This window comes from Myodes glareolus, chromosome 4, assembly GCF_982192425.1.
Source record: "Myodes glareolus chromosome 4, mMyoGla1.1, whole genome shotgun sequence".
NCBI lineage: Eukaryota > Metazoa > Chordata > Mammalia > Rodentia > Cricetidae > Myodes > Myodes glareolus.
Window position 1 is genome coordinate 50929301 of NC_142029.1, and position 128148 is coordinate 51057448.

At 39.2% G+C, this 128148-nt stretch overlaps 3 protein-coding genes and 1 long non-coding RNA gene across 8 annotated transcripts; 3 read left to right on the top strand and 1 right to left on the bottom strand.

Moving 5' to 3' along the window:
* Window positions 1–3434: 3434 nt before the first annotated feature.
* Window positions 3435–54107, top strand: LOC125411985 (phospholipid scramblase family member 5). 3 transcript variants are annotated; one of them, XM_085689539.2, is made up of 9 exons: window positions 3435–3573; window positions 7239–7297; window positions 12129–12313; window positions 18048–18090; window positions 18920–19140; window positions 20485–20646; window positions 23053–23214; window positions 24981–25063; window positions 48445–54107. In XM_085689539.2, the coding sequence occupies exons 2-8, from the start codon at window positions 7285–7287 to the stop codon at window positions 25017–25019; spliced, it is 825 nt and encodes a 274-aa protein (XP_085545665.1). In that variant the 5' UTR covers window positions 3435–3573; window positions 7239–7284; the 3' UTR covers window positions 25020–25063; window positions 48445–54107. The 3 variants fall into 3 exon arrangements, with proteins under 3 accessions (XP_085545665.1, XP_085545664.1, XP_048308449.2); XM_085689538.2 differs by lacking the exon at window positions 48445–54107 and adding an exon at window positions 27303–30162; XM_048452492.3 differs by lacking the exons at window positions 3435–3573; window positions 7239–7297; window positions 12129–12313; window positions 48445–54107 and adding exons at window positions 13428–13828; window positions 27303–30162.
* On the bottom strand, window positions 17277–47348 carry LOC146894632 (uncharacterized). Its single transcript, XR_015001833.2, has 3 exons — window positions 47248–47348; window positions 45663–45761; window positions 17277–17394 (listed from the first exon to the last, which is right to left on the bottom strand). It is a non-coding gene; the product is annotated as an uncharacterized LOC146894632 (long non-coding RNA).
* Window positions 54108–62166: 8059 nt separating the features above from the next.
* On the top strand, window positions 62167–84379 carry LOC125411986 (phospholipid scramblase 1). The gene is made up of 9 exons (XM_048452493.3): window positions 62167–62423; window positions 70257–70282; window positions 71887–71967; window positions 75528–75793; window positions 77430–77472; window positions 79118–79338; window positions 79454–79615; window positions 82813–82974; window positions 83943–84379. The coding sequence occupies exons 2-9, from the start codon at window positions 70270–70272 to the stop codon at window positions 84000–84002; spliced, it is 1008 nt and encodes a 335-aa protein (XP_048308450.3). The 5' UTR covers window positions 62167–62423; window positions 70257–70269; the 3' UTR covers window positions 84003–84379.
* A 6232-nt stretch (window positions 84380–90611) lies between these two features.
* Window positions 90612–112507, top strand: LOC125411987 (phospholipid scramblase 2). 3 transcript variants are annotated; one of them, XM_048452496.3, is made up of 9 exons: window positions 90612–90795; window positions 91958–92105; window positions 96410–96490; window positions 99663–99898; window positions 101299–101341; window positions 103525–103745; window positions 103861–104022; window positions 108880–109041; window positions 112239–112507. In XM_048452496.3, exons 3-9 carry the CDS (start codon window positions 96418–96420, stop codon window positions 112266–112268), a joined length of 927 nt encoding a protein of 308 aa, XP_048308453.3. In that variant the 5' UTR covers window positions 90612–90795; window positions 91958–92105; window positions 96410–96417; the 3' UTR covers window positions 112269–112507. The 3 variants fall into 3 exon arrangements, with proteins under 3 accessions (XP_048308453.3, XP_048308452.3, XP_048308455.3); XM_048452495.3 differs by lacking the exon at window positions 91958–92105; XM_048452498.3 differs by lacking the exons at window positions 90612–90795; window positions 91958–92105 and adding an exon at window positions 95124–95280.
* Window positions 112508–128148: the final 15641 nt, after the last annotated feature.

Consider the following 128148-nt stretch of genomic DNA (forward strand, 5'->3'; position numbering starts at 1 on the left):
CTCACTCTCATAAAAAGTCCTAAGTTATAAAAACATTTTAAATGCCATATTCTGAAGGTCTCTGAAAGATTTGAAGAATTCCTATCCATCTGAAATATATCTCTGTACATCTAGAAAATCTAACTAACACCACACAAGCCTGACTCTTATAGATGATTATCTATTAACCTATTTTTCTTAATTATACATTACATTTTAAATGAACTACACAAGCACATTACTTTAATCAAGAACAGAAATACATATACAATTAACAAAATTGATCTTAAATTTGTATCAATAAACCAAGATCAAGACCACTGCAAATCTCTATAGCATAGCCCCCTTTAAATGTAAAAAAAAAAATTAGAATAATATTTGGGAATATGGGTGTAGTTTCTCCAAGCTGCTTCCTACTGTTTATTAGGCAAAATATTTTTTGTGGCAAAACATTTTTATGTTCACAGCAATCTTTTGGAGGTTCTTTCTCCATCAAACCATATTGGTATGGAAGCAATTCACAGGTTCTCATCCTCTGTGGAAACAAGAGAATAACCTCTTTTCCAAAGCAACATATCCTTAGACCCAAATTTGGAAGTCATGATACCTCTATACTATACATGCTGGTTTAGCTCAGCAGTCCATAAAATGAAATATCTCTCTGTATTTAGCTCATTCACAGTCAAAAATTTAAAAGAATGCACAATAATATACATAATCCAGATTCTCTGTGTATAGTTCATCTTTACGTGTCTTATTTATTTTTATTAAAGTCTCTTTAAAGACTTTGTCTTTTTTAAAAAAAATTTACTTCTTTTTATAACTCTCTATACTCCTTTTCTCCTCTTTTCTAAGCCTTCAAACATTTTTTAAATACACTGTGTCTCGTTTAGGGGTTTTTTCTATCTGGATTGTTTTTATTGCATTTCTGTAATTCTTTACTGTCCAGGAGCACTTTTTAAAATGCTAAGCACTTCTTAAAACTTAAGCTGTAGCATTACTAGGTCAAATACAGTACTGTCTGCTTTTCCTGCCCAGTCTAGCATGGTGAAGCCACTAACCACCTCTGAGAGCCACACACACCACCCTACTTCCAGGCACATAGATAGTCCATGTCAACATTAAGCAAGCTGCAAGAGTCTGCTCACAAAGCCCATCCAAATGCTTGGTCTCCCAAAAGAGCCAGAGTTTGTACTAACAGCATGTCCCATAGCTGGGAAGTTGCCATTTTAAAACCACATTGCTACTACCACTGAATGAGTAAGGCCTCTCTTAAAGGAGCTGTGGCAAGCCACCAACTGAAAAAAATACAACTAAACTTTGTTTTTTTGTGTCTATAGTTTCTTTCCAAGCCTTCTCGGGTTTTACACAGATTTAGTCCACCACATCGTCACACCAATTTGTTGGAAGGAGGCCGCTTGTTTATCCCGGCAGCTCAGAACCAATATAATCACACAGAAACAAAATTATTTAAATCACTGCTTGCCCCATTAGCTCTAGTATCTTATAGGTAACTCTTATGTCTTAATTTAACCCATCTCCATTCCTCTGTGTATCACCATGTGGCAGTAGTGGGAAAGTTTCAGCATGCCTAACTCTGTTGGCTCCATGGCATCTCTCTGACTCTGCCTTCTCACTCCCAGTATTCTGTTTCTCCCCTCCCCCACCTAGTTCTGTTTCCCTATAGCTCTGCTATAGGCCCAAAGCAGTTCCTTTATTCATTAACCAATAAAAACAGTACATAGACAGAAGGACCTCCCACACCAAATATCATTCAGATTTTCATTACAGTATTTGAATACAGTCCTCATAGAAACAGAAGAAAGGATTTGCAAAATATTTCTTAAATAAAAGTCAGTAGTCGTTTGTTATAGATTAACTTACAAGCATTCTTTAGTGATATATTTATTCATACACAAGACTACTATTATTTCATGGTCACATTTCTTAGCAATATCTTCATTAATCTAGAATACATTGCCTCTCTTACTCCACCTTACAGAAACACTCTTAGCAAAAACAGGGTTCATCAGGGCATAGTTGTAGGAGTGCAAGCCCTGCAGGAGTTATAATGTCCTTGTTGCTTATCACACATGTTGTACTGTAGAGTTTCACACACTCAGTTTCTCTACTACACCATTTTTTTTGTGTGTGTGTTCCATGTTCTTTGAGCCTTAGACCATGGGTTATTATTGGTGCACATGAAACTAAGTTAGTTTATCTGAATTGGCATCTTGTGACTACTCCTTCAGGTCAAGGTGACATGTCACAAAATTCATGTGAATTGAATATGGTAGTAAGTATAAACAAAACATAATTGCTAGTTCTTTAGAAGCCTTCATGCCTAAATTTTTAAAAATTTTAAGAAATTTCTTAATTTTCTAAATAACACTCCAATAATGTGTTTTACAAAATTTACAGTAATCTATGTTTCTAGATAAACTAAACCCACAGTATCACACTCATTTACAGCTGTTTTAGATCACGGATAATTATGATTTAAAGTAGGGATAAATATCACAGTTGTCATCCATTTTCATAGTTCACAAATTTGCTCATAATAAGGAAAAAAGACCCAAATCATAAAAAAAGCTATTGTGGATACTACTTAATTGTTTTTGGCTTTCATGAAAACCAAAGGGAAGCCAATAAAGATATTAGGAGTTTTATCAATTAGATAAAAACAAGAAAGTGAAATAAACAAAGAACAAATATAGGCTTTGTTTTCCCACAAAATCTTTGCTTCTATTTTGTGAAGCATGGTTTCACATGGCTTTCCCAGTTTGCTTTCTATTGCTGTGGCAAACACCACTACCAAAAGCAACTTGTCAAGTAAATCGTTTATTTGGCCAGCTGGTTACATCACCTAGGAAAAACAACACAAAAACTCAAGGCAAGAACCTAGAAGCACGAACGGAAGTAGAGAGGAGTGCCACTTACTGGCTTGTTTTCCCAGATGGCACCCCTCATCATAGACTGGACTCTCTTACATCCATTAGCCGGCAAGTATATTCCCCACAGACATGCTCATCTGACAATTTCAAGAAGAAAATTTCCTCAACTGAAATTTCCTCTTCACAGATATGTCTAAGTCCATGTCAAGTTTACAAAAGTGACCCAGCACTGTGGTGTATAGGATTTCATCTCACTTTTAGCTATTGTTTAGCAAAGCATCCTTTCAAATGTGCAATTTTCTCAATGATTTAGCCCATAAACAGCACAAGAAGTAAATAATAAACATGTGCTGTTAAACATAAATTGACTCTGGTATGTTTTGCCTATATATTTAATGTATATTTATTACAATAATTATCTTATTTTCATGAGAACATTGCTCCTGGGGGATTGAAACTCAGGGAAGCTATTTTTAATGCTAGAAAAGGGAAGGAAGTGTGCTACACAAAACAACTGGTCTAACTGGCTGCCTCTGAACTGCAGCTGCCCTGGCTCTGTGTGGTACAGCTTCAGCCAGTGAAGTCAGTTCTATACGGAGATACTGGGCTAGAAGCTGCAGTAACCGAAAGGCTCGTTGCAGTGTTTTGGTGATATTTGTGAAGATGGAGACAGATGTTGAGAGGAAAAAGTAGCCATAAGGTAAATATAGCTCAAATAATGACCAAATGAAAGACTTTGAAACGACAAAGGTGTTCTTATTTCGGTAGTTTGAAGTCTCTGGAGATTGGTAATATTTTGTTCATCTCTTCATTTGCTTCATCTCTCCAGCCCTCCCACTTCTTTCTCCTCCTCCTCCTTTTCCTCCTCCTTTCTCTCTCTCTCTCTCTCTCTCTCTCTCTCTCTCTCAAAAATGTTCTCTTTCCTATTAGACACTCAGAATAGCATCAGAGATGATAAAATTTTCATTGTGCATAGCAGGGAGTATTAGAACAAGGCCATGCAGACAGATTTATGTTCAAACACCATTCCACCTGAGTCTTGCTGATGTAAATGTACAAGGCTGAGACGATGTAAAGAGCAATAAGCCAGGTAAATGTCTGCTTCTTCTGCGGGATTTGCAATCTACTGGCGGGAGACGATTTATCAACATGGACAAAGACAGTGAGCAAAGGTCTTCCAATTCAGTCTCTTTTTTTTTATTCCATCCAAGTCAATGTGAATTCTAGGTAAATGTGGTAAAGAACCACATCAGATCTATTCTGCTGAATGCCTAGAGTCCTTTTCTTTCTGGTACTTTAAGTTGTTATCGTTTGTTTTTCCATTAGAAAGAAAGCAGATTGAAACATTTCTTACTGTCAGCAAAGAAGCGTGATGCAATTTACTATTCTCATTACTCACAAATGAATATTGCAATAGCTATTACTCTCCTGTTGGAAAGTAACATAAAAGGGGGGGATTTAACATGTGTGTGTGTGAAACAATTAATTGTCCATCTCATTTGAAGACACATCATTGATACTAATTAAATGGTTTTTCAGAAAGGGAAGGACTAGTGTCATTTTATTTTCAGAAGGTAGAAATTGACTTTTAATTGTCAGAAATAAGTAGATTATTGAATTCTGTTGTGACAGTGCACTAAGGTACACATTCCCCAGGGTGGGGCCATGTCATTAATTGTCAGTATTCCTCATGATGCCATGAACACAGTGATAAGTTAATGAGTGTTTCTAAATGCATGCATTAACGAAATGCCGTGTCAAAAGAGCAGATTTGAGTAAATAGTAAATAAATGCACTCAGGTGTGATGTTTATTCACAACTGTGTAAATGAATAGTAGTGTTAACGATAAGACACATCAGTTCACATGAAAAGATTGCTTTTTTTAATTTTTTCAAATTTCATGGATAGCTCTGTATCTTACATCTCTGGAAAAATACCGACAATGATATTTCCCCATATTTGTTTTTCCTTTAACTTATTTATTTATTTTTATTTATATATTTATATCCTGTTTGGTTCCATAATGTAATTGCCCACCTGGAAAAAATTAAAGATTAGATTTATGAGTAGAAATGCATGACTCAGGTACTGCTGAGGAGATGCTAACGGTTTTATCTCTCGGGAGATAAAGGTGCTTGTCACCAACTCCTACAAGTTGTCCTTTGACCTTTATTTATGCCATAGTACACACACACACACACACACACACACACACACACACACACACAAAATAATCAAGTCAATAAAATGAATAAATCTCAAGATTGACAGCAGGCCACATAAATGAGGGTATGTAGGGGCCCAGTTATTGTTTAGAACTTCCTTTTATGGTGTTTGGAGGAAGAATAGCTCGTTGATACGCAATAGAATTTGCATGGGTCCTCATTTTAATTGATAGAAAATTATGTGCCCACTGCACTTAGGTATGTCCTTTCTCGTAACAAGTCTGATTTTAATCATATTCATATGCAATTATGCATAGCATGGTAAATAGAGGATTGTCATCAGATATCCACTGATGACATAATTTATGAAGAGACATAATTTTTGCTTCATTGTTGTTGTTTCATTTCCTTGTTTTCCTGCCAGCTCATTATTTGATTTTCCTCTTTTGCAGTATTTCTTCATTATTATTATTTTATTCTTTTTTTGTTGCCATTGCTGTTTTTGTTAGACATGCTCAACTTGTAATAGCTCTGCTTAAAGGAATCAAAATTGGGAATGAGAAAACACATCACCATAGCAAGAGAAACCACTGCCCCTGGTGGAGGATGTGGCCATCTTGAACTATCATGGGGACCTTGGTTCTACTATGAACGCAGCACTCTTAGGCCTGGTAGCATTGAAGGTGAAACTGGACAGCAATTTCTCCAGAAGGAGACTAGCTGCCAAGCCCAAAGCAACAGTTGTTGATTATTAGAGTACTTAGAACCATTTACGTATTTGAAACAACTGAATTTCACAAAAGAGGGGCTAGTGCATCTCCTTGAGGAAGAATATGACTCCAAAACGAGCATAGAAGGGAGCTCTGAGGCAGGGGAGAGGAATCTGAAAAGAAGCAAACAGTATTGGACCCGTGACTGGCCATGCCGAGGGAATGCACAAGAGAAGGAATAGGCAGTGGCACCCTGCACAGAGCCACACAACGTTTGAGCAGGGAGAAACGCCAGGGTGCCGAACATGGTATAGAGAGCACAGCTGTTGGTCACATGACCGTATACAATTGCAGGGACGGTGTGCCCTCTACAGGTCAAATGCTTAATCATGATTTTCTTTTAATTTCAAAGCTGATACTCTTTAGAATAGTCTAAATGATCACAATTTAAAACACTTTGTCAGATAGTGTAAATTAATTCCTATATATTAACTGTTTTTGCAAATGCCAATAAAACTTATGAAGTTTGATTTTTTAAAAAAAGCACAAATATAGCTTTTCTGTGGAATAACAGCTTAAATAAGATAATTAGATTCAGGCTCAAACTTGACAAGCAAAATAAGACAACAACAAAAAGTTGCCTATCAAGTAAGAAAATCTATGCTTGTAATATGTACCCTATTAAGCTTTCCGGGTTTTTTTGTCCCTATACCTTCTGAGGCAACTGTATGACTTAACGCAGACAGTGCCTTAACTCATCCAGTGCCATAGCACTGAGGCTGACGAGGTGAACGAAGTTCCATGTCCTCCTAGGAGGCTGAACTCACAACCACATGCTGACTCTTGAAGGTTGAAATTTCATTTTCAGTACCCGATGAGTAAAGTATCTGTAGGCTTTGCTTAGCTCCATCAAGGTCCAAAAATTTTGTGTTTCTCAGTCCCCGTGACTGATCACATTTCATTCACAACTAAAAAATAGAGAATTATTTACATGCATAAGAGCTTGGGGATCTATCCTCTTCTGGTTTCTTGTTTGTTTTGTGGGGTATGGGTGAGACAAAAGTCACATGACAAAATGAGGAAAAATGTGGCTCTGACGTTTGAACATATCAGGAATTGTATTTCCATCTTTGACAGCCTTCCAGGGTATAGGATGACTTCCACAGCCTCTGACTCTGAGAATGTAACAGACCACATCCGACTCCAGAACACATCACACAACTAGATGACGGCACGACGATATAAATGCTGTGCTTTCTTTTCTCTTTGCTATTTCTAAGTAACTCTTTCAGCTACCAAACTATATGGCTTCTTCCAAGTAGGTCTTTTACCTAGGGTGATGGCTTCACCTCCTCCTGTTGTCCGAACAGATAAAATCAAACACTCTAGAATCAACGAGGCGCTGTGCCTCTGTTGTCTGTAAGCTGACATGAAGCAGACAGCAAGGGTCGGGAGCTTTATTCCTTCTGTTCTCTCCGTGTGGAAACAGGAAACGCCTTTTCACCTGCCTGCCTTTGAAGGGTACTCAGACTGTCATGACCTCGAAAGGTAAGAGTAAACACAGCCAGCGTCTAAATTTGGCCTCGTATATGTTATAACAGCAAGTGCATGGATATTGGAGCATTATAACTGGTCTAGTTGGTACTTTTAAAAGTTGTTATTTGTTGCTCTGGAACACTGGAATTTGAATTGTTTTACTTTGTCCTAACTGAAAGCACACACCCCACACTTTCAGCCAAAAGAATGTAAAAAGTCCGGCTGTAAAATCTGTTTTTGTTGCTGTAAACGCAAACCTAGCAATTTAATAAGAAAAGCTGTAAAGCAACATTGAAAGTAAGGATGTTTAATTTAAACACAGGGAATGGGATGAAATTCCAAGTCTAACTGAATCAGAAGGAAGGATTTTACATAGACATCTAAAAATGTTGTCCAAACATTCATAATTGCTCATTTGTTGTTCAAAACCACGAGGCCCTCGGCCCAGTGAAGAACAGAACATGAGTGAAGCCTCAACTTGATGTAGTAGAACTAAACATTTGTGCATTATAAACTTAAAATATTTTTAAAATATTTTGGTAGCAAATTCAGCATAAAAAAATCAAAATCATCAAAATATCCAATTTAAGCAAGAAGATCTATTAGGGACATTAGGAGAAAAGGGTGCAATTTCACTCAGTACCCTAAAACTATTCAAATATGTGTTTTAATTGAGACAGATTTCAAAGGATGAGAGATGAGGTTTTATCAGGGCTAATAACATACAATCACAGTAAGATATTTCTAAAAATAAAATTATAATCCATTTGTATTCAATTATCAAGACAAAGCACTATTAAGCTCTATAAGGAAAAGTTTCAGAATGAGTAAGTGTGATTTGTGAAACTTAGGGACGTGTTTAAAATTAGTCACAAGTGTAACCTCCCCTAAATTATTTAAATAGATGACTCAATCCAAATAATGTGGGTTCATTCTTGCTTGCTTCATGAACACATCGCTGACATCTATTAAACATATTAAGTAGTCTTTATATTTTTCTTTCTTATTTAATGTGAGTCTGGGAATCCCTGGGGAAGCTTGTAAACAGACGAGAAACTACATCAGAAAGAGAGAAATAGTGACTTTTACCGCATGTGTGCAGAACTGTCTCTATGCTCACAGCAAGTAAATGCAAACCATGACAAACATTTCTTGAAGACTGAAACTATCACAGGCCAAACACTTCTCATTTTATAGATTAAGAGCAGCGACAGAGCGGCCTGGAAGGAAAGAGTTCCAGAGTGTGTAAATTATTTATGGCTTAGTTATACATTTTTAAAAGAGTAGATAGAAATTCAAAGCCCGATACCAATTCAAAGGAGATTTCTATTCATCTGGTAGTCCGGGTCTTTGAAGAAAATGTGACCGGAAAGCAAGATTATGATTAATCTGCCAAAAAGACGTGATGTTCAGTAATGAAAAAGACCGTGTTTGTGAATTAAAGCTGCACTAAACCTAGAGAAAAAGTTTAAGACAAAAACAAACATCCCTCTGGCCAATTGAAAACATTTAGCCCACGGTGTGGATAGAACATTTATTATAAAATCAAAGAGACAGGAAGATACCATTTAAATAGAAAATCTTGTTTGAGCAATAGACTTATCTAATTTTTACTCAAAAAATGTTTGAGGGCATGTTTTTCCAAAATGTTTAAAGATATGACCATAACTCCATCGTGGTCTTTGGCCTATGAAACTGTATTGTCTGGTAGCATCTTCTGAGAGACTCAGGGTTAACGGGGCAGTTCATAGACAAGTCCAAGGAAGCCTGAGTGTGATGCCATAGATCCAAAGAAATGTGTATTATTTCTTTGAATAAGAAATGTGTATTATCTGGAACCTCTTCACGTGGTAAAAACAAATACAAGGAAAGGCATCCTCTGAACCTGCTGTAGCGTCAGAAACCTGATACCCCAGGCCAGGGACGTGCAGCCGCTTTCCAGACATTTAATAACCTACTGTAGTGTGTTGCAGCAGCAAAGTTTACAATATAAACTTGAAGTAACTTACCAATCTTTTAAAAAAAGAAAATGACAGTAAGAGATAATACAACATTCTAGTAACTTTTGTTGTTAATTAACCACGCTTTTATTGTGGAATTTCGCATGTTCGCAATAAAGCACCAAAAAAGGGGGTTTTGTTGTTGTTGTTGTTGTCGTTTTAACAAAGAGAAACTCATGCAACCATCACCAAGAGGAAGAGATGGAATACTTCCAGCAGCTGACAGTGTTCGCTTTCTGTTCAATAACCACACATCTCCATGCCCACATGAGCTACTAACATGCATTTTGTTTGTGAACTAGTGTTTTCTAGAGCATTATTTTGTCACTAGTTTGCTGTCGGTTTTGTTTTCTGCAAAGCGAAGATGACAGTTGATATTGGCACTAATGTTGGATAAGTGTTTGTTGCATTCAGTTTCCGGCCCTTGCTCTTGTCTTCAGTAGCTCCGCTTTGATTTTAAGACAGTTTTACATAGTCTTCCTGGTTTTGGTGTGCCCCCTGGAGTTCCCTTGCAGGGTCTTTTCCTAAGAATAAGAACAGCCACCCCCTTCCTTTGTGTCTGTTCCTTAGGTCAAAACAGTTCTGGAGGGATCCTTGGAGGGAAACCAACTGCAGCCTCATCACCTACAAGTTCTTTTACAGAGGGACCAAAGGACAAGTTTCTTCATTTGTTTAATTCTCAAGCAAGTCCTGTACGGATGTCAAACGCCACAGACAAATGCAAACTAAGCAGTCGATATCAATATTAATATAAACCCAGCCAGTTCCAACAACCTTAGGGGTAAATAAATAAATGAGTCATCTGGCAATTGCCCCTCATTAACACTTCCTGTATGCACAAGCTTAGCAAGCTTGTCATTACTAGAATCAATTTATTCCTCTGTCCAAAGGGCCCTTTGTCTGTGTTCCTGCATCCCTGCTCAGACTATGCTTGGGTTTTCTTAATGATAAAATAAGCTTATTGTCTTAGAAAGACTCCTAGTGCATTTTTAAACTGTGTGATTACAAGATACAAAAAAATACCTCAAACAACAAGAAATTTTTTATAAAACTAGGTATCCTTGTAGAAATAGGACCATTATAATTTCTATTAAGCATTTATATGGCACTCAAGTTTTACTATATGCGCAATGACAGCAATCACTCAAATTTTATGCAATTGCTATAAATTTATTCTCTGTATCAGTCCAGAACCAATTCCTTCGTCTCATTCATGTGCATGTTCCTTAACAAAATGTCAGTCTGTCCATGATGGACCACAAAGATCATGGTACATAAAACATTGCTACCCAATAGTGTTAGAAACTTTTAACTTTTAAACATACTCCATGACCTTTGCACATCAATGAAATTACCTAATGATTGATATATTCTCAGAAAGCGTTAATGTTGTTAAACAATGTGATGCTTAACTGTGCTTGCTTTCATGATAAGCCCTACTATAGCTTTAAAAAGAAAACTTGACCATTCACTTCCTTGTAAATCAACAGATAAGATAATGCAACACAACTTTGAGAAACAACTCAAATTTATTCACATACTTTTCTAAAAAAAAAAAAAAGCCTTGACACTCTATGAGGATGAGAATCACGAATACCAGTAGTCTATGGGAAAAAACTGAGCATCTAATGAGGGAAATAACACAATGATATTTATGAGAATGAAATAGGGGAACTAGTAGAAAGCTAACGTTTAGAATTTTAAATAAAGATTCTCCTGCCTAGGGCTGATGCATAACATCACATAGACTAATACACAGTAAATAAGAAACTCACAGAGTCCAACGTGAGATGACTGAAATAGAAGCAAATTTACTCAGCAGTATATTGATACCAGTGAACTAACAAAGTGAACTTTATATAAGTATACTAAGACACTCACTGATAAATTATGAGCTTCTTTAAGCTTACTCAGTTTAACAGTGGATTTTCAGAGGATATCCTCATACTATTAGGACTATTAGCTTCACCTAAGATCTTATCAAAATGTAACTTTGCAAACCTTCCACCCCAATCTCTGAATCAATAGCTGGAGAGCGGTCCAACACCTATTTTGATAGGTCCCCACTTCAGGTGGTTCTGATGAAGGCTGAAATATGAGAGTCATTCAACTAAACCGGGCTACAATATTATGACTATTAAAGTGGGCAGAGTAACTTCATAAAGTACAAGACAGCCCCATAATATTCAAAGAAAGGAAATTGTGGCTTTAACCAGCACTTGGGAGGCAGAAACAGATGCATCTCTTTGAGTTCACAGCCAACCTGGTCTATAGAGCAAGTTCCAGAATAGCCTCCAAAGCTACAGAGAAACCCTGTCAATAAATAAATAAATAAATAAATAATAAAAAAAGTAATGAAAATATCAAGGAAAAATTCAAGTCTAGGCTATCATTTTATGAGTACAGGCTTTCTAGGGTCTATTACCATTTATTGTGTGTGTGTGTGTGTGTGTGTGTGTGTGTGTGTGTGTGTGTGTGGTCTATGATTCCTCACCTTTTTGAACAGGTGTTACCTTGTACTTATACACAAACATATTTATACAAGCAATGTATCTCCAGGCCAATTATTTAAGTCAAGTTATTCAACTTATCCTCACAACTACCAACATTCTTCTATGTTCTTTCTTTTTCTCTGGCTGAGAAGTCAAGGGGTGATAGTATGGAGCAGTGAAAACAAAGGAAATTGCATTAACATGAGAGAGGCATCAAACAGGGAGCAACTTCAATCTAAATCAAAAAGAGAAAAGGGAAGGGAAAGAGGGAGGGAGGAAGGGAGGAAGGGAAGGAGGGAGGGAGAGAGGGAGGGAAATTTTAGCACACATAAAGATATTCATCTCTTGCAGATTCCCAGAATCAAAAGGCTGGAAGACTGCCTGGTTTTCTTCCAGGATCTACAGACCCAGATCCACACTGTTGGGCAGCTTCTTCCCATCCCAGGAAACAAGCAAGGCAGCGGCCTGACGACCCTCAGCCAAGTCATTTCCTGCCAACAGTCAGTCTCCCCCCTGGTCTAGAATATTTAAGCCAGGTTTGCATGCCTTTCCATTTCTACTCTTGTGTTCTCTTTAAAAGCAATTCAAAGTCGGTTTCTTGTTTTTCAACCAATAATTTAATGGAGTGCAGACTGCACTATAAATTATACAGTTATAAAGTACTGACTTTACATTTGCTATGTAGACGGAATTTTATTCGACACTACTGCCGCCTATCCTTATTTAATTGACAGAGTGATGAGACTAAATAGCTTTGACTTTGCCACTTAGCGTGTTTGTCTACTTCCTGTTCATTGCTCAAGGTGTGCAGGCATTCTCAAGGAATTATTAGACTAGGCCACCTGCAGCTATGAATTAGACATATATTGAGCACTTGGATATTCAAGGCACATAAGAAGCATAAAACCTAGCCCTGTCACTCAAATATTTTGTTAGTTAATGATCAAACAAAAAAAAAACGTTGATTAAAAAGTACAGAGCAAGGCACGAAAGCCAGGAAAACACACTGTCTTTAAGGGAGAAGGCAGTCGTGGAGACTTCGGCAAGGAGTTGACACTTTTCAGCTGCTCCCAAAAGCAATGTGAAAATCCAAGGGAAAACAATTGACCAAGGCCACATTACCCTCTTCTGATGTTCCTGAGTCTCCAGGGCATCCTGCTTGAACGATTAGATCACACTCTTAGGTACTGTTGCTGACTGAGCTGGGGCACTTCAAGTCTTATAAAACTTTGTCATGCGGCACATAAATAGAAATTGTTGTTCATATGTGAATGTATTGTTGCTGTTTTAACACCTAACCCTACACACGGCTAGAAAGACTCTACCACTAATATTGAGATGTCAGCACATCTGCTACCACGCTCCCTTGTTTGGCATTCCTTCAGACATAAAGTCTATCTCTTTTATCAAAATCAAATCTCTGTGTTAATTCCCTTAAGGAACAAGAGATTTCTGCTATGCCTGATAGGGTTTAAGCTGCATGCAGCATATGTTCCTGGGAAAATGTTGATAATTGCAGATGCCTTCCCCAGAAACCCACTGGCAGACAAATGTTCTACAGAGACTGGCGAGCTCAGGGAGCTACGGAAAGGAGCTGGAAAAGCTAACCTACCATCTTCCATCTTCCATCTTCCAGCTGCAGAAAGGATCAGCTGGAAGAGCTGGCTAGAGTTGATTAACTGCTGCAAGCTGTTTGGGAGTGTTGTCAGGCAAGGTTTTTGCCAAATATAAAAGTGATATACCAGCGCCAGAGGGCTGAGGTTTGATGATCACATATGGTCATCGCATATTCTTCTTCCACCCATGAAAGATGACATACCGTGGCCAGATGCTTGACGTGAATACACGTTCTAACCTTCAATAAATAGACAGAAGAACTCAGGAGCTTCAGTTTCAAATGCAGTGCATTTTCTAAAAACATACCTCTGCCAATATTTTTTGAGGAAACAAAATGTGCCATAAATTGTTAACATTTTTTCCTAAAGGAAATGACTTACTCATTTTGTACTAAAAGAATATGGGTTTACTTTAAACTCTGCACATATAAAAAGGTATGTGGGGATTTCAAAAGTATTTCATGTAAGTCTGTAGGAGAATGCCTGTTAAATAACTTTGTGTGTGCTGTTTTTCCTTTTATGGAAAATATGCTTTTTTTCTTCACATCATACATCCTGATTACATTGTCCCATCCTTTTCTCCTCCAAGTCTTACCCACTTTCCCTCTCTTCCAGATCCACTCCTTTTCTGTCTTTCATTAGAAAATAAACAGGCTTCTAATGGATAACAATATAACTATAGTATAATATGATATAATACATAATGAGATAAAAAAAACTACTACATTGGAATTGGACAAAACAGACAGAAGGGAAAGAGCTCTAGGGAAGGCACAGGAAACATAAACCCACTCGTTCACACCCTTGGGAATCCCAAAAAAACACTAAACTATAAGCCATAATATGCATATAAAGGATTTGTTGTGTTAAAAGGGGAGAAGGAAAACAAAACACACATACACACACACACATATATATATATATATATAATAAAAACTAAACATATATATATACACATATATATATATAATTTTTTAAAAAGGGAAAGTCCTGACATCACAATGTGAGTCAAGGGACCTTCAAAGATGCCATTGAGTTCATTTTCTGCTGCCCATCTATTGCTGGGCCTGCAGCCTACCCTTAAGAATAGCTTGTTTCCCCAGTGATACTCCATTGGAGAAACCCGATTTTCATTTGCAAGTGACTATCAGTTGGAGATAGCTTCTGGGTTAGGGAGGGGACATGTGTATAGTTCTCCTTTCAGGTCTGGGGCACCATCTGGTGCAGAACCATGCAGACCCTATGTGTACTTCCTCAGTCTCTGTGAGTTCATATGGTTTTGAGGATGTTGATTTAGAGGGCCTTGGTTTCTTGGTGTCTTCCATCTCCTCTTGCTGTTAAACTCCTTCTACCTCATCTTCAGTAGGGTTTCCTGAGCCCCAAGGAGAGGGGTTTGATGGAGATATCATTCAGGGTTGAGTGTTTCAAGATTTCTCACTCTACATAATCTCTGTGAGTCTCTTCTGTATTTGTTCCCATCTGTTGCAGGAGGAAGCTTCTCTGATGATGACTGAATAAAGAACTGATCTAGGAGTATAGATGATTGTCTTTATAAACCACTTTATTGCTATATTTAAAAAAAGAACAATAGTACTTGTTTTTGCCTTAGATCCCTGGGATATGTAGTCTCAGGTTGTTGGTTACCTAGGCAGTATCTTGTATGAATCAGCTCATGGGCTAGGCCTTAAGTCAAATCAGATAGTGGTTGGTTATTTCCACAGGCTTTGTACCACCATTTCACCAGCATATGTTAAAGGCAGGACAACCTTGTAGATCAAAGGGCTTGTGGTTGGATTGGTGCTTTTGTATCTCCTTTGATAGAGTACAGAGTGCCTGTCTGTATCTAAGATGCTATCACACAGAAGTGAAGGCTCTATGTATTTCACATAAGTCTGTAAGAGAATGTCTGTTATACAACTTTGTAAGTAATAACGTTCAACTGAAAGACATACAAACTAGTTAAAGCTAAGAATATTTGGAAATACTGCATAGTTCAAGAAATTAACCAGAAAAATATAAGAAAAATATTTCTACATTAAAAACTAAAAGGTTATTTAAACTCTTACTATATAATTTGTGAATAGTCTTCCTTCTAACTCTCAAGAACATTGTGTCAAACAATTTGAAAATAAATATATGTATATATAGTAGGATAAATCTAAGGAGAAGCTAGTAGATACTTTCTAGATAGATCTACATATTGACACTAATAACTAATATTTACTCCTTTAGTGTCATAGTATAAATATTAACATATGTTCAGTTATCAACAAAAGGGTAAAATCACACACATTCTATTCATCTTGAAATTCATTCAATGAAATCAATACTTGTAATCTTTAATTTTAAATTTTAAGCTATAATATTAAAAACTGTCATGTTTTCATTGACTCAGTATTTTAAAACCACTTTATTTGTCCTGGTATCTGGAGTATATTTTAATCTGTTTAAAATTTCTACTGATTTTTTAGTACATCAGCCAGCAGGAGACAATGGAAAGGGTCCATTTAGGACAGTTTATTAGTGGCTCGGGACTATTCAAAGGAAAGTATAATAACCAAATCAACATTGTCAAAGAAAGGATACTTGCCCACAGAAAGAGATTAGTTCACTTCTTATTACACAGGATGACAAAGGTGAGAGAAAGGAAAACAGGGAGCAGAGGTGTTATAAGTTAAGGTGTCACTGTAGAATTGCTTCCTTTGTCCCTAAAGTTAGGTTAGCCATGACAGTGGAGTAGGACTGGTGACTGGCCACATGCTGTGTTACTAGCGCTGTCCCTAACTTCTTGGGATGTCCATCCAATTGACATTTTTATTTATTCTTGATGATCCAATAAGACAATATACGAAAATCTATAGTTCAACAAATACTTCATGTGCATCATTCAGTTAACATCTGAGAATTGGAGATACAGCTTTCCTTTTCATTCTCTAGCTTCAAAATTTAAGACTCTATAATCTCTATAGTATTTATAGCTTCAAAATTTAAGACTTGATTGGATCCATGACACCAATACTCAAAGATGATAAACTCAGATGTCTTATCCCTAATCTTAGTGTTCCAGTCCTAATTTGATTCCTCTCAGAGCTAATAGCCACATACTTTCTGAAGGTATTTCCCTATTTTTTTCCCCACAAAGGAAACCTCCATTTTCTGCAGGAAAGCAAATGTGATGTGATCCACTCAAAATCTCACTCCACGTCAAAATGCTTTACCACGATTGTTAATATGATTTTAGAAAACTTCAAGTCATGAAATGACATATGTAAAAAAATATTTGCATTTTTTAAAAGAGGTCACATTGTAATTTTTCGTCATCAGTAAGGCAAGAAGAAATGTTTCCCTCACCTCAGGATATACAAGGACAATGAAAGAGCGAGTACAGCTTCAAGTTTTCTGGAGTTGCAGAATTACAATCAATACCAAAGTTGATGAAAAAATGCCTTGCCTTAAAGAATCCTGCAGAGTTTACATGCATGAAAAGAGCATACTGTGGCAATAATGTTGGTTGGATTAGAAATGAAGCATTAGAAATGTGGTGATCAGCAGTACAGCCAAGGCTTGAGATTTGGCTTTAGTACGTCTATGAGCTGATTCAACTAAAAATACAAAACCCCAGGCTCTTCTCAATCACATATTACATATTTCCTTTGCAAAGTTTGTATATGGGCTGACAAGATGGCCAGGGGATAAAGGTCATCGACTGCAAGCCTGGCAACATGACTGCATCCCCAGAGTGCACACAAGGTAGAAGAAGAGAAACAAGCCCTAAAAGGTATCCTCTCGCTACTGTATGGGTGCTGTGGTATGTACAACATACATCACGCACACAAACACACACGATAACAAATAAATTTGTAAACTGCAAAATTTTTTTTTTGCTTAATTTCTTTTTAATTACCTAGCCCAAATGCTGTGGTGGGTATTTGGTAACAGAACACTTATTCCGCTTCAGTTGACATTCTGTTGGTGTCTGAAAGTTTTCTGTCTTCTCTAGCCTGAAGGAAAATAAGAAGCAGAGCTATTTATAAAATGTCATCTTCCAACTTAAACAGATATTTCCCCCTTGAGAGGTGCATGGTGCCAACTGAGTCAGTGGATAAATAGTCACTGGAAGAAGCTGGATGCCCATCCTGTGGCTTCATTTCCTCACAAGAAATTTGGGGACATTTTAAAAATGTCTTCGATATTACTATTCAGAGGTTATTTTAAAAACATCCTTAAAATACTGTTTCTCATTTTCAGAAAGTTAGCATAACCACTGTCATTTTTCTTGTTCTTGGCAAATCTGACATGGAATTTTCAGAGTTCTATAAATTATTAGTTGGACAATAACATTTGGTGAAGACAGGCCATGCATACTGTGTGAAACATAGTCTCATAGAGGAATTATAGGATGATTATTTGAGTAACAAGTTCTTCCTTATCAAATTTGTTCCTTAATTGAAATATAGTACAAATATGTTTGTTCATAGATCCAAAATAAAAGTTAAATAATTTTCTTCTCAGAATTTGCTTTGATTCCTGTGGTTAAGTCTTTGCCCTATAAATCGTGAATGTTTGAAATGTTTTAATGAAAATGACAGATTTCATACTGCATAGTATGGGCTGTGGTGGAATGGTTTCACTTCCTGTCTGTCATCCTTTGCAGCTGGACCTGATAATCATCCATCAGCAAGTGGAACTTCTCGGGAGTAAGTACATCAGAGTTTTCATTTATTAAAACTTCTGACAAGGCTTTATTGTTCAAAAGAAAATTTTATAAACAATGGGTAGAAAGATCGAATGATTGCTTTACCTATTTTTTAAACAAAATTAAAGTTATTAGTTTAAGCACAACTAAAGTATAAAAGTAAGTCCTTCATAACAGTGACATCCACACTCTAATAAAATTAAAGTGACAAGCAGTAATTAATATCCCATTGAAATTTCTTAACATTCTGAGAAGGGGATATCACAGTTGAAAGCATATTAAAATTTAATCAACACAAACACTATCATTTTATTCCTTCACAATCAACTCAATAAAATAGGCACACAGCTTATCAGTAGATAGATGTGTGTGAGGATGATTAACAATTTCAAATTACTTGAGTGTTTTCTGTTTATAAGATTCTATATTACTCCAAAATATGGCAAAATTGACTAAGTTGGCCAGTACAACTATTGTGAATGCTAAAAGAAAATTTAGATACAATAAAAAAAAAGTACTACAGTAAATTGTCCAAATAGCTTGCAGAAGAACAATAGGGTTATTATTTGAGCAATGATTTCTTCCCTACACAATGTTATTTGGTTGGAAGGTGTCACAGCATGTTTATTCATAGTTCTAGAATAAAAATTAGTTATTGGTTTTGTTCTTGGCTCTTGCTCTGACATCTGAACATGGGAAGAGATGTGTATGAAGATGAGACTATCAGTTCAGGATTTCTGCAGCAACTCTACATTCTCTTAACACTCCTGGATTTTGACAAGTGGTGATGCCAATCAAAGTATGCCTTCATATGATGTGTTTTCCGATAGTGATACTCGGTACTGAGACTTCCAACAAATACGAGATCAAAAACAGCTTGGGACAAAGAATTTACTTTGCAGTGGAGGAAAGCATCTGTTTTAATCGTAATGTATGTTCTACGCTGAGAGCCTGCACCCTGAGGATCACAGACAACTCGGGTCGAGAGGTGATTACAGTGAACAGGCCCCTAAGGTGTAACAGCTGCTGGTGTCCTTGCTACCTACAAGAGGTTGGTCACTGCCTCTGAGAATCTTTCCTTTTTAAGATTATTCCTTTAAATGACATTCATCTGGAGCTATGAGACAGTCAACATAAGAGTTGTTTGAATTTATATCTTCCCTTTTGGGATAAGGAAAACATGAAGATTTGGTGAGGTACTTCTTCCATTTGTAACCTAAAACTACAATAGCTAGCATTAGATTAAATGCTAACAGGAGTTCATGCTTCCTGTAAAAATGAGACATGACCTCCTGAACTAGTGTATTAAGCAAGCAATTGCAATATCTACAGGTTTTCACTACACAAATACAGTCATCTTCTCTAAGAGTAGCAATGCCCAGGGGGGTGCCATGACACTTAACCTCTTCTAAGATGCCATCTTCCCTGGGTGTTATTCTCCTCAGAATAACATTTACCATTTGCACATTCAATAAACCAACAGTATGCAATAGAGTGATGTTATTTAATTGTTTTCTTTTAGAATATAATGTCATTGTCGTTGTTAATAAAGCTGTAACAATAATTTTTATTGATGTAGAAAACTACTCAATTTGATATGATGTCTCTGTGGACTCGAATATTACTTCATCCTCTGTTCAGCAGATTATTTATATGTGTGTGTGTGTGTGTTTTGAGATCTAAGACATTAAATACATAATATATAGTTCTATTTATTGCACATGTTTATGTTTATACATAAATGGCATATATTTACATATGTTTGGCAAGGTTGATTGATAGGGAGTTAAAGTACTGTGGGAAAGAGTGAATTTGTGTGCTTTTACTATATATATGTCATATGTATGACATATGCCATATATGACTATACATGTGTCACATATATATGAATATATATGTATGTATATCTTGTTTTCTTCTAAAGAAACATTTCCTATTGCCCCCATTTCAAAGTATCTTACAAAAGGATTCTACTTGGCTTACACTCAAATGCTGAAATAATGTCAGAAATAAAAAATGTGAACACTCAACAACCGGTAAAAAGAGGTTAAAATGTATCTGTGTTATGGATACAACTGAGAAGTAGTAATTGAGTTTGAGTTATGATTCACTCAATGTCACAGATGAGGTGGGAAGACAGCTGTGCCAAGGACGCAAAGGCATTTAGAGGGGAGTGTGACACACATCAGTGTAATGAATTCTTATCATTCCCGTGACACAATACAAAATGTCAAAAGAAAACACCAATATTCATTCTAAAAAATATTTATAATGATTCTTATAATACATCAGTGATTTCATAACAAATACTATGTAGATGTAAGTTGGCATTCTTCTGTGATTGATGAACAACAACCTTAGGAAAATGTCATTTTGTTATGATTTTCTCTTACAGCTAGAAATTCAAGCCCCTCCGGGTATTGTAGTTGGTTATGTTGCACAAAAGTGGGACCCCTTTCAACCCACATTCACAATCCAAAATGCAAACAAGGAAGATATTTTGAAAATTGTTGGTCCTTGTGCAACCTGTGGCTGTTTTGGCGATGTGGACTTTGAGGTATGAATGACAAAGTTTTGCTTAGGTCCTGATTTCTTGCAACATAATTTAATTTGTAAAACATCCAAATCATGGGGCTGGAGAGATGGTTCAGTGGTTAAGAGCACTAACTATTCTTTCAAAGGACTGGGGTTCATTTACCAGAACCTACATGGCAGCTAACAACTGTCTGTAACTTTAGTTCCAAGGGATCTGGTATCCTCACCCAGACATACATGCAAGCAAAACCCAATGTACATTAAAAAAAATTTAGTTAAAAAATTCCAAATCATGATAGGCAGTCATGGCAAATGCCTTTAATCCTAGAACTTAGGAGGCAGAAGCAGGTGGATCTCTATTTGAGGCCAACCTGGTCAACAGAGTGAGTTTCAGGACAGCCAGGACTGTTTCCCAGAGAAGACTTGTCTTGAAAAACAAAAACAAAAAAACTCCAAATCATAATGTATCACTTAAATACATTTTAAGAATTGCATATTAGTGTAATACTCTAATAAATCATGTTTCCATGTCAAAAATAACTAACAGACATTAGTACAGAGATTCTAAGTCCTTGGGTTTTTAGCAAAAACAATGCTATGACAATATACTGATTGGCCATTTTATCTATCATAGATAACTGCACATGTAATTCAAAAAATATTAACAAATAAAAATGAGAATTATAAAATTAGAATTCTTGACATATTTGCCAAATACATTAGATATGTATTGTACTTCCTTACCTAAAACAGTAAAAGTCTTGTTATTTTTTACTTCAACCTCTGAATCATACATATATATATATATATATATATATATACATACATACATACATACATACATAGAGATTGTGATTTTTAGATACCCAATATGTTGTGACTGTTAAAAGTCTTGGTAACTCTGTGTTTGATGAGGTTGAGGTTGAGGTTGAGGGAGTTAAGAGCACATGGGGGACAGAGGGCATATGTCCATTTTGATCATCAAAATTACCTGTGCCCTTTCCTGTTGGCCTGCTTGATGGAAATTTAGCCCATTCAGGTCTCATTTCAGAAGCGTACTGCCCTAGAGTGTCACTATATAAAGCTATATTTGTAAGACTGTGTAATAATGCACTCTCAGATTTCTGGAACTGAATACTAAAATGAGCCATTGGAAATTTAACCTGCAACTACATATGCTCTTAATAGATTATTGTACTCATACATATATGTGAGAAAACCATTAGGTTTTAAAGTATCTACTTTTCTTTATTTGCAAGGATTCCACGTAGGTCTGTTTTCCAGACGTCTGGAGGAACCTATACACACCAAGAAAACAGACTTTGTTAAGTGACTTGTCTTAGATCTAGAATTGTGAAAGGGTGTGATGTGGTTTTTGTTGTTTTGTTTTGTTGTTTTTTAAAGACAGGGTTTCTCTATGTAGCCCTGGCTGTCCCAGAACTAGTTCTGCAGACCAGGATAGCCTCGAACTCATAGAGATTCACATGCCTCAGACTCCCAAGTGTTAGGATTAAAGGCATGTGCCACCACCTCCTGGCTACTTGACTTCTTGATAATATGATTGAGGTGAGTTTAAACACCAGGGTTTAGTTTCCATGCTACAGCTACATCCTAAGAAACCGTTCCTATTTTCAATTTTCTATCACCATAGAGAAAGGGAAGGTCTATGTTAAATAAATATATCAGCACAATAAACAGGATAAAGAAATAAATATTTGATGAATCAGATGTGAATCCCTCACTCAGTGGGCGTGATAGATTTCAATGTCAGACTTACCCCAATCTCCTGTTTGCACACTAGCTCAAAATGATTCTAATACTTATAGTTGGTTAGAAGGGAATGTGCTGACAAACGTCGGAGTGTAACTTAAAAGTGTAGTTTGACAATGCATTATGTTTAAAAGCTTTAATAATTACAGAATTAATAAATTTTTAAAATTTATAACTTATACCTAGAAAATATTGAATATATCCAAATAGAAAATTTTAATATCTCTGTGTGTATGCACATGCATACACACACACACACACACAAACACACATGTATTGTCCATATACATACTTTATGATGGCCAATTCAGGTTTAAAATCTGAACACAGGTACCTTCATACTTAGCTACATCACTAAGAGATGTACCTGCTGCCATCTTGTGGTTGTGTAGCCTTAATTATTGACTCCATCTACATAGAAACGAAAAGGAAAGCAAACTAGAATGGTCCACAAACTGTGGCATCTGAAATCCTCGAACACTCTGGAGGTGAGGATTCACACCTGTGCTGATACACAGGCACAACCACCGTAGAGCTACTTTTTGGGGTGGCGAACAATACAGCGGCTCAAACTCACCGTGAAGGAAACAGACTGAGAAATGGCAACCATTCTCTTTTTTATCGGCAAAGCTCATCGCTCTTATTTTTCTTTTCAAAGGTGAAAACTGTTGACGAAAAGATTACAATTGGGAAGATTTCCAAGTACTGGTCAGGATTTGTCAATGACGTGTTCACAAACGCTGACAACTTTGGGATTCATGTTCCTGCAGATCTCGATGTGACTCTCAAAGCAGCAATGATCGGTGCTTGCTTCCTCTTTGTAAGTTTGGTCTAAGCTGCGTGGATGAATTTCGTCCTTACGTGCCAGTCTCTATAGAGCTAATCCTCCTCAACCCAATCTTAACCCACAGAACTTGCTCTACACACAGAAGGCAGTTTAAGATAGCATCATCATCCTTTGGAATCCAGAATTTAGAGCATTACATTTTGCTCAGGCTGATAACACAGGAGTCAAATAACATCTTTGCCAAAATGCTTGACTAGTCCCTGCCTCAGGTCTCCCCCTATCATGAATATTTTGAACTCATAGAAACCTGCGTTTTTTTTTTTTAAATAAGCCAACATCGTCTCTCTTCCTTTTGTTGTTGCACAGAATTTAAGCCCTCAAACCTAATGATTACATCAATTTATGATGCTGTTGAATAAACTCAACCTATTTATTGTGTCTCCACTAAAGATGCTTATACACATCATTAACTAAAAGTAATTCCATAGTTATATCTTCAATGGACACAGAGAATTAAGTATAAACTAGATAATATATATACATAAAAAGATATATATATCAGAATTATTTCTTCAAAGTCTTTTGAAGTAGGCTTAACTGTTTCCTACTATTAGTAGTTGGTCCCTATCTTTATCTACAAATCAAAGTAATTCCAGTTAATTTTTCCTGCCATCAAAATATTAATTCATAGTACTTCATCACTTCCTGTTTACCCTTCCTATTTTTGGTCATTCCACATTTCAGTAGTAACCTTTCAACACACACACACGACAAGCATGCACACTAAACAATTACACACAGAAGCATACACTTATACACATACAGAGCAAGACAGAAACACACTCTCAGACAAGCACACATTCACATACCCTTTCTCTTGTTCATTAGATCTTGATGATCAAGTTGTTCTCATTATTTCTGTATATATCTGCAATCTTCTTTATTGACCTACTTGGCACACAGACTGGTGACAAAATAATCCTGGTAAATAATAGATGATTTCGGATCTTAACCCTTGTTTATTTTTTTTTCTATTCACTTTCTGAACCCTTCTAAATATTTGTGCTTTGACAAGTGTGTTTTTCATCCTTGACTCACATTCTTTGGGAGATTAATGTGATATAGGCAGGTTGTTTAGATCCCATCAATATGTAGTACATCATACATTCTCTGTGTGGCATAAAAGATTGTGGAATCTCAGATTTCACCTAGGTGCTCCAGGGCCAGTTCTTGAACATGATGTCTAATGAGTCCTCTGTGCTCAATAAACCCAAATGAAGACTGATCTAGATAGTTCCCCAGTTGTCTGAATGGGTAATACTCCAACAACTAAGAAAGACACATACTTAACTGACAATAGAAAGAACTCTCATCCACTTCTTGTTAAATCAGAACCTCATGATAACTTTGTGATCTTCCTAGTATATTCTGAGACAGCTTCTTAAATGTGTCATCAAGATAGGTCATAAACACTGCAAAGGTGATGACTGTTATCATTTCTTCCTCTGCCTTATTGTGTTTACAACTGAATTTTACGGTCTTGATAACCCCCCAAAATTTCGATTGGTGGTATCGGGATTACTTAGATAAGGATTTAAGTTCCTTACATGATGAGAATTCAACATTTGAGAATCACGAAACTTAAAACATTATAATTTTTTCTTCCAATAAATCATGAATTGCTGAAACACCATTAGGAACATCACAGACTCACATAATCAAAACTAGCAAGTCAAGCTCTTGATCCTAATTGTTGTCTCTTTTATAAATTCACTCATATTCACTTTATTTGTTTGCAGGATTTTATGTTCTTTGAACACTCACTTGCTGGATTATAGCAAGCATGATGACGAAAACAATAAAATATGCAGACTGCATTTCAGTAAGTAAAGGGCAAGTTTAAATGATCTCCTTCCTTTGAAGATGTCTAGGTTTGACACTCTCTAATTCTTTTTCATTTTCTTCTACATATCCCTTGGGCTCTGAATTTAATTTCTGAATGGCTTGAATATTCTAGTTTTTATAACTAAATGTTAATTATTATATTTATTAAAACACAGTGTAATGATACAATTACCTGGTTGTGAATGCATGATAGCTAAATACGCAATTACTAGCATAAGTACAAGGTTACATTGAGAGATTTCCATTCTCTTTTTATCCTTTTGAAGTTACCGCAATGGTAAGCATGAAAGATGAGAGCTAAGGCTTGCAGCATCACTGATGGGAATTCAATGTTTAGAAAACGCTTTGAAGTATCTCTGGTACTAAGGGTGGTTACTAATCAAAGGGCTTGAATTTCTAAAATATCGCTTCAAAAGTTGTTCCTTTTGACTTTCTTAATTTTATTTCTTTTTAAAATTTTTACATGTAGTCTTAACATGTTAAATTATAATCATTATTTTATAATGCATTTTTCACATTTTTGAGAGAGAATCTCTTGCATCTCATACTAGGTTAATTTTCTTATTACAGTAAAAATATTTTATTTATATTGGAAAAGTTGGAGATCAAGTAAATGATATGTGTAAAGATTTGGAGGAAGACAGATAGCTTCTATTTCTTGAAGTTGCAGAGGCACAATTATATTCTGTAAGGCAATTAACTAAAGTACTGAGCAGACTCATTTCAGAGATTTAAATAGTCATACAGATAGACCCTAAATTAGCAAAAGCAGTCTTATCAACCAGCATTATAGCTAACTGCTATGAAGTTTCTGCCAGTTACAAGATCAGAGACTTCAAAATGAAGAATGGACAGTCCAGGAATTAAAAACAAACAAACCAAACCAAAAGAGTCAGGCCTGGATCCATGCAGCAGTGCAGAGGGGAGAAAGCATAGTAAATGCCACTGATTCAGGATGTACATGGTGCTGAGTAGCACTTCTGATTCCTATACCCTACTTGTCCATATGCTTCCAAAGCCCTTCAGCCAGGCTCCACTTCCTGAACATCCCAAAACATGGCATCAACTGGGAATCAAATCTTCAAATACATGAGTCTATGAGACATTCTCATCCAAACCACCACCTGAGTCCAAGGCCATACTTGGCTGCAAAATCATGCCCCATCTCAACCTCATACCCCCCAAAATAAAAACAAAAGAAATATCTTAATTGAACCGATGTTCTGATGTTTAGTAATTTTATGAATGACAGCTCACATTGCCTTGCAGATGTACGTAAATTTGCCAAAACCAGTCTTTGACTAAATAAGTTATTGCTAGTTTTAATTGTTATCCATTAGGATGATAAGGTATTAGTCAGTTCTCTCCTAAAAGGGCAAGAGTTTTTTTTTTTTCCAGATCCAGGAAGAAAGGTAAATCAGGATAAATAAACAGACATATGTAGAGCTGTTAATTTGAACACAGAGGAAAAGAAGTCAGCGAGAGATAAGCGCATTTAGAAAAGAGAATTCTTGCCAGTTGAAAAAGAAAGTGCCAAGTCTCTGAGTCAAACATGCTGGACAAGTTTGATAAGCAAAGGAAGACTGACTGGAGTGGGATCACCAAGAGGAAATCCAGTGCCAATAGATTTTAACAGAGTGTTCTTTGTGAGCCAGAGAACCTTGAAACAAAACGCTAAAAGCTTCCGGTAAGCCACCAGTACTTCTCTATGAAAGAGAAATTTGAACTGGTGCAGTAACAGGTACCCATAGTCTTCGTCCTTGGAAAACAAGAGAATCTGAAGTCTGAGGCCAGTGTATCACAGAAAACTCAAGATGAGCCAAGTCAATCACCAAAGCAGTATCATGATAGGTAGGGAGATGCAATCACACGATGCTAAAGGTGGGGTCCAGTGAAGTGATGGAGAACTCCCACAGCATATGCAAATATCTGAGTTTGATCACAAGGACGGAAGATGAAAAATAAAACTAAAATAAGAAGGAAGGGTATTCGCTAGACAATCTGAAAAACCAGGTGACATATCAACAGCTCTCTGAAATTTTGACTCACTTGAAACTCAGTTAGTATACGTATAGATTTCTATATTGGTAATTTTTACTACCAAAACAACAAACTTTTAATGCCTTCATAACTTGACAGAATTATAATTTTACTTACTTTATGTACTTTATGTACATTGGTTTTTTTCCTATATGCATATCTATACACCACTTCAGTGTTTGATGCCCAAGAAGGCCAGAAGAGAGCATCAGATTCCATGGAATTGACATTACAAACTGTTGGGAGATGCAGTGTGGTTGTCTGGAGCTGAACTTAGGTCCTCTGGAAGATCAACCCGTGTTCTTAACCTCTGAGACATCGCTCCAGCTTTTAAACATTTCTATTTTAGTAATTCTATGTCATTATTTCTCTGTTAAAATTAGAGTGTCTGGAACTATTGTTTATAATACTTAACTTTTCAAGTTACATATTTTTCCTTTCTATAAAAATTTAAATTTTTGAGTTCTTTGTATATTTTGGAGATCAGTACTCCGTCTGGTGTGGGGTTGGTGAAGCTCTTTTCCCATTCTGTAGGCTGCTGTTTTGTCTTGTTGATTGTGTCCTTTGAAGTTTCTCAGTTTTAGGATGTTCCATTGATTAATTGTTTCTTTCAGTGTCTGTGCTTCTGGGGTTATATTTAGGAAGTGGTCTCCTGAGCCAATGCGTTCAAGTATACTTTTCACTTTCTTTTCTATGAAGTCCAGCGTGGTTGGCTTTATGTTGAGGTCTTTGATCCATTTGGACTTGAATTTTGTGCACGGTGATCGATATGGATCTATTTTAATTCTTCTACATGTTGATATCCAGTTATGTCAGTTTCATTTGTTGAATATACTATCTTTTTTCCATTTTATATTTTTGCTTCTTTGTCAAAAATCAGGTGTTCATAGGTGTGTGGATTGATATTCAGGTCTTCAATGCAATTCCATTGGCCCTTGCAGCTGTTTTCAGTACTGTAAATCTGTAATAAGAGTTTGAAGTCAAGGACTGTGATACTTTCAGAAGTTCCTTTACTGTACAGGATTGTTTTGGCTATCCTGGGATTTTTGCTTTTCTATATGAAGTTGAGTATTGTTCTTTCGAGGTCTGCAAAGAAAATTTTGCTGGGATTTTGATGGGCATTTCATTGAAACTGTAGATTGCTTTTTTGTTTTGTTTCGTGGGATTTTTTTGTAGTTGTTGTTTGGTATGGAGATAGAAGGCTAAAGGACAATCTTGCGATGTTTCTCAGGAGCTGTTCACCTTGGTTTTTGATACAGGGTCTCTCATTAGCCTGGAACTCAAAAATTAGACTAAGCTTGCTGTTCAGTGAGCCCTGGGTCACAAACTCTCTTTACTTCCTTAGCAATGGCATTATGATTGCCTTCCATTATGCAGAGAATTTTATGTGAAATGATAGAAACTGGACTCAACTCTTCATGCTTGCACAGTAAAAACTGAACTGTCTTAAATCCCTAACATTTGATTTTGAATCCTTGAATCCTTTCTTATTACATTTTTTTAATTTATTAAATTTGTGTTTTGACCATTCTGTTCTTTGGTACAATGTGTTGATTACTCTCCAGGCTTACATTTGCCTCCTCCATCAATCTCATCCTTCCAATACCAATCCCTTTACCATATTGTGTTTATGTTTGCTTTTGAGACCTGGTGTGTTAATAACCAGGGTCATCTGCGTGACTTTTTGGAAATGTATATTAGAGCCTGATTGGCTCATAGTAGTTATACAACTGATGGCAGTTACTCCCACAAACAATTAACACTAACTAGTTCAGTAGAGTAAACAGGACCCTATGCTCCTCCTTCGTTCATGATTGACTGTTGACAGGTCCACTTCTGTGCAGATGCAATACCAGCAAGAACAGTTACACTGAGTTCATTATTAGAATGGCTCTAATGTGGCGCTTTCTAGCCCTTCTTCAAAACTGTCTTCCAGCTCTTACATTCTTTCCATGTATCTTTTGAGGAAGATACATGGAAAGGCTCATGTTCCTTGAGCCTTAGAGAAGGTGATATAAAGTATTGTTTATGGCTAAGCATTCAACTTTCACTCATTCTCAGCTTCTTGATCAGTCATGTGTGACTTTGCCCTCACTGCCTTTCACCACAGAAAGGCTTCTCTGATTCAAACTGAAAGGAACGTTAATCTATGTCTATAAATAGAAATAGTTAGGAGGTAATTTAGTTTGATACTGTGTCTATTTAACTAAGCAACACTAGATTATTCTCAAGGTGTGGAATTTTCATTTTTTACTAGGACTTGCATTACCAAAAACAGAGTCCATCCAGTGGACTCCAGCCAGAGAGTAGTTGGTTACACCATAATAGTCATGGATCTTTTGCATAATTAGATACATTTTGACTGGCAGACAGGTACTGTAGTAAGTAAAATTTACAATTAGTTTGAAAAGTTTACATATACTTGTGCCTTTCCCACCCCCACCCCCAGGAGCCTGCATGTCTCCCTCTCGATGTATGAAACTTAACTAGCAGGGAGAAATCTTCCATCTCATCCAGATGAGTCTCTCTGTGCCTTTATTTCTTTAATGACTCGTTAATCTTTCAATATCATATTGTTTAATCTCCATGAGCTTGTGTCTTTTTAAAGATTATTTTTCTGTTGACTTAAAGATTTATTCTATTGTGCCAGAATTACTGCAATTTTTCTCCATTTGTTGAATGTTATTTTGAGTCCCAATATATAGTCTATTTTAAAGAAATTTCCTTTGAACTACTTAGAAGAAACACTCTGTAGTGTTTGGGTAAAATATTCTAGAGGTATTCATTAGGTACATTTAATTTCTGATGCCATCTATTATAAAGTTTCTCTTTTTAAATCTTGTCTGGATTGTCTGTCAGTTAGTGAAAGTGGAGTGCTGATGTTACTTAATCATCCTGTATTGAGTTTAATATGTAGCATACTGCCTAGTAATATTTGTTCTGTGAAATTGGTTGCACTTGACTTTGGTATTTAAGAATGTAATGTCCTCTTGGTGGATTGTGCAGAACAGAATAAAATGACTTACTTTATCTCTACTCATTAGTTTTGGTTCTACCTTTATTTTATGAGTCTAGTATTGCAATGCCTGTTTGTTTCCATCTTCTATTTGTTTGGAATATTTCTTCCCATCCTTTTTATCTAAAGTAGTATTTCTCCTTGAAGGTAATGTATGTTTCCTGTAGACAGCAAAAAGGTGGCTCATGTCTTTAAATCCATTTGGTTAGTGTTGACTGAGGTTTCTGCCTTGCTTGGTTTCTACAGTCGTTAAGTCCCAAAGAAATCACACAGAGGTTTACATTAGTTATAAACTGAATGGTCCATTAGCTCAGGCTTCTTATTAACTCTTAAACTTATGTTAGCCCATTATTCTTGTCTGTGTTAGCCACGTGGCTCGGTACCTTTTTTCAGCGAGGCAGTCACATCTTGCTTCTTCTGTGGCCAGGTCACAACTGCGGAGGAATGGACTTCCTTCTTCCCAGAATTCTCTTGTTCTCATTGACCCACCTCTACTTCCTGTCTGGTTGTCCCACCTATACTTTCTGGCTGGCTACTGGCCAATCAGCATTTATTTAAATTAAAATTTACAGAATACAGACCATTCTCCCACACCAGATTATCCTGTATCTTTTACTAGAGGAGTTAAAGCCACTAATATTTAAAGTTATTATTGAAAGTTTTACATTGATTGTTGTCATTTTATTGCTTCTGTGGTATTAGTTTTCCTAGTCCTAATTTGCACACTAATAACTGTGGCATCATTTGTTTTCTTCCTGTAGCCTTGTGGATATGGGGACCATTCCCTTCAATCTGAGGAATTCCTTTCAGTAGTCTCTGTTCAGGTGGTTTTGTGGAGATAAATTTCTTTGACTGATTTTGTAAGTTTTTCTTTTCCCTTCAATATGACAAATAATATTGCCAAGTATAACATACTAGTTTGACATATGTGATCTTAGGACTTGAAGAACATTGCTATAAGCTCTTCTGACTTTGAAAGTTTCCATTGTGGGAAAACAGCTGTTATTATATAGATTTGCCCCAAACGTGACTTGTCACTTCTCTCTTGTAGCTTTCAATACTCTTTATTTGTTGTATATATTTAACATTTTTATTATTAAATGGTATAGGAAGATTTTTCCTGGTCCTATTTGGTGTTCTGTGTGCTTCTCGTACCTATAAGGGCATAACTTGCCCTAGATTTAGAGAATTTTATTCTGTTAACTTTTTGAAGCTATGTTGTATGTATTAACCAGAACTTTTACCTCCTCTTCTAACCCTATAATTCTTATCATCTCAAAGATCCTGCATATTACTTGGTGGAGTTCTTTCTAAAAATTACCCCTTTTTAATTGCATGATCCAATTCTTCTGCCTTATCTTCCAGCCATAATATTCTGTCTTCTACATAAGCCTTCTGTTGGTGAGGCTTTCCACTGATATTTTTTAAATTCACTTACTGAATTTTTCATTTCAAGTAAATTTCAATTTAGGGTTTTTTTTATTTGTGTTTACTGAATTCACTCCTGAATCATATTTATTGTATATTCAGCCATTTGTTTGTGTTTCTGTGAACTTAATCAGAGTTTATCCTGTTCTCCTTAGGCTCACTCAGGGGTTTACTAATGTCCTCATTGAACTTGAACTCTTTGAATATGCTTATACTTGTTCTCTAAGCCTGCATCTTAAGGACCATCTACATTGTCTGGTTGAGAAATATTGCTGTAGGATTGACCATCTTTTAGGGAATATATTGTCTTGATTTTTTGTTTTACTTGTTGTTTTTACAGAGAGACCTGGAAGACTAGAGTTAGGTCGTTGATTAGTTTCTTGCTTACATGTGCTGGGTAGTGGTGTCATTTTCTTTTTGCTGTTACCCTAACTTGACTGGTTTTGGAGAAGGTAAGGGTTGCTTGAAATTCGGTCTTTTGGTCCCTCAATGTCGTTTGAAAGTGAAAAGGCTAGGATGATTTCAGAAACCAACAGAGTCCCTGGGGTCTTACTGGCTTCGTATACACCATTTGAGCAAAGTCCTGGAGCCAGACAATGTAGGGCTTTGTTTGATATCATTGGTGCACCCATAAGGGTTCCTTAGGCAAAGTCCCATGATAAACAATTGAAGAAACTGGGGCATGTGACTGAGGTATTGGCCTTAGGCTATGTCTTAGAACAGTAAGGATGGGTAGACCCAAAAATTTCTTTCTACCTAGACCCACCTTTGTAGTTGCTTGGCAACCCTACAGGGCAGGGGTATGGGTATAAGAGCCAAACGGTCTCATTCTTATTAGGAGCTGCTGCCTACGTGGATGCTTGGGCAGGGTTCAGGAAGTGAGTGGCTAAGCAAAGCAGGGCCAATAATTTTACGTGTGTGTGTGTGTGTGTGGTCCTAGGGTAAGGTCAAGGAGTTTCACAACTGCTTTTTAGAACCTATGGCTTACCTTGTGAGAAAAAATAATGCTCTTAAATAAAAATTGTCTGAAAAAATTACTCAAATCTTGTGTGTTACTTATTACATGGCATTTATTTTTTTCACTGAAATCCCATGAAGACTGCTCAGTCATGAGTATTATGGCTCCTAATAACTGTAGATGATGTGTGGAATTACACTTCTACTGGAGATCACAGCACAGAGACACGATGTGAGGAAAAAGTGAGGGGAACAAACCACTAGGCGTCACTGCCTCTGGCCGGTTGTCAGCCCTTAACCCACTAGAAGTCACATTTAGAGATCTAGATATTGCGGATATAAATAAAAACTAAATTGATTGAAGTCTCCTTGAAGAACAGGAAGAAAATGCAGCTGGTTTTGTTTACTGAGTCATTGCTTTGTGACTGGCCGTTATTGTTGGTGCCATAATATCCAAATTCACTTCCTGGGAAGTCTCTATCTGTAAATATCTGCTTTTAGATCATATTCCCTGGGCTATCAGAGATTTAAAGCTTTAACATTTGATATCTCACCTGAAACAAAACTAAAACACGATTTAAAAAAATGTTTCATAAATACATGAAAAGTTAGCATTATGAAGATTTTAGAATACAAGACTTTTTTACACATTTCTCATATAATTTTGTGTAAAATAAAAAATAGCTACTATAAACTCACAGATTTGAGTGAAGAAACCAATCTAAGTAGCAGATGTTAAGTAACCAGCCCGACTTCACAGATCTGGTCAACTTGTGCCTATTTTTTAGAATGAGAATATGAGGGGGCAGAAAATGAAGGAGGGTGGGGGCTTTTAAACACAGAATGAGAATCTGGACGTGCAGGGAAAGAGCATCTTCATTTCCTTGAAATAAGCGGTAGTCTCTTCAACTCTGCCTGCCATTCTTATTTGGAAAAGCAACACGAACAATGAACTTAGAATCTTCCCTCTGAGGACAGTGTGCTTGCATTGTCCCCTTAGTAGTGAGCTCTGGCCTGACTCCTCCATAGACTGGAGTTCTGCAGCCTGTGAGACCAGCTCCCAGCGCTGCACCCAGGGTGCCAACAAAATGCCTTCAAAGCAGTGGGAATGTAATGAATTTTCTGAGGTTCTTTAGGAATAAGTTTCTATCCATCTGCAGTGGTGGGGAGGAGAACTCTTTTCCTCTCCCCTCTCCTCCCCTCCCCTCCCCTCTCCTCCCCTCCCCTCCTCTCTCCTCCCCTCCCCTCCTCTCTCCTCCCCTCCCCTCTCCTCTCCTCCCCTCCCCTCCCCTTTCCTCTTCTCCCCTCCCTTCCTCTCTCTCTCTCTCTCTCTCTCTCTCTCTCTCTCTCTCTCTCTCTCTCTCTCTCTCTCTCTCTCTCTCTCTCACACACACACACACAGGATCTAAAGGTCTTGCACTCTTTATTTCCAGCTCTCGTTCTCTTGAGCCTCTTTGTTCATACAGTTTTTAGTACATCCAATACAACAGACTTCAGACAATTTTAAAAGGGGGTTACAAAAGCTGTTTCTCAGGGTCACAACGCATTCCTTGAGTAAACGATCAGGGAATCAGGGACAAAGGGAGAGTGCTTGTTAGCTGTCTGACGAATTGGTGGGTGGGCGGTTGTAAAAGAGAATTCTGGCTAAGGTGTTATCTCTAACGGAGACAGGTTACCAGAGTTACAAGGGAGAAAAGCTCAACTATAGGAGAATCACATAAGGGACCGGGTACTAACCTCTATTTCTTAGCTGTGATTAACAGTATAAGCTAACCTTTTAGATTAATGAAGCCTGAAGGTGTGTTTCCCTAACCCCAACCCCCGCCACTGTCCTGATAGGACAGTGTTGCACAGCTGAAAGCAGTTTGTGGGCAACCTATGGGCGGGGGGGGGGGGGGGGGAGGTGTCTTGTGAGTAACCATGACAACCAGCGTAAAGCAAGGGGCGAAAGAATGTATCAGCAAGTTCGGCAGAAAGGTTGACGATGAGAAAACATCCCAAATCCAAAACTATATTTTCTTATCCTGTATGTAGCCCACAGGGTAAGGAAGAAATTAAAGGAGGGAAGTTTGTAACTTTTTATTCAAGGCTGTGAGGCCAGGATCTATCGTCTGTGAAGTCTCTCCCACAGTGACTGGTGTAAAGCTGTTTCTCTCCAGACCTGGTTAACTGATTAATTGCTTTCACCTGTTACACATATAAATTTCAAGACGTACGCATAAGCGGTTTGTTGCCTGAGCCTAAGATCCTGTATCATAAACTGAGGTTAGAAGTTCTTGCAAGGTGTTAATTGCATAAGGAATTTCGCCAGTTATCAACTGGACCTGGCAACAGAAACTGGCAAGTGATTTAGTTTCCCTGCCCACCTTCCTCGCTGTGTCCACCTCTCCCCACCCACGTAAAAGGCTTTGATTCAACAAACCAGACATCTGCACCTCTTGTCCTTGAGTAATATCTGTGAAAAGTCTAGCTTTGCAATCCATACTCAGAGAGACACCCAGTGTAGCTAATTTGTCCTTAATTGTCTTGCCAGCTAGCTAATGATGGAAAACAGGCTTCTAACTTTCTTACCATTTCCTGGAACAAGGGCTAAACTATAAAGACGTCTTTTATTCACCAGAAGTACACAATAAAGGAGGAAGCTATCTTTCTGTCAATTTACAGGAACAGCAGTGCCCAATAAATGAGAAACACATTGCCAACAGTTGTGGGATTCATCTGCGCATGCCTGTGTACTTCCACACTGGAGGAAGCAACCAATGCATAAACTGGAAAAGTTCTGTTTGTTTAAAAACTTTAGACAAGATTAATATTCATATTTATCTGTATTCTGTCAATCATGTTTTAAATAAAACGCTGATTGGCCAGGCAGGAGGTGTAGGTGGGAAAACCAGACAGGAAGTGGAAATGATGCAAGGAGGGCAGGAGAATTCCGGGGAGGAGGAAGCTGATTCCTCCCACTCCTGCCCAGGCCACCAAAGCAGCTGGATGTGAGCTGCCCCACTGAAAAAGGTACTGCGCCACATGGCTAACATAGATCAGAAAAATGGGTTAATCAAGATGTGAGAGTTAGCCAGTAAGAAGCCTGACCTAATGGGCCAATCAGCTTTATAAATAATAGAGATCTTTGTATGGTTTTCTTTGGGCTTGCTGGCTGTGGGGGGCCGGGCAGGACAGAAATCCGAACAAGCAGGCCCTCTCATGTTACAAATTTGTCCTTAATTGTCTTACCAGCTAGCTAATGATGGAAAACAGGCTTCTAACTTTCTTACCATTTCCTGGAACAAGGGCTAAACTATAAAGACGTCTTTTATTCACCAGAAGTACACAATAAAGGAGGAAGCTATCTTTCTGTCAATTTACAGGAACAGCAGTGCCCAATAAATGAGAAACACATTGCCAACAGTTGTGGGATTCATCTGCGCATGCCTGTGTACTTCCACACTGGAGGAAGCAACCAATGCATAAACTGGAAAAGTTCTGTTTGTTAAAAACTTTAGACAAGATTAATATTCATATTTAGCCAATAGTAGTAGATTTGAAGAATAATTCCTGATGTAACTTATGAATGCTCCTTTTGTTTACCATCTCCCTGATGCTCAAAATTAATTTAGCATAGCTAAATCATCAGGAAATATAGGCTGAGTATTTCACTACTGAGACTTCATTCTCAAGTACTTTGTGCATTTCAGGCTGTCTTTAAACATCTTGAATGGTAATAGTAGAAAATGCAGAGGAAGAGTAGAAAGAATGAAACAGTTCTTCCTTTTAAACCCATGGCACTTATTCAATACCCCATAATGTAAGGGAGGTAAAGGTAAGGGTTTTAGTAATTTTTCCATGCTGTAGATGGCAGCAACACTTCACATTACCATGGACACACTGTAGCTAGGCAGAGAGAACTGGGAAAAGCACTTTTCTATTAGCGATTCACTTTGTGCCCTCTGTAATCTGTGAAAGCATGCAGGTTTCGGCAGTGGGAGGGTGAACTTTGATGTTCATTTCCTTATCAACAGAGAAGCAGGCCGTCTTTCTAGCTGCATGGTGCACACCACAGAGGTTTTATACTTTCTGTTTTCAGGGAATAGATGCAATAAAATTCCAATCAACCTCGTAAGTGCACATCTTTCCTATTTTTCCATGAAAATTGATGAGTGTTAGTCCAATAAGTAAAGTGAGAACAACCATAACCATCAAGCTCAGGAGCTGGGTGTGGTCACCCCTGTGATCCCAGGAGTGAGGCAGGAAAGGTGCAGAAAGTTCAAGGCCAGCTTGTTAGATATAGTGAGTAAACTCCAAAGCAGCCTAAGCACCACAGCAAGGGTCTATGTTTAAAAAAAAAAAAAAGAAAGAAAATTCAAGCATAAAACTAGAAGTAGGTCTCAAAATCTTATTTCTGATTGTCACTAAGACTTAAACAACCTTAAGCAAAAATCTAAAGTTCCTGAGGCTTTTGCCAGAAGCCTGTGCAAAATGGCCATTGCTACTGCACCAAGACAGGGCAACTTCTGCTTCAGGTCAGATCTCTTCCCAGTGTTATTCAATCATCAAGCTAGCATTAGGAGTTCTGCTAGTGAATTGATGTAAAAATAAGCATTTAAGATTGTGAGCTAGTTTGAGCACAAAACCATGATGCATGCGCCATGCGGAACCAGTTGTGACATCAGATGGGAAAGGGGAATTAAAATAGAGACAGATGGCTCTATCCTGGACAGGTGATTTTCAACCAAGAATGTATTTAAGCACATGGTTAGATGTTTTCTTAAATGCCATTGTCCACGCCTCTTTGTGGACCAGTTAAATTTCAATTAGTGCACCTATTTTCTTGTCACTGTATACTTTTACAAGAGCAGTCTATCTAAAAATTCTAGAATGAGCAATAGTAGCTACCTATGCAATGTTGAGGAAAATGTCAATTTAGTTTGAGTCCAAACCCTACATTTATCATTCTAAAGCTTCAGTAAACAGGCTTTTAGTGGATTCATGATTCTCTGGGATCTGTGTGAAGATGCAGCAATTGCAAACTAACCATACTATTAGCGATGCCGTCTCATGTCCTAGAATCCTTCCAGCATTTCAAAGCATTTCTGCAGATACTAATGTCCTGAGCTTGAGCTCACAGGAACTCAGAGGGTTTCGGTCATCTGTAACACTACAGGTTAGCAGGTTGATGCTTCACTTATACATAGAAACTTAGAAATTAAGAATTAACAAGAAATTAAACAACTTTATTCTGGTTTCTGTTAGGTTGTAAATAGATAAAACTCGTAGATACATGACACACACCTCTAATGCTAGAACTTGGGAGGCAGAGCAGCAGATCTCTGAGTGCAAGGGTAGCCTGGGCTATAGAGCAAGTTCCAGGATAGCCAGAGCTACACCGACAAAAACCCTCTAGAAAGAAAAAAGAACATACACATAAATATAAATGATAGCAAGCATCTACACCTCGTAAGAGACTAAAGCAAGTTGAGCTATACAAATGTTCAAAACCACAAGTTACTTGCAAAACCATAAACAATTTGCATAGAAAAATGGAGGAGGAGATGGAAACAGAGAGGAGAGAGTGAGTAGAAAAGTATGGGGGAATCTAAATTCCTTATTGTAGAAGTTAACCATCTAAAAGAAAGCGATATTCATTTTCTTCAGTTATACATTTAACAGAATCACAGGTAAGACACAGGTCCGCTCCAATGTATCTGAATGTGTAATTTACACTTGAACAAGCCTGCATAGATCTAACAGTGCTGCTATAGCGATCTCACAGATATATTAAGATCCCAGATCTAATTTCAGAAAAAAAAAAGTTATGTAGCTTGGATTTTGTTGTGTTTTAGGTTTTGGCTTTTGTTTTGTTTGTTTGTTTTTCAGGAAAAAAAATCATGGGGCTATATTTCTGAACTTGAGATGGCAAAATGAAACTAGAAAGTAAAGCTAGTCCTTGTCCATCAACTCAGAAGAAATAGACACAGTAGCACAGATAGGAAGACACTTCTTGGGGATTCTTGGCACAATTCTCAATGCCACAAGAGAGCCAATGGTCCTCACAATCTCTCAGAATTCTCATGGGAGAACTCTTAGAATTTAGACTCTTTGTTTCAGAACACAAACGTAGCAATTGTTTCGTCTCCTTCTAGCTAAGAACAAGCATTGTGTATTTTGGTTGGTTAATGCATTTTCAGACAGTATCTTGTCAAAATTAACTTAAAAACTAGCTGTAGTCGTTATATACATGACATGCAGAGAGAAATGAGGTGAGTAAATAGCACGAGAAGGTCAAATTGCCTGCTTGCAACAGGAGAAACACAGCTACGTGTTTATCTGCAAACCACATAAAATGTGTGCACTGGGATTAAAGGATGACAGCCAAAATACCTCTACCCTCCAGGTCTTAGACTACTGTAAAAATAACTGCTTCTTCAGCCTTGCTCCATCTAACAGAAAAATAAACAGGCGTTATAGAAAACGACATCAATAGTCTTCTTTATCAGCTTGTTTGGTTTTTGTTTTGTTTTCAGGGTTTTTTATTTTAGGTTTTTTTGTTTTTGTTTTTTTGTTAGTTAGTTAGTTAGTTAGTTAGTTAGTCTGATGTTTGAGACAGGGTTTCTCTGTGTAACACCCTTGGCTGTCCAGGAACTCTCTCTATAGAGGAGGCTGGCCTCAAACTCACAGAGAACCTTTCTCTGCCTTCTAAGATCTGGAATTAAAGTCATGCACCATCACCGGCTGGCCTTCTAGTCTTAAGCATGAGTAAACTAAGTACCATTATAATATCTGTGTACACATATATACACATATACACCTGTACAGACATATGCACACACACACACATATATATACACATATGCATACATCCACAAGCACACGCACACATGCATGCACACACATTCACTTACATATATACTATGGTGGCTAATCTTTGTTGTCAACCTGAGTATATCTGGAATTAATTAAAACCCAAGCATCTGGGCACACCTGTGAGAGATTTTTCTTCTTTAGATTACTTGAACTATAAAATCTACCCTCAAGCTGGAGTATTTGCGTTGGAAGACCCAACCTAAATCTGGGTCACACCCCTTGCTGGCAGCCCACATAGGTGGCAGGCCACGTTAAAAGACATACAAGAAAGAAAGGTTTGCTTTGCTTTTTGCCTGCTTTCCCTCACTCTGGTAGGAAAGTCCATCTGTCCTGTTCCTGAGACTCTCCTTTGCTGGGGTTAGAACCTACTTCTTTGGGATTCCACCACAGGCTGGAAACAGGCAGCTCCCCAGGACTTCCCTGGGACTTCAGCACCAGACTGTGACTGTGGAGACACCTAGTGTCTCATGAACTGAGGAACTGCAAGATCCTTGGCCTCTTGATCAGGAGACAGCCATTTTGTTGGCCTACTTGCACCACAGCCTATAAGCCACTCTAATAAATCCTTTTTCTGCATATATGTGTGTGTGTGTGTGTATGTGTGTGTAGTGTGCACATATATGTGTATGTATAACATATATATTTGTGTATAGCACACACACACACATATATATATGTTAGTTCATTCTATCATTTCTGTTCTTCTAGAGAACACTGACTAACACACATACATAAATACATATAAACACACATATGCACATGTACCCATACAGACATGCACATATTCACAATATAGACACACACATATATACATTTATATACATATATACATGAGAGACAGAGAGAACAGAGATCTAAGATCATGTACATTGAAAGAAAATCTTTTTCTTTCAATCTATTGTTACAATAAAGAAACAAATATAATCTGGGGAAAGGAAGAGAATAAAACATTAAAAACAATATTCTGCTGTACAATGGAAAATGGAAACATTTTTATATTTATTAAGGAAAATAGGAAACTGTGAAGTGAAAAGAAAAGAACTCTTGAAAATAAACACTATATATGTATATACTTATTACTGTGATAATTTAGGATCAAATTTCAAACAAAATTTGCACATTTGTTTTGAATGTGTAATTTGGCTCAATTAGATCAAGAAATGATCTAATAAGTAAAACAATGAGCAAAGTCCACATATTACTCTTTCAGTTATTTTTCTAAGATTAGCTTTGTTTTTAATGTGTGTGTGTGTGTGTGTGTGTGTGTGTGTGTGTGTGTGTGTGTGTGTTTGTTGTTCTGTCTATGGGTGTGTGCATCTGATTGCAAGTACTGGAGGCAACCAGAGGTGTGAACCCCAGAGCTGAGTTAGCAGGCTGCTGTGAACACCCAAAGTGGGGGCTGAAAACAGCTCCGGTTTTCTGCAAAATTAGTGCACACTGTGAACGCTGAGCTGCTTCTCCAGCACAACTTTCCACATTTTATCAGATTTAATTAAAAATAACAACAGCATTTTCTCCATCTCTCTCCTCTCACCAACCTCTCCTATGCCTCTCCGTTACCCTCTCAAAATGGTAGTCCTTTTCATATACATATTCATATATATGTATATACATACACAAACATACATCTGTACAACCATCTGAGTCCTTTTAGTGTGGCTTGTATGTATATGTCTCTATGGTTGATCACTTGGTGACAGATAGCCACTTAAGTTGCTCATCCCTGTGGAGGACTAATTGTCCCCTCTCTCAGCAGTTGTAAATTGTTTGTATCTTATTATCTTTGGAGTGAGCCCCATGAGATTTCCCACATCCACATTAGCATGTCAGCTGGTGCTGCCATTGTTCAGGTCTTGCTCAGGCAGCCATATTGTTGAGATTTCATGGGTACAGCTTCCCTCTCATATATCAAAGACTTTACTTCACAGCAGACTTCCACTCCTCTGGCTCTTACAACATTTCTGCCCTCTCTTTGGCAAGGCACCCTGAGTCTTAGGTAATAGAGTTTGAGTTACTGAGGTATCAACTGAGGCCAGGCAACCTTCGGTCAGTTTTTCCTCTGTATTTCAACAAGTTGTGCTTTCAGTAATGTTCTCCTTCTGCTATAAAAACAGGCTTTGTTGATGAGCAATAAGATATACACTCATCTCTAGGTATAAAGATTTTAATACACTCAGGAATTTCAGTTGTTAAGGAGGGTGTCAGTAATAGGTTGGCTTCCAAGTTCCATGACCTTACTAGCCCCATGTAGTTGGTTAGGTTTACACTACAAGTATGATTTGCCTCCTGTGAAGCAAACCTTTGAAGGAGGCAGCTGCTTGTTCATCCCTGCCGCCCAGAACTGAAATAATCACACAGACATTGTATTAATTAAGACACTGGTTGGTCTATTAGGTCTAACTTCTTATTGATTAACTCTTACATCTTAATTTACCCCATTTCTATTGATCTGTGTATCACCACAAGGTTATGGCCTCCCAGAAAGTTCCAGCACATCTATCTTTGGTGGTGAATCCATGGTGTCTCTCTCTCTCTCTCTATCTGACTCTGCCTTCTTCCTCCCAGCATGTCATTTTGTTTTCCCCACCTACCTAAGTTCTGTTCTACCCTATCAGGTCAAGAGAGTTTATTTATTCATTAACCAATGAAAACAACACATAGACAGAAGCACCTCCCACACCAAACCTTAAACACAATTACTTGGTTACTGCTAAGATGTGAGTGAAATTATTGTACCTTTTGGAATATCTTGCCATGCTGATCATTACTGTGGTTTATAGGAATCAAAGCTGGGTAAAACTATTTAATAGTTTCCTCCTTTGGTAACTTACATAGCACCTTCCAGTACTATTAAAGTTAGCCCTCATGGAGCAGACACTACAATCAGATTCAGCTGTACTCTTCCAAGCCCCATGTCTAAAGTACATGGGGACTTGCCTTCAATTTCTGGCAGGCAACAAAGGACAACAGGAATAACCCATATTGTCTTGGAAGTCTCTTAGATTACCTTGACCAACAACTCAAAAGGAGGTTCCTCACGTTTAATCTTGGTATTTTTGTTAGATAGTCTATGACTCTCAGGGTAAGCATTATCATTCCATGGATTGTGAGTGTGTCTGTGTGTACACACATACAGAGATACATACATATGTGTTGACAGAAGTTTCTGTCCCACCAGGTCCCACAATCATTCAGTCGCCCCAAAAATATACACAGAGGTCTACATTAATTATAAACTGACTGGCCTATTAGCTCAGGCTCCTTATTAACTTTTATAACTTATATTAGCCCATAATTCTTGTCTATGTTAGCCATGGGGCTTGGTATCATTTTCAGCAAGGCAGTCACATCTTGCTTCCTCTGTGTCTGGATGACGACTACAGAACTAAATCTTTCCTCTTCCCAGAATTCTACTGTTCTCATTGCCCTGCCCCTATTTTCTGCCTGGTCACCCTACCTATACTTCCTGCCTAGCTACTGGCCAATCAGCATTTTATTAAACAAGTACAAGAAACAAATATTAATAGGATAAAAGCATTGTCCCACAACACTTCTCCCCCATTTTTTCAAAACAATAACTCTAAGTCGAATCTCACTTGTCTATTATCCATTATCCATAATTGTAATCAACACACTAAACAAAGAAAAACATCCATAATCCATCTTTTTTTGGGGGGGGGGGAATACGAGCTTAGTTTTCCAGGATATTTCCAGTTGTTTGGGATGCTGATAATCTTACAGGGACCTGAAGAAAATTTAGAATTATGGTCAAGTCCTAACTGGAAAATTCTGTGAGGCTTGGTCATCTCAGCTAGCAGTCTTGAAACTGTTCTAGATGTAGAACTCAGTGGAAACACCAACAGAGATCCTCTAAAATATTGGATTATCTGGGTCATCCACTCCTATCAGAGATTTCTCAGGGGGTCTTGATCAGACCTGATTTTTTTTTTTTTTAGCCATTAATGAATCCACAGCCTCTCATTTCCTGTGAAAACAAAACAAAACCTCTTCTCCAAAGTAACATATCTTTGACTTAAGTTTTGAAGTAAACGCATTTTAATATATGTATGTTGGATTAATCCAGCAACATTTGTAATCAAATGTCTTTTAGCAGTTGTTTCTCCTTCCTCAGCATTCAAGCAATTCAAAGAGAACATAATAACATACATTATCCAGATTCTCTGTGCATTTTCCATCTTTATGTGGCTTTATTTGAAATTCTTTTTTTTTTTTTATTCTTTTGGCTTTTTGAGACTAGGTTTCTCTGTGTATCTTTGGCCACCCTGACACTCACTCTGTAGACTTTGGTACCTTGAGTTAGGAAAGCAATGGAATGCTTTAAGAATGCTTAATGGACCATACTAGTAGGAGCATAGGAGACAGTGGGATTGAGCATGATTTGCACTGTGTGGAGGAAGAATGTTAGTTTATGGCCTTGTGACCAGCCTTGTGATATTTTGTTAAAAAATGTAACTGCTACTTGCCCTTGTCTGAAAAGTTTGCCTGAAGCTAAAGAAAAGAGATTTGGGTTAATTCCCTTGGGAGAGTAAATCTCAAAACAGATTAGTTTTGTGGTTACTAGTGTTTACTCTAATGTAGATACCTAATTAAAAGGAGCAAGCTGAGCAAGAAAAAATATCTGAGGAGAAAAGGAACACCAGAAAATGGAATGGAGCTAAGTGTTGTATTCAAGGAGGTAAACAGATAAAGAAATAGATTAAAGGGAGTTGTGATCTCAGGGTAAGATCTCATCCAGCTAAGTTTCCAACTTATGAAAAGGAATTAAAGAAAATCTTAGAGATGGATGTGGTAATGCATTTATTTAATCCGTAAACTCAAAAGGCAGAAGCTGGTGATCTCTGTGTTTGAGGCCAGCCTAGTTTACAGTGCAAGTTCCAGAACACCCAAGGTTAGGCAGTGAAGAAAATCATCAAAAACTAAAAGCTGGTGAAGATATAATTTAAGTATCTCTGTTCAAGGCCAGCCTGGTCTGCAGAGCAAGTTCAAGGACAGCTAAGCTTAGGCACTGAAAGGAAACTATGGAAAACAGAAGGCTGGAGAAGATGTAATTGAAGAAAGGAGATATTTCAGCCCCAGCAAGTAGCAGAACTTGTCAGCTTTAGTAATATGGCTTTAGAATCAAGGATAGAAGGAAGGTGTTATGGAATCTTTCTCCACAACTAAAGAAAGCTTCTGAAGCCAGGCATGTGTCAGGAGTGTCCCTGAATAACCTTGAGAGGCCATTATGTGAAGCTGAAGTCTGGATTGCCTTGGAGACCCCAAGATGTTAGAGATCCCAGAGTCGTGGGATAGCCGTGAGGAAAGCTGCTAGCAGGAATTGTACCCGTCCAAGAGAAATAAGTATGCTGCAGTCAACAAAGCTAAATGGAGGTGGAGATCTGAAGAGTGTTCTAACATCAGACATGGAGATGCAGAGTTTGGAGTTTGCCTGGCTGATTTTCAGTCTTCCTTTAGTATTTCCTCAGTATGCTTCCTTCCCTAGGTTTTGGAATGGTAATATATACCCTGTGTTATTATATGTTGGAAGTATGTGATCTGTTTTTTGATTTTGATTTTATAGGGGAATACAGTTAAAAGATTCCATGGATTTCAGAAGAGACTTTGAACTTTAGATTTTTAAATAAGTTTGAGGCTAGGAGGACTTTTGAAATCAGAATGAATCCATTTTGTATTATGGTACAGCCACAGTCCTTTGGGGGACCAAGGAGTAGAATGTAGTAGTTTGAAAGAAAATGGCTTCCAAAGGGAGTGACATTATTATGAGATGTAGCTGTGTTGGAGTGGGTGTGGTCTTATTGAAGGAAGTATGTCACTGTGGAGGCGGGCTTTGAAGTCTCATGCTCAAGCCACATTCAGTATCTGAAATCACTTCCTGTTGCCTGTGCAAGATATAGAACTTTCAACTCCCTCCAGCACCATGTCTCCCTGCATGCTGTCTTGTTTCTGCCATGATAATAATGGACTAAATCTCTAAACTATAAGCAAGTCACTCTATTAAATATTTTCCTTTATAAGAGTTGCGATGGTCATGGTGTCTTCACAGCAATAGAAACCCTAAGAAAAATGGCCAACATGTAAATATCTCTGTAGAGTACTTCAATCACTCAAACAGAAAATGGAGTAGGTGCTGGAGCTGTGGAAGTCTTGAGAATCACTACCCAGCTGCTGGGAAAATGGATCAGTCAGAAAAGTGCTTACTATTAAAGCATATAAACCTAAGATTGGATCATTTGCATCCAAGTGTCACAGCACATACCTGTCATGCCAGTGATAAAAAGACAGGCAGGAGGATTCCTCAGGCTAGCTGGTGAGCAAATCTAGCCTAATCAGTGAGCTCCAGGTTCAGTGAGAGACCCTGTCTCACAAAAGAAAGAAGAGAAGAATTTAGGAGTGGATCTTGGGTCTCTAGGTAACACACACACATATGTACACACATAGTCACTCTGTATGATGCAGACATGGATTCCTATGCCTTGTACATTTCTATATAATTGCAAAAGCAAAAACAGAATTTTCAGCTTAACTGTCTCAAAGTGGAGAGATGCAGTAAAACCTCAAAATGGAAACTCGGAATTCTAGCGTTAAACTTTTGAATTTAATTTCAAAGCTCAAACAATAGCATCTAGATTTTGAATACACACAGCTTAACTTACTGTACTCAAATTCAAACGTCCTCCAGGCCCATAGATATCCCACATTTGTGAAGGTTTTTCTGCACTCCTTAGTGTCGTCACATTCTTCTATGTGTCCAAATTCCTTGCTTTGTTTAATGATGAAAGGCTTTCTCTCCCAAAGCTACCTTCTCATTTTCAATCCATCTACATTACCTTTCCCATTATCTTCATGTCAGTAAATACAATTATAAGCTTATTGTGGAAACCACCCTGTTCTATTGTGTGGAGTCCCTGCTCAGCTTCTCCTCTCCTCCACTGTTGCTGGACTGAGCGGACTCTGAGAAGCCTGTGTCACTGTGTTTCTTTCTGGTTTTGTTTCCAAGCTCTCTCCATTGGGCATAGAACACTGTCTTACGTGCAATTAATTTTGGTTCTGTCTATTTTTTTTGTAAAATAATTAAGCAAGTGTTTAGTGGAGTTGTCTAAAAATAATCGTTAGCAATTTAATAGAAGGTGTATCAACAGTAAAAGAAAAAAGAAGGTTTTTACTTAAGCAAAAGTTCCAGTGATCGCTTGGAAATCAAAGATTTCCTGAGGGAACTGACAAAAATGTCTGTCTCTGACGAAGGGTGGCTATGGTACTGTGTGTTCCAGTGCTCCTGTTTCCTGTCGGTGACAAACACTACAGTGATAAATTCAAGCATTAAACTCAAAGCTGAGGCCGTCTGGGAAATGATGACGAAAAGATTATAAAGTCCGTGTTCTCTAAAGAGTCAGTTAAGAGATGGGACAGGACGAGGAGGAGGGGAGGGAGGGGAACGTGGGTCCAGATGAGTCACTTGGGTGCCTCAGAGCATTGGTTTATAAAACTGACGCAATGGTTGTAAACTCCTCCCAGGACTTTCCTGAAGATTAGGTAAACCACCAAAATAGCTGTGTGCTTAGAGTAACTCATGGAACTCAATGAAACCTATTTAAAAAAAAAAAAAAAAAAAAAAAAAAAAAAAACAGAACAGCTTCTACTTCCTCTATCTTCTAAAGTGAGTAAGCAATGATAGAAAAACAGAGGCAGCATTTCTTCTATGAGAAAAAAGCTTCACGGTAATTAGAATTCTCTAGCCTCTCAGGAGTGAAAGACTTTAACTGTTAACTTAGAGGACTTCGCTGTGATCTTCTTATAGGGGACATCCTCATCCTTCTGTGTGAGCTTATAGGGGGCATTGTCACCTTGGGAAGAAGTCACGTTATATCTCTTTCCAGGCAGAAAGCAGGAAGGCTGGTATCTGGAATGTGGCTGTCATTAAGAATGTGGAGTGCTTGCAAGCTTCTACTGAACATTCTGTCATTCTTAGTTGGGTAGGAACAGGCCTTTATCTCCTTCTCACGTGGAACCCTTGGAATTACTCATACACTCATCACAATGCCATTTATTTGGCGCATACGTGTGCTCCTTGGAATTTCCGAACCTTGCCATGTGATACTAAAGTTACAATCCTTTGTAATGAAAAGCTCTGAGAGCTGATAATGAAAGTTGAAAGGTCACTGAGATCTGGGAGCAAGAGCCAGCCACAGGAAGTCTCAGACTCTCTCAAACACGGCACTCTCTTCGGCTATCTCAAAGATACCTCACTTATAGATATGAAGCAGAGGCCTGGAATAACTAGGGTATATATTGCCTGAAATACTTTAAACATCTGCAACAGAAAGCCAGCATCAATAATGAACTAATGATACTTTTGCTTAGAAAATCTCCGGAGAGAGGTTTAAGGAAACCGATGTGCTGTTGTTCTTCATTCTGTGTTGTGTACGCTTAGCACAGTAAAAAGGAAAATGTGGAGAATGTGCTGAACAGCAGACATACCAGCATTCTACACAACACTTAGAAAGTGAGCCCATTTCCCTCTGTGAAGGTAAGGTCCTTGTCACAAGTTGTATCAAGGTCCTCAGTCCTACTTATGTTACTCAAAGTCTACTGTGTCAAATTAATCAATTAAAAGCACATGGGAAAATGTCAAACCAGTTACATCACACTCCATACTTGGCAAACAACACAAGTTTTTAAACCAATTGTTAGTTTGACACATAGAATCTATAAGTATATATTGAATTAAGTGACATATTTACATTGAATATTATTCAATGAATATTGGAAATAAACCACTCAGGATAACTGAACTATTAAAAATGTACAAACATTACAGGTTTGAGAGTGGAGACTAATGGGAGGGGAGGGGATAAAGCAATGTAATGTTGAGCTCTTCTAGGACCTCTCGTGAAAACTAATAGAATGATAAGAAGAAAAGGTAGTCAAGGAGAAATTAGAAACTCATAAAAAGCATGAGAGAGAGCAGTGAATTTCCTGAAAAATTGAAGTATTAATGTAAGCTATTCTGACTTTCTCCTTCCATATTTTTGATTTATCAGCTCAAGCTAAGCCTGGTGTATCGGAAATAATTATGATGAAAGGAAAATGTGAACATAAATTGTGAAAATAAAATATAAAGAGAGAAGAAAGAGAATGGAGATAGACAGTTTCTGAAGACTCCAAGCTTAACTCCATCCAGCTAATTAGACATGGTTTTCCCAGATTATAATTACACTTTGTGGGGTTTGAAATGAAACCAGTTTAGGAAAACACAGAATTGTTGCTCTTGACACTGAGATGCTGGCACAACCTAACATGTGAACAAGAGTTTCCAGAACAAGGGATTGAAGCCTTTGAGACCAGGTTGAGTGAATACCTAAGCAGGATGAAGGACACAAAGAGGAGATGCAGAGAGAGTCTCCATCCACTCATATGATGACAAAGACAAAGGAAGTCTGACTGGCATTTCCCTTCTGCTTTACCAAGTTTCTACACAACTTAATGATTTTAAAAGAAACAAAGTTTGAAGAGAGAACTCAAGTCCTAAGTTTGATTTTGTTTTATTAGAAACCATGAGGCTTACTTTGTATATAATGTTTGCTAAAGATAGGTATCTAATCTTCTCTAAAAATGTATTGTTTGAGAATTTTATTTATAAAAATATGTTTTGATCAAATCCATACTCTACCCTAATCTTTCAAGCACCTCCCATATTCCCCCCACCACTTTCTTCTTCCAACCCAATGTATTCTTCTGTTCAAGCTATTGCATCCACTTAATGCTGTCAATATGTACATGACATGGGTGTAGAACCATCCAGTGGAACATGAGAAAACAACCAGAGACTGCATCCCTGAAGAAAATCAACTCCAGAAGCTGTCAACCACCCATAGCAACTCAGCTAGATGTGCAACTGTGCAATCCCCTTCCGCACCCATGCTGGAATTTTGCCTAGCTTGTTCTTGTGTAGGTCTTGTGTATGCACTCGAAGCCACCGTGGATTCATGTGTGCAACGGTCCTGTATTATCCAGAAAACATTTCACAGCTGTTCCCCATTATTTCTGGCCTTTACAGACTTTCTGCTCCATCTTCTCTTTCCTTGAGGCTTAGGAAAAGAAGATATTATACAGATGACCCATGTAGATGGAGTGATCTAGTTTCTTATTTTCTTCACGTTGACCAGTTGTGAATCTCTGGGTTAAGTATCATCTACTCCAAAATGAAGCGTCTCTGATGATATCTCTGAAATATTCACAGTCTATAAGTGTAAAGATTTACAAAGGTGTGGATATAGGTGGAACTGTTCGAAGTATTTTGAACTCTATATTCTAATTAAAATACTTATCTTGATAAATGTCTGGGAAAGACAACTATTGAAAGAAGGGTGAGTGGGTAGAAAGAAGGCTTCGGGGTGTAGAACACATCATGCTCTTGCAGAACACCCAAGTTCAATTTCCAGCACCCCACCAGGCATCCCACAACCTCCTGTAACCCCAGAGAATCTGATACCCTCCTTGGGCTTCCATAGGCAACTACACTCACACTCGCATATCCACCACAGACATACACACATAGGCATAGTTTAAAATAAACCCTTCACAATAAAAGCAAAATAGAACTACAGAGTGAGTACTATAAAGGGGAATAATTAAAATACAAGAGTGTTATATTGACAGATTGGCTTTGAGGTCGAAGATTAAACATGAAATAAATCAAATAATTCATAACAATAGAGGGAGATTACATTTATTAATTCTTAAACCAATGAAGAATTACTATTAGTAGCATTAAAATAAGTGAAGAAAGAAAGAAATAGCCAGAATACTCCTCTATGCAATATGAAAATTAAATATTGCATAAAATGAAAAATGGTTTCAATAAACACATTAAGTTAAAAAACGGAATATATATATATATATGTATATATTTGTGTGTGTGTGTGTGTGTTTAGGGAAGTTATCAGTGAAAACTGGGGAAACATGAGCCATCCATCAACAGCCTGAAAGTTTAGATCTATTTTGACATTTGTAAGATGATAAAGCCTTAAAATACAAGATGTCAAAGAAATTATTAGTACCATTTTTAATGCTTTCAAGAAGTCACGAAATGTTTCAATTGATCAAAATGAGTGAATGGTGGCCACTCTGAGTAAATGGACCATGAATTTCAGTGGAAGTCACAGTCAAAATGATTAAGAATTTTACCTTCTCAAGGAAAGCTAAAGGTATATTAAAGTGATTGCTTTTAATATGGTTTAGCAATAGGAATTCTACATACTTATTCAAGTGCCCTAGCTGCCTGCTTTTCATAAAGTATATCATTGTCAAAAGCTGGAGAGTTTTGAACGTTTAAAATTCAATTGTGTTTACACAATTTCACACTTCTAAATATAGTTTAGGAAACCCTGGTACTAAAAAAAAAATAAACAAAAAGACAAACTTTCCCATAAATTTTGAAAGTTAGTAAGAGTTGAAAATGGAAGAGAGAGAGAGACTATGTGTGAGTGTGTGTGTGTGCATGTGTGTGTGTGTGTGTGAAATCAGTGTAGATCAATAGATTTAAGACAATGTGGGTCCTTGCACCCAGCCTGAGCCCTGCTCCAAAGAGAATCTCTGGCAGCCTTGAGTTGCCAGCAAAGGGCATTCACAGAGCCTTTGACAACATTTCCCCACCCACTCAACAGCACAGTTCTTGATAAAAAGAATCTTAATTAGTGTTTGGTTAGTGAAAGTTGATCTTAACTTCCGCCAAACGCATATGTCGATGACCTCTTTATCTTTATTTCAGTGAGTTAAAGGAACATATCTCACATGTGCATTGACCTGAGTGACTCACTGGTAGATGTATATTTAAGACTTGTGTGATTCTGAACACCAGGAAGTAAATGCTGCTTGCATGGTTCAATGTTGATAAACCTCCTAGGAGTTGCGTATGTAGTTATTGATATAGTTATATACAGGCAACACAGAAAAGCAATTTGGAAATTTTATAGATTCCACTTTAAAAAGAAAGCATCTGGAATTATATGGAGCTCACTAGATAGAGTGATTACATGGTATATTTTAGGCCTGGAGTTCAATCCCTAGAGCTCCATAAGCAAGTTCAGGCCTGCAATCCTGGCTCTGGAGAACAGAGACAGAAAGATTAGAGAAATGCAAAGCTATCTTTAACTACATAGGGAATTTGAGGCCACTCTATTTCTAAGATCCTATATAAAAACAAAAACAAACAACACCATCAAAACTTGACTTACTTAAAGTTAACACATTGTCTCCTAGCAAATTATTTTTGAATCACATTAACATTAAATTACAAAATAAGTAAAGAAATAAGTAAAGCAGAAAGAGGGGGAAGTGTTCACCGTTATCTTCTACAATGGCTAGATTCAATACGTTTAATATATTAACAACAATACAGTACAAAGATAGTACTGAAGACACTTTAGCGTGGGATAATAATTAGACTCCACACATACTTTTTCAAATCATTCAATTTCCCGGCTGATGGAAATATATGTACATCTCACAATTCTGAAAGAGTTTTAATCATAAAGAGTGCAGTTTGTATACTGGGGCATATCTCCATGGCAAAAACTCACCTAGCCACAGCCGCAGGAGGTTCTGATTACAGCCAGTTAGGACATTGTTACTACTTCCCAGGCTATTCTCTTCCTAGGCTGTCTGTGTAATGGAGCTTTTCCCCATGAATACAACCACTCATTTAATATTGAAATTTGTCTTCCTCAAGATTTCCTGAGTAAATTGGGAGCATGGGGACCTTGGGAGAGGGTTGAAGAAGGAGGGGTGCAGAGAAAATTGTAGAGCTCCATAAAAAAAATTTTAAAAAAAGAAGCTAGAAAAAAAAAGAAAATCGTTTTTCTAAACATAATTTTAATGAGAAAAAAAAGAGTTAAAAAAAAGTAAAAGAAACAGTAAATCAAATAATATTTCCATACTATATTCTGATTTATGTCACACTGATACTGAGTACTCAATCTATGTCAGGAAATACATTACGCAATGCATCAAATCAAATATTGGTGACACTGTTATTTACACTTGGAGATGGCCAAGACAGGCACTGAGGCAGAGTGGCAGCGCTTGGAAACGTTATCATCTTCCCGGAGTTTATCGTTCAGTCAACACGGTCAAGTCATGCGCTGTATTTGGTCATACATGGTGACTTCCTAATGTAACAAACCTGAGCCTGCTCTTACACATGAATATGAGCACAGGTTCTGACGTATGTTTAAAGTCAGCAACTCTGAGAGATTGACCAGTTTGATAATAAGTTGTCAAAGACTTGACAAGGCCATCTACCTGCCACAGTCCAATGCAGATGCAATGCCTCCACTGCCAGAAGTGCCTTCACTGTGCCTTTCCTTGTCTGGACAGCTGGCTCCTGGAGCCTAGGAAAAGCTAATACAGCTGAGGGGAGGCGTCTAGCTACATTTATCTCATGGCAAAATTATTTTCTCATCGTAAAACATGGAGTCAATGGATACTTTGTTATAGAATATGTCTCTTAGACAAGTGGAAACTAATGCTCTCAAAAAGAGAGGATGGAGCGATAAGAAGAGGAGGAAAAGGGGAAGAGGAGGAGAGAAAGGCTGAATCTGTTAAAGATACTACAAGACAGAACATTGAAGTTATGAGATATTGAAATGTTGAGGCGAGAAGAGTGTAAGGTCCCAAGCGATGGAGGCTACCAGGAAAGCAAGGTCCTCTAAACCAACTATGCAGGGATCATCTGAACCCATGGTGACTGAAACAGCAAGCACAGGGCTGACACAGGTCTTCACCAGGTCCTCTGTCTATACATTACAGCATTCAGCTTAGTATTTTATGGGACTTAGTATTTTATGGGAGTGTGTGAATGACCGTGCTTCTTGTTTTTGTATCTTCTCTTGGGCTCTTTTCTTTCTGTTGGTTTGCCTTGTCCAACTTCAATGTCTTGGTTTTGTATTAGCATATTATATTTTATTTTGGTATGGTGCATTGCTATCTCTTAGAAGTCTGTTCTTTTCTAATGAAAGACCGAAAAGGAATGGATTTGGATGGAAGGAGAGTTGGGGAGAAATGGGAGAAGAGAGTGGAGAAACTATATCAGGGTATAATATATGAGAAAAGAATGTATTTTCAGTGAAAGGGGCAAAAGAAGGACATGAAGTTGGGTGGGAGTGAGGAGGTGATGTAGGAGGAGTAGCACATCATTATGACCAAATACATGATACTGCGTGTACAACATTTTCAACAAATGAATAAAAACGTTACATTTTAAACATCAAAAGACAATAAATTATTTTAAAAAGAAAAACACAAAGAAATGCAGACTTAAGATAAATTCTCTTGGTCTACTTTGAGTTCCAGTTATCTCCCACCCTCCCCTGCACCTGACCTAACATCCTATAACTCTCAAAATCTTAAACTCTCTTCTTAGTAGATCACTAGCTTTCACTAATACAAAAGCTGAGAGTGTCATCTGAATCCCACAGTACAACCTTCCCCCTCTCCCTGTTACCCCCAAACCTGTGGCTTCTACCTTTGTATTTGATGAATGTTTTGATTTTTTTTACTTTCTTTGTTCTGTAATTATTAAAACCTCCTTTAAGAACATCCAGAGTAAAACATGGTATTTGAAGAAACTGAATGTGTGTATAGGGATGTGGGCACTCATTTCTGGCTATAGAATAAATTATCTCTATTCCCTTAGAGGTAAAAACTGTGTGGTTTTTGTCAACACAACCATGTGGAAATTCAAGTAAATGGAGGCACTTGCGTGCTAGGATCACATAACTGGATGCTGCTCCCCATAATTTGTTGTGGGATATTTTTATAATGTGTGAAGGTATATTGCTGTGATTGGTGTAATAAAAAGCTGAATGACCAATAGCAGGGCAAGAAAGGAAGAAGTGGAGGAGTTGATGGGCAGAAGAAGCCAGGAGACAGGGAGAGGAAACAGGAGGTGCAAAATAGAAGAGAGGCAACACCACATGATAGAACGTAAATTAATATAAATGGGTTAATTTAAGTTAAAAGAGTCAGTTAGGAAAAAGGTTAAGCAAAGGCCGAGCTTTAATGATGAATAAAAGGTCTCCATGTCATTATTTGGGAGCTGGATAGTGGGACAGAAAAAGACTTGTTACAATAAGTGGATACATTTATCCTAGGAAAGCAGAAAGTAAGATATTATCATTTTTTTCTTTTCTCTTTTTTTCTTTTTTTTTTTTTGGCTTTTCAAAACAAGGTTTCTCTGTGTAACACTCCTGGCTGATCTGGAATTTGCTTTTGTAGACAAGGCTGTCCTTGAACTCACCTAGATCCACCTGCTTCTGCCTTCCAAATGGTGGGATTAAAGGCATGAGCCACCACCCTCTGTTTAGATATTCTCATTTTAAGAGAATTGGCCCAGAGAATAGTAAACAAGCCTCAATCCCTTCAGTTGTCAGCACATCTTCAACTCTCTATAAAATGTACATCAGTGCTAAAATTAGGATAAAATGTAACCCAACACAGAATTATATTGCTTGACCTGAATATTTCAAGCAAGGGATTTCTCATAAATACAGCCTCGGAAATCTAACAAACACAATAAGAGCTAATTTACTGTAGAAAAAGTGTACTACCAAGGAACTGAAAATGTATTTGGAAATTAGACATATTTTAAAGTAATGCAGACACATTTTGTTTTCGGTCTTCACCCCTGCCCTGCTTCCCAGCGTAAGCCTCTTGAGACTCTTTGTCCACTCAGCACTGTGGCAAAGGAAGAAAGTTTCCAACTATGCTCCATCAGTAACCAGTAGCACCTGTGCTCTCATTGTTATCTGGGTCACATTTAATGCTTTGGGTGGTTACATTTAACAGATTCCTTGCCAAATTCACCTACCTTTCTAACTAAATTTAGGTCATTGCAGGGTGAAAGAAATTATGGAAACAGTGCTCAGGGCTGTCCAGGGGGAAGACCTGCTGTGGTTCTGATGTTATCAGGCCCTGAAAAAGACAGAAGCTTAAACCATCTCCATAAGACATGCCTAACAGGATCGAATTAAATTAGAGAAAAGCCAGGTTTAATGGATAAAATATTTCCAGATGCTTTTCCAGTCCCCCAGAGAGGAGACCAAAAGGAAGACTGGAAAACCACGTCTGTTTTCCGCAGCAGGGGCGGGGGCGGGAGGCAGTTTAAAAGCCCTGTGGGAGTGGTCTTGAGCATCTCTTGGGGAGGAGTCAACATTTGCAGGACTTTCTGAGAAGTGGCAGAGTTTGGAAAAAGATGGGGGAGGGAGCTTGGAGTGAGGCTTCCACCTGAACATTCCAGACACTCACTGCAAATATGGATGCCAGGGTCTAGTGTGAAGTTTTTATCAGAACAGTAACACTTTAGAAATTTGAGAAGTAAATACAAAATAGACTAACTTTCATTTAATAAAGTGCACCAATTTAAACACTTTTCACTAAGAAGAAAACAAGCAAAACCAACATCTGGGCTATGGGTGTGGCCCAGCGTAAGAGGGCCTGCTTAACACACACAGTAACTGCAAGAGAATGCATCCAAGAGAGAGATGTTCAGCCCTGGAATTTCTCAGCATTCACATATATCCTAATATTTTCAGAGAAAATTTTACTTCAATACAAAAATCTCTAAATTTTGGTTTTAGAATTAAAAACTCAAACAGAAAGCTCACACTTATTATTCAATATAAAATAGGCTTAGATAATATTAGATTAAGAATATGAATCTTATATTTAAAAACAATCTTTAATAGCACACAGTCTCTAATAAAGGAATACGTTATTGATTGATTGGTATGTGGGAACACTAAACTATATTACTTTAATATTTTTATTGAGGTGACAATAGCCTATTCTAACAAGTGAGTAGCAAGGCTTCAATGAGATTTCTCTCTAGTAGAAAAAAAAAGCATTGATTTGACCCTTTACTTAAAAGGACATGTCTAGAAAAAAAAAGGACATGTCTTATCTTTGCTAGCGACACTAAGCGTAGTAACATGACTTTAGACACTCAGGCATCCTTTTTTGCTCAGTAGTTATTATTTCCAGAGACAACAGCAGGTAATCCCCAGTATATCCTAGTTCGATGCAAACTCTTCCAGACCTGAGCCTCCCTTACAGAGTTCTCTGTGGTTTGATTCATTCTGAGCTGTTTTCATATACGAAACAGATCTGGGGCTCTTCCCCTTCCTAAAGTTTGCCTTTATGTTGGATGGATTTCTCTGCTAGCGATTTCTAAGATGAAGAGGTTTCCCTAGCTAAATTCTGGTGTATTCAAGCTAAAACCACTGGAAGAACTGAAGAGTCACTTAACTGGGCTGCTCAGTCCCAAGTTCAATGACTGAAGAATTAGCCAGCATTTAGAGCATCTTAGTTCAACCTATATCAGTTTGCTGAACTTATATATAATTATATATATATATACCCAGCACAAGTTCCTTACTGAACTGGGGCTCAAGTGAATGTTGGCCTGAATAGAACACAGACAGAGGAAAAAAGATACTGTCCTGGTCAATCAGGTTCTCAAGATTTTGGGCTCCAATTGGGGCCCCTGCTGTTGGCTCAGTGGATTGTTCCAGTTTAAGAATTCATTTAAGATTAGATTGGACTAACTCATTGGTTCCTCTGAGGCCTCCAGACAAGAGTGAGCAAAGTAAAAAAACTTCTCCATCTCTATAATCACAGGATGATAATCACAATGAATCATCTCTGTAGTAATGCATATATTCTAGTGAGCAGTATTTTCTGGAGAATGCTGAAGAATATATCTGATATCTAAATATTGCAATCTGCAGAAAGACGACCCCAAACTGTCCATAGAACTTAAACAAGATGTCTACATTCTTGTTTGATTTATGATGTTTTCAGGAAGGTTTATATTTCCAATTTAAAAATTTGGGCTTAGGAAAGATGACTCAGACATTAGAAGCATGTACTGCTCTTGCAGATGAGCCAAGTTTGGTCCCAGGCACCAGGCACCAGGCACCCACATCTAACAGCTTACAATCACCTGTAGCTCTAATTCCATGGGATCCAAAGTCCTCTGGCTTCTGCATTCACCTGCTCTCTCTCTCTCTCTCTCTCTCTCTCTCTCTCTCTCTCTCTCTCATACACACACACACACACACACACACAAATAAGTAAATATTTTTAAAATGTTTAGTTCTATGAACATAGTGAAGTGCTCCTGCTTTGAGAGGCGTTGACATACAATTATTGTTAACAGCCTTAAAGATGTTTATAATCACTTTTAAGTAAACTTGGTTAGCAACAATGGAATTTATATTTTCTGAAGTCATTGTCTATATTTCATGTTTTTCTCTTTTATTCTCTAAACACCTAAAATACAGACTCCATCTCGCCATTTCAGTTAGATTGTGGCCTTATTTTTATAAGTAATTGGCAGCTACTAAATCATGAATAGAATGTTCAGAAAATCTGTAAAAAACATCTGTTAATTCTTAGAATTTCTTACTTTCCTCTAAACCTAATGATAATTATATTTCAGAAAGTCATTTGGTCATTTTTAAAAAATAAATAGGAATCCTTAAGCCTTAAATTCATTTTGCTTGTTTTTGTTGATTTGCATTTTGAGTGAATGTGGAATGGTGATGTGGGACTCCTCTCTGTAGGCTATGACTATGTTTTATTACTATTGGTTAACAAAGAAGCTGTTTCGGGCAACAACTTAGCAGAGTAAAGCCAGGTGAGAAATCGGAACAGAGATATAGAGTAGGCGGAGTCTAGTAGACGCCATGCAGCTGCTGAAGGAGAACACCACAGGAACCTTACCCGTAGGCCACAGCCTTGTGACGATACACAGATTAATAGAAATGACTTAATTTAAGATGCAAGAGCCAGCTTAACTATGCCTGAGACCTTAGCTAAACAGTGTTGTCATTGATATGGTTTCTGTGTGATTATTCGGGTCTGGGTGGCCAGGAAACAAACAAGCAGTCTCCATTTACAAAATGGCATGTGCAAAGTAAAAACCTGATAAAATCACAATAGGCTCCTGCAGGCACAAAACTGTAGCTGCTGTGTCCCCCACAGCACCAGATGAAGCAATACACTTCTCTTACCACACCTAATTACTAGAAGGAACGCTATGCCTGGAGAAAAAAGAAAGAGCCTCGGGTAGAAAGCCTGATGGTGAACTTCTACCTTCTTCACACTCGTGATATCCAGTCACAGGGTTGAGTCATGGCAACGAATTACACAGTGTGATTCCTGATTGTTCCTTCTTTTCCCCTATGCAACTGGAGAGGTCAGGACACAATAAACTAGACATTGTGGTCAGCACAGCTCTGTGCGGGCCTCTTCCACCATTATAAGGTGTACCTTGCTTCTTTTGTTTCTTTTGGTTTACAGCCTCATCAATATGGTAAATCCCTTCCTTATTGAGTCTCAGAAAAGCAAGCTTTTCTCCTGTCCACACCCTTCCTTGTTCACACCTTCCCTCTTGCAGTTAGAAGTAGAGGAGCCAAAGTCTTTAAGGATGAGTGTGTCCCAAGTATCAGTGCTAGTCCATGTCCCACTGTGACATTTTAAAGTACTGAGGAGTCTGTTAGGTGGGCACAATCTCTGAGTCAAGTGCCGCCTCCTCACTCCAAAAAAGAAAAAACAAAAACCAATGTGACCAGAGCATTTTAAAAACAAAGTTGTCCTCACTTTGATGTCCTACAAGAATACAACTTCAGTCAGTCCGGCTCTGCACCAAATCCTCCTTTGCGATGCTTTTGGAATTTGAACGAGGTCAATTGTTTAAGGTAGGAACATCCCTATGACAAGTCTCCTGTCCCTCTCATGATATACTTAGTCACCAACAACCACTTATTTTTGTTTATCAGTGTATATTAATTTTACAAAATAAATTTTCATTGTGATATTTTCATACATGCTCTGATTATATTCATGGTTTCCCACTTTTTCCAAATTTTACTAGTATCATCTCAGTATTTCAGTTTAGCCTCACACTGTTTGGGTCTTGGGCTGTCAATAAAATAATCTCCTTTATGCTCGTTTTTCTACTCCGACAAATACTAGGTCCTTCTCGTTGATTATTCTTTCTATACAAGGCCTTAATAGTGTCTCTCTTGTCCTTAAAATTGGATCACACCATCTTCCACCTCCCATGATGAAACTGAGTGTCTTCTTTACCAGACTTTAGACCCAACAGCTCCTTTTCAACCTCTCCAGCATTATATTAGCTAATGCTAGCAGCTATAACTTATTTTCCTCATGCATGGTTATGAAGATGTACCGTGAAGGTACATCTACTTTTTAGATTCATGACTTGGAAGTAACAGATTTGCTTCTGTTTCTTGGATGACACTGGTACTATTTCAATCACTCCTGGAAACAAGGAAATATATTTCTAGGGCATACAACCATTGCTCAGTAACAACTGTGTTCTGTTAGAAGAAACACGAGAGTCAGTCTCTGTTGCAAGCTGAGGAATCTCTGCCAATGCCATACCTTCTGCTAAGCTGTGTATGTATATCAGCTTTCTTCAGTTACACCACTGTGTCTATTCACAGCATGAGCCTTCCACTCATGGCTACTTCCTACTTTTTCCTTTAAAAGTTAGTTGAGCCATCTATTATAGAAAGCTAGCATTCCCCTTCTTCCATAATAAATAACTTTTTTGCATAATATATATGATCTCATTGTAGTAAATGTCTGGATAATCTTAATGTACTTCTATACATTATTATTTTAAACTGTCAAATTTCCATTTTGCAATAGGACCTGAAACACATTGGATTAAATATCTGGTTCATTTGAAACTATTTTTTTTATTACAACTTCAGAAAATAGTTTTCTTAAGTAAAGAGACCTAAGATTTATAAGTACATATATTTAAATGCTTGGTTGCTCATTTATTTAAGAGGACTTTTTGTTTTAGTTTTAGTGGAAATTCCCAGATGATGGTACAATACTTTTTTTGAACTGCTCAGTAGGAAACTTTCTTCCTTTTCTTTCTGAAAAAACTCCACACTGCATTTCCATGCTTTTCTTGTAATCTATGTGACCCTTTACCCTCATTCAGGATGCATGATGCAAATAGAAGTGATAAGTGTTATCCGTTCATTGTCTGGTTCCCCAAACCTCAGTACGTGGCTAAGCCCTTTCTCTTCTTTTGTGAATAGACCATATGATAAAGTCTCAATCAGCCTGGAAAGCTGACTATTAAAGAGTCTGGACCCTGGGTCTTAGGATACTGCTAGGCATCCACACACAGCACCAAACAGGGACATGTCCTTTCAGTGGTTACCTGTTCAATGTTTTATTTTTGATCTCCTGTTATTCATAAGGGATGAGTACTAGGGAGACAACATTTAAATCAGTCACTAAGGTTCCTTTTCCAAGTAAAAACCTCAGGTGAATGTGAGGCACAAAGACATGAGGAGGAGAAAGAAAACTCAAGGGAGTCGCTACTCTGCAGCTGCATCCCATGAAGCCCTGCCTCACCTAATCCCCTGTGGCAGAGACAATCTCAGAGCTACTGGTAACAGCAGTTAGCCTAGGAAACACCACGCACAAGGGCAGTAAGAAGGCTCGTAGACAGATTGTGCTAACGATTTTAGCACTGCTAGATTTACCCATAAATAAACTTCAACTACCTAAGCGTAAAAAAAAAAAACCAGAATCACAAATAACTATAGCCAAATTATAAAACTAAAATGAAATGAACACTTTTATGCGAAAGGGGACAGTAGTAAGGACCCTTCTTTGGCCTGAGTATGAAATCAGGTGTAGAATAATGCTAAATATCCAGAGTTCATAACAGCAAGTCAATTCAAACCATGAATTACCTTGAGCTATGTAAATTCAGGGTCCATTTGTCAAGAACTGGTGTACCAGTCCTTTCATATGTGAGCTTCACCTTTCTCAATACTTGCTCTTTTATGGCTCACAGTAACATGGAAATGCCTTGCATCATTGCTTTCTATAAAAGAACAATATATCTGATACAGACATGTTTATGTGTGTCCAGCAATATATACACATACACGAGTAGTTAGCCGTGCCCAAGATGATTTCCGGATTTTTTTTTTTTTTTAGTAGACTATACTTAGAAATGCACCAATCACAGGCAAGGGAGGATGAGCTCACTAATCAAAATTCACCTGCGAACCTCTCCATCGTCGTTTCATAAACACAGCGCCCCAGAGAATACCAAATGACTCATAACATGTGAGGCAGAAGAAAGGTACCTCCCAAGTCACCGGGAAATTTCTTAGACACGTACCACACCGGGCACACTAAATCAGAAACTTTGAAAGCACGACCATCAATTGTAGTTTTACAATTGAGTGATTCTTCTCAGGCTGTAACTGGAGAACCACCGTTGTACTCTACAAAAGCAGACGCTGATTTTTCCCATGAGCAAGCGACAGTTCAGACCAGCCCCGAATGTTTTCAAGAAAAGGATAGCAATTTTCTACAGACTGTAAGAAAACGAAAGTAATACCACTAACACCAAAAGGCACCAAACGATTGTAAAAAACCTTAAGGCTTTTTTAAAAGACGAGAAAAATGCTGCTAGGGAAAGATTTCAACAACCTTGAGAATGCAATCAGGGAGGATGGAACAGATGTGGTAACCAATTTAGCACTTAGGAAAAGATGCAAAGCAGGAAAGTAACATGACTTCCTGAATAGAAGCCCCGTAGGTGGAGAGGTTGCGATAGGGCAGTGTAAAGAAAGTTCCCAGAAGAGGCCACTCCCCCGTAATGAAAGACCTTCCCTTCCAAGGCCAGCAAAATCCCACTTCCTTTTAGCACCCACCAGCTGCTCGTGGGCGGGGCGGGGAAGGTGGACTGCCTGTCCTCAGCGCACAGCTGGAGAATTCTGGAGTGCAGGCTGCGGTCAGGTCCCTCACGTCACTCAGTGTCTTCGCGAGGTTTCTGGGAAGGTTGAGCTACAGCTGCGCCACTAGCGAGGGATTGGGACTCAGGACTACTAGGACCCGCTGTCCACATCCCTGACCAGCTACCCCGGCTGCCAAATAAAAGGAGCCTCAGGTGAGCCCAGCATTCTGTGCCACCCAGGACGGAGCTCGCGATCTGTGTGCGCATAGGAGCAGGGTACCAGAATGGGGCGCGGGAGGTTTGGGGGGCGGGGGCTGAGCAGGAACAAGGGCTGGGGACCCTTTGTATGGTCTGGAAACTGGGGAAAGTGGCCGAAAGACCTGGGCTAGAGACCCCGGAAGTGGAGAGAGAACTCAGCCAGAGGCCCTGCTGTCTCCACCATTGCTCAGGGAACCAAACTGGTGTAATTTCCTTGAAAGTCGCCACAGGACTTTCTTCAGCTTAGCACACTAATTTACAGCCCAGAGCAGCCCTGAATCAGGGCCTGAAGCTGAGCTCTCTTGTAGCTAGGCGTTAGCGCTCTTGTCCAACGTGCTGAGTCCACGATGGATTCCCATTGCAGGAAAGGAAAGGAAAAAAAAAAGAATCGTTCACCTGCTAGCTCTTTAACCAAAGTGTTCCCTTGGATTATGGCTAGAACCCAAACTGTGCGTAGCATTCTAGAATACCGAAGTTGGGAATACAAAGGGAGTAAGGAACAGAGTGGGCAAGACCGCTAACAGCTCATTCAGGCTTCTGTTACACCGTGGCTTTGATCTCTGACCCAGTTTCTTCATGTATACTAGCTCTTCTCTGAAATTATTAACTAAGATAAGACTTAAAAATGTGTCACTTTTTAAAATCCCATCACTTGGGGCGAAGTAGACTCTCTGAGTTCCAGGCCAGTCCCGTTTACAAAGCAAGTTCCAGGACAGCTAGGGCTAGACAAGAGAAAAACAGAACAAACGAACAAAAAAAAAAGAAGGAAGGAAGGAAGGAAGGAAGGAAGGAAGGAAGGAAGGAAGGAAGGAAGGAAAAAGAAGGGAGGAAGAGGAAGGAAGAAAAGGAAGAAAGAAAGACAAAACAGCAATAACAGAAGAGTTTCGGTCACTTTGGCATCAGTTAATAAGCTGCCTAAAGAAATAAAGAATCTAGTAAAAAAACAACATTCATTCTATCAAATACTTGGCAAAGTCCCACACCGACAACTCTCTCCCTGGTTCCTGTGTGGATTGATTTCTGTAATCTTGTCACTGGAAGTTGGGTCCTATCACCTCCCAGTTCCAAGACAAACAATTATACTTTCTTCCTGCTTAGCAAGCTAAATGGCTAATTGCACGCGGAGCTTAATGGAAACCATGCCAGGCAGGTTGGGGCTCTTCCTTTAGTCAACAGAGCTTTCTATCTGGTTGCCATCGACAGTTGGGCCTCTTTGAAGAAAGAACAAACAGGGAAATAGAGGGGTGGTAAGCCACACAATAGTCTCTGAGTCTGGCCAGAGAGCATCAGACTCCTTGAAGGCGTTTACTGTAAGGTGGAGACACACGTGGGTGACTGTCTCTCCTGCCCCTATCATCCTCCTCTCTAAAGACAGGTCCCCCTCTGCTCTGTAATTCCCAGATCATTCATTCCCCTGAATGAAGGGAGATTCTAGCTTCAAAATTTCTGCTTGTCTCTCCCACCTGTCTATAGTGCTCATTGCACACACCCACACCCATAACTCTATGGCCTGGCTAATGATAGTTTCCTTTGAATGTGACTTTGATCTATCTCCAGGGCATCACTGCCACTCCTATGTAAATCCATGGCCCGCTAAACCTTTCTAATAGCGCCATTATTTTCTCTCAGGGCATCCTCAATGTTCTACAGGATGTACTTAGTTCTCTTCTCAGTCCCTAGCTTTGCTGGTGAAGTGTTTGTATAGAGCTTTGCATGGTCTGTAGTATAAACATATAGACTTTATATTGTCTATATAGACAATATATATGCTATATGTCTAGTACAGACACTATAAACTCTATACTCTCCATAAATATTGAAAAGTTTCTGCACTCCACCAAACCTCTCAGCCAACGCAAGAATTCAAAATCAGACCAGATGAAACCGAATTAGAAAAATCCCAGGTTTAATGGGTTAAATGCTCCAGGATGGTAAGGGTAAGAGAGTCTGAAAAACCATGTGTCTGTTTTCTGGGGCGCAGTTTAAATACCCTGTGGGCTTGAGCATCTCTGGGAGACAAGCCCTGTGTGGTGGACCTTCTGAGATGAGGCCTGAATTGGGGAGAGAGAGATGGGGGAGGAGGACTGAGGTGGAGCTTCCACCAGAACAAATAACCCCTCCCCTTAAAACCACAGGATATTCACAAAGTGAATACTTCTTCAGGAAATATTTATATAAGTATATATGCATGTGTGTACACACCACACTCTTGTAACATAGCACTAAATAAACAAGGCTTGATAAAACCAACTCTAATTAGTGTGTGTCACCAAGGGTTCTTTTCATTTTCAAATTAAATTCTTGGTAAAAAGCCTACCTAGCCATTAAACTATTGACCACAAGAATAAACTGAAATTCAAGGCTTTGATATTTGCTAACAAATTCCAATGCAAGTTGGAAGTCTTTTTTTCTTCTTCTTTTTTTTTTTTTCAATGAGCCAAAGGCAAGAATACAAAGATGTGAAAAGGAACCATGTTAATTCAGTTAGTTCGCAAACTGAGTGAGTGGCTGGCATTAAACAACAGCTTTGGTTCCGTAGGCTTAGGTACTCCATTTATAAGTAAGAAAAAAATTTTCAAATTAATGCAAGAGGGGCATTTTGAAATCATACAGGAACCCAGTAAGCATAACTGGGTTTCCAAATGAATTTCTGCTTCTTTAAATTTACTTCTTACTTTGGTAGAACACTTGACCGCCACACTTTCCGTGGGTTCCAGCTGGTGTACAACCTATTTTCTTTCAAAGTTCACAGAGTTTCATTCAGAATTTGAACTTGTTTCCTTTTCGTGAGCGTGAACTAGAGATGTGGATTTTGACAGGGAAACTTCCTGTTACAAGGGACATTGCATTGCTAAGCAACGTACTTGGACAAGTTTACAGTCAGGGGTGCCTTGTCCCCAAACGCTCACCCATACCTTGAAGCACCCATTTGTGAAATATATGTGCATATTTATCTGCGTCGGTTTGACTGCCATCAAACCCACAACTTAACACATGAAATGTGTTTATGTTAAATGCTTTCCAAACCTTTCCAAACGCATAAAGCCTACCTAAAAAATTTAACTAAAAAAGTACCTGAAAATTTTTTCACTTGTGGCTTATTGTGGTTCTGCCTTGCTGTTTTGACTACTACATTTGTTTGTTTATTTTTTTTACCATGAGATCTTATTCAACTGCTCAGCACTTTGAGATGCTAATAGTGGTTTTGAAGCTGTGAGGTGCTGCTGAATTGTGTCAGAACATACATTGACGGTTAGGCTGTGGAGAAAATGTGAGCGGGTTTGTCTCCTACAATGGATAATTTATGGAGAGGTATTTATTCTCAGGCATTTAATAAGCAAATTCTAGTTAAATAACCTCAATATAATTCGCACTCTTTTTATAGGCTTAGGTAATGTTATAATATTCCATAAATGCTTTTAAAAGCAATAGGAATTTCAAGATCCCAAGAGACATGGTTTTTTTGTACTGTGTATGGATTATGAAAACATTATTATGGATTCTCGTGGTTTCTCCCTGTCCCAGGTAGGAATGTTTTATAATTATGAAAAAAGAAAAAAAAATCAGAAAGGAACTGAGGAGGTGGCTCAGCAGATTAACACACTTGTTGTGCAAGCAGGAAGATTACAGCTGGGATCACCAGAATCTACAGAGAAACTCAGCAGGTGTGACCACTGCCTGCAATCCCAGCACAGGCAGGAAGCAGAGACAATGGCTCCCATAGTCTGGCTATGGAATTGGCCAGCTCCAGTTTAGTTTAGCGAAAGGCCTGGCTCAGCAAATTAAACAGCAATTGAAGAAGATAACAGGACAACAGGTGTCAACTTTGGCCCTATAAACTACAGCCCATGTCTACACACATGCAAACATACATATACAATCGCATACATACCTCAAACACAATTAAAGGAAAAAAATGTTTTAATTAAAATTAATTATTTAAGAAGCCCCAGAAAATTAGAAATAATTTTACTTATATTTACTTTCATTTATATATATATATATATATGTGTGTGTGTATATATATATATATATGATGTTTCAGTTTCCTATAAATGTGTCACATAATAGAGTTGCAGAGAAGAATTAATTAATCTGGGTATTTCTTGAAGTTCTTTATTCATTCTGGAGAAATTGTAATTCCTGGTTTGAGTTACACTTCTCCCTTTTGGTACATCATAAATATTATTTCCTTTTTCATTGAAACTTCAAAAAACATGAGCAGAGTTAGGCAGTGGTGGTGTACGCTTTTAATTCCAGCACTCAGGAGACAGAGGCCGGCGGATCTTTGTGAGTTCGAGGCCAGCCTGGTCTACAAAGCAAGTTCCAGGACAACCAGAATGGTTACACAAAGAAACCCTGTCTTGGGGTGGGGGTGTGGGTGTAGGGGGGGAATGAAACAAGAGCAGGAAACTATTTAAAAGTCATCAGGTTGGAAGAGTGAGTGACAGGCTTCAACTAGCAAAACAGCTGCAGGTTATTTTCCGAGCCGTGTGGACGGAGCTCTGCTAAAGGAAGGCAGAGGATAGATCATTTCTACAGCTATGGCGGCAGCTCGGGTGAGCAGTCACAGGGTAGATGCCTTCCTTCCTTAGACACATGAGGCTGTATTTTAAGTGGTACATGGACAGTCTTAGTGACGGCCTAATATTTGCTCTAGTTCCCACACATGTAATTTTAAATCTTGAGATGATGTTAGCACCCAAGGTGAATAAGAACCCACATTTTATTGTACAGAAGTTTTTCTAATAGGTGATTCTCCTTCCGATCATAGCTAAAATCTCAACATTATGAAATAAAATAATAAGAAGACTTCAAAGAGAGACAAAAGAGCCCTGTTTGGGGATTTTTGCACAAGGAGGAAATGTTCTTTAACCCCCAAGAAAAAATGAACCCAGTGTCCTCTTGGTTGGTTCATTATGCAGACAGAACCTATGTCACCACATTCTTAAGGTCAACCTGACATGGCCTAGGAATTCCCTTCTTTCTAGCATGCCATTCATTTCTGGCCTCTCAGAAATTCCTAGACCAAAACAAACACATTCTGAGAAGAAATATTTTTAAACAAAGATCCCATAGTCAAGCTGACTAGACAGACTAGCAGTGAGAAACTGCCTCAGTAGATAAGATAAAATGCAACTGAGGAAGATACCGGGGTCAATTCCAGCCCTTTAAACTTTAGTCCATGTCTACACACATGCAAATATGTACACACACATGTCTGCACACCCCACACAATGAAAAGAAAAATATTTTAACTAAATTGCTAATTCAAACTTCAGCTGTTGAGCTGGTTTATCTTGAACACTGCATGGTTTATGGAGAGGGAGCTGTTCTTATTGTATATTTGAAATTCAAAACTATGAAAGGATTTTTTTTTCCCAGTTCTAGGCTCTATTTACAAAATCTAAGAAACATGAGCAGAGTGGTGGTGGTGCATGCTTTTAATTCCAGCACTCAGGAGGCAGAGGCAGGCAGATCTCGAGACCAGCCTGGTCTACACAGCTAGCCCCAAGATGGCCAGGGATATACAAAAAACCCTGTCTCAAAAGAACCAAAGTCAAACCAAAACAAAACAGAAAACCAAAATGTAAGACAGGTAAAGTTCTCTGATTGAAAGCAAGACGAAAATGGCTAAAAACTACAATCCCTTAAAGTTTGTACTTAGTTGAGGCTATAGGCTTTTGTAAGCTGAATGTGTTAAAGACTGTCCTAAGAAATAGGGGACATGTTAGTAAAGAGATGGCTCAATGGTTAAGAGTATTTGCTAATCTTGCAAAGGATCAATGTCTGGGTCCCAGACTCTGTAGAGTCTCGCAACCACCAATAACTCTAGTTCCCAAGGATCCATAGCCCTCTACTGACCGTTTCAGGCATCAGGTGCACACAGTGCACATACATACATGCACGCAAAACCATTTATACACAGACAACAAGAATAAATAAATCTTAAAAATATAAATGGTGCCGGTAAAAACTTTAAGGACATTGAACACACAAAGGATACCACCTATTTCTACTCCAAGATTGTCTTTCTTTTAATTTGATACATCTGCTACTCTTGGCATATTTTATGAAAACGAATATTCCTTTCAATGCATAACCTTTCAAAATGAAAATTTGATGTTGAGATAGATGATCATGGCATTCCATTTGTGTAGATTTCATATACATATACATGTATGTATATATATATATATAAAGTAAGAATATATATTCATATAGTGAACTCTGAAACATTAGCATAGCCTGATATAACATATAACCTTATACTCTAGTGTAATTACATATGCCTATTAGTTTACTATTAGCCCTAGGATTAATTGGAGAAAAAAATTAAATACTTTTATTTCTGCCCTTAAGGATTGATGAGAGCCACCAGAGCTGGCTACTGGCCAGCTAATACAAAATCATGTTCCTATTGTTTAAAGTAAAAAGAGAAATTTAAATGAATAACACAAGTTTTTTTTTTAGATTGAGATTTACTTGATCACTGCTGAACTTCTTGCATATAAAGTACTTAAAATTGATGTGATAATACTTAGAAATAAGTATTTCATTAATATATGAAATTTTAGATGGGCAATAGTGGTGCATGCTTTCAATTCCAGCGCTCAGGAGGCATAGACAAGAGGATCTCTGTGAGTTTGAGGCCAGCCTGGTCTACATAATGAGTTCCAGGACAGATTCCAAAGCTACAGAGAAACCCATCTCAACAAACAAAAACAAAACAAAAAGATAGGAAATTTTTTACCTAAAATTGCTGGTGATAAACAATTTTGAAATGAAGTAGAAGATGGCATTTGTTTCTTGAGAATACTGATTTAATTACTTATCTGTTACATTTATTGGCTGCTTTATTGCTCAGAATTGCACAGTAAAGAAGCTAGTAAAAGGGCAGCTAATACTGGAGTGTGCCAGACACAAGGAGGCATCAATTTAACTCAGGAGGATAAAAGTTTTGAGGAACAGAATTTTTGTCTGCTTTGCTTTAGTTGTATTCAGCTGAATGTGGTACCTGGGTAGTAGTGGATAAAGCTAAGATGGGATTCAATTACTGGGAACAGAACCAAGTATAAATTTGGTTGTAGTGCATGTTTCTTCAGTAGTCAGATTCAGGGTCATTAGGACTGTCAAGAATGTTGTCACCATGAGAATCTCAAACAGGTTCCTAAGTAAGAAGCATCTTTTAATCCACAGAACAGAATACTAAACCTTCTTAAATCTGGGGATCAAGTAGGGCAGGACGGTCCATAGATCCTGGATCTTAAACTCCACTCCTGTGCCCTGGAATTCTCTCCTGCTACCTTGTTAGACAATTCCTACAGCTGAGCTCAGACATTGGTATGTGTCTGCTTCTTTTAGAGGTGCTGCCTGTGAAGGCTGCCCATTTAGCTCTGCTGCCGGTTGGGTGTGTCCTTCACAGTGTTCCTTCCTGGGTCCTGTTTCTAAAGATCCTTAAAAATGTGTCCACCGTCATGACCAGCCAAAAACTTCTGAAACTCTACTAATCATGAGAGTATGGGGGCGAGGATCAAACCCAAAAGCTTGAGTAAGGAGATCAGGCTAGACTAGATGAATTGAGTAAGGAGATCAGGCTAGACTAGATGAATTGAGTAAGGAGATCAGGCTAGACTAGATGAATTGAGTAAGGAGATCAGGCTAGACTAGATGAATTGGGAGGGCTGAGCAGGCCTGTGCCTGCAGAGTTCATGAGCACCTTGGAGCAGTCACGTCTTTCCTATAAATCTTTGGATAATGGACTAACGTCAGATATTCTGTTTTCAGAACCGTTTAAACCATGGAAAAGCACAGTAAGTAATTCAAGTTGAGTACTCACTTTTCATAAAATCATCTGATAAGACATTACTTGATTGTAATGTTTCATTCAGTTCTGGAAATTGCTCTTTGGGTTCACTGCTACGCTATTATCCCCAATGTGTTACTTAGTGTTCTCGCATGGAGAAGACAGGCACAAATGGGAGTGGTACCAGTTAGTTAGTGACAGGAAATCCACAGAGGAAGGTGTATGTTAGATATACAAATACGTACGTTGTGTGGAGCTTACTATGTCTTATCCAGAGAACTTTCCTGGGCTTGCTTTTGGACACAATTTATTTACGTAATGGTTATTCTAGTCATACTAATCAAAGAATAACATTTTTGATATCAGTTCATTCTCTAAAGTGTAGAGATGCATACTTTCATGATATGTGTTTTATAACATACACATCTTTTAGGATTGAGTAATATTTATCATATTATTCTTCCTCTTTTTTCCCTCTCAGGAAAGTTCCAAATAAAATATATATCAAGTCTACAATATAAGATTTTGCCATATTTAAATTTTGAGAAGAAAAACATTGCATATCTTGAAAAATATTACTAGCCAAATCATTTTCTCAGAAATATTTTTTCCCTTTTTCTTTCATCTTTGTTGAGAATTTATGTCACCATAATCTAGTTTTGATGAGTATATTTGACAACTTTCAGGACAGACCACTTGGTTTTCTTAATGAATTTTGTAATGCCCTAAATTGTCATAAAACAAAATTAAAGCTGTTGAAATATAATTTGGTAGATTTGAGTTATTTTATATGCTAGCAGTTCATTCAGCTTAGAGAAATTCATTTGATCACTGGCACCATCACTTTTTCACTCAATATATTCATATAGTTATATGCATATTGGTACATTTGTGCCCAAAGAGAAGTAAAATGTATATGAATAAGTTTACATAACATATATACAGACCTATATGTATGCATAAAAGTAAAATATTCTTGTGATAGTTATCTCACAGGTCCATGATTTTTCTAAGCTGCTTCGGTTAAATTTGAAAAAACATAAAAGACATGCCATTCTTTCAAGCATGTGAGTCCATTTTCACTGTGTGATTGAAGCAAAAGTCTCCTTCACATTAACTCTTTTACGGGCAGAACCCATATACGGAGTTTACTTTGCCTGTTTCAGTTCTATGTAGTGGCATTTCATTTGTGTTTTAATAACTAAAGCTTGCCTGAAGATCAGAAAAGTAAAACATCCACACTGGTCAGTCTTACAGAGCAGGCAGCGGTAACACACACCTTTAATCCCAGTAGTCACACTAGCTTGCCATAGAACGCAGGCAATAGCGCTGCATGCCCTTAATCTCAGAACTGGAGAGGATCTCAGTCTCAGGCTCATTCTGAGGCTTCCTGAAGGCAAGATCACCATTTTTTAACTGAGGTGGAGGTAAGAGCCAGTGGCAGGCTGCTTTGCTTTTCTGGTCTTCAGGTTGAACCCCAATATCTGTCTCTGAGTTCTTATTAACTGAGCCTCAGTTCGGCATCACGCACTATCTCTGCACTGTCTACTGTTCTTCCCAACGCACATCATACTTAAACTGACAAGCATAATACCTCTCCCTGAATTGCAGGCATGCAAACAGAGGCTCCTCACGCAGGAACACATTTGCCGGCTGGGTATGGCCCTCCGTATCCACCAACAGCATTCCAAGGTAAAATATTTGTTGCAGATGGAAAAATAACACTAATCAATTGAAATTTGGAAGGGAGAGAAAGAAAGGGGGTGGGCAAATATGTCTTTATTTTAGTACTGCCTTTTCATGAAATTGTATTAAAGAAATTTTGGCAGCTTTGCAGTTGTTTTTCTTTTGTTCCATGTATTTTTCATAGGTATATTTTTTATAGAGGGCAGTAAGGTGACTTATACAGGAGAGCTGTAAACTCTGGAGTATGTTTATACTGAGCAACAATATTTCACTTAAAACACAAAATTTAGAATTAATTTTATCGATTGCTCATCTGTTGTGAGATTTGCTGCGAAAATGCTGTGAGAATTAGGAAGTTTTCCATGGGTGCTTTTGAGTCATACAGGACTGGGGATTAATTGTGTTCAGCGAAGTAACGAATAAATGAAGGCTGCTTGACACTGGAAGCTACCTAAGGTTCTTGTTTCCACTTTGTGAGACATATAATGGATACCTTTACTCTTCACCAAGCTAAAGATGCAGGTTCATAATCGCAGAAGCATAGTAAGAAGAGGCAGGTAGGTGTAAGTTCAAGCATTTAGAAAAAGCCTGACACAAGATGAAAAACACACACACACACACACACAAATAAGGCCCAGATGAAGCTAATTTGAGGAATGCTTACTTTGTATGTGTGAGAACATAAATTCAATCCCCACTACTAAAAGAGAAAATAAACAACTTTATGTTGTATTTATGATGATTCTTGTTTTCCATGTCTCAGAAAAGTAGAGGAATCATATCATCATTTACTAGGGTTATGAATTTTATGTCTTATTTTGAACCAATGCATAAAATAATGGAAAGCTTTTCCTTTAGCAAATGCAATTCTCATCATTATCTGACCTGTGCAAATGCCCAGGTAGAAGCTTTGCCCAGATTTTCCAAACAACCTGGGAACGACCATCAAGGTGCTCTGTCTGGACCGAAGGGTTATGCAGTCTGTTTTCTTTGCTGGGTAAAGAGATTGTCACAGAAACTTCTAGGGACTCTGGATTGTTTTTTAAGATTTATTTATTATATATACAGTGTTCTGCCTACATGATAGAAAAGGATGCCAGTTCTCATTATAGATGTTTGTGAGCCACCATGTGGTTGCTGGGAATTGAACTCAGGACCTCTGGAAGAGCAGCCAGTGCTCTTAACCTCTGAGCCATTTCTCCAAGCCTGGGAACTTGATCTTCCCAGATGTTTATAATGAAAGAATATTGTCCGGGTAAGTTTCAAGGTTCTAATGTAGTAGTTGTCGACCATGGCTTCACTTAAGAGTAACTTAAATGTGTCAGGACAGGAACACCAGTAGACGACCTGTGAATTCAGGGACTGGTGATTTCTGAACCACCAGGTTTTTCTACTATGAGACCAGGCTTGAAAACCTCTGCTGAGTTCTCCAAAAATTGGCATTGGGAGGATTTCCAGCAAGTTTAAGATGTAAGCCAGAGAGTTAGAAAGTGGTTCAGTCCTCCTCATAGTTAACTTAAAGTGGGTATGTGTGTCTCAAAGGGAGGTTTGACATTTTCTTGCATTCCACCTGAAACTCCTCTCATCCGCCCTTCACACAGCGCGTCCTTCCCTTCTCACGGGTATGTTTCAGCCACATCAAGTGATCACCTCCCGTGTCATGTCACCATCTTGCTCACAGATTCCCTTACATCAATGCAAATTTTTGTTTGTTAATGTATTGAAAGCTGACTGTAAGCCTCTTGAATCCGTTTTCCTCGTACCCCTGACTTCTTGAAAACCCTTTGCTATGATAGTCAGAAATTATGAAGGCAATTAAAGAGCATTGTGAGGCATAGTAAATTTTCTAAGCCTTGTTTTTAAATAAGGCATGGATTTTTGTCAGAAATGTTTTATTTATTCACTGTGGATTCTAAGTATTAGAGTTTGCCCGTCTTTAAATGTGAAATCATGGGTGCATATAATCCTTTGAATATATTTCCATTCCTATGTAATAACTCACTATAGGAAGCTCACTGTAATTTCTTGTTGGAGACTGTTCAGCATACTTCTATTAATTCCCTCCTGTTCTCTAGCTACTAATTATTGAAAAGATACCTCAGGGCTGGAGAATTTATGTAGTGGTTAAGAGCACTTATTGCCCTTACAGAGGACCTGGGTTTGATTCCTAGTAACCAAATGGTGGCTCACAATGGTCTATACATTAAACCTTGGGGTATCTGATGCCCTTTTCTAACTGCCACAGACACCAGGCATGCACATGGTGTGTGTGTGTGTGTGTGTGTGTGTATAATATTTACACACAAGTAATATATATATTATAATATATAATATATAAATATATATTATATATTTATACACATATATATATACATATATACATATATATATATAAACCCCCATACACATAAGATGACAACAATAATTTGTCTCATTGCTTTTGTTATATTCTTTGGTTAATCAACTGTATTTTCTAGAGCTTTTATGGTAATAAATAGTAAGGTTTAAATTTATTACCATTGAAGCACGATTAATATAAACTCAGAGAGAGAAATTGGAGTTCAACCTGAAGATCCGAAAAACAAAGCAGCCAGCCACTGGCTCTTACCTCGACCTCAGTCAGAAATGGCGAATCTGCCTCCAGGAATCGCAGAGTGAGACTGTGTGTAATTGCTCTTTCCTCCCGTGTTATAATCCTCTCTAGGTCTGGGATTAAAGGTGTGCACCACTGGGGTTAAAGATATACACTGCCTGGTTTCTATGGCAACTAGTGTGGCTACTAAGATTAAAGGTGTGCGTGACCACTGCCTGGTCTGTAAGGCTGACCAGTGTGGCTGTTTTACTTTCCAAATCCCCATGCAAACTTTATTTATTAAAATACAATTGAAATGCCACTATATGCCATAAAGGTGTAAATCATTTTTTTTCCGATGGACAGAAAGAATTTCAGAGGAATACACTGGATTAAAACTCTTGGCAAACAAGTATCTGGAATGTACTACAAAGAACGATTTGTCTTTAACTATATACTAGGGTTTCTCAGCAGTGTTATGATAATATTTAGGTTAAACAGTTCTTTCTTTTCCTGGAATGTACTGCCTTTGCTGGATGGTGTTTAGTAACACTCCTGAATTCCACCCACCCACCGGATCCCAGCCCCATCTTCCTTCCCAGATCAGGCAGATGGTCCCTATATTCCCAGTTCATCCTTAGAGAGATGGAGAAAACCCTTTCCTGAGTCTGTACACATAGGATGTGCGCCGTCTGAAACCCCAGAATCATCTTCTATTTGGAGTGTTCTGGGTCCTTGAAAACCTAGCTCCAGGCTTCCATTTTGGGTCTTCACAGAATGCTGGAAGATTTATGTTGTGGTTTTAGGACAGGACTTGTTTTCTCTCCCATTCCCAATTATTAGAACATATTTTCTGACAGATAAAAATTACAATATTCTATAAATCTTGTATTGATAGGATTTCTGAAAGGAGAACTCTCTAGATAATTGGGATACTTGTAATAAACTGAATTTTCTATGCAGTTATGATTTATTTCACTTGCTTCTATTTCAGGACCTTCAGAACAGAATGGCTACCAAGGACTCCAGAATCCTTATCCAGGGCCCCAGGCTGGCTTTCAAGGGCCCCAGGGTCCATATCCAGGGCCCCAAACTGGCTACCCAGTCCCACCAGGAGGTTATCCAGGTGCTGGCCCAAGTGGCTTTCCTGTCCAAAATCAGCCAGCGTACAATCATCCAGGTGGGCCTGGAGGGGCTCCGTGGATGCCAGCACCACCACCCCCACTGAACTGTCCACCGGGGTTGGAATACTTAACTCAGGCAAGTGTATTATACGAACTATTCATGAATCAAATAAATTAAGTGTCTAAGCTGGAGTATGGGACAAAAAAAAAAATCCATGAAAGTCTGAAATAGAAAAATAACATTTTATACCACTAGATACTTGTAATTCTTCTAGGTCAGATTCAGTTTTTAAGGAGAGCATTAGTGTGCATAGTAATTGTGTTTTCTGTAATTTTGAATTTACCTAAAAAGTGGTTATTAATCACTATTTTCAGTTCACTTTTTCTACTCAGTTCGTGTATTGTTTCACTGAATCATTATAGGAAAGTCTCTGATATACAGAAGTTATAATTACCATGTTTCTCCAAAGGAAACTACATGGTATAAAAAAATTGTATACCTTGTACACAATTGTGGGCCTTGCCTCCTGACCTGGACTTTGGTACTGAACTGGATGTTCTTTAAGGGTGACCCCTCTTATATGACTCATATGTTTACCTCCAGTAAAACTCCTATCTACACTGTTGCTTATGTCCTTTGGGTGCTGCAGCTCTTTAAATCCGACAGATAGAAAATAAAGCCATGGTGACGCTGCACCACATGACAATGAGTTGCTGCAGTGTTGTTTTTCCATCGGCACAGAGACTAAACTTTAATCTGCTGCTGTTTTAGCCAACAAACGCAGGTCCGCGGCTACTGGCCTCCTGCCCTGGCAGTGGCTCAACTGTTCAGACTGTGGCCTGGCAGGAATTCTGTTCCCATGGGCATTGGCTCTGGGCTGCTACCAGATATAGCTTTACATTAAATCTCTATTGTTTTGTCTACCAGTAAGATTCGGCTGTCAAAAACTGGGGTGAAAGCCTGCTAGCTCAGAGAGGCTGAGTAGCAATTAGCTGACCTTCTCACTTTGCTGGTGTCTCCGAAAGAGAGCATCCTTCCTCTCTGTCAAAACAGAAGAACCTTGTCAGACACTTTGGTACTCTCTATGATTATTTTATGTCAACTAGTTGCAAACTTGGTTTTCTGACCCAAAGATGATTTTATTTAATTAATGCAAATGCAAACTCGGGGTTCACGGTGTGATCGTATATATCACAATACAGCAGTATGACTTTTAGCATTTATTTGATAAAAGAAATTAAGAGAAATGAGAGTAAAAGTATGTCCAATCGATAAGCTTCTAAGCAAATAGCCTTGTGATGACTGTCCAGTTCTCAGACAGCCAGGTATCTCTGTAGATACTCTGTGTGAACTTAATTTCTCACAAATTATTCAAAGGTGTGGGATGGGGAAGTTCATCAATTGTTTGGTCATAACATAACGTCAAAATAGGTATTTATTAAATTAGGATCCTACATATACCAGGAAAAATCTACCCATACTACAAATGATGACATTGGTCACACATGCTATTTTTCCACCTTGTAGAACAGAAGTTATAAACAAATTGAAATATTATAAATATTCCTTGAGAAACTTTTAGAAAGAGTGCTGTTTTATACATACAGGAACTGGTTATAAATCAGATGTATTTGACTAAAATGTTATCTTATAGTAAAGAATGTCCACAAGTGTTTTGAAAATTTTAAAGATATTATCTTTTAAATGAAAAGCAATACAAATATGAAACATTGATAACTAATTTCAGACACCTATTCTCTCTTTGTAACAGATAGATCAGATTCTGGTTCATCAGCAAATTGAACTTCTGGAAGGTGTGTATGCCGTGTAATGATGGTGTTTCTAGAAGTAAAAGCAGTTCATACAGTTCCAGGCCTGCCAGTTGCTTTCCCTACAGCAGTCTTCGGTGGGAGATTCAGCTCGGAGCTTACAGATGTGTCTTGCAGTGGTTCTTCACCTTCCTAGTGCTCTGACCCTTTAATACAGCTCCTCATAGATTTATAAGCTTTAAGATACTGTAACGTAAATAAGTCATGTGTGTGTGTGTGTGTGTAATTCTAAAATATATTAGTTTTCAGTGTTTAGGACTTTTAAATACAAGATGTACTTAATTTTCTTACTTTTACAAAAATGACATTTTATTTAATATTTCATGTTCTTTGTAACACTAAAGTAATGAAATTACTCAGAATTTACATTTTTAGTGTGCATCATGCATTACTGACATTTCTGTAATCAAATCTAAATATACAAAAATGATATAAACAAAACTTTTGACAGTTTAAAGTTTCACTTTTTTTAGTAATTACAAGGAAAATTAGAGACTATAAAATATTTTTATATTTCGTGGCCAAGCTCAAAATTTCTGAGGCTAAGATATTAAAAGAGCCATAGATAGGATAATAATTTTCTACTAGAAATCAGTTGAATGACAGCCAAGTATTGAGAGAAATTCCCATAATGAAGAGTTCAGGGACTGTCTCAGCCCCGCCAAAGGCACTTCAATGAGTTCACCATGACAAAGAACATCTCCAGTTGCCCAAAACTCCTTGCACATAGATGGCATACGACTCTTGAGCTTCTACAAATTTTAAATAATTACCTGTGGGTTTTGACATTTTTCTAATGAATCATGACTCTGGGATCAGAGGGCTATGAACAAGGAAGGACATCTATTCTGTCTTCCTAGCTGGATAGAAAGAGAAGATCTCCGTGTGAGAGTTAGTACAGCCAGGCCCATCACTTGAAGCACTGTGGGTAGGAGGACTTAGCTTCACTCTGTCCGGCCACGATAGCATAACTTTGTAGGCTGTGCATGGAAGGGGTGGCTACTAAGCACAATGCCTCTTGTCTAACACCCCCCTTCCACTTTGAATTTATTTCTGAGCTAAACATTATTTATTCCCTGGCCCAATGTCCTTTGCAGACTCACTTTTGTTTTCACTCTCCTTTTTCACAGCTGTGCTTTTAGAAGAATTCTTCTCATTGCTTTTGCTCAAATTCAAATGGCAGGGAAAAGTGTGTGTGTGTGTGTGTGTGTGTGTGTGTGTGTGTATCAAACCATGGATTCAATTCATAGACTATAAATATAGCAATCACTCTGTAAGCCCTAAAGCTAAACTCTGCCAGAAGAGATGACTGGGCATTTCTGCACACACCTCGCCCCACCTTCCCCCTCAGCACTGCACCTCCACAGACACTGAAGCCCCCTTGTGATACAGTCCATGGAGGTGGACATGCAGCCTGATCCCTGAGAAAGTCTCACATGGACATATTTTCTTCTCCCCTTAATATTCTCTTCTCCCACTGCCATGTCCCGAGTCCAGATCATCTCTCCACGGCTTGTCTCCCACTTCCTGCTGCTCCCTGCAGTCTCAGGCACCCTTCCCATTGTTACTTCAGGAGAGAGTGACTGTTCCTAACAAAGTGGTCAAAGGGACTTCCCCTGTGTGCTTCCAGTCTTAACAGGCTTTGAAACAAATAACAAATATGAAATCAAGAACAGCCTGGGGCAGAGAGTTTATTTTGCTGTGGAAGATACGGACTGCTGCACTCGGAACTGCTGTGGAGCCTCTAGACCCTTCACCTTGAGGATCCTGGATAATCTGGGCCGTGAAGTCATGACTCTGGAGAGACCCCTGAGATGCAGTAGCTGTTGCTTTCCCTGCTGTCTCCAGGAGGTCAGTGTGATGTTCCCATATCAACTGAGAAGAAGAACAACAGAGTTTTCAAGAATACATTAACCCTGGATGGTATGGCTATGGTTCCATTCAACATGCACTCTTGCTTTTGTAGATAGAAATCCAAGCTCCTCCTGGTGTGCCCGTAGGTTATGTGACTCAGAACTGGCACCCTTGTCTGCCAAGGTTCACTCTTCAAAATGAGAAGAAGGAGGATGTTCTAAAAGTCGTTGGTCCTTGTGTTGTGTGCACCTGCTGTTCAGACATTGACTTTGAGGTAAGAAATATCACAACGTTCATAGGATGTGCTTTCCTGACATGAAAAGAATTTATCTCTATAGGATGTTCCTAACGCATTATCTAAATAGTGGGAACTGGTGTGTGCTCATCTGATTAATGATTAACTGACTGATTAAAGGTCAGTGTAGATAAAAAGCAGAGTTCTATAGTGGGGGCCAAAAAGAAGGAAAGAAAAGTAATAAAAAAAAATCCAGCATTTAAAATCTTCGTATGTTTTGGTGAGGAGATAGCCCAGTTGACCAATGCTTGCTGTACAGGCATATTATTCTGTGGTTGGATCTGCAGCATCTGAGTGCAAAGCATGGCACAGAGGCACATGCCTATGTTCCACTGCTGGAGAGATGGAGACAAAAGACTCTGGGGCCGGGTGCCGAGCTGCATCAGCAGTTGAGGACTCAGGCTCAAAAATAAGGTTGTGAGCAGTAAACCCTGTGTCTAAAGACTTGGCTTCTACACAAACGCATGCTGACATGCACATACATAAACAGCTACACACCCAGTATACACACACAAACACACTCACTTCTGTATCTTTATACTTTGTTTCACACTTTTTAAGTAGAAGAGTAACCAAGCCACTAACGTGGGTTTCCTAGGCCCTTTCTTTCTTTTTCCCTCGTTCTGCATTCCAAGCTTCTGCTGTTCTACGGAAAGTATGCACTCTTGATTTTTAGAGTTCTGACCAAGATTGCAGTGTGCACTGTCCTGAGAAGAGGTGGATGACAGTCATTTGCATATATGCCACCTTGTTACACGGATGCTGAGGACCCAAATGCAGATTATCTATGCCTTATTGGTGACAGTTTCAATGTAATTAGTTTAAAAGTTTTTTATCTTTTCAAGGTTTTACTTTTCACAGCTTCCACTGCCCGTAGTCAACAGTGGCTCTGGAAATATCAAATGGGAGGTCCCAGAAATAATGTTTACAAGATGTAAATTACGCCCCATTTCCAGTAGAGTGAACTACCTTCAGGCTGTCCTGCTCTATCCTGCTTGGATGTGTTCCATCTTCCTGCACATCCTCCACAAGATCTTCCATGAAGCATCTCAAATCTCAGTCAGAAACCCGCTTTTCTGCTCTCTCACTGATGACCAAGGAGCCTTTATGAATTAGCCCAGTGGTTCTCACCCTTCCTGACGCGGCCACCCTTTAATACAGTTCCTTGCATTGTGCTGACCCCAACCATAAAATTATTTTGTTGCTACTTCATAACTGTAATTTTGCTACTCGTATGATTTGTAATATAAATATATGATATGCAGGATATCTGATATACAACCCCTGCGACATTGTACTTCCATAGGGATCATGACCCACAGGTTGAGAAACCATTATCCTAAAACAGTCACATGACCTCTTCAGCCTTTATTTCATTTCATCTCACTACTTCATTAAGGGTAGGATTAATAGAGAACAAGATCCTTTGAGAGGGACACCCATGCCTGTAACTTTCATCATAGGATATTATCATATTTTTCTATTTTACTAATGCTTCTTTTAAAACATTTAGTTTTCTTCATTTATACAATACACACTATAACAGGACTGTATGAATGGTAAATTATTTTGCACTTGCTAATTACTGGTTTGTATCTCCAGTATCGTCAGTCTTGGTTTATATGGCCCTCTATACCTGACTATAATGTGTAAATGACAGCTATTGCATATAAGATGCTAAGTTGTTACAAAAGAGCATTTGCTTTAGAGCAGTTTATCACCGTGTCATATCTGATACAACTCTAATGGCTCATGACTTCAAACTGATATCGCTATGCTCACATCATGGCCTTTAGTCCAAGTGAGTTTCTGTGCATTGATGGAAGCTCATCTCGATGGCTCTCACGTGGAACAGGAAGTGACCTCCCATCTGCTCAAGGAAAGTGTGTCCCAGGACTGTACCCACAGCAGCTCAGTGGGTGACACTGCTCATTGGATGCACATCAAGGCCAAACAAGTTGGCCTTGGTGAACTCTCAAGTCATCTGCCACACCCTGGCATCAAATTAGACATAGGAGAAAACCTAGTTCTCAAGGAAGAGAAAGTGTACTCTGCCCAGTGTGGGTGTGGAATGAAAGAACTACTCTATGAGCTATGGTTTGTGACTTTTCATTCACGGTAGAGATAAACATCAACACATGTAAGGTGCCATCCTCCTGCAGCCACACCAAGATGCTGACTGCCTCTGAATGTCCCTCTGAATCTACTTGGTAGATTCTGTCTGAGGCAAGGGATTTAAAGGAGGCTGTTCCCTCCTTTGATGCGTTTTGTAGGTTTGGAAATGACACCCCCACTCCTGCTTTGACTGAAGTCTGTGTGTACATAATTTGGTGAGCATCCACGTGCCCTCTGTGGAGTGGCTTTAGTTTGTGTCCTACCTGTTCTACTATAAATTCGGCCCTGGGCTTTCCTCCCACAGAGCCCCCAAATCAGAACCTTTTTCACACTGGAAATCTGATTCCACACACTTCTTGCATTGTTTTACTCCCCATTTGTTATCAAGTCCTACCCTACCTCTGCCCTGGGAGCCTTCCTTGGAGATTCTCATTGGTCTCTTCCACTCACAGTTGGTCTTTCTTGGCTTTTGCATCTCACGCCCTGCACTGCCTACCACCTATGGGTGGCAATGAGCCTTTACCCCATTTAAATGGTCAAGACCAGAAGAAAGCAAGCTTCTTCTTTTTTTTTTTTTGAAAGTAATTGTATTAAATTATAAAAGTTTCCATTTCCGCCCCTCCTTCCAACACCCTCCCACTCCCCCCACTCCCTCTCCTCCTCCCTCTTAGTCCCTAAGGGCAGTCAGGGTTTCCTGCCCTGTGGGAAGTTCAAGTTCCTCCCCCCTCCCTCCAGGTCCAGGAAAGCAAGCTTCTTGAAGTGGCATTTGAGCAGCGGTTGTATTATTATTTTCCCAATAATAGAAATAATCTAGACAGTGAATCAGTGAGGTATTAAAAGGTTTTTCTATTGAAATTTGTTTTGCCTTAAATGTAAGAATTTGTATTGTCTGTTCCTGTTAGAACCAGAGAATGTTAGTTTTGTCAGTATACAACTAATAGTTGTAAGGACCTACAGTTTATATAATGTAATGCAATATTTGTTTCATTGAGTCACAGCTTCGGAAGCATATCTATTGTTTAGTTTTTGGAAATGCTTATGACTTTGTTTTTGCTCTGCAGCTTAAATCTCTAGATGAACAATCTGTAGTTGGCAAAATTTCCAAGCAGTGGTCTGGTTTAGTGAGAGAGGCCTTCACAGATGCAGATAACTTTGGGATCCAGTTCCCACTAGACCTTGACGTGAAGATGAAGGCTGTGATGCTTGGAGCGTGTTTCCTCATAGTAAGTCGGTTCCCACTGGTCCTCTTTATCGGTCGCTTTCCTAGTGTCGTTTCAAAATCATTCACCAAGTTTTGTATTCCAAAATGGCGTAGGAAATGAACAGGTTCTTATATCAGTACTCACCATTCAACTTGGTCTGAAATTCCATTTAAGATGACACTGGGCACACTCTAGCACAGTTGACTGAGGAGACTGTTTGCCCATAAGACAGAGGGCTTGGGGCTTAGAGTTATTCTAAGATTCAAAATTGGTGCTTTGGGGAAGACGGCCGCTTTTTAGGCACAGACAAGGCCTTGAAGAATTTAATTAACTTGTTCGCTTAAAATTAGGCAAACTTGTTGGAAATCCGGCCTTACAAAGATAATCCTGGTGACTGTGTGAGAAATCCTGGTGACGTGAAAGGAAGCGGCACTGCAATGGTTCAAGCCGAGCGATTAGCAAATGACTAGAAGGGGAAAGGAAAATAAGAGAGATCCAAGAAATAAAGTCTCCATGATTTGATAGAACTCATGGAGGAAATGTCAGGTTAGACCGCACAGGACAAAGCGGTCTGGGGAGACAGTGAGCCTGTTCAGGAGAGAGCTGCTGACCCAGGGCCAGTGGGCTACACACCTCCTGCTGAGAAGCTGCAGCAGTCCCAGGTCCAAAGCCAAATGCTAGAGACATTCCATTCCTAGAAAGGACTAGCAAGAGTTGAGGGCGTAAGATAAAAATAATTTGGGGGTGGGGGGCGGGTGTATGAAAAAATGATATCTGGAGTATTTATCAGTACCTTAGTGAGACTGGTCTGGAGCAGAGCAAAGGCAGAAGGGGTGAAATGATTGCAATTGAAAGGGAGAGGGGGAAGGCAGAGCTCGCATGGCTGTATTTTCCCACTGTTCTGATGCTGCTGAGTTTTTATACCATCCCTTTGTATGTAGGGATTATTCTCTGATTGTTGAAAATTCTTTTCTTTTTGTCTCATTCAGGATTTCATGTTTTTTGAAAAAACTGGAAATGAGGACCAAAGAGCAGGAGTATGGCAGTAGTTTCTTGAGATTCCTCAAGAGATTTAAGGACTTCATTCTGGTGGATACTATCTAAAAGAACACACATGCCTTTTTTTCTTTATTGAAATAACTGTGTCGATTAACCTCTTATGCCTGTATCTCCTGTTGTACAATTGTGTTTTCGAATTATAGTTTATTTTCTATGCTTCTGTCATGTAGTTGTTTTTATACACCCTTAAAGTGTTCACTGTGAATTAGTAAGAAAATATATGAATGTTTACACATAGAAATGAGGTTGTCTAAGAAAAATGCTTTGACTTACAATCTTTGATTTATTTTCCATTTTATAAAAACTTAAATGTTATTGTAATTTAACATGAAATTACATATTAAATGTAATTATAATTTATACAAAAGGCCTGATGTTATTTATAAATACTATTTAAAACCTTTAAAAAAGTTTCTGTTTCCTTTACATTAGGGTTAACTATTACTCAGTATAGTTATTGTTATTCCTTTGCGGTCACTTTAAGAGCTAGCCACGCCCACCCCCTCAGCCACTTCTGACCTCGCCGCCATCTTAATATCTCTCTCTCTCTCTGCTCCCCCCCCCCTCCCCCCCCCCCCCCCCCCCCCCCCCCCCCCGTCTCTTGGTGTGTACACATTGGCGGCAGCTTCTGCCTGGCTCGCAGGCCGCCTGGGGCATCCCAGCATCATCATATTATTTTTAAAGAACAATAGTTATTATTAAGGAAACAATAAATGTGTTTTCTTTCCCTCTTTAGAAATTCAGCTTAGTTATGTTATTCTATTTATATACTTTTCTACCAATAATACATTTATTACATAATGATAATAGAGTTCAATATATAATAATAATACCATATATGTATGTGTATAAACATCTATGTATGTGTGTGTATATGTATGTATATACACATATATGTGTGTGTATATATATGTGCCTTTTGTGCCTTTTGGGGACAGGGTCTCGTAATATAGCCCTGGCTATCCTAGAACTCACTATATAGATCGAGCTCATTGAAATCGCAGAAATTCTCCTGCTTTTGTCCCCTGAGTGCTGGGATTAAAGGCTTATGCCACCACACCCCACCTGATAAGACTTTTTATTGACAACCCAGAAGTGGCTTCCAATGAATAAAAAAGTCACAATTTTCTGCCCAAGGAAGATTCATTTTAAAGACCCAAAAATTTCATAGTGGCACAATGTTGAAACTATTTTCTCATGGAATATTTAGCTCCTATATTCTAATATTTCTAGGAAAAATTGGTTACTGCTCAGATGTTCAGTAAATAGAACATATATAAACTTCAACAGTTACATTGATTACAATAAAAGTCAAATGCCCCAAATAAAAACGTATAGATCTATTTTAACTTGTTTTTGTTAGTGCCAAAGTGGACCTACAAATGGCAGTGCTTTTGGCGATGTTCTAAATGACAGTGTGGATGGAGACAGCTATGCCTGTACTCTGACCCAGTAAACAGTTGGATTGCTAGGGGATACGCGGAAACCTAAAGGCCTCAGTTTTTAGAAATCATGTGACAGTCATGCATTTTGCATGACAGGAAAAGCAATTATTTCCCTGTGGGGGCACACACAGAGCTGAGGCTATTTCACCTTGTCTGAAGGTCAGAGAATTTGAAGGGTTTTTTTTTGTTGTTTGTTTATTTGTTTGTTTGTTTCTCTTTCAAAGTTGTTACCAATAGGTGTGGCTACAAAACAAGAGTTCCAGACCTAGGGCATGGTGACTTGGTGTTTTGGGCTTTAAGATGGCCCACAGAGGTAGTTCTGTCCCACCCCTACCAAAGGTCCGAGAATACTTCTCCTTCTTTTCAAATAAGGGGTTTAACTTAGGAAGTGGCTGCCTACACTTAGTCTAGGGTGAGCTTACCGCCCCAAACATCAAATACTTTACTTTGGAATTAATGGCTTGACGTCTCAAGATTAGAGCAAGTAACTCTTTTGGTTGTCCTTTGTAATCTGTTGAAGCAGTCTTTTGCTTCCCCCCCCCCACTTTTGTATTGGGGCATAGAAGTATGGAAAGTACTGGGGCATGGAAAATTGCACATGGGCGAACTCAGAACTAAAAATTCAGCATTCAATATGCGTTGGGTTGTCCTCCTGGTACTATCCTGTGTCTCTGTGTTTCTTATCTCTGTTCTTCCTGTCTAACATTTCTAATCCTCATGCCCCTACCTTGGAATTTACAAACCCGCTGTGGCTAAAATCACGGCAGCAGTCACCTCAAAAAAGTGGCTCACGACAATCTATCCCCTCAATGATCGCGTAGTTCCTGATTAACCCAAAGGAGCCTGCAAATGATTACAGTCCACATCTAGCTCCTAGACTGTTAGAGTTCTCTTTTCCCTCTGCCCTGCTCTAATTCCCAGGCTGTTCTGTGTCACAGGCCTCCCTCCACCTGCTGCTACCTTTGTCCTTAAACTGGCAAGGCTCTTTCTGCCAATTGCAGTTCTAATTACCCAGAGACAGATCCAGCAGTTTGATTGTTCAATAAATCTTTTACCTACCCACAGAGTGATCTAGTTGCAAGGTTTCACTACACCCTAGTTTAGTTTTCCCCATCTCTGGGGTGTTGAGGGTGGAACCTGGAGCCTTTTGGAGAGCTAAGTGCATTGGTAAAAGACTGTGGTGCATTCCCCCAGAGGCAGCAGCGGACCACTGCAGGTGGTTTAGGGCAGTGGTGGGTGGGAGACCAGGAGGGCCACAAGGGGCAGCCCGGTCCCACCCCCAGAGGCCTCTGTGGGTCCCATGAGGAGCTGTGGCAGGTGAGAGACTGACAGGGATGGGCACACCATGCAGAGAAAGTGGGTATTTATTTAGTGGATTATGGAGGGGAAGGAGAGAAAGGGGGAAAGCAGAGAGAGGGAAAGAGAAACAGAGAGAGAAGTGGGGGGAAAGAGGAGAAGCTACCTTTTTGGGAAAGAGTTGGGAAAAGAGAGCTCAGGCTAGAAGCAGGAGGAACATCCGCTTGCCTTGGTGGACAGGGGAGGGATTGGGCAGGCACTGTGGCCTCTACCAATTCCACTACATCCTTGGCATGTCTTTCATTTTCAAATGAAATATGGTCTATCAATTTAGTTAAGGGTATGACTTACTCTTTATGGAGGAAAATCTGTCCCATTGCTACAGACTAGTGTCACCAGCGAGGTACCGTGATGGGGTTCATTTTCAATGTCAGTTAAAAAACTAACAGGAAGGAAAAATCTCAAGCTTGACAGGTAGCCAGGAAGAAAACCCAAACACAGCAGGCAGAATCAGCCTTTGAGGAAAGGCTGTTGGTTATTGGGAGTAAGGAAAACACAGGGTTCTAGCAAGCACGAGGAGAAAAAGATGCTCCAAAATGGAGAGGGGGAACTCAGGAAGCCAAAAGCCTACTCTCCTCCCAAGGCCTGTATTTTGTAAGCCTCTAAAGAGTCCTCCTTTCCTAGTTAAGGGTTTGTCAGTTTGAAAAAAGACAGGGGGAAGGACTGGCCCACAGCTGCTGTGTAAACAAGTACTGATCAGGCCTTGAACTTGTTAAGCAAGTTCATCAGCAGAGGGCCTAAGGATAGTGTTAATCCCACCATTCCAGACAAGACCACTACCACAATTTAAAGCCAAATTCGAAGCAAGCATTAATTAAATACTGGCCAGGTGGATAGACTCTGACCATGTTCATCTATGGTTTTTCCAGAAAAGTGGCCCAAGTCACAGTTTGCAGAGGCTTAAATATTTCCTACCAGTTTCAATCAGGGCAGGCATACAGCCTGGATATTTTCTGCTTGTAAACCTCCTGCCCATTTGTGGTCAAGCACAGCCAGTGCAGATGGGTCAAACAAACTTGTTTAGGGAGTAGAAACGTGTGGCTTGTTATCTCCCTTGAGATACTAGCCTCTTGCATTTCAGGCCCTGTCCTTGGGCTCGCCGGTCAGCGGGATTTTTGTTTTGTGGATCTCTAAGGCACAGCAATTAAAACTCCAAATGTAACTTTGGCTCTCACAATAAGAGAAAATGGCCACCAGACCCTTGTTTTAAGCTGCCAGGATTTTGTTTTGGGTCAGGCAGGAGAGAAAGAAAATAGCCCTTCGGAAGTTTGCCACCTCTATTATGTCGTCATTGACCTTGCTCCCTCTGTCTGCCAGTCAGAGAATCTAATTATGAGCCCCTCTCGAGAATTTTTATCTGTTAAAAAATTAAAAGAATTCTGTAGTCATTTTGTGTTGGGAAGAGTAAAGGGAGACAGGAAAAACAGCCCACAATAGCTTAGTAGACTTATAAGAACTGCGATGGTTAACAGTAACATTTAAAGTTTAGACTTACTATGATTAAAACACCAAACAAGTAAAATAAAATAACTTGAGCATGTAAGTCCCTAGCTTGCAAAGGCTGTACCTGTCTAGTTCTCCCCACCCCCATTCCTGCAGATCTTGTAAAATTTGCTGTTGTACCTGTCTAGTTCTCCCCACCCCCATTCCTGCAGATCTTGTAAAATTTGCTGTTGTAGCAAGATAGGAGGTCATAAGTGAATAAAAAGAGATAAAAAGGTCCTGACTGCTCCTTGGTATGTTGGAGAAGGTTGTTTATAGATAACAGGGAGAGTACAAGCCAGAGGCAGAGACATGTGGAAGAGTTCATAGTGAATAGAGCTAGACTGAGCTGGGCCACATGAAGAGAAAGGGGAGGAAAAGGGGGCTGCCAACCAAGAGGGGCAGCCTGGTCTAAGAGACTGGCCAAGAGATAAAGGGTAGACCAAAGAATGGATCAGGTAACCAAAATGGTTGGATTATATAGGGAAGGGCAGCTCAGATCACCAGCTGGAGATGTTTGAGGGTACTGGGCTGAGTATGCCAGTCATACTCTGAGGGATGAAGAAAGATCCTGGGGGCCAGCATCAGCTTTGATATGTTAATAGAATCTCAGCTTTGTCCAGTGTTTGAGACTCAACACTGAGTCTGAACTGCTATTTCTGCCCAAATAGCAGTTTACTTTGCTTACTTTGCTCAAAGACTAGGAAAATTGTAATGCGTACTATGTTAAAATTAGACTCTGCCTACAAGTAGACAAAAATACATGAAATCTTGTGGGTTTAGACTGGGTTGATATGACTAGAAGCTATAGTCCTGTCTCCAAGAGTATCCAAGACCAGTATTTAATAAATGCTCCTCTTATTAAAATTAATTCATGGTCATGTTGAATCTATCTTTGAGTGAGTCCAGACCCATTACAATTATGGGGAGACTCCATGTCAGAGAGACCCATTCATCCCAACGAGAACAACAGATTTCTCGTGATCATGACTGTTGGGTCCTGGAATTGCGCAAAAAAACAGGGAGCAGATCACTGAAGTCTATATGAAAGACCCGGATAAATTCAGACCCCTCTAGCAGAAAGAGTAAAGCCAAAAATATCTAGCAGGGAGAGAAGAACCAAAAATCTAGGTTAGCCAGTTCAGCGACTCTATTCCAGGAACTAGCTGACCATAAAGTTAGATTATAATCTTGAGAATAATCTTGAGAAATAGGGAGTTACCCACTTGTGATTATCACTAGTATTTTCAGAATTTTCCAATGACTCCCTCCCTACCCCCTTTGGGCTATTGGGTTATGGTTTCTTCCCTTAAATACCCCTTCTCCCAGCTAGTCGGGGCTGAACTCTCTATCCCTGCATGAGAAATGAGTTTCGGCCCCAGTGCTCTGGTTCCTGTCCTGTCAATAAACCTCATATGATTGCAGCAAGGACTGTCTCTCGTGAATTCCTGGGGGGTCGTGTTATCCCTAGACTTGAGTGAGAGTCTCCCCACTCCAGGGTTCTTTCATATAAACCAGAAGCAACTTTATTTAAAAAAACAAACAAACAAGTAAGCACCGTGGGGATCAAAACTTAGCTAGCCAGGACCACAGAAAATTATTTGGTTCTGTGACCCCAAGAAGGGGCATTGAATATCCTTTCATAGAGAAGGGCCATGTGTAGGGGTGCATGGTTTTCAGCCTCTGGACAGTATGGTTCTTGGAGTTGAGACTTATGACCTAGAGTAAGAGGGGCTCCTAAGACAGTGCAGCTCTTTGGATTTGCGACCCCTTTGGGAATGCATTCCAAGAGTTGGGCTTTACAGTTCCTCATTACAGGGTGTTAATTCAAGATGTTTACGTTGTCTTTTCCTTATCTGAGAGAATGCAAGGCAGGGTGAGAGCACATATCAGTGGGAAATATGAGTACTGGGCAAAACCGTACACTTCTTCATATTTCTGGGCTCTTCAATGACAAAAACACCATAAAGAAAAACAGCATTGGCTGGTTATGGTGGCTCCTACGAGTACTCTGGGGAACTTGGGGATTTGAGGGTTTCTGGGATAAATACTCAAACTCTCCCATCCCCAAACAAATAAACCAAGCAAGGAAAATCTAAACGAAAAGAGAAGTAGCAAAAGCATTCCTGAGTCCCAGAGTCTGAAGAACGTAGTGGAGGTCAGAGTAAAGGAAATTCCATGAGTTCTCTTAGAGTCCCAGAAATGTGCACAGACCAGATCACTTCTAGCCCAGAGCTGGCAGCGGGAGGGGCAATAAAGGCCTCAGAACTCAGCTCGCTGTTTGGCTGAACTTCACCTAGGGTACAGGGGCGTAACTTTCCGGTGGTAAAAGGAAATCATTTTGTATGCAAAACTCAGGAAACAAAACCTTAGCCACCCGCAGCTGAGTCACTTCAGGAAGCTTTTCTCCCGCCTTTAGTGGAGTGCAGCACCCTTGCTTTCTCAGAGGGGTCTGGAGAGCAGCGACGCTGCGGGTTCCAGGATTTGCTGCTTAACAACGGTAAGCCCTATCTGTCCTAAGAGCATCTGTGGCCCGCGCAGGACACAAAAATTCGGAAGTCCCGGGAGGAGGACTCTGAAGGTGGAGATGTGGGCTAGAGTTTGAGAAATGTGACCTGGACGCCTGGAAAGTGAAAGTGGGCACAGGGGCAAGGAAGGAACTCTGGCTGGAGAGGTAAAACGTAGCTCAGTAAGGTTTGCTTGTAGGCAGGTAGGGGTTTAGGGTTATTTTCGTGCGTCTTTTAACGAGGAGACCGATCTTCCATTTTCTAGCGTGTATTTAGAGGTGTTCTTTGTCTTTCTACTTGAGGCTGGTCTTTAGGTTGTCAACGAGATTTCCTGTTTAACTCGGGGAAGAGTCCTATTTCAACGGAGGTCCTCAGCCTTGTCAAGATATGGGAGGCATCTGTCTACATCTGTAAAAGGATTAATTACAGAGACAAAAGGCCAAAAATAAAAACACCCCCCTCACAACCCAAATAACCAGCCGTTGACTGCTAGTAACTGGATCTAGTAGTTGTGAGATTTGTCACACAAATATTAGAGATTAACTTCTAGTGTTCCAGACAACCTCACCTTCAAGGGCCACTCTAAGAAGGACTGTTAATGCTATAAATCATCTTACTTAACAAGACAATGCTCACAGCTGAAATGCAAAGAGCCCACCACGTGCACTAAGACCCAGCAATTGTTCTTATCTGTTTCAGACACGCTATCCCTCCCAGGAGGGTCATTCTCTTTGAGAATCTGCTTGCTTTTATCTCTCAAAGCAGATGTTATTAAGCATGTTTAAAATATCAATTCTGGCCTGGTGACTGCTTCTACCTCATCCTTCTGCTTGTCATTACCCTGACCAGAGTATACGGTTTGTGAAGGTGTTTTCAGACGTACCCCATGCCATCTGTGGCACAGGATGCCAAATATGAATGTGCATGTCATAAATAATGGCTAGGAAGTAGTAGATGGCTCTTTTCTCTTTTCTTCTCTCAGTACGCCTAGCCTTCCATAGTACATCCTATTTGCAAAGATCACCAGGCACACACTCCTTCACAATTCCATGGAACCCTGAATCTAGGAGGTATATTAGAGGAACAAGTCACAGATCCTGATAGCTGTTGAGCGATAAATACTAATAGGAGCCCAAACTGTGCTTGGCATTCTAGAATACCGGATGCACAGGAAAGAAAGGAACAGCAGGAGAAGGCAGAGTGGAATAGCTCACCAGCTGCCCACTCAGGCTGTCTGAGGGTGGCCCTCTCCTTTGCTTCATATCTGAGGACGGATCCTGAGTCAGCTTGTTTTAGAAATTGTGTAAGTAGCACAGACATAAAGTATTAAATTGATTTTGCATCAACTAATATAAGTTGTTAGTGTAGATGCTACGACCTCATAAGGGACTGAGTTGACAGTAGCTTTTATTATGCAAATATTTAAATGATAATTAGAGAATGTTTCTGCAAATAGGTGTGTGAGCGCATGCGTGCCCATTTGTACTAGTTGATATATAATCTACATTCAAAGTTTATGAATAAAATTCTCTAAGATGCTTCCCATAAATATTACTAAGCAGCTTTTCTTTATCCTTGAATGCCAAAGTGGGTTTTGGTAGAAAGTCTTACTGTTTCTCTCCATTCTGGTACTTCTAGCTTGCACAGTGTCCCCAAGAGCTCACTGACATCTTCGAGCCCAAATTCTTGCAAGCACACCTCTCCTGGCTGCATAGAACATTACCCAAAACACAGCTCAGGAGCTCAAGTGCATGTCTTTTTAGATGTGAACCTCTCGAATGCACAAAATGTGTCTACACACATTGCCAGGAGTGACTGAACCCCAAATCATTCACTACACAAGATGAACTACTTTACGTGAATAGAGCCTAATGTTTGTAAGTCATTAGAGGTTAATTTCCCAACTCTGATCTGTTCCGGAGGCCAACACCAGAATTCTAAGTCTCCAATGTCCCACCAGTCAGTGAGAATGAGATGAGGGAAGAGTAGAAAGTATGTCAGAAATTGAGACAAAATTAATGAAATAAGTAATTTTCTCATTAAGTAGCCCAAACCTATTTTTTACTTACTTGATTAGCACAATGGTTTTATGATATTTCAGCAATACTTTTTGAAAGTGAAAGATCCCCGGTGTGGGGATACTCTCGGGATAACACGACACCCCCCCCCCCCCCAGTAACTCACGAGAGACTGTCCTTGCTGCAATCACACGAGGTTTATTGAAAGGAGCCAGTGCACTGGGGCTGAGACTCATAACCCACACAGGGGAGGAGTTTGACCCTGAGTAACTGGGAGAAGTGGTTTTTAAGGGAAGAAACCATAGCCCAGTAATCCGAAGGGGGCAGGGAGGGCGTTATAGAAAATTCCGAAAATCCAGTGAGGAACACAAGGGGGCAACTCCCTGTTTCTCAAGGTCATTCTCAAGATTATAATCAGCTAGTTCCTGAAACAGAGTATTCCAAAACTACCAGTGATAATCACAAGGGAACAACTCCCTGTTTCTCAAGATTATTCTCAAGATTACAATCTAACTTTATCTTCAGCTAGTTCTGGAAACGGTCACTGAACCGGCTAATCCTAGATTTCTGATTCTTCTCTCCCTGCTTAGATTTTTGGCTCTATTTTTTCCTGCTAAGGGGGTTTGGATTTATCCAGGTCTTTCAAAAGCTATAATAGAATTTTCTGACCTCAGAGGTTTGGATTAAAAGCTTTTACTAAACCATGAACTGTGGAGACAAGTCACTGTCCCCAAAGCTCTCCTTGCTGGGAGAGTGTGGCAAGCTGTCCAGTTGCTCAGGATTCCCGTGCAGCCTTGTGGTTTTTAACAGAGTGAAGTCTCAACTTCCCATGAGCATCATCCATAGTTCAGAAGAGGTATGTGATCACCATCAGATTGTGCCAAAAGTTCTGTTCTGTTGTTATGGCGAGTCACATGGCATGGAACCTAGGAAACTTTACTAGAAACTTTAGGAATACAAACAGCATGAATATTTCTTCTTTTCCTAAAGCCTTTTTGGTGATTCTTCATTAAGCCAGACCCAGCTGCTTTCAAACCTAAGCAACATGCCTGAGAAGAGAACCATTAATAGATGGTGAAAACTGCCAGGCAGTGGTGGCACAGGTTCTTTAATTCTGCTTCTGTCTAACTGTTCTTGTCAATTAAAGTGTGTAAACCCAAGATGTGGTTTTTGTGCTTAAAAGCTAACCCTGAGAAAGGCTCGGTTCTATATCAGGAATCTGATCACCCAGGTTTTAGAACCATGAAAACCACTCTGGCCTGCTAATAAAGACTTCCTGTTGATTTCAAAAAGGAGAATGACTTCAATCTAGCCTTTTCATGAACACACATAAATGAATGAGTTAGGTGATACTTAAAAGTCCACAGAAGGGCGACATGTCAAAAATAACAGTTTGAAAGCCAGAATAGTTCCTTCTATGTTAAGGCCATGTTTCTATAACTCAGCAACGGAAACATTTGAATTTGTGGTCAATAACTTGACAAGAAATGGAGGAGAAAATAAAGTAAGTGTAATGTCTACTAGATCATAATTTCTACAACGACAGAGCCATTGTCACCTAGAGTGTAACCAAAAGTAACACAGAAGATGTACACTTTATATTTATTGACTGCTTGAGGTGGTAAATGACTCACTAGAGAGATGTGTCCATGAGGAAGCAGTGGACTAAAACATTTGTGCACATAGTAAGATGATTCAGGACATAATATGTAGAAGATAACATTGTAATGTGTTACTTGACTGTAAGTGAATAGCATAGTTTTTAGAAGTCAGTTAACTGTGATTTAGAAGCTGAAAAGTTTCCCTACCCCAATAAACTTTTCTACCGACAGATCAGACTGAATTAGAAAAAGCCTGGGTTTAATGGATACAACGCTCTGGGATGATTTTTCCAGCCCCCAAGAGAGGAAACAGAAAGGAAGACCAGAAAACCACATGTCTTTTTTCTGGGGTGGGGGGGGCAGCTTAAATACCCCATGGAGTGGTCTTGAGCATCTCTGGGGGAAAGGGTCATCATTTGGCAGGCTTTCTAAGATGAAGCAAGGTTTGGAGAGGGATGGGGGAGGGGACTTGGAATGGAGCTTCCTGCTGAACATTTTATTTCAGACTGTAGATATATGGATGCCAGCGGCTGGGCTGAAGTTCTCACCCAAACAGAAATTTTGTACACTTCAGCCCTGTTGGGGAATATTATTTTAAAGTATGTGGCATTTTTTTTTCTTGTCGCTTTTGTTAACAATTAAATGGTGTGCTTGATTAAAATAAAATTAACCTGCGAGCAGGAGGCTGCGTCAGCAAGTATCTGGCAGGAAGTGGTAGGGAGGAACCACGCAGAGCAAGGATTTTTAAGTGGGAGCGGAGAAAAGGACAGGGTTCTTTGGAAGACACCAGCCAAGGGAGAAGATTAGCTACTTGCTCTTCAGCTTCTCTCACCGAGAATTCCACCTCAAACCTTAAATTGTGAGTTCTTTAGATTTAGCTAAAGCTTCCCTTGGTAGTTTTGAAAGAGTAGGTGCCTGAGGGAACAGAATCTCACCGGGACTGCTGCCCTTGAGTTGCTTAAGGAGCAGACTGTAGACAATAAAAACTAAATATAAATAACAACGGGGTGGGGGGGGGGATGGGTGGCGCACGCCTTTAATCCCAGCACTTGGGAGGCAGGTGGGTCTCTGTCTCTGTGTATTTGAGGACAACCTGGTCTACAGGGGGAGTTCCAGGACTGGTTCCATAGTTAACGCAGAGAAATCCTGTCCCAAACACTCCTCCCTAAACAAAACAAAACAAAACAACACAAGGAAACAGCGACAACAAAACCAAACATATAACTACACAGCCCCTGTAGTACAGGTTCAGTATAAGCATAAAAATGGCAACACAGAAGTGTATGTGCTAAAGATTTGTTTTCTTATTTGTGTGTGTGTGTGTGTGTGTGTGTGCATGTGTGTGTGCGTGTATGAGTGCAGATACCCCCAGAGGCCAGGAGTATTCATCCACTAGAGCCGGTTTCACAGGTAGTTGTGAACTGCCCAGGGTGAGTGCTGGTATCCAAACTGAGCCCTCTGAATAGCATCAAGTACTATTAACAGTTAAGGCCTGAGGACTCTAAATTCTTAGGGTAATGATTACAGACTCTTAATTCATAGTTTAATAAACCATTGCCTCCAGTTTGAGTTCTCCTGGGAGGAGTTCAGTGAGGAATTGGAGCGAATATGTCAAAAATACTTAGTATGAAATTCTCGAAGAATTAGTGAAAATAGTTACTAAAAAAACAGTCCACATTTCTAGCTACTACCTTCCCCACATACAGGGAGTTTTATTATTTTCTACACTGTCCATCTATGTATGCTTTTAAAATTATCTTTGGTCTAATGTCACAAATGAAAAATCTTGAGAATTCAGCACCGGTCACCACTGCCTCAAGCTACCTGAAAGAGAAGTTGCTGCACACAGGATTTCCGGGCTGGCTCTGTCACAGGCACGGACATCTTAATGTGCTGGATTGCCTTTGCATGTCTCAGTTCAGCATCACACATCTTCCCAATGCACCTCTCATCTAAGCAGATAAACATGTCCTCTCTCTGAACTGCAGGCACGCCAATGGAGGCTCCCCGCCCAGGAAGACACATGCCAGCTGGGCATGTCCCTCAGTATCCACCAGCAGCATTCCAAGGTAAAATACTTGAAGAAAAAAATATATAGCACTAATCAATTGATGTTCCCAAGAGAGAGAAAAGGGTGGTGACTATGTCTTTACTTTAGTAATTTTTTAAAGTGGATTAAAGAAATGTTGGTGAACTAGGTTTTGCTTTTAGACTATACATGCTTTCCAAGGAAATATTTTTTATTTATAAAGAACAGTAAATGATGTGAAGAACTAATGCAATACACAGTTTATATTTACTCATGAAATACAATGTTGACAATAAATATTGATACAGATAGTAAGTAAAAAGTTTTGTTGGCTGCTCATCTGTGCTGAAATTGCTTCATGTAATGATGTCTAGAAGATTTAACTGTGGGTGTTTTTGGACCATGTATTTCGAATTAATTGTACTCTGTGAACAATAATAAAACATAAATCTGGAAGCTACGTACAGCAAAAATGTCCCCACTTCATAGTAAGCTTCATTTTCGTTTTGCAACACATGCAAAGACTTCATACATGTTGCCCCGTTCTTTAGTCACATACAATACATACTAGATGTTCATTTATCTTTTCCAACAGTAAACTATTTCAGAGATCTAGGCAAATGGAAATGTCAGCATTACTGGACGTTTGTAAAGGCCAATGTTGATGGTATACCTAGATTTACCAGTAACAGGCTCTCCAGATCCTCAAAGAGCACCCTGGGGCTTCATATCAAAGGTGTTCTGGTTAGGCAGAAGGGTACAAGCGTTCAGTTTTCATTTCTGAGTAAACAGATTGGTTTGGGAGCTGACTAGCCTGTGTAATTGTCTTAGAAAACTCCCCAGGGGGGTCTCAGATCAAATCCAGATGTTTGCAATTAAAGGAATAGGAACTGGCTAAACTCCAAAGCTCCAAGGCAGCAGTTCACAACCATGGCTGTCATTAATTTTCATTTAAAAATACTAATACAGAGAATATTCGCAGGGAAATTAAAGCACACCTCTAAAAAATGGCTGGTAATTTCCGAAAAGCCAGGTGTTGGTAATCTGAGGCCTGGGTTGAGAATGCTCAACTGAGAATGGTTCTGAGTTCTCGTAGATGCAATACTTGGAGAATTCCTAGATTGTCCATAATTTAACCTAGGCACCCATAGAACAGTTTAATTAGCCTTACAGCTAGCTTAAAATCGGCATACATGATACATTCAGTTCGTATCGGGCATGGAGTGTGTTAGCTTGGTTTGGGATAGATGAAAAACCTGTTCTTCCATCCAGAAATGTGAGAGTTGGAAATGATTAACTGCCTTGTGATCTTGTCAGACCAGGCCATATCAAGCTCCTACAACCAGGAGGTGACTAATAATCTAAATGACCCTTATAGCCAGAGTCTCCCCTAAGCTCCCATAATTAGGACTAGAGGTGGCTAATAGCCTACATGACCTCTAAGCCTTCTTTGTCATCGAGACAGGCCAAACCCTTCCGTAGGCCCTTAAGAGATACAGGAAGTCTATCTCTAGGATCCATTTTCTTGGAAGAAATGACACATTTCCTGAATTGAGTTTCAAAGTAATTCTGTTTCCTTTTTCAGTAGGGACTGTATTACACCAGGAAACTTTCCTCGTATTGTACCGTGTAGATGGATTCTTCTTTGGTCTGCCAGCTTACAAATACTGACACAAGAGACTTATTATTCATTATAAAAGCCCGGCCTTAGATTAGCTTTTTCTTCTAACCAGTTCTTATAACTTAACCCATGTTTTTAAATCTATATTTCATTGAGTGACTTGATACCTCACTGCCCGAAAGTCCCACCCACCTCTCTTGCCTGCCTAGCTATTAGCTGTTCAGCTTTTTATTACACCAGTCACAGCAATACATCTTCACAGTGTACAAATATCCCACAATACTGGGCATAAATACCTTGGAAATAAACTACCTTTTAGCAGAGTCCTGGAAGTCTGATACGGGTTGATGAAGTCAATATGCACTGGGTTTTCTTCTCTCTTTTGCATGGTTCCCTTCTCCATACAACACCTGCAGGGGCCCCTTTATTCAGTCAGAAAGAAGAGTGAAAATTATGTCATTTGTAGAAGATGGATGAAATTGGATAGCACCATACTAAGAGATACAAACCAGGCTGGTTGTGCATGCCTTTAATCCCAACACTTGGGAGTTCTGTGAGTTTGACACCAGTTTGACCTACATAGCAAGTTAAAAACCTGCCAGCCAGGGCAGTATAGTAAAACCATTTCAACAAACAAGTACCAAAAAGCAAAATAACAATAACAACAAAAACATAGATAGAGATACAAGCCAGATTTCCAAAGACAGATATCACTACCTTTTTAAAATTATTTTTGTGGAATCTAGATTTTAGAAAAATGGGTCTGTATAAGATCAAAAGCAAACTACACTATTTGGGGGACTGGTCAGAACTCAGTGGAAAGATACAGGGTGGTACACAAGGATGATGGGAGATGAACTGTGAGCAAAGGACACGATACTCAAGTATATCGGTGTCACAGCGCAATGTGTTACTTGGTCTGCTGATTTAATTTTTAAAATTGTTGTGAGCTTTGCTGTGTTGTTCTAAACCTTGTGTGCGCATGTGTGTGCGTGTGCACCCCAGGGGTGATGCGTAAGTAGAAGATATAAAAAGAAATATGATATTATAGTTCATTTCAGAGTTCAGATAAAAAAAACAGTAGTCTAAATCCCAACAAACAGAAAATCACTACGATCCAGAGTCGTTCCTTAGTGACAGAAACACCTGTGCATCTCTCAGACTTGTGTCTCGTTATATGGTGATGTCTGGTTTCATACTTCCTCCTACAAATGATTTCATGCTTCTTTATGGCTGAATCCACCATTATCCATATCTAGATCCATAATACCTGTGTCTACATCCCTATCTATATCTGTGTATGCATGTGTGTTAAATTTTCTTCATCCATCGGTAGGGATGTAGGCTGATTCCACATCTTGGCTGATGTGACTAGTGTTACAATAAACTTGGCTGTTTATTCTTCATGTTTATAATTAGAAGCAGGGATAAGCCACCGATACTGTATTGAGAAGCCTTAAATGCCATAGACCAGACCTTGTGAGTGGAGAGGTCACAGGACAAGTCTATATGAACTGATGATTCTTTTTCTCTATGAAGTTACAAGTCTTTTGTTGTTGTTGTTGTTGTTGTTGTTTTGCTCCTATTTCAGGACCTTCGGCACATACTGGACGGCCTACAGCACTCCAGACTGGCTACCAAGGTCCCCAGTCTGCTTATCCCGGGCCTCAGCTTGGCTACACAGTCTCAACAGCTGGCAGTGAAGGTTATAATGCAACCCAGCTTCCTACTCAAAATAGCCAGGCTATCATCCTTGTTAATACCCAGTGGATGCCAGCACCGCCACCTCTTCAGAACTGCCCACCTGGGCTAGAATACTTAAGTCAGGTAAATTCACATGCTCAACACTCACAAAAGACAAAACTGTGTTTCTACTTCTAATGTGCTTTGACAATAAATGGATAATTTCCCAGAGTGTAGCATTTGCCTCTGTGTCTTCTAGTTACTCAGTTCCCCCAAATGAAGTTCAGTTAAGCAAATTATCAGTGTGTGAGATGGTTGTGTTTTCTTTCCTGTGAGGTTAGCCTATGATAACAGTCAACAGGTAGAATTTATTATACATTATTCTACTCTTTGTCCCAAGTAAGTCCTTACAGATAATCTGTGATATTTTTCCCTAAATAATTGTCACTGTTCTTTGGAAGTAGAAACTAGTGTCAGAGGATCTTAAATGCTTTGTTAAGTCTCAAAAACCAAGGAGCAACCATTGCAATTTACTTTTTATTTGAACTTTGGTAATGAGCACAAAGGCTGACCCACAGCCTTGGAATTTGAGAAAACAAAGTGTAAAAAATTTTTTAGATATTATCTTTAGTGATACATAAAGAACAATTTTTAAATTTTTCTTTTTTTCTGTTTTTGTTTTGTTTTGTGTTTGAGACAGGGTTTCCCTGCATACTCTGACTATCCTGGAACTCACTTTGTAAACCAGGTTGACCTTGAACATGAGATCTGCCTGCCTCTATCTCCCAAGTACTGGAATTAAAGAACTGGGCTACCACTGCCTGGAAAGAGTAATTTTTCATATATGTATTTTTATAGACTACAAAGCTGCTTTTATTCTTAAAATAAATGAATAAATAAATAAATAAAATAAATATTCTTAGAATATTATAAATACCTACAGTGAGGGAGGAAAGTCTGGGTCTTTCTGAACTACAGTTCAGTGATAATAAATTTTAGCAAAAATATGAAGTTTAATAATAGCTCGGTATGAAAAGTCAGTGAAGTAAAAGAGGGCTGTGGGGTGTACTCAGTCTACGAACACCCCAGAGGACCCTGTGCTATCCAAGCCATCCATCTCCAGTCTGTCTTGCACACATGCCACTAACATGTCCTATGTGCTTTCAAAGTCAGGCTTCGAAGTGTTTGGTCATTGTGAATATTCAGCTATAAAGAGGACATTGTTATCCATTCACACACACCAAGTAAGGGGCCATGTGGGAGCTTGATTCCCAGCTCCCAGATGGCCCCTCACAACTATCTTCAGCCCCAGTTTCAGTGAGTCTGACTCCCACTCTGGCTTCTGAATGTACTGCATACAAGGGGCACCCTTACATACATGTAGGCAAAACATTCATATGCGCAAAATAAATACATCTTTAAATAAGCATTTGCCATTGAAATATAAAAATGTAATGCTAGGCACAATGCAATGCAAAGTGTGGAATGTTGATCCGACTGAGACTTGATAAATAACCCCATGCTCATTCTCTTTTCTGTAACAGATAGATCAGATTCTGATTCATCAGCAAACTGAACTTCTGGAAGGTGTGTATCCCTTCTATTGATGGTATTTCTAGAAACAGGAGCATGGAGTTCATACAGTTAACGGCCTGTGAGCTGCCTCTCCTACAGCGCTCTTCTGTGGGAGGTTCAGCCAGGAGGCTACAGAGGTTTCACTTGACTGTAAAGAGGCTATGAACATAATTTCCTGACCACTTCTAGTAGGAGTCAGGTGATGAAACTTCCTGTGCAGACGTGTGTTCCCACGCCTTAGAAAGGAATCCGGCGACGCTGTGCTCTCTTCTCTGCTTGCACTAAACTCCGCTCGCCCTTCACCTGACTCCTACCTCTTTGCCACTCTCTGCCAGCCCATGACCTATGAGACTTGAGCTGAGCCTCGGACAATGGTTTGGCTCCCACAGTGAATGGTCCATAGGAAGCAGGACAGGGACACTTTGTAAAATCATTTTTAGTAGCCCGGGCCTTTAATCCCAGCACTTGGGAGGCAGAGGTAGGCAGATCTCTGTGAGTTCGAGGCCAGCCTGGTCTACAAGAGGTAGTCCCAAGACAGGCTTCAAAGCTACAGAGAAACCCTGTCTCAACAACAACAAAATTGTTAGTAAGCCCAGCTTCTGCTGGAAGTACAGCGGAGTCTTAGAGAATCTATACATTGTGAGCTGTGGATTCCAGCTGAGGGGAATGGCCGTGTGGTCTCAGGGGGACTGCACACAGCCCCCCAAAGCTGCTCCTCACAGAAAGCACCTGATCTGAGTGGGAAAAGAGCTTTCAGAAGCCTCCTTGGGTCCAGTGTCCCCAGATGCAAGAACTTAAGACACCGCTAGGTGCATCACCGCACCCTCCAGAAGGCAGCCAAGAAGGATGTATGAACCAGTGTCGTCTTCTAGCTAGTGGGGCATTATGAAAAGTTGGCTCGATTCTAGAAAACACCTTCACAGGTCCAGATAGCAGGTAAGGCGTCAGGGAGGACAAGTGGGTCTGGCTCGATGGTGGGGGAAATCTTGCCGTTCTGACTAGCAATCAGGTTGCTTCTTTATTTATACAGGTTCATAAGACAAAGACAGACTCAATGAGTTTTTGAAGGATATATATATAGATTATATCATATTTGTTTGATTTTTCTATAACATGTCCCAGGTTGTAAGGTCAGTTACAATTAATTAAGTACAGATAGAATTGATTTTGCTTTTATATAGTCCCATACCCGTATTTCAAATAATCTAAGGACTATTTTTGTTAGGGCAAGCAGACTTAAAATATAACAGGCTGTTTCCAGATTCCTTGGGCCAATGACCTCTTCTGATTCCATTCTAGTTTCACTCTTTATTTTCACATCTCTGTGTTGGGAATATTATTTTAACAAATTACTTTTGTTTATGTTACATTTGTTTAACTCTGTGAAGCTGTGATACTTTGCCTGTCTGGAATACCCGATGGTCTAAGAAAGACCTGAACGGCCAATAGGAGAGGCAGGAGAAAGGATAGGTGGGGCTGGCAGGCAGAGAGAATAGATAGAAGGAGAAAGCTGGGAGAAAGCTGCTGGAGAAGTAGCCAGAGAAGGAGGAGGACACCAGGAGCCAGCCACCTAACTACACAGCAATCCACGAAGTAAGAATAAAATTTCCAGAAGTAAGAGAATAGGAAAGCCCAGAGGCAAAAGACAGAAGGGATAATATAAGGTAAGAAAAGTGGGCAAGAAACAAGCCAAGCTAAGGCTGGATGTTTGTAACTAAGAATAAGCCTCTGTGTGCGATTCGTTTGGGAGCTGGGTGGTGGGTTCCCCAAAAGAGTCCAAAGAACTTAACATAATACACATACTACTACTACTATTCCATCTGTGCTTTTAAAAGAATCCCTCTCAGTCATAAAGCAAAACTCTGACAGAAGAGATGACTGGGCATTTCTGCACACACCTAGCCCCACCTTTCCCCTCAGCACTGCACCTCCACAGACACTGAAGCCCCCTTGTGATACAGTCCATGGAGGTGGACATGCAGCCTGATCCCTGAGGAAGTCTCACATTTGGACATCTTTTCTTCTCACCTCTTCTCTTCTCCCACTGCCATCTCTCGAGTCCGGATCATCTCTCCATTGCTTGCCTCCCACTTCCTGCTGCTCCCTGCAGTCTCAGGCACCCTTCCCATTGCTACCTAACTGTAGTCATTGTTCCTAACAAAGTGGTGAATGGGACTTCCCCTGTGTGCTTTCAGTATTAACAGGCTTTGAAACAAATAATAAATTTGAAATTAAGAACAGCCTGGGGCAGATGATTTATCTAGCGGTGGAAGATACTGACTGTTGCACTCGGAACTGCTGTGAAGCATCTCGACCTTTCACCTTGAGGATCCTGGACAATCTGGGTCAAGAGGTCATGACTCTGGAGAGACCCCTGAGATGCAGTAGCTGTTGCTTTCCCTGCTGTCTCCAGGAGGTCAGTGTGGAGTTCCCATAGCAACTGAGAAGGAGAGCAACAGAGTTTTCAAGAATACATTAACCCTGGATGGTATGACTATGGTTCCATTCAACATGCACTCTTGCTTTTGTAGATAGAAATCCAAGCTCCTCCTGGTGTGCCCATAGGTTATGTGACTCAGAACTGGCATCCATGTCTGCCAAAATTGACTCTTCAAAATGAGAAGAAGGAGGATGTTCTAAAAGTCGTTGGTCCCTGTGTTGCATGCACCTGCTGTACAGACATTGACTTTCAGGTAAGAAATATCACAACGTTCACAGGATGTGCTTTCCTGACATGAAAAGAATATATTCCTAATGAGAGGAATGTAGTCCTAAGGATGTTCTTAATGTGTTACCTAGTGTGAGCTGATGTGTATTCATCTAGTTAATGGTCATTTAATTATTCAGAGCAAAGATCATTACTCTGATTAAAGGTTAATGTAGAGTATCCTCAGTGTCCTGCAAACAGAGGTCAATTCAAATAAATAAAAAGGAAAAGAAAACCTTCAAGCATTTAAAAATTCTTTAAGTTTTGCTAGTGATTTGCATAATGCCTAGCCTGTTTAGTGTACAATATGAGAACCTGGAAGGGGATTCCAGCATCCACAGGAAAACCCTAGTGTGCCGGTATCCACCTCTACTCCCAGTTTAGGTGTGTGTGTGCGGGGGACGCTTCCTAAGGCTTGCTGGCCAGCCATTTTAGCTCAAAAAAGAAAAAAAAAAAGCCTGGCTCAATGAGAGAGACTGAGTCTCAATAAGGTGGTCAATGATAGAAGACACCTAACTTTGACCTCTGACCTCCATACCCACCATGTCACCATGTCATACATACTATGCCTACTGATGCACAAACATGAATACATAAATACACACACACGAGAGAGAGAGAGAGAGAGAGAAGCAGAGAGACTCTTCCTTTTTTTAACACAGTATTATTCATTTTAGACCTAAGAGTAACCAAAACACTTAAGATAATTCTAGGGTCCTTTTCTCCTTCATTCTGCATTATAAACCTCACCAACTCTTGGGAAAGTACACAAATTTTGTCACTTGGAATTCCTGCCAAAACCCCACTGACGTAGTGAAGTTTCAGTGTGGTTAGTAGAAGCCATGTCTTTTCTTTTCTCTGGTGTTTCATATTCCAAATTTTCCATTTGAACTATTGAACTATGGCTTGAAAATCTGAAATAGAAAATTTCTAAAATAAACAGGAGTTGAGTTGTAAATCACACACGATTCCCAGTAGTGTGAACTAACCTCAGGCTGTCCTGCTCCATCCTGCCTGGATGTGAGTCATCTTCCTGTGCACCCTCCACAGGGTCTTTCACAACAGCCTCTGAGGGGCGGTCATGAAGCCCACACTTGGGCTTTCTCAGCACAGCGGGCGTGCAGTCTTCTCTCAGTAGCCTAAAGGAGCCACGTGACTCCTCTCACTGCCTGGCACTATTCAACTTACTTCATCAAGGAAGAGTAAATCGAGAATAAGATCTTTTGAGGGAGACACCCATTCCCATAATGTTTTTCAAAGAGTATTTTATTTTCTGTTTTACTAGTAGGGTTTTTTTTATTTAAGCAGTTCAGTTCTCCCATCCCCCTAAAATAAACTCTATATCAGAAACACGTTAAAAGGAAACAATTTCACATGCATAGAACGCAGTAGTCTTTGCTTCTACAGGCCTCCAGCAGGGCTTGGTCATGTGGCCCTTGCATAAGGCATAGTTCTGCTTCTCTGGGTTCTGAGAAACTCTTGAAGCAAATTAGGTCACTGGCACTTTAATGTGTCTGACATTATAAGGTTTCTATAAAAAATGACCTAACCAGCCTCATTGTTCCATTTTATTAGCAAGTATTTAAGGATGGGAAATTTGTTTAATCTAAAATCCACATATTTTTCTTAGAAAATCAAAATGAGGCAAACATGAACTTAATTTCCTGACAAGGAAAGATTCTCTATGGCTGAGTAGAGCTGCCCCTTTGTGGGAACTCTGGTACCCCCATTCCCAGTCTCCCCAAGGTTTCTGTTTTCCAGGTTCATTCAGTTTTTACCGCCTCTTCCTCCATACCTATGGATTCGATTTCTCTGAGAATTTGGGTGTGGGAAGGTGGTTTTCTCCTCTTACAGAATCCATGGCTAAGGGCAGAACTGAGAGTTTCAAGAAAATATCTGTGACAGAAAAACATGTATATGATGTGTGTGTGTATAAAAACAATCAAGAACATTTGTAATGATCATTCTTTATGTAGAACATTATACTTGTGTGAATATCAGAGAAGTTAGTAAGTAGTTACAACATATGATAGATTTTTTTTTCTGTTTTTAATCAAGAAACACTATTAAGGGAAATTTTGCTGTCATGTGCTTAATTTAAAAAATGGAGTTTTGTGATATTCTTAATGATTTTAAATTTTATTGTGTCCTCCATCTTCATGATGCCTTCCAATACCCCTTGTCTTAAATGAGTTTCTTCCTCTATGATATATTTAGAATGCTATCTATGTCCTGTCTTTGACAGAACTTAGAAACACCCTGTAGTATGAAGGAGAACAGGCTGTGTCCCAGCAGCCCGGCTAGTTTAACCCCGAAATAAACAGATGAAAATCTGTATTAATTAAATTGCTGCCTGGCCCATTATCTCTAGCCTCTTATTGGCTAACTCTCACATCTTGCTTTAACCCATATCTAATAATCTGTGTAGAACCTCGAGGCTGTGGCCTACTGGGAAAGATTCAGCATGTCTGACTCTGGCGACTTCGTGGCAGCTCTCTCTCTCTGCCTGCCTTTTTCTTCCCAGTATTCTGTTCTGTCTACTCCACCTACCTAAGGGCTGCCCTATCAAAAGGCCAAGGCAGCTTCTTTATTCAACCAATGAAAGCAACACAAATAGAGAAGAATCTCCTACACCAACACCCATTTGTTCTGTTTCCTGCAGAGTATGTGATGGCAGTGTTCATGTCTTAGAAATGGGAAATATTAGAACAAGCCCCTAACAATAGCATTAGAACTGTGAGTAGAACAGTTACAGTTGTCCTTAGGCCAGCTCATTAGTTCAAAGATGTTCAGGTGTCTCCTTTAAAATGTTGCCTGGGTCTGGAGGTGTGGCTTAGCACCTACCAGGTTAGCTAGTTGAGTTCTACCCACAGGACTAAAGTGGTGGAAGGAGAAAAATGACATCCTCAAGTTGTTCTCAGACTCCTGCACCTGCAACAAGATCTGCAAGTTCACATGCACACAAACATACACTCTCTTGATTAAAAATAAAAAAACTCAAATTTAGCTAAAAATCCTTTTGTTCTGGTTACTTTTGTCTGTAATTTGAAATTTACTTTTCTGATCATCCCTCCAGTAAAATTACATATACACTTGAAAAGAAATTCAGCTAATTTTAAGTTATTTCTTTGTAAAACACATGGGTAAATGCCCATGTGTTTATCTTAGTTTTGGGTTTATGATATTAACAAATTGCTGTTTATCTTCCATAATATAATTCACACTTCAAACATATATGTGAAGTTTTATGACTGACTATAAATGCTTATGACAGCTATTGCATATAAGATGCTAAGTTGTTACAAAAGAGCATTTGCTTTAGAGCAGTTTATCACCGTGTCATATCTGATACAACTCTAATGGCTCATGACTTCAAACTGATATCGCTATGCTCACATCATGGACTTTAGTCCATGTGAGTTTCTGTGCATTGATGGAAGCTCATCTCGATGGCTCTCTCTTGGAACAGGAAGTGACCTCCCATCTGCTCAAGGAAAGTGTGTCCCAGGACTGTACCCACAGCAGCTCAGTGGGTGACACTGCTCATTGGATGCACATCAAGGCTAAGCAAGTTGGCCTTGGTGAACTCTCAAGTCATCTGCCACACCCTGGCACCAAATTAGACATAGGAGAAAACCTAGTTCTCAAGGAAGAGAAAGTGTACTCTGCCCAGTGTGGGTGTGGAATGAAAGAACTACTCTATGAGCAATGGTTTGTTACTTTTCATTCACGTTAGAGATAAACATCAACACATGCAAGGTGTCATCCTCCTGCAACCACACCAAGATGCTGACTGCCTTTGAATGTCCCTTTGCTTACTTGGTAAATCCTTGTAGTAAGAGACTGTGGCTTCATTTCCCAGCCACTCAGATCCAAATAATCACACAGAAACTATCTTAATTACAACACTGTTTGGCCAATAGCTTATGAATTTTTCTAGCTAACTCTAACATCATAAATTAACCCATTTCTACTCATTTGTGTATCACCACTAGACTGTGGTTTACTGGTGCTAGCATGTTACTCCTTCGGCAGCTACATGGTGTCTCCCTGACTCCACCTACTTTCTCTCTTTAATCTCTGTTCGGATTTCCCCTCTGGCTTTACTCTACCAAACCGTAGGCCAAACAGCTTCTTTAATAACCAATGGTAATAAAACATATTCATAGCATACAGAAGGCAATCCTACATTATATACTGTCTGAGGCAAGAACTTTAAAGGAGGCTGCTTCCTCCTCTGATGCCTTTTGTAGGTTTGGAAAGGACATACCTCCTTCTGCTTTGACTCAAGCCTGTGTGTACATATTTTGGTGAGCATTCACGTGCCCTCTGTGGAGTGGCTTTAGTTTGTGTCCTACCCGTTCTACTATAAAATGTGGCACTGGGTCTTTCTCCCACAGAGCCCGCAAATCAGAACCGTTTTTTGCATTGGAAATCTGATTTCACACACTTTTCTTCTTGTATTCTTTACTCCCCACTTGTTATCAAGTCCAACCCCATCTCTGCCCTGAGAGCCTTCCATAGAGCTTCTTGTCGGTCCCATCCAGTCGCCAGCTATTCTTTAGATTTTTCATGGCTTTATGTATTCCATGCTCCCCCGTCCACCACCCATAAGTGGCAATGAGTCTCTGCCACATTTGTGTGGTCAACCTGCATGAAAGCTACACTTCTCCAAGCAGATTATATATAACAGGAGTTTCATCTATTAGCCTCTAGAAATTTAAGAAGAGAAACATTTTTGAACATTATTTTAATAAAATATTTGTCTGACTTTACTCCAGTTTTGAAAGTACGTTTGCCATATGCATTCTACAAATGCTTATATTTTTATTTTCATCTGTAGATCAAATCTCTTGATGAAAAATCCAGAATCGGCAAGATCTCCAAGCAGTGGTCGGGGTGTGTGAAAGAGGCCTTCACAGACTCAGATAACTTTGGGATCCAGTTCCCACTTGACCTTGATGTGAAGATGAAGGCTGTGACACTCGGAGCGTGTTTCCTCATAGTAAGTCTGTCCCTGCTAATCCTTGGCAGAACTGTTCCATAACTGTAGCATGAAGTCTGACTGATCTTTAACAATGCTCAGATCAAAGGGGTGATCCTTTCTCAGACTGACTCCCTCAGACTGCACTGCTCCTCAAACTGCATTGCTCCTCAGACTGCATTGATCTCCTGTTTCCACCTCCCTAGTGCTGGGATTAAAGGCGTGGGATCCCACGTTCTGGGACCACCTTTGTGTGAGCTCTGTTTCAGACTGGATCAATTCTGTGTGGCCCAGGTTGGCCTTGAACTAACATATCTGTCTGCCCCCCAAGTTTTGAGATTGAAGGTGTATGCCACTACTCCTGGCCTCTAGTGGCTTGGTTCTGCACTCTGATCTCCAGAGTGTTTTATTTGTTAAAACACAAACAAGATATCACCACACATAATGATTGGGCAGATTGTGTATTCTAAGTGATGTTATTAAACTAATGGGGTTCATACAAGATTCTGCTTTGTTATAGCTCTTTAATTGCACATAATCCTGAAATCCAGATGTGGATGACTACTTTCTCTCTGAGGAGTCTTTATCTTGTTGTAAGACAAAACACAAATTTTGTTATTCAGGGGTTCTTGGAATACAGGATTTTTTTTCTTAATAAAACATAAAATTAGAGATTGGGGAAGTGTTGAATCTGTACTTAATTGGAAAATGTCTAATTGAAATATACATTTTGTTCAATCATTAAATTATCATCTAACATATAACCATAAATTACAATAAAATTATATATCCAGTCATGCCTTCAACTTACTTTCAATTTCTAGAGTATTGATGGATTAAAGAGAGAAATTAATTTATACACTTATATTCCCAGGTATCTTGGCATTTCAAATAAATCAGAAATTCATAATCAGTACCCAAGCAGATTCTCAGATGAATCCAGTATTGACCATTACTGGAAGAAAGCAATAGTCCTCAGCCTTAGCTACCCTGTACAAACACTTAGGAGACTTCAAACTCTCCCTGCCCAGATGGCACCCAACTCTACTAAATTAAACTCTCTGAGGCTTTATCCAAGCTTTTATAGTCTGGGTTGAGTTCCTAGGTGGTTCCACTCTGTAGCAAGGTTTGAAACATGAGTTATCTTAAACATTGGTTTGGAAATGCAATAAGAAAAAAAACAAGATCCTGTATAGCCCTACAGTCTGTTCTTTCAACAAGCAGATACAAAGTAAAATAAAGCTGAAAGAAAACAGGATGTTGCCATAATACCTACTGGGAGTCGTGTTTGGATGTCATTTCAAGGAAAACTATAAATGCCATTCATGAGAATTCAAGTAAATACAAACAATGACTGGCTATTTGATTGTATGAAGGATTTATTTTGGTGTTTAAATTAAAAACAGTTGTCCATATCTGTTCCCTCAATATGAACTGGTTTAATAAAAGGTTTTTGCTTTTAAATAATGTGGTTAGGAGAATAGGGTTGCCCATTTTTTACTTTACATGGTAAAGGAACAGGTAGGCATAGCTTACTCATAGTCATTATTGAAACAAAATGAGCAGGTGTTGAGATTTTTTGCACTACTGTTCTTTGAGTTATGCTTTGTTTTATGTTTGTTTGTTTGCCAAAAAGGTTAAATAAAACCAACATTTTATGTAAAGAAAGTGTGTGTGTGTGTGTGTGTGTGTGTGTGTGTGTGTGTGTGTGTGTGAAGTGTTCTTTACAATGAAAAGGTAAGTTTGGCTTTAATTTGGGGGAATCATTTTAAATCAGAGTCCGTGGATGTGAAAGACCCTCCATGTAGGGAAGACTGCAATCTGCAGAGTTTATGTTGATGTGAATCAGAGCTGGAAAGGGGAATGGCAATTGTTTTCTCTAGAAGAAACGTTATTTCTGGAAAAAATAAAATTCCGAATGCTATGGCAAAGAAGAAGCTGCAATGTAGCATCGACTTCAAAACCATGGAAAGGAATTTCAAAAGTTTACACTACAATATATAATACATATTTTTTGTTTTTTGTTTTTTTTAATACTTTTAAAAATTTATTTATAATGTATATAGTGTTCTGGGCACCAGATCTCATTATAGATGGGTGTGAGCCATCATGTGGTTGCTGGGAATTGAACTCAGGACCTCCGGAACAGCAGTCAGTTCTCCTAACCTCTGAGCCACTTCTCCAGCCCCCATATTTTTTTGTTTTATGGCAATATGTTTATTATATGCACACACGTTGAAGCATCACCCATATTCCATAAATACATCACATTTTTGTGTCAATTCAAAGAAAATTGTTTTCAAAATCTTTTAAACATCAGGAAGTTTTCTATAAATATTGAGTTAGTAAGTTAAAATTGGATATTGCTTGGTTCAAAGCCAGGCGGAATAAAATAGCTGTGGATACAGGTTTGAAGAGAAATATTGAGGGAACTGTGAGGAGCAGGTTGAAAAAAAGCAGCAACACAGGCGTCATAATATATAAGAGATCAACAAAAGAGCTGAGTTATTACTGTTGGTGAAATAAAAGAACAGGAAAAATGGGAAAGTAATAAATTCCGTTAAGATTTAATACTTATAGAATGGAAACAGTATGGGAAACACTAGGCAGATTTAGAAGAGAGTTACTGACCCTCGCTGGAAAGCTTGATCTGTATTTCATTCTGAATGAAAAGTCTGCATTTGCCCCGAGTCTAAAGCTGAGCATGTTACTTGAGACATTACATTATTAGCAGGAAACTAGAAAAAGTGAAGGAATGGGCGGGAGGTCATGGGCATTGGTAGCTCTTCCAGAGGACCTGGTTTGAATTCCAGCTCCACATGGCAACTCGCCACCATCTCTTAGTCCTGTTCCCTCTTCAGGCCTCCATGGGCACAGAAACACAACACTGACAAACATAAACTCATATCATTGGTGAAAAAATTGCAACGTGGGTAGAAAGATGGGTAGATTTCAAGGGAAATATAAAAGGAAATATTTAGAGAAAGTACATGGGAATTTATTAAATTGATACAGACATGGAAAAATAAATTGAATTATGGAATTTAATTGCTATTGTAATCAGAAGGGAAAGGTCATCCTTATTTATACTTTCCAACACTTACTCATTTACTCATTACACGGATGATATTACATCATTGGGCATTAATGCCCTTAGCTTTCTGTACCTATTCTCACTCTTTGTCTCTGAAAAACTCTCTGGTTTTGTTTCTACCTAGGATTACATGTTTTTTGAAGGCTGTGAGTAGGAACAAAACTCAGTAGCATGGTGGGAAGAATGAAAGAAGACAGAGAAGATCTGACATCTGCATGATGAGACCATGTAAATGAGAAACAGATGGCTTTATTTTTCTTTAATGTGTACAGTTGTGATTCCGAATGATAGTTGATTTTCTACATGTTTGAAATAGACATGAGTGCATATCTTTATACACACCTAAAATAGTCTCTAAATTCATGATAAAAATAAAAATATATTTAGAAATAACATTTTATGGAATATTTCATCGTAATTGTAGTTTATTTTTCATCTTCTGTTAAATTTAAACCTTGCAAGTATTAATTATAAAGTCACACTTGATTCTGTCAAATCTTGTTAGCTTATTTCTTACAAGAAAACTGATATTATTTTGAAAATATATAGTTTGAAAACTTTTTAAAGGTTACTATTTTTGTTGGCTGGGAAATATTTCTCAATAAAATAAATGCAAATCATAAAAAGTAACTTCTATTTTCTTCTATCTTTAGGAAATAACATTAAATGCTCTTTTATAATTTCTATTATAAAATTTCATACTGAGAAGTCCACAACTTGCAAATTTTAAATGCTTTTTCAATGACATGAACAATGACATGTTTTCCTGCTAAGAAACTCTATCTTTTAGGACTCACTCTCTTTACTACTTTACTGTTGGTATACTGTTTGACATTTATATTCAATTATTTATCAAGAGACCCTACCATGGATTTGAACAGTGAACACTTTGATCTTGGCTGTTCAAGTGAGGTTCAGTCCTCCCAGGTGACTCTAGTTTATGTCAAATTAGCCATGACAACTAATCATGACATCAGGGAGTTTTACCAAAATTTGGGACTGTTCCTGTGGTAAAACTTATTACCTGCATCTTAAGTCTTTGTGCCTGGGTTGTAGGAGGAATGTGGAAAAGTTTGAAATTTGGGGCTAGAAAAAAATCCAAAAAATGCTGTTAGCAGTCTTGAACTGGCCATTGTAGTGACTGTTTCAATGACCAAAAGACAGTGAAAAATTTGAACTCTTAAAGCCCAGTTTCATGGAGGGACATGAACACTTAAGAACAGAACTGGTGCATTCTTGTTCTTTTCTGACAACAAGCCTGGCTTTACTTTGACCATATCCAGAGAACTTGAGTTAACCTGAATTCAAAAGTAACCGCCTACCTTGTAGGCAAGAGGACATTTCAAGGCGGGATGTTGAGACTGTTTTTACAGTGATTTCTCATCACAAACATTCAGCTCTTCTGTGAGAGAAAGCAAGAAGTTCAGTAAAAAGAAACAATGGGCAGCTCTGTGAGGAAAAGGATATAAACAGAACTATGAACAGCAAAGAACAGAGCATTTACAATTGTTAAAGACATTGAGATCATCACCAACCAGCCTCCTCTGTACCAGGAGACTCGAGGGCAAGAGTCCTCCAATCAAAGGCGTGTGAAAATGGAAACTTCAGCAAAGGAGAGAGCCTGAACTGAGAATACAGCTTGAGAGGATAGGAAGTGGTCTCCTCTTCTCTCAAGTCACTGCCTTAAGAAAGATTTCCAATGCCGACACACAGAACTCGATAAAGTTGTGTGGGCTTCAAGGAAGGGAAGGGAAGAGACTACGTTTCCTACTTGTAGCAGAATTTGGCAGTGTCATCCGTGTATAGTTTTAAAGGCATGAAAGCTAAACGATTGCAGTATAATGGAAAGCCGCTCAGGCGAACAGTGTGGAACAAGTTCAGAGTGATGGGCTGTGTCATGGAGCTTAAAATGTCAAGCTTAAGTTACTAGTGAAAATCCCAGGATAGTGAAGTTCTGGGAAAATGGAATGTGTACCGAGCAGGTACACTCTTCAGGTGTAGAATGAAGCCAGTCCAGGCTGGAGGTGTGGAAGGCAGCGGAGCTAGATGATGAGGTCATCCAAGCACTTTGGAATTCACTTTATTATCCCAGAAGCCCCAGGTGCCAGACATGAAGATTTTAGGATAGGTAATTTGTTTTGGTTTTGTTCGGTATGACTGTTCCTACTGTGGCTTTCACTTTGGGAACAGAAATGCTTACTCTGCTACTGTGTGCTGAAAATACGCATCTCCCTTTTGGTTTCATGAGAGCTGAAAGTTAAGAGAGTTTAGACTTTTAAAGGATTGAAACTATTAATGACTGGGCTTTTTGCCGTACAAAGGCATGTATTAGGTATTTTCACATGGTTATGAATTTATGGAGGTGTGAGGTTGTAGGGTTTGCATTAAACTTGATGTTTTTGAATGCCCAGTTGGCAAAGGATACCACTGTGACGGTTAATGTTAATTGTCAATTGTCACAGAATTTAGAATCACTCGGGAAATGGACTTACGCGTGCCTCCGTGGGATTTTCTTAGCTATGTTAATTGATGTCCAAAGCCTCGTCTTGACCGCGGCAGGACCATGACCTCGTCATGGAAGCCTGCACTGAGAAAATGAGAGAAATGAGCTGAGCATTTGTGCCCTGCTTCTTGTCACACATTCGAGTTAATCGTCAACCTATTTTCCATGTCTGTGTGATTTTAAATGCCCCGATTTGTGCCAAAAAGTAGTTTAAAAATTTACCCAAGTTGGAAACCAACTAGATCTGGAGCACTAATACTTAATTCCATTTCTCTACTAATAAAAATGTGATTTTTTAACCGTGGCCTGATTAGTTCCCTGAAGTACTTTCATAGAGATACCAATCCCCTTCGCAAAAGTAAAGAACACATCGCTTAATCTTGTCCTCCATAGTCCATCTATTCATACTTTAGGCTTCAACATAAGAATGTACGCTGTAACAGGTTGCCACATACAACCAAAAATTCGTATCTGAAGTTCTATCTCTACAATTAGAAGATTCGCAAATCATTTCCAACATCAACTTTAAAATCTGTATGCATCTCTCACCTAAGTATCATCTGAAGCCACTGAAGATAAAACTGTAAAGCTGATTCTTTGGAGGGGCAAATTTCCTTATGGCTCTGAAGCCAAGAGGTCAAACAAGTTCTATACTTCCAAAGAAAGAAAAAAGAACTAAGAGTTAACATGGTTCTCAGTAAGTCCAAGCATTAAATTTTAAGACTTGAGAACAAACTCTGTCTGTTTTGCCTTCTGTATACCCTAGGAGAGTACTGGGTCCCCGAGGTTCAAGGAAGGTATGTCCCGTGAATTTATTGGAAATGTCTCAAGTTAGTGTTTATATGATTTTTCAGTTATATATTATATTTGGGGTTCCTCCTATTTAGAGTTTCAGACTCTATACTTCTGCAGTTCAGGGAACGTACCAGATCTTGGGACTCCATTTCTACATTCTGTAGGTTCAAACAATATCGCAGTGAAAGCATTCTATAAGGACCTCTTCTCCATGGGTCCTCAGGGTACTGCCCTCATCTGCCCAAGTTTCACTTGAGTCCCGATGAAGGTAACCAGAACTCCATAGTTGTGCAGTAGACACAACAGCAGATTCAGCACTGCAGAGTATTGTTCATAGTTGTTTCAGTGCCATGTGGAAGGGCATCCCAGAACACCCAGGCCCACTTGAACCAGAGGTAGAGCATTTGAGGAACAGTGCGCCAGAATACAGGAGCTGAGAACACCAGAAACGGTGGGCAAATAGCCCAAGTTTCAACAGGCACCTCAGGCCCCTCTCTTGGAAATGTTCTGCTCTCATGGGTTTGGTATGTTGAGTCTCTAATGTGGCAGCATTGGCAGTCTCTGAAGTGAGACTTTCTACTGCTGTCTTGGTGAATAATAGACTTTATCAGCGCTTATCAGTCTCGGTGCCACACCCTCCATCTTTATTTTTTTACAGGCTTAATAAATTTCCACCCCTTTATATTATGCCTATCTTTTTTATTATACCACTTATCTTTATTTTGTCTTCCATTTACATACTTTTGCTATAACTCTTGCTACACCCTCAATACTTAGCTGAGATATTTTCCTCTATTAAATACTTTAGTGCTTTACTCTAAAGATCCACCTTTTATGAAGTCATCCGACACAAACACTATCCAGTCAATTTCGTTCTTGCTTTGTCAGAAGGTGGGTTTTTTTCCTCGCTTCTAATACCTAGTTCCTCATTTTTGTTTAAGATATTTTGTCTTTCACTAGAATTTTTCTTTATTGTTCAATTTTCTCCCAACATAGTTTTATAACCACTGAGAAAATTCCACTGCAGCTCCTCTCCTCTCCCCCTCCTTTCCTAGTAAGTTAGTGCCGATAAACTTACCTATTGCAACCTATTAAGCAGTTGCAAATTGACCTTGTAACTTCTATTCATTGAGCACAGTAACACCAACTTCTCCAGGGCAAAGGTGAGGGCTAACTTTAATTGCCAAGTTAATATAACCTAGAATGACCTGGTAGAAAATGCCCAATGAGAAACCACCTACATTTGGTTGGACTGTGAAAGGGATTGTCTTTTATTGTTATTGCATTACATTTTTATTATTTTTAATTTTTTTCCAGACAAAATATTTTGGTCATATTCTTCTCTTTTCCCCAACTTGTGACAGATCCTCCTACCCAACCAACTTTTTGTTCTTTCTCTCTCAACGAAATGCACAAGGTGGGGTAGACTTCATTTTTTTAAGAATTGTCAAAATTAGGTTTGTGGTTGTGGGAAGACCCAGTCCAATGTGGGTGGCACAATTTCCTAGGCAGAGAATTAGAAAAGTTGAGCTGAGCACAGCAAACAATCATGTGAGGGTGTGTACATTTACTTCTTTCTACTCTTGACTATGGATGTGACTAGCTGTTTCCAACTCCTGCCACTGTTAACACCCCCATAAGGAGGGGCTATGTTTGGAACTGTGAGCTCAAAAAAAAAACAAAACAAAACAAAACAAAAACAACCCTTTCTCTCCTAAGCTGTTTTTCTCAGGGTGCTTTACCGTGGCAACAGAAATGAAATTAGGACACCAACATTTGTTTCAGTCCCATTATTGAAGCTGCAGTCACATACAGCAGATTAATTCATTTATAAACAAAAAACCAAAATCTGCTCACAGGCTGGGGGCTGGGAAGTGATAGCTCTTTTCTGTAAGAGCTTTGTTTTGTCTTCCTAGAGAGGTCGATATGCTGTATTTTCACATGGCAGAAAGACCAAGAACAGAGATAAATACAATATCTCACATGGCAGAATGGGGTCCCTTCCAAAATGTGCTCTCTCTCTCTCCTTTATTTTTGAGATTATAACTACATCATTTTCCTCTACCCCCACCCTATTCTCTTTTCTTTCTAATTTATGGCCTTATTATTGCATGCATATACTCACCAGAATATGCATATATATTGCTAAATATAACCTCAGTGTATATAATGTCACTTCTCCGTATGCTTCAGGGCTATTTGTCACTAAACAACCAATTCACATGTCCTTCCCTGGGGAAAACCACCATCAGTTGCCTCTAGTTCTTCTCTAGTTCTCTCTATAGCACCAAGGCTTCCATGAATGTTTCCTCGCCCACTCTGACATGTCCTTTTGTGTCATCCTTGTTCAGCTCACATTTGAGCAGTCGTTTCAGTGAGATTTTGGGTGTTGTTTCTAGAAGACACAATAACAGTAGACTCTCTGGTCTGCTGGCTCTTGCCATTTTTTCTACCCCTTCTTCCGTGATATTCCCTGAGCCTTGTGTAGGAATGTTTTGTAAATGTATTCATTAGAACTGGAGTCCACAAATCAGTAATGCCCTCTCTCAAAAATGCCAAATTGGGTACTAAAGCAGAATTATAAATTTTGTGGGACCAATACCTAAAATAAAACCTAAAAAGTATAATTACCTTTTCTTAAGTAATTTTGCTCTTTTCTCTTTCTCCCTCATTTGCTTTGGTAGCCTATTTTGTTTTTTGTTAAGAAAATAGATCCATTGAATTCATATAAATACATTTGTGGTATCCATTCATTAGAACTGAAATAACAGATTAAAAACTTAAAATTTAATGGATTTATAAGATAAAACCACTAATTAATGGTCACATAAAAAAATTCCGCATCCATCCTGTGTTTACAACAGCTAACACTGTGGGACTAATAAATGTTCTTTCCCAGAAGACACTGACAGTTGTTCAGTTATGGAAGAAGCTTATTACTGAATCAGTTTTTTTTTTAATAAGAGGTAACTCAGACTACAGAAGTTTGCCATGCAAAGGCAAAGTACAGAGAAGACATTAAGTGTCTATCTCTTCTCAACAGCTGGAGGTGCTGTGCTCATGACTTCTTGGTATTGTTGACTTTGTGACATGTTAATAGGAAGTTTCACTTTCGCTTTTAATTCCATTTCTGAAATTTCCAGTAGCACTGAACATGCCTTTCCATCTTGTTTGCATGTTCAAGTTTTCCATCTTGTTTGCATGTTCAAGTTTACTGAAATAGTAACAATCTTTTTACATACTAAGTAACTTTTTCTGCTGATTTACTTTATTTTTGATGATTCATTAAAGTTCTTTTCTGATTATCAGGCTGACCATAAGTTAGCAATACTGCCATGATTTTCTCAGTTATGTCCTTTAGTTTATCTGACTTGTGATGGCACTTTAGTATGGGAATTATAGCTATAATTACTAATTATTATGAGTACTTTGCCGTTTGTTTTGTTTGCTTGTTTTTGCTTTGAAAGTCTCTTTTTCCTTGTAGGCCATTAATTTGCTTTTTATATAATGTGAGTAGACATTGACTTCGATTTTATACAACGACAAACTTCCTCAGTTTCAATGGGAGTCCATCTTTGCCATTGGTCTGTAATGCTACTCTGCCAGCGCCCATGTGCTCATGGCATTTTGGGGGTGCTGTGGGGAATGGTATGTTTCTAGGTTTCCTCTCCCATTCTGTTGACTTAGAGATCTGTAAATAAGTGATGATTGTTTAATGTGAGCTTTTATCTTATGTGAGTTTTCTCTTATCTATGGATGATACAATAAGCGAAAGAGGAAGAATAATACAAAGATCATTTAATATCTTGCTAGCTGGAAAGAACTTGTTTTAGGACTGTACCAAGTTATCTACTTAAATCATAACGTTGGTTTTGTTCCTAAAAATGCAAATTGCATTACAGTAAGAAATAACAATAGAAAACAACATACAACTTTAGTACTATGGCAAAAGTGATGTCCAGATGAAATCAGAGTGACACATCCACTCTTTGTAGACATTAAAGAACAGCTGCTTTATATGATTCATAAGGAAATTTCATTTCACAGCCCTTAGCCAATATAAGTGGAACCTAAGGTGTTATGTGCTACAGATGGAATTGATATAAGACCAATTCTTGTAGTGATAATGTAGGTTATCAGTGTTATATACAAGGAAATTAAAATACAACTTATTAAAGGAAGTTCATCAAGGTTAATAAACTATGCCCATGTTCCACATATATCAAAAAGAATGTTCCCAGGGATGGGAGACTTTTACATTCTGCATTTGTACTTCATATTGTATTAAACAAATATGCACTATGAACATATCAGTATACTTACACAACTGACAATGTGTTAGCTTGGGGTCAAACTTTAACCTACTTCATGTCTTGGCCATGATGTGAGGCTCAGTAACCTTAGTCATATGTGTGGACCCTACTCAAGGTGAAACCATCCTGAGGGGGAAAGAGCAGCAGAAGAGACCCAGCAGCAGCAGCGTGAATCTCAGTAACGAAGCTCATTCTGCACAAGAGACTTTTAATGACTGAGTGTCTATGTTCCAATTCCTACTAAGATGTGCAGCTGGGATAAAGAGAAGGAAGGCAGAATTTGAGGACGGTTAATGAATAATCTGTTTACCAGATTGCTGGCTCTGTGAATAGATCAGCTGAAGATTCGATTCCTGTTTCTGCTCATTGCTATCGATCACAGGCATCACAAAGTCCAGTCCAGCATTTTGTTTCAGTTCCATCCCATTGACCAAACTGAGAAGGGTTAAATCTATTTCCTGATGGCATCTCTGAACTGGCCAGCAGGGAGAGTACCCCCACATAACCTTTATTCTAAGCATTGTTCTTGTTCTGAGGTAAACTGGGCTTTGAGTGGACGGGAAACAGAAAGCTTAATATAATAGATAGCAAAAACATTTTAAAATACAAATAGCAACAATGCAATCTTCCTGTGGGACTGCATGAACTGAGCTTCATGCTTCAGTTGTGACGCGTATAGACAGCGTGCGTCCAAGAACCTGAATTCTAAAGCGACTCCCGCCAAGTCCTGTTTGCTTCTCTATTCCTATCATTCAGGTCACTTTACATGCTAACAAGGGAAGACAATAAAATTCCCACAAGGAATTTCCTCCTGTGGACAGGATCCAAACCCAATCAAAGCAAATATGAGGCCACCAGAATTTATAAAGGTGAAAATGACTATCTGCCCCATGCGTAGATTAAGACTTTTGCTTGGGATTCATTTGACTGGTGTCCTGAACCTGCTAATTAGGGCTCATGGCTCAGCTACTGCAGGGACAGCCAGTTGAGTTAAATGCCCAGTGTTGCCGGAGAATCATACTCCAGATTAGGAAAGCAGGAGCCACAATGAGCCTGTGCTGGTGCCTCCCAGACTAAAGCAAACTCTCTCACCTGCAGACTGCCTAAATAGGTTACCATCCCTACCCACATGCCAAGATGTGAGGTCCAAGCCAAAAGTAATGTAGGGTCATGGGAGTCCAGTAGGTTGAAGGGAGCAGATGGAGTCTGCAGATAAGACTTGCTTCATTCAACAACACACAGACCACTAGGCAGGTAGACACAGTCAGGCACTCAGGTACACACCAATAGACATACCTACATATGCAGGCCCGTACATGGGCAGCAGGTAGGCACACCCAGACCCTCACCCACTGGCTGATAAAAGCCAAAATCACTCACTTCAGACCTTAAAGCCCCCCAAAGTGGTCTTTTTTTCCAAAAAAAAAAAACCTATTTAACCAATTATATTCCCATTTACTATGAGTTCTCCAGATACCCACGTTAGCCAGTGAGGTAGTTTGAATGGAAATGGCTCCTGTAGGCTCATATTTGAATACTTGGTTCCTGGAGGGTAGAACTATTTGAGAAGGATTAGGAGATATGGCCTTCTTACAAGAGGTATGTCACTAGGGTAGGGGTGGGCACTTTGCGGTTTCAAAAGAGTTGTGCTATTTCCAGCGATCTCTCTCTGCTTCATACTTGTAGATCAAGATATAAGTTCCCAACTATTTACTCACTGTGCCATCCCAGACTCTTATGAAGGTGTAAGTCCAATTAAGTCATCATTCGCTGATTCCTGGTCCCCTGAATGTTCAATATCAGCCATGTTGCCCCATGTCAGATATTCATATCAGTGTCATGGTATCTAAACATAAGCTGACCATTAAGGACTTTTGTTCCCTGCATGGGGCTGTGATCACACCCAAGAAATACTCTCCATAAATAGATGATCTAGGAACAAAATGTAAGTACTTAAGATAATTTCATAAGTCCTAGCATTTCTGCCTGTTTATGAGTGGAAATGCTTCCTCTGGGGTTAACGTAGTCTTCTGTGCCTCAAGGCTTACCTTAGCTGGTCTTTCCTCTGGCTTTCAATGTCACAAGTACACAGAAACCTTACTTTGACTTCTCTCTCTGTCCCTTTAACTTTATAACTATTCACATATTTAACCTGATGCACAACTAACTCCCCTTTGAAGAAGAAATACCTCTGACTCACAGGTGTCAATTTTCTGCTAAATTCTGCCAGTCTACCTTTCTGCCGAGCATTCCAAAAGTAACCATTAACTGAGGCTAACCTTAAGGGTGCCCATAGCAACCATAACAAATGCCCCTGTCTTGGGGTTCTATTGCCGTGATAAAGACCATGGCCAAAAGCATGATGAGGAGGAAAGGGTTTATTTCAGCTTACACGTCTTGGTAACAGTCCATCACCAAGTGAAGTTACATCTGGAACTCAAACAGGGCAGGAACCTGGAAGCAGAAGCCATAGAACACTTGCTCTCCAGGCTGTGCTTGGTTTGCATAACACCCTGAAACCTCTCCCCTATTAAGGACTCCTTCAGGGAGCAAGCAAGCAATTCTTGCTGTGTGCCTGAAGTCCCACCTGACTGCAAGCAGGCTTCTAAAGGCTATCAATCTGATACCATGGGACTTTCCCTTACCTCTGAAACATAGGAGGTTGGAAATTCTGCTTTGTCTTGTTGGACTGAGTCCTCCTTCAAATTCTTACCATCCTCTCTATGGTATTAATACCTCCTCCAATAAATCTGAGAACTGTGTGTCTCCATGGTTTGCTCCTCAAACTTTATCATTTTCTCTAACATCCTGACTGCAATACTGATGCTGATAAGACTTTGGGACTTCTGTGTTAACAATGAAATCTTAATGGTTTTAAGGGAAGAAATATAAGAGCATATAAAATAGACTCATTTTTCCTGGGTATGTGTATACACACACACACACACACACATTCATATATACATCTGGAAATGCAATTTTACAAATCACACAATTACTACATGGTTAAAAGGTAGCATTTATTAAAGGATCTGCAATATTATGGTAGGTATTCCTCCACTGCATTAAATGCCTGAGAGAAATAGTTTAATCAGAGACAGGTTTATCTTGGCTTGTAATTTCAGAACTTTCCATGTGTGTTTGACTGGTTCCATTGGTTCTGGGCACATATTATAGTAGAGCATCATACCCAATGCACTAGGAGGAGAAAGTTGCTCACTTTATGGTGATCATAAAGCAGTCAGAGAGGAGCAGGGGTCATCTACACTTTGTAAGGACTCTCTTCTTTCAACTGCGTCCAACATCCCATGTAGGGAGCCGCCAGGATGTTGCCTTGGTGAGTTAGTCCTACAGCCTGGAGGTATACAAATCCTTTGATGCTACCGTCCAGGCCAGTTTGCTTGGAGCCTTGTTTGCATTTCAGAGACTTGGTTTCCTGACCTGTCCTGTGGCTTTGGGCCCTAGCAGAATGGCATCAACCAATCAGCATTCAAGCCTCTCCACCATTTAAAAGCAGCTGCCTCTGGGCTCTACTTGCTCTCTCTAAGCTTTCTCTCGTCCCTGCACTCTCTCTTCCCTTCCCCCAATTTTCCTCAATCAAGGGCTCCGAATAAAGACATGATAGGGAAGGAATTCTCGTTTTTCGTGGCGTTCATTCCTGCTGGTCAGGAAGCGCGCCGCAATCCCACCTTCTCTTAGTACCAGCAAATTATAAATCCATCAATGAATTCAGAGCTCTTATTATTCAATTACTTCTCAATGAATAGATTCACCATATGTGGAAAAAAAATCCTTCAACATATGAACCTTTTGGGGAACACTTAATATTCAAACTGTAACAAACTTACCTAGGATTTTTAGCAATCACGTCTCATTCCATTTAATTTCCCATGATTTATCTTACATACGTAGAATTTTTAACTTACTAAAACTACTTGTTAATCTGCTCTTCTTCTTTTTTCCTTACTTATTTATTTAAAGAATTTCCACTTCCTCCCCTCCTCCCAATACCCTCCTGCTCTCCCCACTCCCTCTCCTCCTCCCTCACCATTCCCAAGAGCAGTCAGGGTTTCCTGCCCTGTGGGAAATCCAAGTTCCTCCCCACTCCCTCAAGGTCCAGGAAGGTGAGCATCCAAACAGACCAGGGTCCCAAAAAGCCAGTCCATGCAGACGAAACAAGACCCAGTGCCATTGTCAATGGCTTCTCAGTCAGCCCCCATGTCAGCCACATTCAGAGAATCTGGTTTGATCACATGCTCGTTCAGTCCCAGTCCAGCTGGCCTTGGTGAGCTCTCATTCAATCAGTCCCCTGAATCAGTGGGTGAACACACCCTTCGGGGTCCTGACTTCCTTCTTCATGTTCTCCTTCCTTCTGCTCTTCATTTGGACCTTGGGGGCTCAGTCCAGTGCTCCAATGTGGGTTTCCGTCTCTATCTCCATCCATCATCGGATGAAGGTTCCCTCTGGTTCTGCCTTCCTTGTTCACGTTCTCCCTGCCTCTGCTTCTCATTTGAACCTAGGGAGTTAAGTCCAGTGTTCCAATATGTGTCTCTGTCTCTATCTCCATCCTTCGCCATATGAAGGTTCTGTGGTGACATGCAAAATATTCATCAGTATGATTATGGGCCAAGGCCAGTTCAGGCACCCTCTTCTCTGCTGCCCAGGGAACAATCTGGGAACCTCTCCTTGGGCCTGGGAACCCCTCCAGAATCAAGTCTCTTGCATACCCTAAAATGGTTCCCTTAGTTGAGATATAAACTTCCCTGCTCCCATAACCATCCTTCCTCCCTCTCCCCTCCCATTCCCCCAAGCCATCCCCAATCCTCCCCCCTCCCCTCTCCCTAACCATCTTCCCTTACTTCCACCCCCCCCTCTGTGCACCCAAGTTTGCCTGGCAATCTTGTCTACTTCTAATATCCAGGAGGATAACTATATGATTTTCTTTAGGTTTACCTTCTTATTTAGCTTCTCTAGGATCACGAATTATAGACTCAAAGACCTTTAACTATGGCTAGAATCCACTTATGAAGTGAGTACATACCATATTCCTCTTTTTGGGTCTGGGTTACCTCACTCAGTAAAGCGTTTTCTATATCCATCCATTTGCATGCAAAATTCAAGATGTCATTGTTTTTTACCGCTGAGTAAAACTCTAATGTGTATATATTCCACACCTTTTTTAACCATTCTTCTATTGAGGGGCACCTAGGTTGTTTCCAGGTTCTGGCTATTACAAATAGTGCTGCTATGAACATAGTTGAACAAATACTTTTGTAGTATGATAGGGCATCTCTTGGGTATATTCCCAAGAGTGGAATTGCTGGGTCCTGAGGGAGGTTGACTCCCAGTTTTCCTGAGAAACCGCCACACTGATTTCCACAGTGGCTGCACCAGTTTGCATTCCCAACAACAATGGATGAGTGTTCCCCTCACTCCACATCCTCTCCAGCCTAGGCTATCATTGGTGTTTTTGACTTTAGCTATTCTGACAGGTGTAAGATGGTATCTCAAAGTGGTTTGATGGGATTTTGATGGGGATTGCATTGAATCCATAGATTGCTTTTGGTAGAATTACCATTTTTTACTATGTTGATTCTTCCAATCCAAGAGCAGGGGAGGTCTTTCCATTTTCTGGTATCCTCCTTAAAGTTCTTGTCAAATAGGTCTTTCACTTCCTTGGTTAAATTTACCCCAAGATATTTTATGCTATTTGTGGCTATCGTGAAAGGTGATGTTTCTCTGATTTCCCTCTCTGCTTCTTTATCCTTTGTGTATAGGAGGGCAACCGATTTTTTGGAGTTGATCTTGTATCCTGCCACATTACTAAAGGTGTTTATCAGCTGTGGGAGTTCTTTGGTAGAGTTTTTGGGGTCGCTTATGTACACTATCATATCATCTGCAAATAACAAATGTTTAACTTCATCTTTTCCAATTCGAATCCCCTTGATCCCCTTATGTTGTCTTATTGCTATTGCTAGAACTTCAAGCACTATATTGAAGAGGTATGGAGAGACTGGACAGCCTTGTCGTGTTCCTGATTTTAGTGGAAAAGCTTTGAGTTTCTCTCCATTCAATTTGATGTTAGCTGTTGGCTATGATCCTTGTATCCCCAGTCTCTCCAAAACCGTTATCATAAATGGGTGTTGAATTTTGTCAAATGCTTTTTCAGCATCCAATGAAATGATCATATGGTTTTTTTTTCTTGCAGTTCATTTATATGATGGATTACATTGATAGATTTGCGTATGTTGAACTAGCCCTGCATCTCTGGGATGAAGCCTACTTGATCATAATGGATAATTTTTCTAATGTGTTCTTGGATTCGGTTTGCCAGTATTTTATTGAGAATTTTCGCATCGATGTTCATGAGTGAGATTAGCCTGTAATTCTCTTTCTAGTTTGTGTCTTTGTGTGGTTTTGGTATCAGAGTAACTGTAGCTTCATAAAAGGAGTTTGGCAATGACTCTTCTGTTTCTATATTGTGGAATACATTAAGGAGTATAGGTATTAGCTCTTCCTGGAAGTTCTGGTAGAATTCTGCATTGAAACCATCTGGTCCTGGGATTTTTTTGGTCGGGAGATTTTTGATAACAGCTTCTAATTCTTCGTGACTAACAAATCTATTTAGATTGTTCACCTGTTCTTGGTTCAACTTTGGTATATGGTACTTACCTAAAAAAAAAGTTCGTTTCTGTTACATTTTCCAACTTTGTGGCATATAAACTTTCGTAGTAAGATTTAATGATTCTCTGAATTTCCTCTGTGTCTGTGGTTATGTCCCCCTTTTCATTTCTGATCTTATTAATTTGCATGTTCTCTCTCTGCCGTTTGATTACTTTGGATAGGGGTTTGTCGATCTAGAACCAGTAGAGAGCCAGAGGCAGTGGCTGACTACAAGGAAAAAAATCTCTTCAGGTCTAAGCAGGACAGCTGCACACAGGATCTCACAACTGCTGTGCAGCAGGCACAGTACACCTGTGTAAGCCCAAGTCAGACATGGAAGGGATAAGCGGGGTACACGATTCCACCTCACAATCATGGAGCTGTTGACAATTACTAGCTGATGGGGAGAGAGAAAGATAGTTTTATCTGAGAGGGTAGCCCTTGATCATGTTTTATCTGAGAGGATAGTCCTTGATCATGTTCTTCCAATGGAAGGCTACACATCCAAATATATCTGGGTAGCATGACTTGTTGTTATATGATTTTAAAAAATAGAACACAAAACTGGGTGGGGAGAGAAAAAAGGGGTTGTGTCTTGCAGCAGGAGGGATAAATATTATCTAACCATGTTTGAAACTCCCAACGAACTCATAACAACAGCAATATTAATAATAATAAAAGGCGATATCTTATAACCATTTCTCTGATGAAATAATGCGTTATTTCAGAGATTAAATTTTTAGAATAATAATGAGATTTTGCCTTAAATTATGAACTAATAATGTTAACTCAGTTTGATAGTTATTTATTTAACTATAAACACTTTATTCAAAATCCAAAATTCTTAAACTGAGAAAAATGCACTGACATATATCTTCATAACTAGAAGAATGGAGCTCCATTGTAAAGACAACAAAATTGAGGGGTCACTATTACTGAGATGTGTCATGGTGAAGCTCACTGTAGACAATTCTGAGTAATTTTCATTATTTTTAATATTTTGTGTAACTTTGTGATTCTGTAAAAGCTGGAATTGTGCCATGTTTTCATTTACTCTCATGAGAGAAAATTAAAGGGAAAGCTCTAGATGAAGAGGCATTCAAACATCTGGATATACTAGATTTTGGAGCAGCACAATGCATCCATATTTGTTTTAGTCATTTATTTCTGTTAGTTACTTGAAACATACAGTCCATATTACTGGGAACAAAGAGGGCACAGCTCGATGCTAATTTGTTACCTTCATGCTCAAGAGAAAGTGATCAATGTGTTGATCTGATTAGGAAGTTTGTGAGATTGCTGATTGCATATGACATATTTAGCCAGCTTTCTCTTCTCTATGGAGAAGTCAGCTTCATGGGGATATGAATCTTTTGAGACAGGATGAGCGCATCGTTCAGAATGGCAGCTTGCTTTGGCCTCTGCCTATCCACTTTCTTTCCACTAATGTCAACTGTTCTTTGTTTCTCGGATTTTACCTGCTGTGAGGTGATGAGCCTCTTTCCCAGCCCGACAAAATCCCCTACAAACCCTGCACTGTCCTCATGGGTACTATTGGAAGTTACCCTTCCATGATCTTTTCACTACATAGATATTTAGAACCCCTTTCCTGGATCAGAGGAGATGACAAGCCCAAGGGTGTCATATTGCCTATAAGTGAGGATGGTATAAGGGAGAGTACTAATAGGTAGTAGGAGAGCAGCTCAGCCCACTATCTCAACACTGTTCCTCGAGATATTCCAGTCCCTGGGTTTCAAGAT

Bases quoted from the DNA above. Each gene is read 5' to 3' on its own strand.
- LOC125411985 (XM_085689539.2), top strand. The intron at 18,091-18,919 runs GTAAGTACATCA...GTTTTCCGATAG, and splicing joins GCAAGTGGAACTTCTCGGGA to TGATACTCGGTACTGAGACT. The intron at 23,215-24,980 runs GTAAGTTTGGTC...ATTTGTTTGCAG, and splicing joins TCGGTGCTTGCTTCCTCTTT to GATTTTATGTTCTTTGAACA.
- LOC125411987 (XM_048452496.3), top strand. From the start codon at position 96,418: ATGGAGGCTCCCCGCCCAGGAAGACACATGCCAGCTGGGCATGTCCCT. The intron at 99,899-101,298 runs GTAAATTCACAT...TTTCTGTAACAG, and splicing joins GGCTAGAATACTTAAGTCAG to ATAGATCAGATTCTGATTCA. The intron at 109,042-112,238 runs GTAAGTCTGTCC...GTTTCTACCTAG, and splicing joins TCGGAGCGTGTTTCCTCATA to GATTACATGTTTTTTGAAGG.
- LOC125411986 (XM_048452493.3), top strand. The intron at 79,339-79,453 runs GTCAGTGTGATG...TTGCTTTTGTAG, and splicing joins TTCCCTGCTGTCTCCAGGAG to ATAGAAATCCAAGCTCCTCC. The intron at 82,975-83,942 runs GTAAGTCGGTTC...TGTCTCATTCAG, and splicing joins TTGGAGCGTGTTTCCTCATA to GATTTCATGTTTTTTGAAAA.